Source organism: Homarus americanus, unplaced genomic scaffold, assembly GCF_018991925.1.
Source record: "Homarus americanus isolate GMGI-L3 unplaced genomic scaffold, GMGI_Hamer_2.0 scaffold6317, whole genome shotgun sequence".
NCBI classification, from domain to species: domain Eukaryota; kingdom Metazoa; phylum Arthropoda; class Malacostraca; order Decapoda; family Nephropidae; genus Homarus; species Homarus americanus.
Genome location: NW_024730668.1, coordinates 7,692,884 through 7,837,062, shown reverse-complemented (window position 1 = coordinate 7,837,062; position 144,179 = coordinate 7,692,884). Strand labels below are relative to the sequence as shown.

Genomic DNA, 144,179 nt, shown 5'->3' with positions numbered 1-144,179 from the left:
ATTATATATATATTTGTATTACTCATCGATGAATTCCGGACTGCAAATTCTCAAGGCACGTAAAAACATTGTTGAAAATACTGACTGTCTGACTTTATTATGGTGGGCAGAATAATAATGAATGTATGAACACACATTAGTTGGTTTTCTATAAATACTGAACTTAAAAGTGTTACCTATTCTGTGTATCAGACAGTCTAGGAATGGCAATTTACAGTCTTGCTCTAATTCCACAGTGAATTTGATCGAGGGGGCTAAGTTGATAAGTTGTGGCAGGAAAGCTTTTAGGTCCTCATTACATGGCCAGAGACATAATACATCATCAACATATCTAAACCAGACTGCTGAGGGTGGTAAAATATTACTTAATAGTTTCTTTTCAAAGAATTCCATATATAGGTTGCTTAATACAGGTGAGAGTGGATTACCCATTGTCATACCAAATTTTTGAGCATAATATTCCCCATTGAATTCGAATTTGCAATCCTTAATACATAGTTTGATGAGTTCGATGAAGTCGTCTTTCGAGACGGGCAGTGAAATGTCATCCAGGGAATCTATGAGTTAAATCATCAACCGGGACCTTTGTAAAGAGTGACGTTACATCAAAGCTGACCAGTTTAAAATCATAATTAATGTGTAAGTTATTGAGTTTATCAACCAGATCCATATTATTCTTGATATTGGAGTTAGAAATGTTGCCAACTAGGGGATTTAGTAAAGAAACTAACCATTTAGATAGTTTATAAGAGATTGACCCAACTGAGCTAATGATGGGTCTTGCTGGGTTACTGGGCTTGTGGGTAGGATTCTTTCCCAGAAGACGGTAGGATTCTTTCCCAGAATAGGGTAGGGTAATGCCCCAGAAGACGGTAGGATTCCGCCCCAGAATAGGGTACTATTCAGCCTAAAATACGGTAGGATTCTGCCCCAAGAGACGTTAGGATTCAGCCTCAGGATACGGTAGGATTCCGCTCCTGAAGACGGTAGGATTCCGTCACAGAATACTGTAGGATCCCGCTCCATAATAGGGTAGGATTCCGCCTAAAATACGATTGGATTCTGCCCCAGAAGACGGTAGAATTCCGCCTCAGAATACGGTAGAATTCCGCCCCAGAATAGAGCAGGATTCTGCCTAAAATTCGGTAGAATTCTGCCACAGGAGACTGTAAGATTTCGCCGTAGAATACGGTAGGCTTCCGCCCCAGAATAGTAGGATTCCGCCTAAAATACTGTAGGATTCCACCCCCGGAGACGGTAGGTATCCTCCTCAGAATACATTAGGATTCCGCTCCAGGAGACGGTAGGATTCCGCCTCAGAATACGGTAGGATTCCGCCTCAGAATACGGTACGATTCCGCCCCAGAAGACGGAAGGATTCCACCCACGAATAGGGTTGGATTGCGCCTAAAATACTGTAGGATTCTACCCCAAGATACGGTAGGATTCAGCCTCAGAATACGGTAGGATTCCGCTCCAGGAGACGGTAATATTCCGAATTAGAATACTTTAGGATTTCGCCTAAAATACGGTAGGATCCTGCCCCATGAGACGGTAGGATTCCGCCTCAGAATGCGGTAGAATTCCGCCCGAGAAGATTGCAGAATTCCGTCCCAGAATACGGTAGGATTACGCTCCATAATAGGGTAGGATTCCGCCTAAAATACGGTTGGATTCTGCCCCAGGAGACTGGAGGATTCCGGTTCAGAATACGATAGGATTCCGCTCTAGGAGATGGTAGGATTCCGCCTCAGAAGACGGTAGGATTCTTTCCCAGAATAGGGTAGGGTTCTGCCCCAGAAGACAGTAGGATTCCGCACCAGAATTCGGTAGGATTCCCCCCCAGAATAGTGTAGGATTTGGCCTAAACTACGGTAGGATTTATGATTCTATGGTTCTAGTGTTCAGTAGCAGCACTTTTACATCTTGTGAATATTGTCTGTAACAAGCAGATAGGTCAGGCTGTTTTCTTTGTTGGATAAACAAAGAAAACCTATTTTTAAATTGATGGGTAACTAATATATTTTTTGTATAATTTTAGTGTTTTCTAATTTTTATGTTTTATTGGTTCTGTTAGATTAGGTTAGGCTTCCTTCCCAGAATAGGGTAGGATTCTGCCCCAGAATACGGTAGGATTCCACCCCAGAACAGGGTAGCATTCTGCCTAAAATACGGTAGGATCTGCCCCAGGAGACGGTAGGATTCCGCCTCAGAATAGGGTAGGATTCCGCTCCAAGAAACGGTAGGATTCCGCCTCACAATAGGGTAGCATTGTGGCCCAGAAGACGGTAGGATTCCGCCCCATAATACGGTAGGATTCCGCCCCAGAATAGGGTAGGATTCCGCCTAAAATACGGTAGGATTTATGATTCTATGCTTCTAGAGTTCAGTAGAAGCACTTTTACATCTTGTGAATATTGTCTGTTACAAGTAAATAAGTCAGGCTGTTTTCTTTGTTGGATAAACAAGGAAAACCTATTTTAAATTTGATGGGTAACTGATAGATTTTTTGTATAATTTTAGTGTTTTCTTATTTTTATGTTTTATTGGTTCGGTTAGGTTAGGTTAGGATTCATTCCCAGAATACGGTAGGATTCCACCCCAGAATAGGATAGGATTCCGCCTAAAATACGGCAGGATCTGCCAAAGGAGACGGTAGGATTCCGCCTTAGAATAGGGTAGGATTCCGCTCCAGGAGACGGTAGGATTCCGCCTCAGTATAGGGAAGAATTCTGGCCCAGAAGACGGCAGAATTCCGCCCCAGGAGACGGTAGGATTCCGCCTCAGAATTCGGTAGGAATCCGCTCCAGGAGACGGAAGGATTCCACCCACGAATAGGGTTGGATTGCGCCTAAAATACTGTAGGATTCTACCCCAAGAGACGGTAGGATTCAGCCTCAGAATACGGTAGGATTCCGCTCCAGGAGACGGTAATATTCCGAATTAGAATACTTTAGGATTTCGCCTAAAATACGGTAGGATCCTGCCCCATGAGACGGTAGGATTCCGCCTCAGAATGCGGTAGAATTCCGCCCGAGAAGATTGCAGGAATCCGTCCCAGAATACGGTAGGATTACGCTCCATAATAGGGTAGGATTCCGCCTAAAATACGGTTGGATTCTGCCTCAGGAGACTGGAGGATTCCGGTTCAGAATACGATAGGATTCCGCTCTAGGAGACGGTAGGATTCCGCCTCAGAAGACGGTAGGATTCTTTCCCAGAATAGGGTAGGGTTCTGCCCCAGAAGACAGTAGGATTCTGCACCAGAATTCGGTAGGATTCCCCCCCAGAATAGTGTAGGATTTCGCCTAAACTACGGTAGGATTTATGATTCTATGGTTCTAGTGTTCAGAAGCAGCACTTTTACATCTTGTGAATATTGTTTGTAACAAGCAGATAGGTCAGGCTGTTTTCTTTGTTCGATAAACAAAGAAAACCTATTTTTAAGTTGATGGGTAACTAATATATTTTTTGTATAATTTTAGTGTTTTCTAATTTTTATGTTTTATTGGTTCTGTTAGATTAGGTTAGGCTTCCTTTCCAGAATAGGGTAGGATTCTGCCCCAGAATACGGTAGGATTCCACCCCAGAATAGGGTAGGATTCTGCCTAAAATACGGTAGGATCTGCCCCAGGAGACGGTAGGATTCCGCCTCAGAATAGGGTAGGATTCCGCTCCAAGAAACGATAGGATTCCGCCTCACAATAGGGTAGGATTGTGGCCCAGAAGACGGTAGGATTCCGCCCCATAATACGGTAGGATTCCGCCCCAGAATAGGGTAGGATTCCGCCTAAAATACAGTAGGATTTATGATTCTATGGTTCTAGAGTTCAGTAGAAGCACTTTTACATCTTGTGAATATTGTCTGTTACAAGTAGATAAGTCAGGCTGTTTTCTTTGTTGGATAAACAAGGAAAACCTATTTTAAATTTGATGGGTAACTGATAGATTTTTTGTATAATTTTAGTGTTTTCTTATTTTTATGTTTTATTGGTTCGGTTAGGTTAGGTTCGGATTCATTCCCAGAATACGGTAGGATTCCACCCCAGAATAGGATAGGATTCCGCCTAAAATACGGCAGGATCTGCCAAAGGAGACGGTAGGATTCCGCCTTAGAATAGGGTAGGATTCCGCTCCAGGAGACGGTAGGATTCCGCCTCAGAATAGGGAAGGATTCTGGCCCAGAAGACGGCAGAATTCCGCCCCAGAATGCGGTAGGATTCTGCCCCAGAATAGGGTAGGATTACCGCCTAAAATACGATAGGATTCTGCCCCAGGAGACGGTAGGATTCCGCCTCAGAATTCGGTAGGAATCCGCTCCAGGAGACGGTAGGATTCCGTCTCAGAATATGGTAGGATTCCGCCTCAGAATACGGTAGAATTCCGCCTCAGAATACGGTAGGATTCCGTCCCAGAAGACGGTAGGATTCCGTCCCAGAATAGGGTAGGATCCCGCCCCAGAATAGGGTAGGATTCCGCCCCAGAATAGGTTAGGATTCCGCTCCAGGAGACAGTATGATTCTGCCTCAGAAAACTGTAGGATTTTGTCTCAGAATACGGTAGGATTCCGTCCCAGAATAGGGTAGGGTTCCCCCTAAAATAAGGTCGGATTATGCCCTAAGAAACGGAAGGATTCAGCCTCAGAATACGGTAGGATTCCGCTCTAGGAGACGGTAGGATTCCGACTTAGAATACGGTAGGATTCCACGACAGAATAGAGTAGTTTCCGCCTAAAATACGGTAGGATTCTGTCCCAGGAGACGGTAGGATTCCGCCTCAGAATACGGTAGGATTCCGCTTAAGGAGACAGTAGGATTCAGCCTCAGAATACTGTATGATTCCGCCTCAGAATACGGTAGGATTCCGCTCCAGGAGACAGTATGATTCTGCCTCAGAAAACTGTAGGATTTTGCCTCAGAATACGGTTGGATTCCGCCCCAGAATAGGGTAGGATTCCGCCTAAAATGCGGTAGGATTCTGCACTAAGAAACGTTAGGATTTAAGCTCAGAATACGGTAATATTCCTTTCCAGGAGACGGTAGGATTTCGACTTAGAATATGGTAGGATTCCGTCCCAGAATACGGTAGGATTCCGCCCTAGATGAGGGTAGGATTCCGATTAAAATACGGTAAGATTCTGCCCCAGGAGACGGTAGTGTAACAACCACGGTCTTACACGTCAGTTAGCGCCAAAATCAAATGATTCATATTACGCTCAATAGCCCACAAAACATGTAACTCGGCTTTCGTTGAGTCCTCCTTCTGAGGAGTCCGTTTTCTCATCACTTAACGACACCTCAGTCCTCCGTTATCCCATTTTCTCTGACTTACTGAAACCAACCTCTCTATAAAATGAATTTGAGTGTGAGAGAGAACACCCTTGTTTTGAGTCAACTTAGATATGTCTGTTTACAGTTGGAACATTCAAGATCCGTTGTGAGTGGGGTAGAACGCTTCAACTGTCCTTATTGTTAGTTTGCCAGCTAGAGTGGCGTATTTTATGTGGTCCGTGGGGGTATCCATGCGTTTCTGATCGCGCCTGAAGTTATATCATTTTGTCGCCCTGACATCAGAGAATCTGATGTTTATAGTTTAGTTAGTGTCAGCTGTCTATTTAAGAAAGTCAATAATCTCCTGAACTATTCTGTCAACTGGTATAATCTAGCGCCTCTCCGTGAATAGCTCCTTGTTCGCCTCAGGCATGAGCTTGCAGAATTAATGGTATCGACCTGTATATTCCACCTTTTCCTGGGAAGCTCGGCCTCTGATTAGATTATATGAATAGACATAGGAAATTACCCTGATCAAGAACACCGGAGTTCATAACTAAGTATACAGTGATCCAAAATGGTAGAGAAGTTATGTTGTTGGTAAGGTCGACCCTTCTGGTATGAATACGGAGGCCCAAGCTGCCCCCCGGGTGCTAGTATATACCTCTACACGAGGGAGAATCACGCATCCGTGAGTCTTCCTCAACGTCTCTCTAGGTATGTTAACGTGTGTTCCCCGCCGCCTATTAATTCAGTTTAACTTAGTCAATTTTGGTGAATATCAGTGTTCATGTGTTAACATAGTGAATTCTGTGCCAATTAAGTCGAGTAACGTAGAGATTTAGATATCGTCTGAACCGTTGCCAGGCGTATGTTTTGTATAGTTGAAGTTAGACATTTACGCATTCGTGACTCTTCCTCAACGTCTCTCTAGTGTGTTGAGCTGAATACTAATCGGCTAACGTGGGTCGGTAACCGGGTTGGACGATGCCGTTAATTCGACAGGATTAAACTGAGAAGTCCGTTTCCTGCAAATCAGACGCCAGCTCCTTTGACGTGTGTCGGTCTACAACCAACCCCTAACAGCGATCTTCAATTGTTGTAGGGAGACCAGCGTTACCCTGGGGCACTCCTCACAGTTAAATGGGCCTAAGTATTATTGTATCTTGTTTGGGGGACAACTAGCAGAAATATAGTATCCCAGGTTAAGTATTGAACCACTGAATGAGAGTTAAAAGTGCCATGTTGTTCCTTGCGAATTAACAGGAGGTATTGCATGTTGCTATAATTGTGGAGTTGTCCTGTGTGTTATGTATTCATCGGTAGTGACCATGAAATGATAATCTGAGAGTATAATGATATAACCAAGAAGTGAAGAGTTAATTTGCTACTTGGTAAAGTAAGACCTGAGGGTCCAGTGATATCTGGTGTATACCCATTACTGAATATCATTTGGCAGAGTAATAATACCACAATTGTCGATTGAAGTAATAAGTATTTGGAGGTAATTAATGAGGTAATAAGTTCTTGAAGTGTTTGATGACTTAATAATTAAATTGCAGTTCTGTTTTGTCTGAGTGAATCTAAGATGCATCTTACCCAATCACTGTTTTTAGCGCGTGTTTTTTACCAACAACACCTCTACACCACCCTCATCTTACTTACTTCTCTTATCTTAGTTCTTACTCTTACTCGGTTCTGTCACCTATTCTTTTGGTAGCATGGACATTCTTTTGGTAGCATGGTCATTCTTTTGGTAGCATGGACATTCTTTTGGTAGCATGGTCATTCCTTTGGCAGCATGGTCATTCTTTTGGTAGCATGGTCATTCTTTTGGCAGCATGGACATTCTTTTGGTAGCATGGACATTCTTTTGGTAGCATGGTCTAGGGTCTAGGCACATGGGTATTGTAATTCTTGTATCAAGTCATTTGGACGGAAATAAAGGTAAAATACTGTGGGAGAAATGAATACACATAAGATACTCTAAAAACAAATTTATTAATATGAAATCAAAGGGAAAAGATATATTATTAATCATATAACTACCAGGCTCAACTCCTGGGTTGATTGCAGACTCAGTACTTTCTTCTTTACTTATTTTCTTATTTACTTATTTTCTTATTTACTTTACTCAACGGTAATTACTCAGATCTTACACTCTTACTGCACACAACCTTACTGGTGTTACATTACATGGCATAATAGGACCAGTTCCGTGGCCCAACTCACAATACATTGTACATGGCACTCATTGTAGATTACTTTACTCAACATCCAAGTGGTACTTCTCAGTACAGTTACAAGACCTTCCTCAACATACACGTTAATAATGACATCAGCAGATACCTGGGTCCACTACCCAACATGGGATAATTATATCCAACTAATTATCCCTAACATACATGTTACAACACTCTCGGTGGACATATACTTCCAGGGTGCGTCCCAGGGTAGAACACTGAGATTCACGACCGTTGTTATTGTGTGTGGTAGCCAAACACATGGCGAGTCTGGGGTCTGGCCCAACGAGGCAGTGGAGCACATTAATCAGGCAGCATCCGTGCCATTGTTTCATATATGGTCCCTGCTGGGTTTCTACTACATCCGGGGCAGTTGTTGAGCGATGCAAGAATCACAATGGGATCTGGAACAAACGTTGGGGTGGCGTCAGGGGACGGACTGGGAAGCATGACAACACAAACAACTCTCTTGTCTAGACGACAGACATATTTACGTTATATTACTTCTTACACTGGGTGAATGACAATTCAACTGTTATAACATGAACACTGATTAACACTCATATTCACTACAATTGACTGAATTAACTGAATGGCTACACATGAACATACCAGGAACAAACGTTGGGGTGGCGTCAGGGGACGCTCTCCCTGCGCGATGCACGGGTATAAATACCCCTGAGTTGCCAGTGATCGCTACTCATGCAATGACAATAATCACAAACAAACTAACTGTTACTGATTCAAAGATGAACCTCAGTTGACAAAGGTCTGGCGAATTACTTGAGTTGATATACACAGACTAATTCAAGATTGAGCTTCCCAGGAGAAAGTGGAATAAACACGCATTGATAACTGTATTCACAAAGGCGAGGCAAACTAGGAGGGAAACACAAGTGTAACGTCGATGGGGAAAAACAGGTCTTCTTAGGGGCTGCTAACCCACTCATGTTTTGCGGTCGTGGAGTTTAATAAGAATCATTAGTTAAATAGATCAGCAGTCAACGTGACCATGACACTGTGTTAATAAATATTGAATTAGTAATCTACGAGTATCACCACTCTATCCTTTCCCACATTGGTTCTCAGAAAATAACTAACTCACGTGCCTAGAAGCTCGCTACCTAACAGTTAACTAAGATATGTTATATTCTAATAAAATCCTGGGTGGTGGCAGGTCTACCGTTGTAAGTATAATAAGTGTGGTAATAAGAAAGACATGGTTTCCCAGGTTAATCCATGGTTTAGAATATAACTAGAACAAAATATATGGAAGAGATTATAAAATATGAAAGGAAATGAAAAGAAAGAACATTGACCTGGAAAATATAAGCAGAGAAGCATAAGAGTTACTTATGTAAGAATATATAAGAATATAAGATATATAGAGATAAAGAACATATAAGAATATAAGCAAGAATATATGAGAATAAGTATATATAAAGAATTGGAGAAGGATAACTAAATAAAACAGGATATCATTGGAAAGAATGCTACAAAGAACACATAAGTATATGAATAAACAAGAAGACTAACAGAAAAGAATATCTGGATGGTAAATTATAAAAAGACAGAACTCTGCCCGTTACAGTAGGATTCCGCCTCAGAATACGGTAGGATTTCGCTCCAGAAGATGGTAGGATTCCGTTCCAGACTATGGTAGGATTCCGCTCCATAATACAGCAGGATTCCGCCTAAAATATGGTAGGATTCTGCCCCAGGAGACGGTAGGATTCCGTTTTTGAATAGGGTAGGATTCCGCTCCAGGAGACGGTAAGATTCCGCCTCAGAATACGGTAGGATTCCGCCTCAGAATACGGTAGGATTCCGCCCCAGAATACGGTAGGATTCCATCCACGAATAGGGTTGGATTCCGCCTAAAATACGGTAGGATTCTGTCCCAAGAGACGGTAGGATTCAGCCTCAGAATACAGTAGGATTCCGCTCCAGGAGACGGTAATATTCCGAATTAAAATACGGTAGGATTCCGCCCCAGAATAGGTTAGGATTCCGCTTAAAATACGGTAGGATCCTGCCCCATGAGACGGTAGGATTCCGCTTCAGAATGCGGTAGAATTCCGCCCCAGAAGATTGCAGGATTCTGTCCCAGAATACGGTAGGATTACGCGTCACGGCAGGGTTAGCTCCGGAGGGATAATTATCAGATATGGCCAGTGCTATGTGCGGTCTTAGGTATGAGAGTTTGTTGACCAAACTGGAGTGGTCCATGGAAAAATTGGCCAAGGCCAATGAAGAAATTGAGAGGGCCACGTTGGAGAACCTGAAATTAAAAGAAGAGCTGGCGAAGTTAAAAGGGGAGGCTGGACGTGTAAAGCCAGTGTCTGACGAAAACTCAAGCGAGTGGAAAGTTGTGAGTAATGGGAGGACCAAGCTGGTGGTGAAGAAGTACACCAAGGATACGTCAACAGCGACAACAACAGCTAAGTGTACCAACTCGTTCAGTCCCTTGATAGACGAATTGGACGTTAGTACAGTCAGGGACAGGGAAGACAAGGAAGGTATAAAAACTTTAATTGTTGGTGACTCACAGGTAAGGTACATGGACAGGGCCTTTTGTGGTAAGAACAAAAATAGGATGAGGGTGTGTTTGCCAGGAGCTGGGGTGGGGGATATAATTGACAGGATGGACAATATCTTGTCTGGTAATGGGAACAAACCCATTATCTGCCTCAGTGTAGGAGGCAATGATATTGGTCGGTGTAGGAGTGAGGAGCTTCTTGATAAGTTCAAGGCAGCTATAGATCGTATTAGGACTAAGGCAGGGATCTCTATCATATGCGGTGTCCTGCCTAGAAGGAGAGTTGGAAGTGAATGGTTGTCAAGGGCGGTTGGTGTCAACGACCGTCTTGACAGATATTGCAAGTCAATATCAGTCCCATTCATTGACAACTGGGACAACTTTTATGGCAGAAGGGACCTTTATGCTAGGGATGGGGTGCACCTGTCTAGGGATGGAGTCGCAACCCTGGCTGAGGCTCTAGAGGGAGCAGTTCAAAAGATATCGAAGTCTTTAAACTGCTAGGAGAACATATGAGCACGGGGGTGGAGGAGACTGCAGTGGGAGCGGGTAAACAAAGTGAAAGATTACAGGGAAATAGTGTTAGGAATGATGACAAAACTGAATTACACAGGGAGTTTAAAACTAAACGAGGTAAGGGGAGGACTCAGAACACGACTAACTTAAATGTATACTACGCAAACAGTAGAAGTATGAGAAACAAAATGGATGATATTAGGGCCTTGGTATTTACCGAAAAAATCGATATAATTGCATTCACTGAAACATGGATCAACCTAGACACACGTGAGTTACCAGTCGAATACCAAATTGCGGGTTACAAACTGTTCCATACCGATAGGCAGACCAGGAAAGGAGGCGGAGTAGCAATCTATGTTAGGGATAATCTGAAGTGTGAAATAAATAAGGAAATAAAAACTGAGCGGAATACAGAAACAATTTGGATAGAATTAATCGACGGTAGAGAAAAATTAATCACAGGAGTAATATATAGACCTCCCAATCTTGATAGAGTCAAAGAGCGACTTATCTGGGATGAAATGAGCAGGGCTTCCATACACAACAAAGTCTGTATAGTAGGCGACTTTAACCTTGGCCAAATAGATTGGACTGACCTTACAGGTAACTCAGAATCAGAAGATTTTCTCGAGACTATCCAGGACTGTTTTCTAAGTCAACATATAACTGAACCCACACGGGGTAATAATATACTCGATTTAGTTCTGTCAAACAGAGAAAACCTCATTAGCAGGGTCGAGGTAGGGAACGAATTTGCAAACAGCGATCACAAAGAAATTAGATTCCAGTTAGACTTTCAGGGCAGACGTAAGGAAAATTCCACTAAAGTACCAGATTTCAGAAGGGCGAACTTTGACAGTTTAAAGAGGCAGCTGAGAGAGGGGGTGTCGCGCTTGGCCGTCAACCTGTCAGATGACACAGACCTGATAACGAGATCTGAGATTGCCGAGTTCCACGACAATTTGAATAGTGAGTTACTTAATGCACAAAGGCAGAACATACCATACAAAAAACGCAGATCAGACAACAATGACCCTAAATGGATTAATAATTATTTAAGGAACATCATTGGCCAAAGGAAGGCTATAGGTAGAAGGATAAATCGTGGCGAAATTTACCTCCGGGACTATTATAGGGTATTGGCGAGTAGGGTTAAAACCGAGATAAGGAAAGCAAAGAGGAATAATGAGGTAAGGATAGCAAGGGAGGCGAAGACAAACCCCAAAGGATTCTACCAAATGTATCAAACTAAAACACGGGAAACGATTGGACCAATACGGTCAGACACCGGCGAGCTCACTGATAACGACAGAGAAATGAGCAATAATTTGAATAAATATTTTTCAACAGTTTTCACCACCGAAAATTTAAACATGATACCCAAGGCACCGACTCTATTCAGAGATAGTGAAGAAAACAAATTAAGTGAGATAGTAGTGACTAGTAACGATGTTAGTAAGCAAATAGACAAACTAAAGCCTAATAAGTCACCTGGTCCCGATGAGATATTTGCCAGAGTTTTAAAGGAATGTAAGGAAGAGCTTAGTATGCCCTTAGCAAAGTTGTTTAACATGTCCTTAAAAACAGGTGTAGTACCAGAATCCTGGAGGATAGCGAATGTAATACCGATTTTCAAGAAGGGGGATAGATCACTATCCTCTAACTACCGCCCAATCAGTTTAACATCAATAGTAGGCAAATTACTGGAAGCAATCATCTCAAACTCTATTCGAAATCACCTGGAGAAGCACAGATTGATCAATGATTCCCAGCATGGCTTCACAAGCGGACGCTCTTGCCTAACTAATCTATTAACATTCTTTTCATCAGTTTTCGAATCGGTGGACGAGGGGCACAATTATGATGTGGTATATCTCGACTTTAGCAAAGCCTTCGACAGAGTCCCCCACGAAAGACTAATTAGAAAGGTAGAAGCACATGGCATCAAAGGTGACATCCTTAAATGGATTAGGGCGTGGTTACAGGACAGGAAACAGCGAGTGAGCATTAACGGCACTAAGTCCCATTGGAGCAACGTCACAAGTGGTGTTCCCCAAGGCTCAGTACTTGGACCATTATTATTTATTATATACATAAACGACATAGATATCGGCATAGACAGCAACATAAGTAAATTTGCTGATGACACTAAAATAGGACGTGTTATTAAATCTGACGAGGACTCGGCAAAACTACAGGAAGATCTAAACAAATTTTTCGAATGGTCTGAAAAATGGCAGATGAAATTCAACGTCGACAAATGTAAAGTACTCAGTATAGGAGATGTAAACAGGGAAACCAGATACCAGATGAACAACGATGCCATAGAGAAATCCGACTGCGAGAGAGATTTAGGAGTAATGATAAGTAGGAACCTTAAACCAAGTAAACAATGTGTTTTTGCTCGTAACAAGGCTAATAAAGTACTTGGGTTCATACAAAGGAGTGTTAGTTACAAGACTAGCGAGGTCATCGTAAAACTATATCTTGCTCTTGTGAGACCACACCTGGACTACGCAGTTCAGTTCTGGTCACCGTATTACAGAATGGATATAGAATCCTTGGAAAGAATTCAGAGGAGAATGACAAGACTAATCCCGGGCATTAGGAACCTTGAATATAGAGACAGGCTAAAGCATCTTAATTTGCACTCCCTCGAGAGACGTAGAGCGATGGGCGACCTGATAGAGGTGTATAAGTGGAAGGCAGGGCTAAACAAAGGGGACATTACAAAGGTACTCAAACTATCCAACCAGGAGCGAACTCGTAACAATGGTTTTAAATTAGATAAATTTAGATTTAGGCGTGAAATCGGTAAACACTGGTTTGGAAACAGAGTAATGGATGAATGGAACAAGTTACCAAATATCATCATTAACTCGAATACGCTGAATAGCTTCAAACATAGGTTGGATGCTTATATGAGCAATAGGGGTTGGGTGTAAACGGGACTGCCCAGTATGGGCCAATAGGCCCGCTGCAGTTTCCGCCATTCTTATGTTCTTATGTTCTTATAATAGGGTAGGATTACGCTCCATAATAGGGTAGGGTTCCGTCTCAGAATACGATAGGTTTCCGCTCTAGGAGACGGTAGGATTCCGCCTCAGAAGACGGTAGGATTCTTTCCCAGAATAGGGTAGGGTTCTGTCCAAGAAGACAATAGGATTACGTACCAGAATACGGTAGGATTCGGCAGGAGAATAGTGTAGGATTCCGTCTAAAATACGGTAGGATTTACGATTCTATGGTTCTAGTGTTCAGAAGCAGCACTTTTACATCTTGTGAATATTGTCTGTCACAAGAAAATAAGTCAGGCTGTTTTTCTTGTTGGATAAACAAGGAAAACCTATTTTTAATTTGATGGGTAACTGATATATTTTTTGTATAATTTTAGTGTTTTCTAATTTTTATGTTTTATTGGTTCGGTTAGGTTAGGTTAGGATTCCTTCCCAGAATAGGGTAGAATTCTGCCCCAGAATACGGTAGGATTCCACCCCAGAATAGAGTAGGATTCCGCCTAAAATACGGTAGGATCTGCCCCACGAGACGGTAGGATTCTGCCTCAGAATAGGGTAGGATTCCGCTCCAGGAGACGGTAAGATTCCGCCTCACAATAGGGTAGGATTCTGTCCCAGAAGACGGTAGGATTCCGCCCCAGAATAGGGTAGGATTCCGCCCCAGAATAGGGTAGAATTCCGCCTAAAATACGGTAGGATTTATGATTCTATGGTTTTAGATTTCAGAAGAAGCACTTTTATATCTTGTGAATATTATCTGTCACAAGTAGATAAGTCAGGCTATTTTCTTTGTTGGATAAACAGAGAAAACCTATTATTAATTTGATGGGTAACTGATATATTTTTTGTATAATTTTAGTGTTTTCTAATTTTTATGTTTTATTGGTTCGGTTAGGTTAGGTTAGGTTAGGATTGATTCCCAGAATAGGGTAGGATTCAGCCGCAGAATACGATAGAATTCCGCCTAAAATTCGGTAGGATGTGCCCCAGCAGACGGTAGGATTCCGCCTCATAATAGGGTAGGATTCCGCTCCAGGAGACGGCAGCATTCCGCCCCATAATACGGTAGGATTCCGCCTAAAATACGGTAGGATTCTGCCCCAGGAGATTGTAGGATTCCGTCTCAGAATACGGTAGGATTCCACCTCAGAATACGGTTGGATTCCGCCTCAGAAGACGGTAGGATTCCGTCCTAGAATAGGGTAGGATCCCGCCCCAGAATACGGTAGGATTCCTCCCCAGAATAGGGTAGGATTCCGCTCCAGGAGACAGTAAGATTCTGCCTCAGTAAACTGTAGGATTTTGTCTCAGAATACGGTAGGATTCCGCCCCAGAATAGGGGAGGATTCCGCCTAAAATACGGTCGCATTCTGCCCTAATAAACGGTAGGATTCAGCCTCAGAATACGGTAGGATTCCGCTCCAGGAGACGGTAGGATTCCGACTTAGAATACGGTAGGATTCTGCCCCAGGAGACGGTAAGATTCCGCCTCAGAATACGGTAGGATTCCGCTCCAGGAGACAGTAGGATTCAGCCTCTGAAAACTGTAGGATTCCGCCTCAAAATACGGTAGGATTCCTCTCCAGGAGACAGTATGATTCTGCCTCAGAAGACTGTAGGATTTTGCCTCAGAACACGGTAGGATTCCGACCCAGAATAGGTGCAGGATTCCTCCTAAAATGCGGTAGGATTCTGCCCTAAGAAACGGTAGGATTTAGGCTGAGAATACGGTAATATTCCTCTCCTGGAGACGGTAGGATTCCGACAAAGAATATGGTAGGATTCCGTCCGAGAATACGGTAGGCTTCCGCGTAGAATAGGGTAGGATTCCGAGTAAAATAAGGTAGGATTGCGCCCCAGGAGTCGGTAGGATTCCGCCTCAGAATACGGTAGGTTTTCGCCCCAGAATAAGGTAGGATTCCGCCTAAAATACGGTAGGATTTATGATTCTATGGTTCTAGTGTTCAGAAGAACCGCTTTTACATCTTGTGAATTTAGTCTGTCACAAGAAGGTGAGTCAGGGTGTTTTCTTTATTGGAGAAACAAAGAAAACGTACTTTAAATTTAATGAGTAACTAAAATATTTTTTGTATAAGTTTAGTGTTTTCAAATTTTATGTTTTATTGGTTCGGTTAGGTTAGGTTAGGATTCCTTTGCAGAATAGGGTAGGATTCTGCCCCAGAATACGGAAGGACTCCACCTCAGAATAGGGTAGGATTCCGCTCCAGGAGACGGTAGGATTCCGCCTCAGAATAGGGTAGGATTCCGGCTCAAATACGGTAGGATTCTGCCCCAGGAGACGGTAGGAATCTGCTTTTGAATACGGTAGGATTCCGCTCCAGGAGACGGCAAGATTCCACCTCAGGATACTGTAGGATTCCGCCTCAGAATACGGTAGAATTCCACCCCAGAATACGGTATGATTCCGCCCTCGAATAGGGTTGGATTCCGCCTAAAATACGGTAGGATTCTGCCCCAAGAGACGGTAGGATTCAGCCTCAGAATACAGTAGGATTCCGCTCCAGGAGACGGTAATATTCCGAATTAAAATACGGTAGGATTCCGCCCCAGAATAGGTTAGGATTCCTCCTAAAATACGGTAGGATCCTTCCCCATGAGACGGTAGGATTCCGCCTCAAAATGCGGTAGGATTCCGCCCCAGAAGACTGCAAGATTCCGTCCCAGAATACGGTAGGATTATGTTCCATAATAGGGTAGGATTCCGCCTAAAATACGATAGGATATCGCTCTAGGAGACGGTAGGATTCCGCCTCAGAAGACGGTAGGATTCTTTCCCAGTGTGAGGGCGCGGGTTCCCTCTCTGTATCTACACCACCCTCATCTTACTTCTCTTAGTTTTACTCTTATTCAGTTCCGTCACCTATTCTTTTGGTAGCATGGACCTTCTTTTTGGTAGCATGGTCAAGGGTCTAGGCACGTGGGTATGGTAATTCTGGTATCAAGTCACTTGGATGGAAATAAAGGTAAAATACTGTGGGAGAAAGGAATACACCTAAAGTACTCTAAAAACAAGTTTATTAATATGCAATCAATGGGGAAAGATATTGTATTAATCATATAACTACCAGGCTCACCTCCTGGGCTTATTGCAGACTCAGTTCCTTCTTCACTTATTTTCTCATTTACTTATTCAACAGTAATTACTCAGATCTTACATTCTTACTGCACACAACATTATTGGTGTTACATTACATGGCACTCATTGTAGATTATTTTACTCAACATACGTTACTACTGACACTAGTATATACAGGGGTCCACTACCCAACATGGGATAATTATTTCCAACTAATTATCCCTAACATACATGTTACAACACTCTCTGTGGACATATACTTCTAAGGAGTAACCCAGGGTAGAGCACTGGGGCTCACGACTGTTGTTATTGTTGGGTAGCCAGACACATGGCGAGTCTGGGGTCTGGCCCAACGAAGCCGTGGGGCACATTAATCAGGCCGCATCGGTGCCATCGTTTCATATATGGTCCCTGCTGGTTATTTACTACATCCGGGGCCGTTGTTGAATGGTTGCAAGAATCACAATGGGATCTGGAGAAACATTGGAGCAGCGTCAAGGAGCTGGGAAACATGACAACACAAACAAACTCTCTTGTCTAGACGACAGACGTATTTATGTTATATTACTTCTACACTGGGTGAATGACAATTCAACTGTTAAATCATGAACACTGGTGAACACTGATATTCACTACAATTGACTGAATTAATTGAATGGCTACACAAAACATACCTGGAGAAACATTGGAGCAGCGTCAAGGAGCACTCTCCCTGGCTCGTCTTGGGGTATATCTACCCCTGAGTTGCCAGTGATCGCTACTCACACAATGACAATAATTACAAACAAACTAACTGTTACTCATTCAAAGATGACAACTGTCTTCACAAAGGCGGGACTCTGGGAGGGACACAAGTGTAGCGTCTATGGGGAAAAAACACGTCTTCTCAGGGGTCGCTAACTCACTCATGTTTTGCGGGCGTGGAGTTTAATAAGAATCATTAGTTAAATAGATCAGGAGTCAACGTGACCATGGCACCAGAATAGGGTAGGGTTCTGCCCCAGAAGACAGAAGGATTCTGCACCAGAATACGGTTGGATTAGGCCCCAGAATAAGGTAGGATTCCGCCTAAAATACGGTAGGATTTATGATTCTATGGTTCTAGTGTACAGAAGAAGTGCTTTTACATCTTGTGAATTTTGTCTGTCACAAGAAGATAAGTCAGGCTGTTTTCTTTATTGGATAAACAAAGAAAACCTACTTTTAATTTGATGAGTAACTGATATATTTTTTGTATAATTTTAGTGTTTTCTAATTTTTATGTTTTATTGGTTTGGTTAGGTTAGGTTAGGATTCCTTTGCAGAATAGTGTAGGATTCTGCCCCAGAATACGGTAGGATTCCACCCCAGAATAGGGCAGGATTCCGCTCCAGGAGACTGTAGGATTCCCCCTCAGAATAGGGTAGGATTCCGGCTCAAATACGGTAGGATTCTGCCCTAGGAGACGGTAGGATTCCGACACGGAATACGGTAGGATTCCGCTCCACGAGAAGGTATGCTTCCCCCTCAGAATACGGTAGGAATCCGCCTCAGAATAAGGTAGGATTCCGTTCCAGAAGACGGTAGGATTCCGTCCAAGAATACGGTAGGATTACGCTCCATAATAGGGTAGGATTCCGCCCCAGAATACGGTAGGATTCCGCGCTAGAATTGAGTAGGATTCCGAATAATATACGGTAGGATTGCGCCCCAGGAGTCGGCAGGATTCCGCCTCAGAATACGGTAGGATTTCGCCCCATAAGACGGTAGGATTCCGTTCCATAATAGGGTAGGATTCCGCCTAAAATACAGTAGGTTTCTGCCCCATGAGACGGTTGGATTCCGTCTCAGAATAGGGTAGGATTCCGCCTAAGGATACGATAGGATTCCGCTTGAGAATACGGTAGGATTCCGCCCCAGAATACGGAAGGATTCCGCCCCAGAATACGGTAGGATTCCGCCTCAGGATACGGTAGGATTCCGTCTCAGAATAGGGTAGGATTCCGCTCCAGGAGACGGTAGGATTCCGCCTCAGGATACGTTAGGAATCCGCCTAAGGATACGGTAGGATTCCGCTTGAGAATACGGTAGGAATCCGCCCCAGAATACGGTAGACTTCGGCCCCCGAATAGGGTTGGATTCCGCCTAAAATACGGTAGGATTCTGCCCCAAGAGACGGTAGGATTCAGCATGAGAAAACGGTAGGATTCCGCTCAAGGAGACGGTTGGATTCCGCCTCACAATAGGGTAGGATTCTGGCCCAGAAGACGGTAGGATTCCGCCCCAGAATACGGTAGGATTCCGCTCGAGAATAGGGTAGGATTCCGCCTAAAATACGGTAGGATTTATGATTCTATGGTTCTAGAGTTCAGAAGAAGCACTTTTACATCGTGTGAATATTGTCTCTCACAAGTAGATAAGTCAGGCTGTTTTCTTTGTTGGATAAACAAAGAAAACCTATTTTTAATTTGATGGGTAACTAATATATTTTTTATATAATTTTAGTGTTTTCTAATTTTTATGTTTTATTGGTTCGGTTAGGTTAGGTTAGGATTGATTCCCAGAATCGGGTAGGATTCAGCCCCAGAATACGGTAGGATTCCACCCCAATATAGGGTAGGATTCCGCCTAAAATACGGTAGGATGTGCCCCAGGAGACGGTAGGATTCCGCCTCAGAATAGGGTAGGATTCCGCTCCAGGAGACGGTAGGATTCCGCCTCAGAATAGGGTGGGATTCTGGCCCAGAAGACGGCAGGACTCCGCCCCAGAATACGGTAGGATTCTGCCCCAGAATATGGTAGGATTCCGCCAAAAATACGGTAGGATTCTGCTCCAGGAGACGGTAGGATTCCGTCTCAGAATACGGTAGGATTCCGCCTCAGAATACGGTAGGGTTCCGCCTCAGAATACGGTAGAATTCCGCCTCAGAATACGGTAGGATTCTGCCCCAACAGACGGTAGGATTCAGCCTCAGAATACGGTAGGATTCCGCTCTAGGAGACGGTAATATTCCATCCCAGAATACGGTAGGATTACGCTCCATAATATGGTAGGATTCCGCCTAAAATACGGTAGGATTCTGCCCCAGGAGACGGTAGGATTCCGTCTCAGAATACGATAGGATTCCGCTCTAGGAGACGGTAGGATTCCGCCTCAGAAGACGGTAGGATTCTTTCCCAGAATAGGGTAGGGTTCTGCCCCAGAAGACAGTAGGTTTCCGCACCAGAATACGGTTGGATTAGGCCCCAGAATAAGGTAGGATTCCGCCTAAAATACGGTAGGGTTTATGATTCTATGGTTCTAGTGTTCAGAAGAAGCGCTTTTACATCTTGTGAATTTTGTCTGTCACAGGTAGATAAGTCAGGCTGTTTTATTTGTTGGAAAAACAAAGAAAACCTATTTAATTTGATGGGTAACTGATATATTTTTTGTGTTATTTTTATTTTTTTCTAATTTTTATGTTTTATTGGTTCGGTTAGGTTAGGTTAGGATTCCGTTGCATAATAGGGTAGGAATCTGCCCCAAAATACGGTAGGATTCCACCCCAGAATACGGTAGGATTCCGCTCCATATGACGGTAGGATTCTGCCTCAGAATAGGGTAGGATTTCGGCTCAAATACGGTAGGATTCTGCCCCAGGAGACGATAGGATTCCGACTCAGAATACGGTAGGATTCCGCTCCACGAGAAGGTATGCTTCCCCCTCAGAATGCGGTAGGATTCCGCCTCAGAATACGGTAGTATTCCGTTCCAAAAGACTGTAGGATTCCGCGCTAGAATTGGGTAGGATTCCGAGTAAAATACGGTAGAATTACGCCCAGGAGTTGGTAGGATTCCGCCTCAGAATACGGTAGGATTTCGCCCCAGAAGACGGTAGGATTCCGCATCATAATAGGGTAGGATTCCGCGTAAATACGGTAAGTTGCTGCCCCAGGACACGGTTGGCTTCCGTCTCAGAATAGGGTAGGATTCCTCTCCAGGAGACGGTAGGATTCCGCCTCAGGAAACGGTAGGATTCCGCTTGAGAATATGGTAGGATTCCACCCCAGAATACGGAAGGATTCCGCCTCAGGATACGGTAGGATTTCGCTTGAGAATCCGGTAGGATTCCGCCCCAGAATACGGTAGAATTCGGCCCCAGGAGACGGTTGGATTCCGTCTCAGAATAGGGTAGGATTCCGCTCCAGGAGACGGTATGATTCCACCCCAGAATACGGTAGAATTCCCTCCCAGAATTGGGTAGGATTCCGCCTAAAATACGTTAGGATTCTGTCCCAGGAGACGGTAGGATTCTCCTTCAAAATACGGTAGGATTCCGCTCCAGGAGATGGTAGGATTCTGCCTCAGAATACCGTAGGGTTCCGCCACAGAAGACGGTAGGATTCCTCCCCAGAATAAGGTAGGATTCTGCCCCATAATAGGGTAGGATTCCGCCTAAAATAAGGAAGGATTCTGCCTCAGAATACGGTAGGATTCCGCCCTAGAAGGCGGTAGGATTCCATCCCAGAATAGGATAGGAATCTGGCCCAAAAGACGGTAGGATTCCGCTCCAGAATACGGTAACCTTCCGCCCCAGAGTAGGGTAGGATTCCGCCTAAAATACGGTAGGATTCTGCCCCAGGAGACGGTAGGATTCCGCTCCAGGAGACGGTAGGATTCCTTCCCAGAATAGGGTAGGATTCTTCCCCAGAAGACGGTAGGATTCCGCCCCTGAATAGGGTAGGATTCCGCCTAAATTGTTGTAGGATTATGCCCCAGGAGACGGTAGGATTCCGCCTCAGAATACGGTAGGATTCCGCTCTAGTAGACGGTATGATTCCGCCTCAGTATACGGTAGGAGTCCGCCTCAGAATACGGTTGGATTCCGCCCTAGAAGACGGTTGGATTCTTTCCCAGAATAGGGTAGGATTCTGGCCCAGAAGACGGTATAATTCCGCCCAAGAATACGGTAGGATTCCTGACCAGAATAGGGTAGGATTCCGCCTAAATTACGTTAGGATTCTGTCCCAGCAGACGGTAGGATTCCGCCTCAGAATACGGTAGGATTCCGCTCCAGGAGACGGTAGGATTCCGCCTTAGAATACGGTAGGATTCCGTCTCATAAAACGGTAGGATTCCTTCCCAGAATATGGTAGGATTCTGGCCCAGAAGACGGTAGGATTCCGCCTAAAATACGGTAGGATTCTGCCCCAGAAGACGGTAAGGTTTCCGCCTCAGAATACGGTAGGAATTCGCTCCAGGAGACGGTATCATTCAGCCTCAGAATACGGTAGGATTCCCCCTAGAAGACGGTAGGATTCCACCCCAGAATACGGTAGGATTCCGCTCCAGAATAGGGTAGGATTCCGCCAACTTTGAGCAACCAATATTGTGGGTAATTTTATCGGTTAAAATACCCGAAAAACATAAATTTCAGATGGAAACGCTATTGAATATTTGTTTTTCTTCCTTTAAAGACTCAGTATGTAAGTGGGTGTTGGCAACTTATAAATTTAATTAACCTGTGATTGTTGTGATAAGTAGCTGTGTTCCATACTTTGAAAAGTCTGAGCAAAATTAACTTGTCTGTCTGTCTGTCTGTTTTTATTTGATCAGATGGTGTTGGAATCTCATATAAAGATACGTGGCGGCCATCTCTTTTGTAGTGTGACTCATATTTTCTCTATCAACTGGCCTATTTGTATAAATATATTTTTCATCAATCTAGATTAGTAGTTTTAGTCCCAAATTACACCGCATGAAATTCCCTACCAAAATACAGGTTTTGTTTGCGATTCATTACATTGTATTATAGGCTCCAGTGACCACCGAAATAAAATCTTTTCATGAATGTAACTTCGTTAAAGTTCATCAAAATTCGTTGATCTTCACTAACAGTGTTATAACATACATTCCCATTAACTTTGTGTACAGTAAAATACACCCTCTTCTCGCTAAATCGCACTTTCACATTTCAGACATGTCATATCTCTCTGATTATTTATAAGGCGAAAACCTTTGCTATTGCCACGCAACTCTTCCTTGAAACATTTATTTTAGTTTTAAACTGCTTCTGATGGATCGCTACGCATCTTTAAAAAGGTTGGGGAGTACCCATTGTACTTTATCTAGGTATTAACATTGTCAACCTTTCAGAGTGTAACGTCCAACCTGTATATCACCAAGAACACCCACTTACAGTATCCTGCTACTGTCGTCTTTCTATTACATTTATTTCGAGAACTTGTCAATAAAAGTTTTATTATGACATCCTCGGAGTGAGTAGAAGGGAATGAAGTATTTGAGCTTTCTGCCATACTCCTGGGTTAAGGAAACTACAAGTGACATACAAAATATTACCTTTATTAAGATTTATTAAATAACAAAGCACATGATATTTACAATCTTGATTTAACTCTAACCAATTGATTTTCTTAAATTAAATCAATAGATAGCCAATGTCCACTGGCGCGTCTAAGGCACTAAAGGTTTGTGGTTTTCATTTCTGTGTGAAAGATATGTCAGTGTATCCTCAAGGTACTACGAGGATGGTTTCCAAATGTATGCTTTTCCATTGCAGAATAATATATTTTTCTTTTACTGGGGATTTTAATCTCAGGAAGATTAATAATCCTTCCATATATAAAGGATAATATTTGGAGAAAAAAAAATGAACATTTCAAGGAAACTGGTATAAACTTGACATTTCGTGACCCATAAGCATAATATGAAGATTGAAATACTGTATATATTATGTAAAATATATCTTGAAATCTAAAAAAAAAATGCCGATGAAAGTAGAAAATATTATGTCTATGTTTGATATAAATAATTGTTTTAATAAAATACGAAATTTGCAAAATGCAAAATATTTAAATGACTTATGTTTATGTTAGCATAATGTGCATATATTATCTGTAAATAAATAGTCTTAACATGAAATAAAAAAAAAAAAATATTGTGATGAATCATTCTGAGCTTAAAATAAGAAGTACTTTAGTCAGGTCATAGTTACGATTTTGGATTATGATAAACATTTAACAGTTAATACAGGTGAGACCGGCCACGCTGCCTCCTTGTGTACCGAAGGCTTAGTATACAAGGTGCTGTATCCACAATGTTCCCAGCGGGCAATTATGCCTATGAGGCAACAAATGATCACTGCTGTGTTCATAAAAAAACTAGTTATACACTGAACTGAATTCCAAACTTTCCTAAAATTAATCAGTAATTTTAACAATTTCACCACTGCAAAATGCATTATTCGATATTGCCTTTAGGGCACTCATTATTAGTATTAGTCCGTAATTTGCCAAAGGTGTTTGAACAATACACCATCACTGGTTACTATGAACAACTAGTCTTATGTTAAACCAAGTTTCCCTAAGCCTGAAACTCGTAACCATATTCGACATAAATTGGGAGTCATATCATGTAATTGCTATTTAAACAAATTCATAGCCTAACCAAGTACTGTAAATCGAATACATGCTTTCGGAAGGAACTGTCAGCAACTAGGATATTCTGATTATTTACGTACGTGCATATACCAGTAGTGTACACCAGACACAGCCTCTCGCAACAAACACCAGTAAACAGTAATTATGAACAAACATACCGGTATAGCTCTAAAATATTGTAATAATTTCTGGGAAATGCCAAGTGTGGAACAATGTAATGCAGCGTGTCACACTTGTATTATGATGTGACACTTGATCATGGTGTGACTTTTGTATCATGGTGACACTTGATTATGGCGTGACACTTTGTCATGGTGTGACACCTGGTCATGGTGTGACACTTGTGTCATGGTGTGACATTTGTAATATGATATGATACTTGTACCATAGTGTGTGAACTACGTGACACTTGTAGCCCGGCATGACACTGTATGAAACAGAACACGACAACATTAAATAAGGTGGTAGAAATACCACACAGTGGAGGGATGTGGCCGTATTATGTTTTGAGTTTCATTGCCTACAGACATTGGCTATATGAAATCTTTATAATCATACATATTTACAATACCAGTTGCATCATATTTTCCAGATCGTCATTTGCAGATAGTGATTGGTTTTCAGTATACATAGGCTAGAATATAAATAAATAAATAAATAAATAAATATATATATATATATATATATATATATATATATATATATATATATATATATATATATATATATATATATATATATATATATATATATATATATATATATATATAAGGGTGGTCCTAAAATATTCAATGTTATTTCCTGTTTTCCTCAAGTCTGCCCTTGTTTCATATGACTAAAAGGAACTGGCCATCAAATCTCAGGTGCATTGAAATAAATTTAGGGGTTGCTATAATATGAACAATACAATTTAATAAAGAAAAAATTACATAATTATTATCTATTAGTAAACTGAAAAACTAACAGCCAATATGATTAATTGGTACAAAAAAGAATAGTGAACACGAATGACTGGATTCTTAAAGACAAGCTACTGCTTAAGAAATTGCCTTGGAGGGTGTAGGGAATTATTTTAGGTGAGATTTAACAAGGCGAAGAAGATATTGTTTGTGTAGTTCAGCTCTTATGATTGTAGAGCTGAACTGTTTCAACAGTTTCATAACTCTCTCTGCGCAATCATTAACAACTTTCATCTCCATTGATTTTCCTAGTGAGGTTTACAACCAACTTTACTTTTTGATCAATATCCAAGCGTTTGTCAAGGAACGAAAGTTCCACAAGCTCTTCTCATAAATACCAAAGATGAATTTTGAATGCATTGTTTGCAACGTCAGTATGTGCCTCATTGGGTTAGTCCCTCAATGAAGATAAAAGGGCTAAATCATTTCTTGGAGCTTATATTGCTATTGGTGCTTCATGCCAGTACTTTGCATAAATGACTGTAACGAACAAGCACATTTCCTGCAAACTGTTGTCCAACCGAGCAGTTAATTTAACATTGTCTTATGAATAAGAAAATGTTCAAGACATAAGGCCCGAGCCATCCATCTGGTATTCTGAAATAAATGCCATCAGATACACTTCCACCAAGGAAGATTGAACACAAACGGAGGAGTTCTTTGTAGTCCTCTGTAAAGAAGCTACTGTTCTGGAGACTTCAGTGTAGAATTTAATAAGTTTATGTCAGATGTCACCTACTGTTTCTATGAAGAGTTTTGGTACTGCATCATTATACTGTTTCTTGTTTACGCTTGGCCATTGTTCTTTGAAGCATTTGAATAGTGGTGTATTTGGGATCCAAAACAATATGAAAACACTTTTGATAACATTAATTAAAACACATGAGGAAGACAAGCCCTCCAAGTTAGTGAGCGGCCAACTGCTTTTTCAATGAGTATGCAGGTCCCTATGTTAACCCAGGTGTTTAATGCTGTTGTATCGAAAACGAGACCATGTACAGTAACTGGTTTCGCAAGCCCTCGCTGGCTGATAGAACATCAATTACCAAGTTAACATTATTTCTAAAATTGAAATTAGCAATACGATTGTGTTTTTTTGTTAATATGTAATTAAAATTAGTTATTTCTGGGCATGCATTTATATTTATTTGAAAGCACTACTCTGAAAAAAACATGTTTAATATCCGTATTTCACCAAGTGTATGGTGAAATACTTATGGCATGGGAAAAGTGTTATTTTCTAGTAACACTTAAAAATGTTTTTTTTTTTCTACTGTGAATTCGTTGAACACAGTGGCACATGGGCAGCCTTGAAAGGAACCATATTTTACAATTTTTTATTCAACCATAAATAAATGGACTACCCTAATATATATACTATATATATATATATATATATATATATATATATATATATATATATATATATATATATATATATATATATATATATATATTTATTTATTTATTTATTTATTTATTTATTTATTTGTTTATTTATTTATATAATTTGTTAAAATATTTAAGGTACATATAAGCGATATCTGGGTATTTACAGTAGACTAATAATGGAAGTTTCTCGTAACTTTTATCACATCTGGTACCAGTTGTTATCATGTTTTATGAGTAAGTTTCTAATCTAAAGAGAAACGCAGGATCCATTAAGCTCTTGAGCGAATCAATGAAACTATAAGTAAATTCTCCTGTTACTCTCTAGTACACTAAAGTATATTAAAATGGTGGTGTTCCTAACGACGTCACTTTTCGTCTCTTACAGTAAAATAGTTGTAACCACATTATATATATATATATATATATATATATATATATATTTTACTAGGAAAACTAGGTGTAAGGCTTTCACTTTAAATAGTATCTTCTTTTTTTTCACAACAGACTTGTTACAAAGCTGTGGTCTTCTTCTTGACAGTATTCAAAGTGACACATAACTCATCATCACACTTGTTATATTTACTGGCAACAATGCCTAGATAATGTTCTTTAATCTTTATTCAAGATCAAATACTTTATATGAATGCACTCCTATACATTACATTCCATTATTGTCTATAAATATATAGATATTTTCCCCTCTACAGCATAAACTCTGTTTTACATCTATAATTAAAGCTTGTTCCTAATTAAACGCCTAAACGTCAACGCAAAATCACATTTCAGGTAAAGTTACTTTCACTGTGCACAACCCGCGCGGGGCAAGAGGCACCCACAGCCGGACCCCACACTACTCCTTACAGGTACACCACCAAAAACACAAACTTGCCCCGTGAAAAAAAGATGTAAAGTTGAGTCTCTGAGTTAACATTACAGATCTGATTAATTAATTGAATAATGCGAAAAAAATACGCCAAAAGCAGCATCGCATATCTGTAAAATAGATTCTATATGTCAGCACCGTGGGGTTAACACATGCAAATCAACATTACAGATGTGGCTGCCTATTATATCTCAGTTAAGTAAACACGGTCATGAAACTTCTCTACTTAACACATTCAAAAGTCACAAAACAGCCGTAAACAAATATCCTTAATGATATACTTTAGTTAGCCTTACTAAGGTTTCCCTACACTCTCAGTCACCATAACCTCAGATCATCGAAAAGTGAAAAATTAGAATAAATTACATAAAAATTTCAGTTCCGTGCCCGTGTATTCATGTACTGTATATATAAGAAAATAAGTGTTGCTTCTCGTATATATGCTCCAGAGATCCAGCACCACAACAATGGCCAATTAAACAAACTAATCTTCTTTTATACAACATTGGGTTTCCATGTTATATGTCTCAGAATATGTCTCATAATTTAAGTTTATTGAAGTCGTTAAATTCTTGTGGAGCTGCTCTCTGATTCTCTGAATTATCCTAAATTGCATCATCTGATAAAATCATCAGATAATGATATGTAGTCTTGTATATTATGAACTGTAAGATCAAGTATATTTCAGGATTTAACATAAGCTTACGGAGGCATGGAGTCACCGTTAACATCGCAGTTTATTAATCTCATTTGATATTTTAAATGGGACGTTTATAACGACGGCAAAACAAAATAAGTTAAAAAGGTCGTCAAAATCGTGCGCGCCAAGACGACGCCAAGTGAATATTTGCCTTTTAGATGATGTATAAAACTCTGGCCCAAGTGTTCTAATTACATGGTAGACTTTTCCATAAAATAATGCTTGTACTGATTTTTTTTCAGCGGCTTTCATTTGTTAAAATCTTTCCTGAATATAAAGTTTTCAAGACAATTTGCTTATTGGTCACAGTCCTCATTGGAGTAATTCACTTTCCATCCATTATCTCTTATAAGAAGATATTATTGTCTGATTATCACCAGCAACATAATATAACAACTTTTCTTGGTTCACCATTACCCAGGAGACACCCGTTTACCTAACACGTAAATATGAATGTTCATGTCATCCCTTGACCCACCGACCCACTACCAACCATCCCCTCTCGTAGCCTCCTGTGGGAGTTCATCCCAACAGCAGCTCCTCAGCGGTTTTCGGGGCGTCCATGAGTTTCACCAGACCAAAGAAGCTGTTCTCCTGACGCTTGACAGCCGTCGTATGGTGCTCAAGGTCTCGCACGTACACCTTAGCGTCCTGTAGAGAGATCTTGGCTTTAATTTATTTCATACAAACAGTATTCACAATATATGCGAGCAAAACATCATCAATCAAAGGGAATATATTTAGAGTAACAAACTAGTTTTGAGGCAAATAAATAATATTGTTGAAGAGACTCAAGGTATACTATAAAATAAATTAAGACATAATATCTCACCTGGGAAGGAACTGGGGAAAACTCACCCAAAGAAGGAACTGGGCAAGACTCACTCTGGGGAGGAACTGGTTAAGACTCACCCTAGGGAGGAACTAGGCATAACACACCTTGGGGAGGAACTGGGAAAGACTCACCCTGGGGAGGAACTGAGGAAGAAACATACTGGGGTGGTAGTGAGAAAGACTCGCCCTGGGAAGATAGTGGGGAAACTCACCCTGGGAAGTAGTGGAGAAGACTCACCATGGGGAGGAATTGAGGAAAACTCACCCTTGGAAGGTACTGTGGAAGACTCACCCTTGGGAGGTAGGTGGCGGAGGCGGTGTGGCAGGAGTGTGATGGCTGGGTGGGAGCCAGGGAGCATTCCGTGATGGGGATGCCGTCAACCAAGATCTGGAATCCGGTGCCGAATCGTCCAGGCTCGTACAGCACCTGTTAAGATTTGCACGTTTAGCTGAAAATCATTGGCAGATGTAAACAGGGAAACAGATTGGAGGTGTAAACAGGGAAACCAGATACCATTTGAACAACGATGTTATTGAGAAATCCGACTGCGAGAAGACTTTAAGAGTAATGACAAGTAGGAATCTTAAGCCAAGTAAACAATGTGTATTTGCTCGAAACAAGGCTAATAAAGTACTTGGGTTCACACAAAGGAGTGTTAGTTACAAGACTAGAGAGGTCATCCCAAAACTATATCTTGCGCTTGTGAGATCTCACTTGGATTACGCAGTTCAATTCTGGTCACCGTATTACAGAATGGGTATAAAATCCTTGGAAAGAATTCAGAGGAAAATGACTTTATATTCGGTAAAATGCTAATCCGACCACATAGTAACAGTTGGCACGGGCAATCCCCAATGGAGGTTCACGGCGCTTAACAAGCACAATGAACAGGCTTTGTGTGAAATGTAAGAAAGCCTAGAAATGTATTTATTGTGCTTGTGGCACGGTGGTAGCGATCCCTGTTCATAGCCAAAGGTCCAGGGTTCGACGCGTGAGTTAGTGTTTATTTATATATATATATATATATATATATATATATATATATATATATATATATATATATATATATATATATTTCATTAGCGTTCCCCAGTCACAGTGATGGGCTCGTGGGCCTTGGGTTCCAATCCTGGCAGGTTGAGGTGTTGATTGTGTATATATATATATATATATATATATATATATATATATATATATATATATATATATATATATATATATATATATATATATATATATATATACAGGAAAGAAAAGCACAAGTTCTAGGGAATTAACAATTTATTTCAGGGTCAGTGAACACCACTTACTGCTTATATATATATATATATATATATATATATATATATATATATATATATATATATATATATATATATATATATATATATATATATATATATATATAATGGGAGTTTGTTTTTGCTTTTGTGCCACAGTGGGCATGCTGATTGAACCTTGTAGCCGTTGATGTAGGTGCGTGAGCATGTGTGAACAAAATAACATATTGAGAGTTTCCAGGAATTCCCCAGTAACACAGGCTGAGTTCACCCCTGAGTGACGTCACTGGCTAAAAATTCTTGACGTAAATTATTCTCAGACTCTGGCAACAACCCTTGTTCTCCCTCGGCAATATGACCCTCAGCAATGATGGTTTTGGTATCTACATAAAAATGCTGCATTCCTCTGCATTATTAATAGCAGTGGCTGGTGTGTCACATTAGCTGCTTCTTAAGCATTGAAGAAGTTGGTCACCCGTTACTGAGAAGCTCACATATAATTCTGGGTTCTAATATTTGGCCATGAGTGCGTGGAGGATGTGGTCAAATATGGCACAAGAGTGTCCAAACATAATTAAAGATACTGATGTATGTTTGTTATTTCATCTCAGCCGCCACTAACAGACACCTGAAAGCATATGAAAACAATTTTTTTAACAACTATCCAACAAGGTTAAGTTTGAAGGTCAAATGAGTCTCAGCCCTAATAGACCCCAACATATATTATGCATTACGGTCGTCCAGTAGCCCTATCGGGCCTTTTAAGATTGGGCCCATTTGACCAGTTAAGCTACTGGTCCCCCCCTTGTGGCGCCTTCTCATTACTTCACCTTCTTGCTATATTCCTACACAATGGTGTAATGGGGTGTGTCCCTGAGTGTAAAGGTGTACTGGGGTGTGTACCTAAGTGTTGACGTATTCTGGGGTGTGTACCTGAGTGTAGAGGTTTACTGGGGTGTGTACCTTAGTGTAGAGGTATACTGGGGTGTGTACCTAGGTCTAGAGGTGTACTGGGGTGTGTACCTAAGTGTTGAGGTATTCTGGGGTGTGTACCTGAGTGTAGAGGTGTACTGGGGTGTGTACCTAAGTGTTGAGGTATTCTGGTGTGTGTACCTGGGTGTAGAGGTGTACTGGGGTGTGTACCTAAGTGTTGAGGTGTTCTGGGGTGTGTACCTGAGTGTAGAGGTGTACTAGGTGTGCTACCTGAGTGTAGAGGTGTACCTGAGTGTAGAGGTGTATTGGAATGTGTACCTGAGTGTACAGGTGTACTGGGGTGTGTACCTGAATGTAGAGGTGTACTGGGATGTGTACCTAAGTGTTGAGGTGTAATGGGGTGAGTACCTGAGTGAAGAGGTGTACTAGGTGTGTACCTGAGTGTAGAGGTACTGGGTGTGTACCTGGATGTAGAGGTAAACTAGGGTGTACCTGAGTGTAGAGGTGTACTAGGTTGTGTGCCTACGTGTTGAGGTGTTCTGGGGTGTGTACCTGAGCGTAGAGGTGTACTGGGGTGTACCTAAGTGTTGAGGTGTTCTGGGGTGTGTGCACTGGTGTGGGGAGACTGGGTGTGCTACCTGGTGTGAGGTGTGCCTGGTGTGAGGTGTACCTGAGTGTAGAGGTGTACCTGAGTGGAGAGGTTGGAATGTGTACCTGAGTGTAGAGGTGTACTGGGGTGTGTACCTAAGTGTTGAGGTGTTCTGGGGTGTGTACCTGAGCGTGGGGTGTACTGGGGTGTGTACCTAAGTGTTGAGGTGTTCTGGGGTGTGTGCCTGGCAGGGTGTACTGGGGTGTGTGCCTAAGTGTTGAGGTGTTCTGGGGTGTGTACCTGAGTGTGGGGTGTACTAGGTGTGCTACCTGAGTGTAGGGTGTGCCTGGTGTGGGGGTGTGCCTGAGGTGTGGGGTGTGTACCTGAGTGTGGGGTGTGTGGAATGTGTACCTGAGTGTGGGGTGTACTGGGTGTGTGCCTAAGTGTTGAGGTGTTCTGGGGTGTGTACCTGAGCGTAGAGGTGTACTGGGGTGTGTACCTAAAGTGTTGAGGTGTTCTGGGGTGTGTACCTGAGTGTAGAGGTGTACTAGGTGTGCTACCTGAGTGTAGAGGTGTACCTGAGTGTAGAGGTGTATGGAATGTGTACCTGAGTGTAGAGGTGTACTGGGGTGTGTACCTGAATGTAGAGGTGTACTGGGATGTGTACCTAAGTGTTGAGGTGTAATGGGGTGAGTACCTGAGTGTAGAGGTGTACTGGGGTGTGTACCTAAGTGTTGAGGTGTTCTGGGGTGTGTACGTGAGTGTGGGGGTGTACTGGGGTGTGCCTGGGTGAAGAGGTGTACTAGGTGTGTACCTGAGGTGTGGGGTGTACTGGGGTGTGTACCTGGATGTAAGAAACTAGGGTGTGTACCTGAGTGTAGAGGTGTACTGGGTTGTGTGCCTACGTGTTGAGGTGTTCTGGGGTGTGTACGTGAGTGTAAGTGTACTGGGGTGTGTACCTGGTGAAGAGGTGTACTAGGTGTGTACCTGAGTGTAGGGGTGTGCTGGGGTGTGTACCTGGATGTGAGGTAAACTAGGGTGTGTACCTGAGTGTAGAGGTGTACTGGGTTGTGTGCCTACGTGTTGGTGTTCTGGGGTGACGTGAGTGTGAGGTGTACTGGGGTGTGTACCTGAGTGAAGAGGTGTACTAGGTGTGTACCTGAGTGTAGAGGTGTACTGGGGTGTGTACCTGGATGTAGGGTAAACTAGGGTGTGTACCTGAGTGTAGAGGTGTGGGTTGTGTGCCTACGTGTTGAGGCTGGGGTGTGTGCCTTGGAGGTACCTGAGTGTAGAGGTGTATTGGAATGTGTACCTGAGTGTAGAGTGTACTGGGGTGTGTACCTAAGTGTTGAGGTGTTCTGGGGTGTGTACCTGAGCAGAGGGTGTACTGGGGTGTGTACCTAAGTGTTGAGGTGTTCTGGGTGTGTACCTGAGTGTGGGGTGTACTAGGTGTGCTACCTGGTGTGGGGTGTGCCTGGTGTGGTGTGTGGAATGTGTACCTGAGTGTACAGGTGTACTGGGTGTGTGCCTGAATGTGGGGTGTGCTGGGATGTGTACCTAAGTGTTGAGGTGTAATGGGGTTGAGTACCTGAGTGTGAGGTGTACTGGGGTGTGTACCTAAGTGTTGAGGTGTTCTGGGGTGTGTACCTGATTGTGAGGTGTACTGGGGCGTGTAACTGAGTGTAGAGGTGTACCTGAGTGTAAGAAGTGTTGGGGTGTGTACCTGAGTGTAGAGGTGTACTGGGGTGTGTAAATAAGTGTTGAGGTGTACTGGGGTGTGTGCCGAGTGTAGAGGTGTTCTGGGGTGTGTACCTGAGTGCAGAGGGTGTACTAGGTGTGTATCTGAGAATAGAGGTGCACTGGGGTGTGTACCCTAAGTGTTGAGGTGTTCTGGGGTGTGTACCTGTGTAGAGGTGTGAATGGGGTGTGTGCCTGGTTGTAAGGTGTACTGGTGTGTGTACCTAGGTGTTGATGTGTTCTGGGGTGTGTACCAGGTGGTGTACTGGGTTGTGTACCAGAGTGTATAGGTGTTCTAGGTGTGTACCTGAGTGTAGAGGTGTACTGGGGTGTGTACCTAAGTGTTGAGGTGTTCTGGGGTGTGTACCTGAGTGTAGAGGTGTGCTGGGGTGTGTACCAGGTGTGAGGTGTACCTGAGTGTAGAGTTGTACTGGGGTGTGTGCCTGGTGTGGGGTGTACTGGGGTGTGTGCCTGAGTGTGGGGGTGTATGGGGTGTGTACCTGGTGTGGGGTGTACTAGGTGTGTACATGGTGTGAGGGTGTGCTGGGGTGTGTACCTAAGTGTTGAGGTGTTTCTGGCGTGTGTGCCTGAGTGTAGGGGTGTACTGGGGTGTGTACCTAAGTGTTGCTTGTTGAGGTGTTCTGGGTGTGTACCTGAGTGTAGAGGTGTTCTGGGGCGTGTAACTGAGTGTAGAGGTGTACCTGAGTGTAGAGATGTATTGGGTGTGTACTGAGTGTAGAGGTGTACTGGGGTGTGTAAATAAGTGTTGAGGTACTGGGGTGTGCCTGAGTGTGGGGTGTTCTGGGGTGTGTGCCTGAGTGCAGAGGTGTACTAGGTGTGTGCCTGAGAGAGAGGTGTACTGGGGTGTGTACCTGAGTGTGGAGGTGTACTGGGGTGTACCTGGGTGTTGAGGTGAAATGGGGTATGTACCTGAGAGTAGAGGTGTACTGGGGTGTGTACCTGAGTGTAGAGGTGTACTGGGGTGTGGCCTGGGTGTTGAGGTGAAATGGGGTGTGTGCCTGAGTTTATAGGTGTACTGGGGTGTGTACCAGAGTGTAGAGGTGTACTGGGTGTGTACCTGGGTGTAGAGGTATACTGGGGTGTGTTCAAGTGTTGAGGTGTTCTGGGTGTACGTGAGTGTAGAGGTACTGTGGTGAGCACTGAGATAGAGGTGTACCTGAGTGTAGAGGTACTGGGTGTATAGCTGAGAGAGAGTGTGTACTGGTGTGTGTACGTGAGTGTAAGGTGTACTGGGTGTGTACCTGAGTGTATAAGGTACTGGGGTGTGTACCTATGTGTTGAGGTGTTCTGGGGTGTGTACCTGAGCGTAGAGGTGTACTGGGGTGTGTACCTAAGTGTTGAGGTGTTCTGGGTGTACCTGAGCAGAGTGTACTGGGGTGTGTACCTAAGTGTTGAGGTGTTCTGGGTGTGTACCTGAGTGTAGGGGTGTACTAGGTGTGTACCTGAGTGTAGAGGTGTACCTGAGTGTAGAGGTGTATTGAATGTGTACCTGAGTGTAGAGGTGTGCTGGGTGTGTACTGAATGTAGAGGTACTGGGATGTGTACCTATGTTGAGGTGTAATGTACCTGAGTAGAGGTGTACTGGGTGTGTACCTAAGTGTTGAGGTGTTCTGGGTATACCTGAGTGTAGAGGTGTACTGGGCGTGTAACTGAGTGTAGAGGTGTACCTGAGTGAGATGTATTGGGGTACCTGAGTGTAGAGGCGTACTGGGGTGTGTAAATAAGTGTTGAGGTGTGCTGGTACCGAGTGTAGAGGTGTTCTGGGGTGTGTGCCTGAGTGCAGAGGTGTACTAGGTGTGTACCTGAGAGAGAGGTGTTGGGGTGTGTACCTGAGTGTAGAGGTGTACTGTGTGTACCTGGTGTGTTGAGTGAAATGGGGTGTGCCTGAGTTTATAGGTGTACTGGGGTGTGTACCAGAGTGTAGAGGTACTGGGGTGTGTACCTGGGTGTGGAGGTGAAATGGGGTGTGCCTGAGTGTACTGGGGTGTACCAGAGTGTAGAGGTACTGGGGTGTGTACCTGGGTGTAGAGGTGATTGGGGTGTTGTTCAAGTGTTGAGGTGTTCTCGTGTGTACGTGAGTGTAGAGGTGTACTGGAGTACCTGAGTGTAGAGGAGAGGTGTACTGGTGTGTATCTGAGAGTAGAGGTGTACTGGTGTGTACGTGAGTGTAGAGGTGTACTGGGGTGTACCTGAGTGTAGAGGTGTACTGGTGTGTACCTAAGTGTTGAGGTGTTCTGGGGTGTGTACCTGAGCGGAGAGGGTGTACTGGGTGTGTACCTAGTGTTGAGGTGTTTGGGGGTGTGTACCTGAGTGTAGAGGTGTACTAGGTGTGTACCTGAGTGTAGAGGGGTGGCCTGAGTGAGAGGTGTGTTGGAATGTGTACCTGAGTGTAGAGGTGTACTGCACCTGAATGTAGAGGTGTACTGGGATGTGTACTCATGTTGGAGGTGTAATGGGTGTGTACCTGAGTGTAGAGGTGTACTAGGTGTGTACCTGAGTGTAGAGGTGTACTGTGTACCTGAGTGTGAGGTGTACTGGGGTGTGTACCTGAGGTAGAGGTGTACTGGGTGTGTACCTGAGTGTAGAGGTACTGGGGTGTGTACCTGAGTTGAAGTGTTCTGGGGTGTACCTGAGTGTAGAGGTGTACTGGGGTGTGTACCTGAGTGTTGAAGTGTTCTGGGGTGTACCTGAAAATAGAGGTGTACTGGGGTATGTACTTGAGTGTAGAGGTGTACCTGATTGTAGAGGTGTATTGGGGTGTATACCTGACTGTAGAGGTGTACTGAGGTGTGTATTTGAATTTAGAGGTGTACTGGGGATTTTATCTGAGTGTATAGGTGTACTGGGGTGTGTAATTGAGTATGGAGGTATAGGAAGTGTAACTGAGTGTAGAGGTGTAGGGAAGTGTAGTTGAGTGTAGAGGTGTAGGGAAGTGTAACTGAGTGTAGAGGTGTAGGGAAGTGTAGTTGAGTGTAGAGGTGTAGGGAGCTGTAACTGAGTGTAGAGGTGTAGGGAAGTGTAACTGAGTGTAGAGGTGTAGGTAAGTGTAGTTGAGTGTAGATGTGTAGGGAAGTGTAACTGAGTGTAGAGGTGTAAGGAAGTGTAACTGGGTGTAGAGGTGTAGGGAAGTGTAACTGAGTAGTGTGTAGGGAAGTGTAACTGTGGGTAGAGGTGTTGGGAAGTTTATCTGAGTGTAGAGTTGTATTGGTTGTACCTAAGTGTTATAGAGTGCGTGTATTTGAGTATCGAGGTGTCATGGAGTCTACCTGAGTAGAGAGGTGTATCGGGGTAAAGCTGAGTGTAGAAGTGGTAGAGTTTACCTGAGTATAGAGGTGTTGTGGGACGTACCTGAGCATAGAGGTAGTATAGGCCGGCCCTGACGGTGACAGTGCCGCTGTTGAGGGAGATTATGTTGGAGGCCGAGCTGCTCCATCCAGGCAGCTGGTGTCCACTGTGGTGCACCTGTCTGAACCTGTAACCTGCAAGGACGGCAGGATGGAGTCGGGTGGGAGGGGTGGGAGGGGCACAGGAAAAAGAGAAAAGTGAAGCAAGTAAAGTAGGGTCATATAAAATAAAGAGCAATGGCGACAAAGGAGAAGAAAGAGAAAATTAAGAGATAAGAAAAGTCAGGGCCAAGAAAAAATTGGAGGGGAGAGGATGTGAAAAGAGAAAGATAAGAAGAATTAGGAGAAGGAGAATGACATAGAAATGTTTCAAGAGGTCAGGGTACGAGGAGATGGGTGGGAGGAGAAAGGAATGGGGTATGTTAGATACAAAATATACTTAAGATAGATTTGCTTGTTCCACATCTAAGATTCAAAATGCAAAATTCCTTCACCTACAGTTGTTTACTAATTTTCTAATTATTGTCGTACTAATGTCATACTAATAGATTACGTAACATTAAAAACCCAAACATCAACAGGAATTGTACACCCAATTTTATATATATATATATATATATATATATATATATATATATATATATATATATATATATATATATATATATATATATATATATATATATATATATATACACATACACATATATATATATATATATATATATATATATATATATATATATATATGAGGGTAGAATATGCTGGATAGCTTCAGACATAGGTTTGATGGATATATGAGTAATAAGGGTTGGGTGTAAACGGGACTGTCCAGAATGGGCCAATGGGCCCGCCTGCAGTTTCCTTCATTCTTATGTTCTTATGTTCTTAAGTAGGAGGCAGCTACCAAACACTGAGGTACTACCGCCTGGGAAGAAATTAGAAGCATAATGTGTTGTCTAATGGTAGACCCTGCTGCCATATGGCATCACGAAAATTGTGACCAAGTCACAGGTTGCTGATCTGACTTTCTGTCTCATTTACACACAATTGCAGGGTCTCAATTGTGTCTCATACTACAAACAAAACATGTATCGTTTCTCACTTTTTTTTTTTTTTTTTTAATTTTGTGGTTCTTTATGTATTATTATTATTATTATTATGAATATTATTACATATTTAGCCTCTCAGGTCCCGATGTGGGTCGGAGACCGTGTGCGAGTGGTGCTGCGGGGACTACCTTGCACATAAGTGGACAGAGTAACGTTTTACCAAACCAGTAAATGTTACTCTGATCACCTGCTGCACGAGTAGTCCCATTAGAGGTTCACGGCCATAAGCTCGTTGAACAGGCTTTGTATGAAATATAACAGAGTCTAGGACTGCTTTAGTGACCTGGTGGCCCAGAGGTAACATTTCACAATTATGATCGGGGTTCGAATTGGCGGGGTGAGGTGTTGATTATATGTAGAAGTCTGCTTGCTTTATTGGGCTAATGAAATATATATATATATATATATATATATATATATATATATATATATATATATAAAATATATATATATTTTTTTTTTTATATATATATAAAAACAAAGAAGTATGTGTGTGTGTAAGACGAGAATCTCGAAACTACTTTACCGATTCAGTGATGATGGATGGTTATATGTAGTGATGATGATGGATGGTGTTATATGTAGTGATGATGGGTGGTGTTATATGTAGTGATGATGGTGGTGTTATATGTAGTGATGATGGGTGGTTATTGTAGTGATGATGGGTGGTGTTATATGTGTGATGATGGGTGGTGTCATATGTAGTGATGATGGATGGTGTTATATGTAGTGATGATGGGTGGTGTTATATGTAGTGATGATGGGTGGTGTTATATGTAGTGATGATGGGTGGTGTTATATGTAGTGATGATGGGTGGTGTTATATGTAGTGATGATGGGTGGTGTTATATGTAGTGATGAGGGCAGAGCATGAGTGAGGAGTATGAATGAAGAGATAAGAGCATGAGCAAGAGGTAGCATGAGTGATGAAAGGATTTTGAGAGGAGCAGGATTAGGGAAGAGCATGGGTAAGATGGGAAGAGCATGATTAATGAGCATGAGTGATAAGAGAGGGGCATGAGTGATGAAAGAGGAGCATGAGTAGAGAGGGAGGAGCATAAGTGATGGAAGAAGAGCATGAGAGATGAGGAAGTAGTGTGAGTGATGAAAGGATGATTAGAGGAGCATTAGTGGTGAGGGAGGATCATAGGTGATGAGAGAGGATTGCGCATGATAAGAAAGGAGCATGAGTGATGAGGGAGGATCTTGTGCAATGAGAGAGGAACATAAGTGATTAATTAGGAACATGAGTGATGAGAGAGGAGCATGTGTAATGATAGAGGAGCATGTGTGATGAGAAAGGAACATATGGTGACGAGAGAAGGGGTATGGCTGATGAGGCAGGGGCATGATTGATAAGAGTGGAGCATGGGTGATGAGGGAGGAGCATGAATGATGAGGGAGGAGCATGAATGATGAGAGAAGAGCATGAGGGATGAGGGAGTACCGTGAGTGATGAGAGAATGATGAGAGGAGACATTGATGAGGGAGGAGCATATGTGATAAGAGAGGAGTATGGATGATGAGAGAGGAGCATTAACGATAAGGTAAGATCATGGATAATGTGCATGAGTGATGAGAGAGGAACATGAGTGATGGGTAGGGAGCATGAATGATGATAGATGAGCATTAGTGATGAGGGAGCAGCATGTGTGATAAGAGAAGGGCATGGGTGAAGAGGGAGGAGCATGAACGATAAGGGAAGATTGTGATTAATGAGCATGAGTGATGAGAGAGAGGCATGGGAGGATGAGAGAGGAGCATGAGTGATGATAGATGAGCATTAGCAATGAGGGAGGAACATGAGTGATGAGGGAGGAGCAAGAGTGATAAGGAAGGATCATGATTAATGAGCATCAGTGATGAGAGACCATGTGTGATGGGAGATGATCGTGCATGATGGAAGAGGAACTTGAGTGCTGAAAGTGGAGCACATGTGATGTTAGGGAACACACATGATGAAAGAAAGGCATGAGTGATGAGGGAGTACCGTGAGTGATGAAAGAAAGATGAGAGGAACATTAGTGATGAGGGGAGCATGTGTGATAAGAGAAGGGCATGGATGAAGAGGGAGGGGCATGATAAGGGAAGATCATGATTAATGAGCATGAGTGATGAGAGAGGAGCATGAGTGATGGGTAAGGAGCATGGGTGATGAGAGAGGAGAATGAGTGATGGGTAGGGAGCATGAGTGATGAGAGAGGAGCATGAGTGATGGGTAGGGAGCATGAGTGATGATAGATGAGCATTAGTGATGAGGGAGGAGCATGAGTGATGAGAGAGGAGTATGATAGATGAGAGAGGAGCATTAGTGATAAGGGAGAAGCATGCATGATGAGTGAGGAGCATGTGAGATGATAGAGGAGCATGTGAGATGATAGAGGAGCATGTGAGGTAATAGGAGAGAAGGGAGTGATGAGAAACGAACATGTGTGATGGAGCTAGCATGAATGGTGAGAGAGGAGCATATGTGTGATGAGGAGGAGCATTAGAGAACTGTGTGAGGTACCGTGGCGGGAGGTCCTGTTGATAGGGGAGGCGACGAAGTGGGCGACGGTAACAGGTGAACGAGCCCGACGACGGCGCTCTCTCTTCCCTGGCCTCTTCTTCTTCTGGTTCTGCTCACCAACCGGTAGGTCATTACCAGGTCATTATCAGGTCAACAAAAAGATACCAGGTCAACATAGGTTCACCAGGACAACCCCAGATCATTGCAAAGGCACCAAGTCAACATAAAGGCACCAGGTTAACATAAATGCACAGGTCAACATATAGTCACAGATCAACACCGAATCAACATCAGGTCAATATAAAGGCACCAGGTCAATATAAAGGCACCAGGTCAATATAAAGGCACCAGGTCAATATAAAGGCACCAGGTCAACATCAGGTCAACATAAAGGTACCAGGTCAACACCAGGTCGATATAAAGGCACCAGGTTAACACAAGTTCAACATAATGGTATCAGGTCAACCCCAGGTCATGATAACATTTTCAGGTGCAACAGAATTTGAAGAGGTCAGTAGCAACAGTAATAATAACCACAGGAGGCCAACAGGCCATCATCATCAACAATAGCAAGTCCAATAGAGACGGAGTCACAGTTCACGGGATCGTAGTTCACGGGGTCATTATTCACGGGGTCCACAGTTCACGGGTCAGAGTTCATGGGATGATAGAAGTTCATGGTGTCGCAGCAGGTCACAGTTCACGGATGGCGGGTACATGGAATGGATAGAAAAAAAAATAGTCTATGCAATATCATTTGGTCATAATATTTTAAGTTTATAAACACGGCGGGACAGACTCAACATGTGTTTACTCTACTAAAATCTGTTGCCTGGATTCTCCATGAACTTTATACACTCATGTGACGGAGATTCTTCTGGTTATCATTCAGAAAAATATAATAAGAAAATTACCAAATAAGATATTTTCTTTAATTTTTGTGTTTAACCTCTCTGAAAATATAGGGATTGTTGAAATATTCAGATTTGTTTTCTTTCGCTGTAAACTGAAGGCAATAGGAATAATTCCAAGCAGAAGTGGGCAGAGTAGCCGCCGTACCGGGAGGTAGCCTGAGGGAGGGGCAGCACACCACACACTGTCACTAAACTACGATTGAAAGTGACACACACCAGGCAAATACCACAGGCAGGAGGAGAAGCGAGGTGATGAAAAAGAGTATATATATATATATATATATATATATATAAATATATATATATATATATATATATATATATATATAATATATATATATATATATATATATATATAATATATATATATATATATATATATATATATATATATATATATATATATATATATATATATATATATATATATATATATATATATATATATATTATTTGTTGATTATGGTCTCAATACTGTAAACGACAACCATTCTCAACACACAATTCATTAGCATGTACTGTACAAATAATCACTTTATAATAGCACTCAGATGCATCAGTTCAGTTATTACAGTAGACTAAGATTCAATACAACTATCCTTCCGTTCTCAGGATCAATCAGGGCACAACAAGACAACAACTAGAAGCACATCCCATGCTGGTTTATTTACACACCACACACTAGGTCTCACGAAGGGGGTCTGAAAACAAAAAAAAATGAGGACATAACCAGCAGATGCGTCTTGGCCTCGACACAAGTCTGCTAACATCACCTCTGTGTTGCGTATCTATAAGCCCGAGTGTCCTGGCAGCTGCTATTCGCCCAACCACTGTGCAGGACATCAGCAACATTTATGGTCGCATCAAGGATGGTTCATGACTTTATTATAACAGACTTCGCGGTCATTTCTTCTCGCTGCACTCCTGATTAAGATAGTTTGGCTTGGGATGAATGGTTGGACGAATGAGCCCACAGCGTTGCTGCTCGCTTGGTAGTTGGGTGAAAAGCAGTTAATGAGATCTTAAAATTAGCATCAGCAAAATATAGCGATGAGTTGAGTAAGGCGTACATTCATAGATTCAGTCATACACCAACTCAGGGATGACTCTCATGATACGATACACACACACACACACACACACACACACACACACACACACACACACACACACACACACACACACTTGCGGAAGGGTAAAGAAAAGCGCATGTAGAACACTAGATATAATTATCAAATTTAAAATTTAATGACATTCTTTAAATTATATGTGTGTAAGTCGTGTCTAGTATGAAGGCATACTAAATCAGGATACGGATGACATGTTTACCAAAAATTAGTCTGTACATATATATATATATATATATATATATATATATATATATATATATATATATATATATATATATATATATATATATATACATTCAAGAGACTCAGTCAAGTTATAACCTATTCCACAGAATAGGCTACCATGTATTTTAACACACATGCAAAATCATTATTAACACATATAATGGGCTGTCTGAGGGGGTCCTGTGGCAAAATGTGGCAAAATGGCGTGTACTCGATTTCTCTCTTGATTGTTTTAGGGTACTTTTTAGGTCTTGGGCAGGCTGTCTGACCAGAGGTTGTATTTGCATTTATACCTGCTGCAGAAGGAATATGTGAATTGGCAGTAATATTTTTGTTTTGTGATTATAAGAAAGAATCTTCCAAGTTTGCCATTGTACATAATATACTCTCCCATAAGGCACTTCAGACTAGGGCTTAGTAGCTGTTCAACTGCAGGTGTCAGCTTCCCCAGTTCAGTGTTTACAAACATATGCATGTCAAATGGGTAGGTATATGTATAGGGTTTTTCTGCTTGATTAGTTTATTCCTCGCAGAGCTCGGAAGGTTTGACCGAGCAATGTATTAGCCCGTCTCATAGGCAGAAGTACTTATATAAATGTGGGTTAATTATATTAGTCTTGTATAACTATTATCCCCTGTAACTTTCCACTAGCTATGAGGTGACATGTTCAGAGCACGTGATCGGGTGTGTCCACAGGAAGGCGCGTCACTTAGTGCTAACTCAAGGCATAAGTAACAGGCTCCCTGGCCACCTATTGAGGGCAGTAGCTTGATAACACTCTCAAGAGGAAGACTTTATCAGAGCCATCCCTGATGTGCTCTGTCTCTCCTCCAGGGAGGACGTCTGATATTCTCCGTTCTCCCTCGAGCACCTCGAAGGGGAGTTACTCATCACTCCCGAGAGAAGGACGTCTGATAAATTCTGTTCTCCCTCGAGCAGTCTCTACTCACTATCACTCCCACTTTCACATCAATTGGACTTATTTAGTAGAGCTACTTTAAGATAGCCTCCGTCCTCATTAAACACTCATAGCTACAGTGATTAAGTTAAGGTGATATACATTTGGAACTGTATATAATATATTTTCCTAATAGATGAAGAAAGGACCAGTTAGGTTTCTCTCTACTAAAAACCCAATAAACTTTTACATGTTCCAGCTCTATAAACTCATCAAGAATCAACAGGGCCAAAACAAGGTCATTCTCAGAAAAAAATGCACTTTTGTACCCACACCCTTTGGACGCTGTGTATGGGCTAGTCTGACTGGCATATATCATAAATCATGCCATATTCAATTAAAGTGTGGCAACATGCATATCAAAATGACCGTCTCGACCCTACTGATACAACAGAACCACAATTCAGTGTATCTGCCATCCATACAAGAGAATTATTGGTCAAAATTGAATAAAATTGCATAAGTAAAAGTTAAAAGCAGGTTTATTCGCAAATTACCTCCACATTAATAAATAAAGCGGCATAATCTGAGTTTCATTATTTTAAATGGCAATTACTGTGTGTAAATCAATGATTTTGTACCTAATTGCATTCATTAGGAAATTACAAAGCTCTTCAAGCTTTGTAATCTCTCAATGAAGTGCCATTATCCTTCATACATGAGAATTATTCATATATAGAACGATAGGATAGTTTATACACTTCATAATTGTAAGACTACCAGAAAAGGATTTCTTACAAGTAGTATCTGGTGAGTAACATTTGCAGAACTTACAGCATAATGCCTTATTTTCTCGGCACCTTGCCTCGTGAGAAACTGGCTTCCACCAACACCCCACCAATGTCCTGGTAGCCATACAACAACATATCCTTCTTAAACAGTTAGGTATTGTTTGTGTTGCAAGAAAAGCACAACAAATTACCCCTGGTTGATGTACTCGATGGTGGCAATTTGTCCAGGGTCTGGAGCTTGCTCTGGTGATAGAGTTCATTCAGTAGGTATCAAGGGTCTTACAAGATGACCCTGGTTTAAATACCTGAACCAAATATGCCTCAGCTTTGGCAAATACTTCTTCCATATCTGCCTCGAGCTTCCTAAATGATCCATGGTAGTCCATGCCATTCTCTACCTTCAATGTCCCAGCCTTTGTCCCAAACTTACTGGTTATATTACACCCGATAAGGGTGTGGATAGCTGGGAAAACTGAGCAGACATCAGGAGTGAGCTCCGCCAGAGTACAGACTGGGATACATCATGTGGTGTCTCCAACACCAACACTTAGACGCATCGAGGTACAAAAGTGCAGCATTGCTATGACACTATTTATGTCATTTAACACACCAACAACTCTGTTCTTACCACTAGCAGCAGCATGAGGAATGATTCTCAGGTCAGCTTCTTCAAGCTGTGACTCTAGTTCGGTGATACACTGTACCTTGTAACCACAAACCATCTCACAGGACATAGGACATCCGTCTGATGCAGCACTCAGACAGATCTTAACTTGATTTGATTGAGAATTAATGTATCGACGCAAATAACGAAGAATATGTTGCTTTATTTATTAATATGTTTCATATTAACTTGAAGGTAACTTGCGAATAAACCTGCTTATAACTTTTACTTATACACTTTTATTCCATTTTGACCAATAATTCTCTTGGATGGGAAGCGGATACACTGGATTGTGGTTCTGTTGTATCACTAGGGCCGAGACGGTCATTTTGATATGCAAGTTGCCATACTTTAATTGAATATGGCATGATTTATGCCAGTCCAACTGGCCCATACACAGCGTCCGAAGGTTACGCATGCAAAAGTGCATTTTTTTCTGAGAATGACCACTGGTCAGACAATCTACCCAAGTTCATTTTTGGTAACACTTAATAGTACCCTAAAATAATCAAGAGAGAAACCGAGTATAAGCTATTTTGCTATAACAGCCTCCTCAGGCAGTGAACTAACAGACTTTTAATTAACCTTTCTCAAGTTTATGAAAGGGGTCCCTTAGGCCTGACGGGCCATTAGGGGAAGTGTGGATACAGCGCAATGAAGACTTAACCTTTTTACGGAACGCAAAAAGATAGTACGGTTGACATTGCATTTGACTTTCATTTCCCCAACTGTAAAGTTAGATACCCATTCATTGCTGGGTGAACAAGGAGTTTCCTGGACGCTAGACAATGACTCTTAAGCCTGAAGGTAAGCACTGTATTCATTCGACCATTGCACTCCTTCACACTTATAACGCATATAAAAATCATTATATATTTCCATAAACATTTCTCACACGTTGTACCAAAGGTCGCCAGGCTACTCACGGTCAAGGCCTCTACATAAAGGGAGCTGACGTTGCTGACGTGCTCTTTTTTTTTAGCAACTATATTTATTTCCCGGCGAAAGTCGAAGTTAGGAATATTCTTATCTCGGGTGTGCACCCATTTAAACGTAAACAGACAGATACAATAATTATGCGCACAAAACACACACAGACACACACACACACACACACAGACAGACACATATTTACTCGTATACATTAAATATAAACATATAGACACACACACACTACACGTACAGGAGCAGGCACACAAAGCAACGTGCCGCCACTACCTTCACAAGAGACTCGCGGAACAGGACAGGCACGGGGTTTTGGTTAGATTGGACTCGAGTCTTCTGCCGCATCCGAACCCCTCTGCCGGAGCCGTGCAAACTCTGAGAAGGGTGACATGGTGAATCGGTTATGGCAGGAGGCACACTGGAGGTTATGGGGCCTAATGGGAGGCAGAAGCAGAAGTGAAACGATGTTGGAGGGAATGAGGGAATATGAGGGCGAGTGGTTGAGTTGGGAAAGGAGGAGGTCGTTGAGTGGTTAAGGTTTTAGGACTAGGTAGGAACATGAGGGCTGGGGCAGGGACGGAGGTAAAGGAAAAGGAGATGTAATTTTATTAAAGGACTAGACTACAGGACAGCTATTTGGGTCTCAAGGGGGTGGATGTGGAAGTGATACAAGGGCGACAAGCCTTAGAAAAGCAGAGAGAAGTCTTGAGGTAGAGGAGGAGGACGAGTCAGAAGATGCATAGTAGTGGTGGAGCGCAGGAGCGAAGAGGTCTTCCTGTTAGTCTTGGTGTTGGTGCAAAGACGAGGGTACAGGAGGGCAAGAGATAGGCAAACAACAAAAAGGTGTTCTACTCTTAGATGTGTTGCATGTTGCGTGTAGCTCAGTGTTAATCATGCATAGCTTCACAGTATTCTGATATACACGTGAAATGTAACAAAAGTCTGATATATATCATCTTACATATCTGAAAACTATTGATTATCCAGTAGTGTTCAAACAGCACTTTTCCCTGTGGTAGACACTACTATTCTTCAGTGATCAGTCACATCCTCATCTCAGCTGCCAGATTGGCAAAATTACTGCAGCCATAGGATTATTATAGCAGTGAATTTTATTTGTACAATTGTTCAGGGGCAGATATGTTCAAAGATAATCAATTTATCGTGTATATTCACTGGATTAAGGCAAGTTATAGGAAGGATGGCACCGTCTATAGCACTTATGTTAAAACTACCTCTTATGTGACTACGGTGTTAATTCATGTATCTTGAATTGCATGCTTAACATTGGTTCCATTTTAGGATTAAAAGACAATATTTTTAAAGCTGAGACATTTCCATAGAGGTTCTGTGAGTTTAAACACTACTAGCTTAAAAGGAAGTTGTCACAGCACTCCACTGAATGAAATAACTGTTAAAGCTAACTCGCTTTCAACTAGCAAATTACTTCTGTTAAAAAAATGGCAATGCATTGACCCAGAAACTATTGTTTTCATTGGTTAAGGCCAATTTACAGAAAGTTGCTTGCATAGATAAATTTTGAAAATAAGTCACCACCAAGATGTTAAAATAAAGTTTAGACTACATAAATGTTAACACACAAAAAAAATGTTTCACACAGATAGGAAGGCACAGAAAAAAGGTTTTCTTAATTTTGCCACTAAAACAATTGGTCTTCTATGGACGCGGGCTGTTTGACATACCTTCACTCGGGACTGCCGCTCCATCAGTGCTACACGTTCCCTGGTCTGCCTGCCGATGCCATTGTCACCATCGTCATCATCGTCGTCCCGTGGTGTGTACGGCCTGGAGGAAAGTTGAGGGCCTGAGGCAGGTGAGTATTGTTGGCGTCGCTTCTTAGGGGCCCACAAGTTGGATATTCTGAGGGTGATGCCTCAAGTTAGTAATGGAAGCAGAAACTAAGATAAGCGAGAGAGATATTAAACTGAAGCTTGCAATTGTAGGCAGATGGACCAAGAGACGGCTGCCCATGTAACTGAATCGTACAGACAGCTTTGGAGAGTTAACGTAGAGTGGGTGTGGGTCACTGTAGTTCTCAGTACAGTAGGTATTATATTACGTTAATGGGTGGGCATGAAGACGCCAAAGGCATTTTTGGAGATTTTCATACAAGTTTTGTTATAAAGCATCAGCATATTCATCCCGGATAGAAAATGTTATTGAAGCAAAGATCAACGTTGACGTGATGATAAACTATGAGTACCATGATCAGCATTACACACACACACACACACACACACACACGATGAATGAACAGAAAGAGAAATAACTAGATCGCAGGGTTATTTACTATATACTGTATGTTACCGGTAATGAGTGAAATCCGGTGTCGTGTAGAATTATTAGGCATTTTATAAAATGCCTAAAACTTTAAGGCAAAGTATAATACCAATCATCTCGTACACCTTCCCTAGACATTTTATATATTACCAGGTTTGTTTTTGACAATGTGTGAAACGAAACCTGTATATACACGTTTATTCCCCTAACCTAACCTAACCTAACCTAACCTAACCTAACCTAACCTAACCTAACCTAACCTAACCTAACCTAACCTAACGTTTTAATGCTTTTCCTAAGCCCATTTACGCATTTTATATATTGATATATATAGATACTGAATCAGATTATTTAACCATAAAAATACAGATACAGAGTGGATAATAATAACAATATTGACATGGCTGAGCCAATTGTGAACCTGAGCTCTCTTAATGGCACCTGATATACTCGTATACTGTACATTTATCTCAAGGAAGTATTAAGTAACATATAGTATCAACTGGAATAGTACAAGTAACATGGAGTTAGTAAGAACATAATCCCTACCTTATGTATAGAATACCTAGGAAAAATATAAAAGATCGGATTAAAGAAGCTTACTTCATATTTTACAAAAAAAGAGAAAAAATTGGCATTGCATAAAATGGCTGATTTTCACACTTTACCGGAAACATAAACATAAATACATACATACATACATACATACATACATACATACATACATACATACATACATACATACATACATACATACATACATACATACATATACATACATACAATACATGCACACTGTACACATACATACACTAGAAAACATACGGATTAAGAGATCCTTCTCAGGAGGCTTGAGGTTTACTCAATTTGGATAACACACACACACACACACACACACACACACACACACACACACACACAAGTGAGTGAAACTGAGGCCTCTTGAGGAGGATCTTTTAATATGTATGTATGTATGTATGTATGTATGTATGTATGTATGTATTAATTAGCCCGTCGATCTACAAACTTCTCTTACTGTCTATTCGTCGTTATATTATAGTGTCCTTTGTACAGCGCAGAAATTAATGGAATGTGTTATTTATACCGAAGATTGGCCAGCTGTTAGGATTTATATATATATATATATATATATATATATATATATATATATATATATATATATATATATATATATATATATATATATATATATGTGTGTGTGTGTGTGTGTGTGTAATAAAGTTATGCTACACTTGTACACTTGAGCCCATGTCTTCTATCTTGTTGTGTGCATATGTACATATATTATGTTTCTTATCATTGGGTTTTATTTTGTTTGGGGTTATATTATATTAGTAATTTGTATTGTTCCCTTCACTTACTAGAATATTCTTTTGTTCTCTTCCAGATGCCATACTACCCTTGGTCAGTTATATGAACAATAAAGCCTAGAAAAAGGTCGACTCTAGTCTTCCTTCACCACAATATATTGCTCATATAACTGACCAAGGGTAGTATGGCATCTGGAAGAGAACAAAAGAATATTCTTTCATCCAAGGTGAAGTCGATAAGATGTTGTCGTTAGCAATAATCGAACTTCACCATGGGGGGTGCAAGTCCTCATCACTATTAATGAGCGGCACAAAAAGCGGCTTGTTGTCGACTACAGCCAAACCATCAACAGGTATACCCAGCTGGATGCTTATCCCTTGCCCCGGATAGACGACTTGGTGACGAACCTATCTAGTTACAAGATATTCATCACACTCGACCTAAAGAGTGCGTACCATCAGATCCTTATACGGGATACGGACAAGCCATTTACTGCCTATGAGGCGAACGTTGAATTGTACCAGTTCCGTAGGGTCCCGTTCAGAGTGACGAACGGCGTGGCTTGTATCCAACGAACCATCGATGAATTCATACGTAGAAACGAACTGCTGGGTACTTTCGCTTACATTGACATCACCATCGCCGGTTCGTCTCAACAGGAGCACGATGGAAATCTGTCCAAATTCCTTGAGGCAGCAAAGAAGTCAAAATTCACCTTCAATGAACACAAATCTGTCTTCTCAGCAACGTCCATTGACTTGTTGGGCTACACCAAATCACATGGTACTCTCAAGCCAGACGCCGATCGCTTGCGTCCTTTGAAGGAATTGCCAATTCCGAAAGACTTACCTGCTCTACAACACGTGATAGGACTCTTTTCATACTACTCTACACTTTTCCGACAAGGTCAGACCTTTGGTCAAGGCTCAATCATTCCCTCTCCGAGGGGAAGTAGTCTCCCCCTTCGAAAATCTTAAAGAGGAAATAGCAAGTGGTCGAAGTTTAAGGCTTGATTTGAGTTGTATGGCCATTAGGCATCACAAACTGACACAGGTAGATTTTTTAGATGGTAAACAGTCGCCAAATCCAAAAATGGCCCCAGTGTGCATTGGAAAACACTGAAGCAGTTATAACTTTGGAAATAGAAGGAATAGAGTAACAAACTTTATATCAATTTTGGCCAATTTTGACATGTCTAACACGATAAAACAGCAAGAGAGTTTCCTTGTAGCATCTGCGTTCATTACAATGGATCACCATGCCTATAGTTTTCAAGTTTATAAGACCCTGTTTACTAATTACGACAGCGACATAAAAAAAACCCAATTGTCTTAGAGGTGAACACTGTAACAATATATTATGAGTGCTCAGAGATATGCAGATATATGCAACAGGACACAGGTAACACGAGTATACGCAAGAACACTAATAAATAACATTAAAAACAACACTAATGTTCTCCAGACTGACACAGCGAAGACATTTACAGCACTACGTCGTTACAATCGGCGTAAACGCAGTAACACGTTTATATTAAAGGTCTACGGAGCAATAAACGTTCATAAAAATAGCGACCAGTAAACAGATGACACTGGTATAGAGATACAGTACTGAACTCATGGACATATAACAGGTACACGCTAAAATAAGAATCTATTGGCGAAGAAGCAAACCAGAGCCCGGGTGTTAAGACAAACATTTCCACTCAGCGCAGAAGACAATGTAAAAAGACATATCCATAGAGGGGCATTTCAGGTCTCTGACGCACGGTTGATATAACATACTAGCAAACACTAATGAGATGCTGGCCATGACTATAACCACTTAACATTGAAGTATTGCAAGTGATGTTTACTTTGTCGACATTCAGCAACAGAAAAGAATCCTGTACATAGATAATATTTCACTCCCGGACATTGTGTATCATCTATCAAGGTCAAAGGTCAACTCAGTAAGAAGAGTACGAGCCTGCGTCATGAATCACATGTGTGCGTTGTATCACGAGGATGACGTCATGAGGATCAGCTGACATCACGGAGATCAGCTGAAGCCTGGGTAGATATGTGACGCCTATCAGCAATCATTCATCTTGGTCTGATACGTTGAGATACAGTTTCTGATTCTTTCCTGTTGCGGGGACGGAAGGGAACACTTTCACAGTAGAGAAGAGAGGATTGTTGAAGCAGCAGGTGAATAACGCTCAAGTAAAATAATCTGAAAAGTAATAATAGGAGATGTCTACCACTGAGGGAAGAGCATACTGTAGAAGATGCGACTACTAAGGTGGAGAGGAAACACGTTTAGTCGGTCTGTTGAATCGTGAGTGTTCATTGACCTTGCTACAGAGGTGCTGTTGAAGTGTCGGGTTTTGGACCATGAGACCTGTCACTATGAATTAAGACCGATTGCGGTGCCAGAGATCAGATGTGACTGACCAGATCAAGGATTATTGGCGCTGTTATCTGATAATAACCATCTAAACAAGATTTCATCAATCCTTATCCGGTTGGCGTTATTCATACATGATGTCATCTCCGGTTGGTGATGTAACTAAAGCACCATTTCAGTGACTAATACAAGTTCGATGTTATCAGGCAGTGACATCCTAATTTTTCAGCTGTAGAAATTTACTGAAAATGAAATACCGCACACAGTTTGATCCAGGAAACGAAATAATATAATTTGATACCAAAAACGCGTATGAAGTATTACGCGTAAGACAGCATAATACAGCTACTGTTTAAACCGTTTGAAGAACATAAGAACATAAGAAAATAAGGAGTCTGCAATAGGCCGGTTGGCCTGTGCATGGCAGCTCCTGTCGAGAGTTACTACCACTCTCTATCATCCATGAATCTATCTAGCCTCCTTTTGAAACTTTCCAGAATTCCCGCACTTACTACAAGGTTGCTAAGCTTGTTCCACTCGTCCACCACCCTATTTGTGAACCAGTTTCTTCCTATCTCCCTCCTAAACCTAAACTTATCCAACTTGAATCCGTTGCTCCGAGTCCTATCCTGCTCGGATATTATAAGAACTTTATCTATATCCCCTTTATTGATTCCTTTCACCCACTTAAATACTTCTATCATATCTCCCCGCACTCTTCGTCTTTCTAGGGAATGCAAGTTAAGTTTCTTTAACCTATCCTGATATGGAAGGTTTCTAAGTCCCGGAATCATTTTTGTCATTCTTCGCTGCACCGACTCTAGTGAATCTATATCCATTCTATAATAGGGGCACCAGAACTGAACCGCATAATCGAGGTGCGGCCTGACTAGTGCAAGATATAGTTGCAATAAGACCTCTGCACTCTTGTTACTTACACTTCTAGATATAAAACCCAATAGTCTGTTTGCCTTATTTCGAACATTAACGCACTGTTTTCTAGGCCGTAGGTCCGGGCTTACAAGTACCCCTAGGTCTCTTTCACAAGTCGACTTCTCGAGGTTGATGTTGTTAAGGCTGTATACATTATAAGTATTTGTTCTTCCAATATTAAGTACGCTGCACTTGCTGGTGTTGAATTTCATTTGCCATTTTTCAGACCACCCCTGCAGTTTATTTAGATCCTCCTGTAATGCATTTGCATCCTGCCCTGAATTAATTTGGCGCCCTATTTTGGTGTCATCCGCAAACTTGCTTATGTCACTGCTGATCCCAGTATCTAGTTCGTTTATGTAGATTATGAACAAGAGTGGGCCTAGTACTGACCCCTGGGGAACCCCACTGGTTACACGGCCCCACTCAGATTTAACACCATCTACGCTGACCCTCTGCGTTCTATCGGTGAGCCATGATTTTATCCAATTTAAAACTTTCCCCTCGATACCATGAGCCTTAATTTTTCTCAGAAGCCTCTGATGCGGTACTGTGTCAAATGCTTTGCTAAAGTCTAAGTAAATAACATCGTAATTTTCGTCATTATCTACTACCTCGAAGACTTTCCTAAAAAACGTCAGCAGATTTGTTAGACAAGATTTTCCCTTTGTAAACCCATAAGAACATAAGAAGGACATAAGAAAATAAGGAGTCTGCAATAGGCCGGTTGGCCTGTGCATGGCAGCTCCTGTCGAGAGTTACTACCACTCTCTATCATCCATGAATCTATCTAGCCTCCTTTTGAAACTTTCCAGAGTTCCCGCACTTACTACAAAGTTGCTAAGCTTGTTCCACTCGTCCACCACCCTATTTGTGAACCAGTTTCTTCCTATCTCCCTCCTAAACCTAAACTTATCCAACTTGAATCCGTTGCTCCGAGTCCTATCCTGCTCGGATATTATAAGAACTTTATCTATATCCCCTTTATTGATTCCTTTCACCCACTTAAATACTTCTATCATATCTCTAGATGCGATCGGATGTTATCTCCTATAATTGATTCAAGAAATTTCCCCACTACTGATGTCAAACTGATCGGCCGGTAATTTGACGCTGATGCTCTGTCTGCCTTTTTGAATATGGGTACTACATTTGCCTGTTTCCACAAGTCTGGCACAACTCCAGTGTCTAATGATTTTGTAAATAAGTTTACGAGGGGTCCGCTAATCTGTTCCCTACACTCTTTCAAGACTCGGGGGAAAATTTCATCCGGCCCTGGGGATTTTGTTTTCTTTAGTTTATTTATCTTCTTAAGAACATCCTCTTTTCTGATAGTGATATTCTTTAATTTCTCTTCTTCCTTTTCCTTAAATATCAGTTCCAACTCTGGAATTTCATCACAAATTTCTTCTGTGAAAACTGATAAGAAGTAGCTGTTCAATGATTTGCTTATTTCTTCACTGCCATTTATCACTTCTCCCCTCCCTGACTTTAAAGGCCCAACTTTGTCCTTGACCTGGAAAAATCCCTTGGGATTCGCCTTGGATTCTCTTGCTATTTTGATTTCATAGTCTCTCTTTGCTTTCCTTACATTTTTCTTAACATTCCTAGATAGTTCATTATACCTATTTCTGAGCTGCTTCTCCCCTCCCTTTAATTTCTTATATATTCCTTTCTTTATTCCTATGTCATGTTTAAGTTTTCTGGTCATCCACCTTGGCTCATTCTTATTTGACCTAATTTTTCTGTATGGTATATTTTGTTCTTGTGCTCTATGTAGTATACTAGTGAATATATTATAGTCATGATCAATTGTTGTGTCATCTATGACCTCACCCCTTCCTACTGGGGACTGACGTGACTGTTCCCAGGTGACCTCACCTAGGTACCTTCTTAACCCCTGATAATCCGCCAACCGAAAGTTTGGGTCTCTGACCATATTGTCATTGTTTTTCGTTTCCCAATTTAGGTTGAACCTGATTTCTCTGTGATCACTGTTACCTAGTTCTTCCCTTACTGTGACATCTCTGATAATATTTTCTTTATTTGTTAATACTAGGTCTAATATATTGTCACCTCTAGTAGGTTCTGTAATTAGTTGTTTCAAAAAAATTTCCTGTACTGCGTCTAGGAAGTCTCAGATTCATAGTCGCCTACAATGTTGTCCCAGTCAATATTTCTGAAGTTGAAATCCCCCACAATGCATAGGTTGTTATTATTATAGAATGGACATAGATTCTTTGGAGAGAGTACAAAGAAGAATGACAAAAATGATCCATAATATTAGAAACCTTCCATATGAAGAAAGACTGAAAAGCTTAGGCTTACATTCATTAGAGAGGCGTAGAGTTAGGGGAGATATGATAGAGGTGTACAAGTGGGTAAGTGGGATTAACAAGGGTAAAATGGAAGATGTTCTGAAGCTCAGTAATAACGAAATAACTAGAACAAATGGCTTTAAATTAGATAAATTCCGATTCAGAAAGGATATAGGCAAGTACTGGTTTGGTAATAGAGTTGTGGATATGTGGAATAGGCTACCGAGTGCTATAGTAGGATCGGGGACGCTAGGGAGCTTCAAGACGAAGTTGGATAGGCACATGGAAGTGCTGGGATGGGTGTGAAAGGGATCTGCCCTGTATGGGCCAGTCGGCCTCCTGCAGTATCCCACTTTCTTATGTTCTTATGTTCTTATGTTCTTATGTTCTTATGTTCTTATTTTGCTGCCCTACTCATTTCCTGCCATATGGGCTGAGCTGCTTCTTTGCCAAGACTTGGGGGCCTGTAAATCACTCCCATAATTAGTTTTTCTCTTCCTTCCGTGATTTCTACCCACACAGACTCGGTTCCTATTTCACCCTTTATTGAATTATTAATACAGCATTTTCATGTATCCTTGACGAAGAGTGCGACCCCTCCCCCCTTCCTTCCTTCCTTCCTTCATATCCTACATGTAAACATTTGAGAAGATTCCGTAGATCGTTAAACTATCATTCACTCCCAAAATTCTGTTCCTATAACCAACAAACAGTTAATGACAACATAAAGATACCTCTTATAACTCTAGAGACAAAAAACAACAGCTACATATCAACCACACTTTGAACACGTACACAAAACAGTACAAGTATTTAACATCATAACACTAAATTAAAGAGTTAATATTCATATTCATAAGTGGCTTTAAGTGACTCGCCATATTATTGTAAGTGACAGTAACAGAGATGAATCATGTGAGTGACAGCAGCACCTTGGGGGACAGAAGTGTGTCGTGTGAGTGACAGTAACACCTTGTGGGACAGAAATGTGTCATGTGAGTGACAGTAACACCTGGGGGACAAACATATGTCGTGTGAGTGACAGTAACACCTTGAGGGACAGAGATGTATCGTGTGAGTGACAGTAACACCTTGGGGGCAGAGATGTGTCGTGTGAGTGACAGTAACACTTTGGGGGGACAGAGATGTGTTGTAACAGTACAATGAGTTTAGAGCTGAAAGTCCCGCCAAAAAGCCTGACGCCCGTATTATTAAACAACATCTTCCCTTGAAGAGGGTCGTCATGTTTCAATCCGAGTTTTAAACTAAAAGAGTCCTGAGGGACACCGCAGTACAGTACTTATCGGGGTGGTGTGGCGGTAAAATTAACTAATTCCAATAAAATATCTGCCCACGTGCCTAACCACTCACCATTCTTACCATACGTAGTTTTAACACAACATATTTATTTTGTATTGATAAATAATAAGTGTTAGAAAGTGATTTTTTTTCTGTTGAGTTTACTGAGAGAATATTGAGGTTGAATTTGATGTTAATGTGTTTTGAAGCTATCATACTGCTTGATGAATATACTGCGAGATGACCAGCTATGGGGCTGAGGGGACGGGGCAGGCACCCTGCCCGCCCCACCACCCAAGACAAAGAACCCATATTCAGGGACATATGGAAGAACATCTTCCGAATCACAAATGAAGAGAATAGGGAATTCGATGGTACCCACGAGGAGCTCGTCCTTGATGAACTCCGGGGCCAGACACACCGCACTCAGCCTTCCCCTGAAATCATATGGGAGGATCTGAGAGTGGACAGCCCATTGTCCAAACCAATCACCTCGGAAGAACTCAACACAGCCATCTCCAATACCAAAAATAAAGCCCCTGGTTATTCAGGCATCACCAAGGAGATCCTCAGCCACATAAACAACCCGGCCATGGAGAGACTGAGAACCACAATGAACGCTTGCCTGGCCTCGGGTTACTTCCCAACTAAATTCAAAGAGGCCATTATTACCCTAACACCAAAACAAGGAAAGAACCCCGCCGTCCCACTAAACTACAGACCGATCTCCCTCCTCGAAGTACCTGGAAGAATACTAGAAAAAATCATCAATAACCGTCTGAGAAATCACCTGGAAACAACAAACAGACTCAACTGCAGACAATTCGGTTTCAGGAAAGGGAAGTCCACCACAACAGCGATAGCCCTGGCATGTGAAAACATAGCCAGAGCCGCGGCGAGTGGTAGACAGTGTAATCTAACTCTCCGGGATGTAGCGAAGGCATTTGACAAAGTCTGGCACGACGGTCTAAAATATAAGATCCTCCAACTCGGACTTCCCACCAACATTGAAAAGTTGCTTTGCAATTTTCTTGACGGCAGAAATGCTAGACTGAGGGTAGGACAACATACAGGAGAGACCTTCCCACTCATGAGTGGAGTCCCTCAGGGAAGCGTCCTCTCCCCCATCCTAAATATTATTTAAACAAGTGACACCCCGCCTACCACTAGAATAGGTAACGAAGATATTATGTATGCAGATGACATCACTCAAATAACAACACATCAAAGAAAATCGCGAGCGTTACAGGTCGACAACAACAGGCGGGAATTAGAAAGGGTAAATAACTACGAAAAACAATGGAAAATCCAAACCAGTCTCCCGAAATTCACAGTGATACCCTTATGCAGAAGGAAAACCCATCCATTAATAACCAATAATGCCCAGATAGAATACAAAAGCAGAGGCACCCTCCTGGGCCTGCATATATCCACGACAGGTTACTCCCATCATGTACACAGCAGGAAGGAAAAGCAAGAAGAGAGCTGAAAACTATACAAAGCGCTTCCAGAAAATAAAACTGCCCTGACATCATTCATCACACCGATATTAACTTACCCAGCAATACCTCTTTATACTATGAGCACCACTCAAATATTAAAATTACAGGTGGTCCAAAATGAATCCTTAAGATACGTCACAGGTGAAAGATACCCCTCACCAGAACCACAGCCGAGATACATAGACCTGAGAATGAAACCCATCAACCAGCAGTTGCACACTGGCAGCCTTCTGGCTACCAGCTCTTTCAATAAACCGTTAATTATTATTATTATTATTAATCTGGCAGATAGAACGATCAGAGCAAGAACTCCTTCAAAGACTCCACCAGATAGCGACAACAACCATACATGGTTCCCAAAAATTACGAAATCTCAAGGTCCATTGCCCCTATCTACACGGCCAGGCAATAGACAACCTCCCTAGACCAGCATCCGCCAGTAGGGTCGGCGGAATATTAAATAAGGCCTTAAAACACCCATAAATGGGACAGGGTAGGCTGTCTAATGCCTGTACGGACAGACAATAACTAACCCATGACACAACCCTAACACACTATTAGCAGCTAGGGGTCAGCCCGCCCTCTCTTACCTCCTAAATTTCTTCAATTTCCGAACTATAACTTCCTTCCCCCACCTCTAATCTTCCTTCATTCCTCCTTTCTCTACAAAAAAAAATAAATAAAAAACCGCCTGCCCTGCCACCAACCCCACCCTGCTCCGCCCCGCCACCTGCTCCACTCCCTCCGCCTGACACCCTCACCTCTTGGGCAACGTCACGTGCCCAGCCTCTTCCCCCCACACTCACACCCCAGCACCAATACCTCACCCCAACCCCGGACTCCAGCCCTTCCTCTTCCCCCTCACTCACGGCCAACCAGACTCCTCTACCTCATGTCCCTTCCCCTGCTGCACACCCCTGCCCATCTTCCTGCCTTCCCCTGCCTTTCTGTTAGTATTTAGTTATTAGAGATTAGTGCAGCAATGATATATAGAGATGGATTTCTGTAAAGACCTTCCCTAGTGACCTGTCCACTACTATTACACCGTAGCATGTATTGGAAAGTAATGATACCTGTTCTATGACATAACCATCTATATTCTATAGCTTCTTTCTCACTATCCTGCATGAGTTACTTTCGGATTAACGAGACAGGCACTGTGATGCATAATAGCATGAAGGCATTTAAAGATGTAATGATGTTAGAGTAAATCATATTCACTTCTAGACATTCAGATTAGGGAAGAATTAGACCTCCCTCCCCCCCTTGTTGGATGTCACATTGTCTCACAATATATGGTCGAGTTGGGATTTACGTGAGATACCTGAGGGTTATGGGTAATCATAATCTTAAGGGTGCGTACACCGCCTCTGGTCTAATGACCTCGCGATATTTTATGCTGATCTCACTTCCAGCCAAACGTAAACCCAGTATTTGCAGGTCTAGCAAAATCCTGCTAGTGGGTCACTAGACTTCCCCATTTGAGTCATACCTCTGCCAATCACACACTAGAGGGAGAACAGACGACCATGGAGGTCAGTAAGCAGTCAGAAAGTAGCAAAGCCTGTCCAGGATGGCGACAGCGTTGCACCCCCTGCTGGCTCATCCCTGTAATGCTTGACGCAGAGAAACCCGATGGAGAGAATGACATAGTGCCACTGCTAGCATGCCCTTTCGTCAACTTGTGTATGCCGGATGAAGAGATGTCCCAGCTGGGATCCTGTCATTGTTCCAGCCAGGCCGTCAGCCTGACGACACCATCTGGTGGATTGCCAGTACCACAGTCATTGGGTTAGAAGCAAATATCTAGAGACGACAGAGTCTACTTGGTGCCTGAACTTTGTAATTACTACATTGAATCAGGGGTGCTTGAGGACATTCTTGCTGTTTATCCAAAATTTGCTAGCCCACACTGATTAGTCTTCAATTAGAATATGACGTCCAATGTATATGAATCACTGTCCTACATGGCAGTGAACAGTGACATCACCCACATGACTCTGACCTACAGGTATATATACTGCTAATGAATATGATGTATTTCTTTGTGTACGAACCTCTGTCCTGCATGGCAGTGAACAGCGACATCAACCCACATGAATCTGACCTATATACAGTATACTGTGAGTGAATATGATCTATTCCTTTGTGTATGAACCTCTGTCCTGCGTGGCAGTGAGAAGTGATACCTCCCTCAGTGTCAAGACCTGACTGAATTACTCAGAATAGGTAAACTGTACTCCAAGCTTTGTCAATAAATTTGTTAAACTAAAAAACCTTCCATCCTCCCCTTAAACTTCCACTGAACCTCCTTCCCCCCTGTCATTAGCCTTTATTCATTCATTCATTCAAGTAGCTTGAAATAGATTAGGGCGACTTAAAGTTACGGTATTCTTGCTGTCTTTTAATTCATGGCAGTTTTAATCTTGGTTTATTATCAAGTAAAGATAATAACTGCAAGTTGTGTATATCATGTTACAATTTCATTAGATTCTGACACTTTACTTTATGACAGTAAAATATAATACAACATAATGTAGATATTAACCGACGATAATTAATGCAATGGTTGGAATTGTCACGCCCGAATGACAAAATACATGGTGATCACATACGTGAATTTCAAAGCATCTACATGATTTTAAATTGTTTTTTGTTCTACAGTTATGATGAAATAAATAAAACAGAACTTTCATCAAATTCAGCAAGTTAATATAAGTACTACTTTCGTCCGGCCCGTGGAGTAGGCTACTAATGACTTAATCATATTATGTATTATTAGTGAATCTTGATGATTCATTGCACGTATGTCGCTAACGGCGTACAATGAAGTCTGATTAGGCTCGTCTTACAAATTGAATTTGAAATCATTGAATGAGATACGCGGTAGTAGTACAGTGCTCGCCATCTTTTCTGAGGATTTTTTCCTCGTGTCCTGGGCACCCTAGTCGACTCAGCTGTTAATGCGAACATGACTTTAACTGAACTGACTTTAACAACGCAGGAAGACCAAGAAAGACACAATGCGGAAGTAGTTCTTTTATGGATTCCCAGTTGATCCCTAGTATTGAACAAGAACCCTGCAGATGTCTCCCGTCTGTTTGTTTACATTCGTGACGTGTAGGACGGGGACCCCAAACAACACGACCACTAGTGTGTGATGTGCAGAAAGCGCAAGAGGAATAACAGATACCTGACTTTTCACTTCTTCCCTAAATATAGTCAAAGGTAAGGAGATGCATGAAAAAGGAGCGATGAGAGGTACTGAGGGTGTGGGAGTATGGCGTCAAGGTAAAAGCCGTTACATATATATCCATTTTTCACCCCACAAAAAATCAGTACTTTCATATCCCACAACGGAATTCATATTATCCCTGCGTGTACAACAAAATTTGTTAATTAAAATTTTTGCTAAAAAAAATTACCCATATTAGTTAGAGATACAACATGATCTGGGAGAGAATTCCGCGTTCGTATGCGCTGAACACTAAAATATCTTCTATATTCCAATAGAGAAAGAGCATGTTAATCTACACCACGTACTTGTGAAGACTCCATTTAACAATTTTCCATTTCCTATACAGCTTCAAGAATAAAAAAGATGTGCATGCATAAGCACACAAGGGTCTTATATACCTCATTTCTGTGTAAAAACAATAATATGTAAATCATCGGTACGGTTGGGCAAAAATACAAAAATGCGGATTCCTTCCATATATGTTTATGCAATGGATGTTAAGAATATAAAGTATATGGCTTATTTCAGGAGTCTACGCTAAAAAAATCGTTCTCTAGACAATTACACGTTTTCTATATTGAGGGAGCTTGAGGCCGTAAAATTCATAAATATTTAAAATGCTTACAGTATTGTAAAATTAAATCCGTTTACTTATGCACCATGTACAGTTCCGTTCAGAAGTTCTCTATACACCCGCGGTAAAGCCAGGCATAGCCTGTTACACTCTTCCTGGACGGCAAGTCACTACGCCAACCCTCCCACCAACATATAGAATCGAACTGACAACAGAAGAGTTTGATTCAACGAAGACTCATCCAAAAGAGATGGAAAGGATATTAATATGAATATCGACCAACGTTACTGCTGATGGATGTGTTAATATACTGATTACGAAAAGAATCAGTAGATGACGGACTCGTTTCTCGAACTTTTTTATTAGCAAAATACTTAATTTCAGATACATGATTCTTAACTAAAAACTCCAATTTACCTGGAAAACCATTATTAAATTTTTCCAACAATATCATGATGTTACTCTTGCAGTACTTGGTAAATTTTGACACGATTTGCACAAAATATTTATCATGTGGACCTTCTCACTCGTTGATCGAACCTAACAAGTTTGGTGCAAACCCGCAAGACCGTTCTTGACTTGTAATGGGGGAAGACTGACAAATAGACAGAGGCAGGACTGAAAAAAAAACCTGCCCCGCAATTACAGGCAGGGTAATGAAGAATTTACACGGTGGTACATTATACGTTAGTGCTTTAAGGAGGTACTTCATTTGTCCAGTGACTCTACTTCGGTGTTTTTGTATTATTAAACTTTGAGAGAGATGGAAGGAAGTTAAATATAAAGAAGAGGATAGATGGACATTGGCTGACGGAAAGGTATTGGAAGGAAAGAGATCAAAATGAAGGGAAATAATGTCATTGGGTTGGAAAAAAAAAGATGCTGTGAAATCACATAACCAAAGTCAGCGGGCTGGGGGTTAGAGATGTGTAATAATAATAATAATAATAATAATAATAATAATAATAATAATAATAATAATAATAATAATAATAATAATAATAATAATAATAATAATAATAAACGGTTTATTAAGAAAACATGACAACCCGAAGGCTGAAAATATACCATGAACAGAGATAATGAGTGTGTGTGTGTGTGTGTGTGTGTGTGTGTGTGTGTGTGTGTGTGTGTGTGTGTGTGTGTGTGTGTGTGTGTGTCTGTGTGTGTGTGTGTGTGTGTGTGTGTAATAGTAGTAGTAGTAGTAGTAGTAGTAGTGGTGGTGGTAGACAGATCCGGAATCGACGGGACGTAAATAGTAAGACGTTGTAATACTGAGATAAAAAAAAATGTAGCTGGTTAGTTAACCTGGTGAAGAGGAAACTACTAGAATAGGGGTGTTGAGAAGTCTGAGAAACACACACACACAGGTGGCAGACCAAGGTACTGAAAGTGGGTAACATTAGGAGGATCAGGATCTCCTGTAGGTCACTTCAGTGTGAGCGACAAGGGTGAGGTCGTCTGCATACCACTTGAACACTACCCTCACGTTTCCGTAGCGATTTAACTACCCTCGCATCTAACAGTTTATGAACTTTAAGCTTTACTTTACCCTATTAAGATATAATAATAAAGAAAACATAATTGGAAGTGAGTATTGTAAAGAAAAAAAAGAAAAAAAAATGAAAATAGATATGAAAAAAGAAGACATTTCTACTATTATCAACATAACACAAAAACTATTCAATATAAGGACATAATATTAGGGGTCTGCAGACCACTGGCTTCCTACAGAGTGACGTACCCAGCTTCGGCGATGTCTGAACAAGAACTGAAAATACAGGAATGCAGGGACCCACGCAGTTGTAGAACAAGTAAATATCGAGAAGCGTTGGGTCTGACAGACCCTGAGTAGCTTTATAGGGATACTGAAGTTCAGTGATGGAAGCGGCCGAAACCTTTGTTCCTGCCTGGAGTCGTCTTATGTTGAAAAGTCCCTTCATCCAGCTAAATTGGCACTGGCACAGAAGGAAGGAAGTCAAGAAAATGGAAAAGGGAGTTGGTGCCTGTACGCATCATAGTTTTACCCTCGTATGGAGGGGGAAGGACTCAGACTGGGTGGCACTGTGCAGGTCACTGCCGTTCATGTCATCGTGAGGTTGCCTTACAATGGTGATGACTTTTGGTGGGCACACAAAACGATGGAGGGTCCTGAAAGACCTCCCTGTTGACCGAGTCGATGGCCTTGATAAGGTCGATGAAGGCCATTTACAAATCACGACGCTGTCCTCTGCACTTTTTCTGTATCTGACGGGCAGCAAAGATCATGTCAGTGGCGCCATGGGATGGTCTAAAGCCACATTGAGATTCTGGGAGGGAGATTTCCGCTTCAGGAAGAAGTCTGTGTAGGAGGACACACACACACACACACACACACACACACACACACACACAACAAGAGAGTCGCCGCCTGCCCTTGACCTATCGACTCAATATTGTTGTTACCGTTTACCCCTGGTACCCTCGTTTGTCCTTCCCTGCGAGGTGGTGTCCCCGTGCCTGTACCCCCCATGTGTGTATACCCTCCTTCCCACGTCCACATACTTGCATGTATGTAAACATTAACGCTCATGTATGTTGTCTTAAGTGTCGCGTCCGCTTGTCGACGACCGTGTAGGCGTCTGTGTGTCATGTGGATACCAACACACAGGGCAGGAAGAGCCTGACACACACACACACACACACACACACACACACACACACACACACCAACACGGAAGAATAAAGAGTGAGAGCCTTGGACGTGACACTGAGACAAACGGGGCAGTAAAACACACAGGCAGGAGAGTGTGTTAGGTAAGGCGGTGTGACACGGCGCAGTAAGATCTCTTGTCCAGACGGTGAGGCATATGGGGATAAAAGACACGATGTACGGTAGTAAGATCTCTCGTCAAGGCAGTAAGACAACCGAGTTAGTAAAACACATGAGGATGTAAGGCAAACGGGCAGTAAGACACACGGGGCAGTAAGACACACACACACAGGGGCAGCAAGACAGACCGGGCAGTAACACACACGAGGCAGTAAGACATACAGAGCAATGATAACACACGGGGCAGTAAGACATATGAGACAGTAAGACACACGGGGCAGTAAGACATATGAGACAGTAAGACACGGGGCAGTAAGACACACACACACGGGGGCAGCAAGACAGACCGGGCAGTAAGACACACGAGGCAGTAAGACATACAGGGCAATGATACACACGGGCGATAAGACACACACACACAGGGGGCAGCAAGACAGACCGGGCAGTAAGACACACGAGGCAGTAAGACATACAGGGCAATGATACACACGGGGCAGTAAGACATATGAGACAGTAAGACACAGGGCAGTAACACACACACACACGGGGGCAGCAAGACAGACCGGGCAGTAAGACACACAGGCAGTAAGACATACAGGGCAATGATACACACGGGGCGGTAAGACATATGAGACAGTAAGACACACGGGCAGTAAGACATATGAGACAGTAAGACACACGGGGCGATAAGACACACGGGGCAGTAAGACACACGAGCAGTAAGACATAGGGGCATAAAGACACACGGGGAGTAAGCCACACAGGCAGTAAGACACACAGAACAGTAAGACACACAGGGCAGTAAGACACACAGAGGCAGTAAGACACCGAGACGGTAAGACACACAGAGCAGTAAGACACACAGACAGTAAGACACACGGGACAGTGAACACACAGGGCAGTAAGACACACGGGACAGTAAGACACACAGGGACGTAAGACACGGGGCAGTAAGACACACAGGCAGTAAGACACACAGGGGCAGTAAGACACACGGGGCAGTAAGACACACGGAGACGATAAGACACACGGGGCAGTAAGACACACAGAAGCTGATGAACACACGAGACGATAAGACACAGGGGCAGTAAGACACGGGACAGTAAGACACACGGGACAGTAAGACACACGGGACAGTAAACACACGAGGACAGTAAGACACACGGGGCAGTAAGACACACAGGACAGTAAGACACACAGGGCGGTAAGACACACAGGGCAGTAAGACACACGAACTGTAAGACACACAGGACAGTAAGACACACGGGACAGTAAGACACACGGGACAGTAAGACACACAGGACAGTAAGACACACGGGACAGTAAGACACACGGGACAGTAAGACACACAGGACGGTAAGACACACAGAGGTAGTAAGACCCACAGGCAGTAAGACACACGGGGCAGTAAGACACACGAGGCAGTAAGACACACGAGGCAGTAAGACACACGAAGACGAGAGACAGTAAGACACACGAGGCAGTAAGACACACGGGGCAGTAAGACACGAGGTAGCAAGACCCACAGGGCAGTAAGACCCACAGAGGCAGTAAGACACACAGGACAGTAAGACACACGAGGCAGTAAGACCACGAGGTAGTAAGACCCACAGGGCAGTAAGACACACGGGACAGTAAGACACACGAGGTGGTAAGACACACGAGGTAGTAAGACCCACAGGGCAGTAAGACACACGGGGCAGTAAGACACACGAGGTAGTAAGACCCACAGGGACGTAAGACACACGAGGCAGTAAGACACACAGGGCAGTAAGACACACGGGGCAGTAAGACACACGGTGGTAAGACCACAGGGCAGTAAGACCCACAGGACATGAGAACACACAGGACAGTAAGACACACGAGGCAGTAAGACACACGAGGTAGTAAGACCCACAGGGCAGTAAGACACACGGGACAGTAAGACACACGAGGTAAGTAAGACACACGAGCAATAAGACACACGGGGCAGTAAGACCCACGAGCAGTAAGACACACAGGACAGTAAGACACACGAGGCAGTAAGACACACGGGGTAGTAACACACGAGGTAGTAAGACAGGACAGTAAGACACACGGGGCAGTAAGACACACGAGGTAGTAAGACACACGAGGTAGTAAGACACACGGGACAGTAAGACACACAGGACAGTAAGACACACAGGGCAGTAAGACACACGGGACAGTAAGACACACGAGGCAGTAAGACACACGAGGTAGTAAGACACACGGGACAGTAAGACACACACAGAGGTAAGACACACGGGGCAGTAAGACCCACGAGGCAGTAAGACACACGGGGCAGTAAGACACACAGGACAGTAAGACACACAGGACAGTAAGACACACAGGGCAGTAAGACACACGGGGCAGTAAGACCACGAGGCAGTAAGACACACGGGACAGTAGAACACACGAGGCAATAAGACACACGAGGTAGTAAGACCCACAGGGCAGTAAGACACGGGACAGTAAGACACACGAGCAGTAAGACCCACAGAGCAGTAAGACACACGAGTGGTAAGACACACAGAGGGTGTAAGACACACAGAGACGATAAGACACACGGGGCAGTAAGACACACGGGGCAGTAAGACACACGAGGCAGTAAGACACACAAGGTGAGTAAGACCCACAGGGCATAAGACCCAGAGACGATAAGACACACGGGGCAGTAAGACACACGAAGCGGTAAGACACACGAGGGAGTAAGACCCACAGGGCAGTAAGACCCACAGAGGTAAGACAGGGGCAGTAAGACACACGAGCGATAAGACACACGAGTGGTAAGACCCACAGAGACGATAAGACCCACAGAGACGATAAGACACACAGGGCAGTAAGACACGGGTAGTAAGACCACAGGGCAGTAAACACACAGGGCAGTAAGACACACGAGCAGTAAGACACGAGGTAGTAAGACACACAGAGCTGATAAGACACACGAGGCAGTAAACACACGAGGTAGTAAGACCCACAGGGCAGTAAGACCCACAGGACGATAGACACACAGACGGTAAGACACACGAGGTAGTAAGACACACAGGCGATAAGACACACGAGGGTGTTAAGACACACGAGGCAGTAAGACACACGACAGTAAGACACACGAGGCGGTAAGACACACAGGACGATAAGACACCAGACGATAAGACACACAGGGCGATGAACACACGGTGAAGTAAGACCCACAGGGCAGTAAGACCCACAGGGCGATAAGACACACGGGACAGTAAGACACACGGGACAGTAAGACACACGAGGCAGTAAGACACACGAGGTAGTAAGACCCACAGAGCAGTAAGACACACGAGGTGATTAAGACACACGGGCAGTAAGACCCAGAGACAGTAAGACACACGAGGTGAAGTAAGACACACGGAGACGTAAGACACACAAGGGCAGTAAGACACGGGGCAGTAAGACACACGGGCAGTAAGACCCACAGAGACAGTAAGACCCACAGAGACAGTAAGACACACAGGGCAGTAAGACACACAGAGCAGTAAGACACACAGGGCAGTAAGACACACGGGGCAGTAAGACACACGAGGGTGAGTAAGACCCAGGGCAGTAAGACCCCTGGGGCAGTAAGACACACAGGGCAGTAAGACACACGAGGCAGTAAGACACACAGGGCAGTAAGACACACAGAGACGTAAGACACACAGGGATAAGACCCACAGAGACGATAAGACACGACGAGGGTACACAGAGACATTAGACACGAGGGCAGTAAGACACACGGTGTAGTAAGACCCACAGGGCAGTAAGACCCACAGGGCAGTGAACACACAGGACAGTAAGACACACGGGACAGTAAGACACACGAGGCAGTAAGACACACAGGTGAAGTAAGACCCACACAGTAAGACACACAGGACAGTAAGACACACTAGGTAGTAAGACACACGGTGAAGTAAGACCCACGGGGCAGTAAGACCCACATGAACGATAAGACACACGAGGTAGTAAGACCCACAGGGCAGTAACACACGAGGCAGTATGACACACGAGGCAGTAAGACACACGGGGTAGTAAGACACACGAGGGTAGTAAGACACACGAGCAGTAAGACCCACAGGGCAGTAAGACCACAGGGCAGTAAGACACACAGGACAGTAAGACCCACACGAGACAGTAAGACACACAGGACAGTAAGACACACAGGAGGCAGTAAGACACGGTGGTAAGACCCACAGAGACGTAAGACACACGAAGCAGTAAGACACACGAGGTAGTAAGACACACAGTGATGGACACACGAGCTAAGACCCGAGACGATAAGACACACGAGGTAGTAAGACACACGAGGTAGTAAGACCGAGACGATAAGACACAGGGGCGATAAGACACACGAGGGTAGTAAGACCCACAGACGTAGACACACGAGGCAGTAAGACACACGAGGCAGATGGACACACGGGCGATAAGACACACGAGGCAGTAAGACACACGGAGACGATAGACACACGAGGACGTAAGACACACGAGGTGAGTAAGACCCACAGAGACGATAGACACACAGAGCAGTAAGACCAGAGACGATGGACACACAAGTAGTAGACACAGAGACGAGTAGACCCACGAGACGATAAGACACACGGGGCAGTAAGACACAGAGGAAGTAAGACACACGGGGTAGTAAGACCCACAGGGCGATAAGACACACGAGGCAGTAAGACACACGAGGCAGTAAGACACACGAGGTAGTAAGACCCACAGAGCGATAAGACACACAGACAGTAAGACCACACAGGCAGTAAGACACACGAGGTAGTAAGACCCACAGAGACGATAAGACACACAGAGACGATAAGACACACAGGACGTAAGACCACACAGGCAGTAAGACACACGAGCAGTAAGACACGGTAGACACAGGTGAAGACACCACGAGGACAGTAAGACACACAGACGATAAGACACACAGGGGTAGTAAGACCACAGAGACGATGGACACGGGCATGGTCAGTAAGACAGAGAGGTAGAACACGAGGGGTGATAAGACCCACAGAGACAGTAAGACACACAGGGCAGTAAGACACACAGGGCAGTAAGACACACGAGGTAGTAAGACCCACAGAGACGATAAGACACACGAGGGCAGTAAGACACACAGGGCAGTAAGACACACGAGGGTGATAAGACCAGGACAGTGAGACACGAGGCAGTAAGACACACGGGGAGTGAGTAAGACCCACAGGGACAGTAAGACACGAAGCTATGGATAAGACAGAGGTGGTAAGACACAGGACGATAGGCCACACAGACGAGGCAGTGACACAGGCATAAGACCGGTAAGACACAGGTGGTAAGACCCAGGGACGTAAGACACACAGGCAGTAAGACCCACGAGGCGATGAACACGGTGTAGCCCACGGGACGTAAGACACACAGGCAGTGAACGGACGTGAACACGGGTAGTAAGACCCACAGGGCAGTAAGCACGGGACAGTAAATACAGGCGTGGTACACGGGACAGTAAGACACACGGGACAGTAAGACACACAGGCGATAGACACACAGGGCAAAGAACGGACAGTAAGACACACAGGACAGTAAGACCCGGGCAGTAAGACACACAGGACAGTAAGACACACGGGACAGTAAGACACACGAGGTAGTAAGACCCACAGGGCAACACAGGGACAGTAAAGCACACGGGACAGTAAGACACACAGGTAGTAAGACCCACAGAGCAGTAAGACACACGGGACAGTAAGACACACGAGGTAGTAAGACCCACAGGGCAGTAAGACCCACAGGGCAGTAAGACACACAGAGACAGTAAGACACACGAGAGTAAGACACACGAGGTAGTAAGACACAGAGGTAAGACCCACAGGGCGTAAACACACAGACAGTAAGACACGGGACAGTAAACACACGAGGTAGTAAGACACACGAGGACAGTAAGACACAGAGTAAGACACAGGGACAGTAAGACACACGAGGCAGTAAGACACACGAGGCAGTAAGACACACAGGAGTAAGACACACTGGACACACGAAGCAGTAAGACACACGAGGCAGTAAGACACACGAGGCAGTAAGACCCACAGAGCAGTAAGACACGAGAAGACGATAAGACACACGAGGCAGTAAGACACACGAGGCAGTAAGACACACAGGCAGTAAGACACGATAAGACACAGGGGCAGTAGATACACTAGGAGTAAGACACAGGGGCAGTAGACACGACGTAGGCCTGAGGGCAGTAAGACACACGAGGCAGTAAGACACACAGGGCAGTAAGACACACGAGGCAGTAAGACACACAGGGCAGTAAGACACACGAGGCAGTAAGACACACGGGGCAGTAAGACACACGAGGCAGTAAGATACACTAGATGAACACACGAGGACAGTAACACAGAGGATAAGACACACAGGCAGTAAGACACACAGGGCAGTAAGACACAGAACAGAGTAAGACACACGGGACAGTAAGACACACGGGACAGTAAGACACGGGGACAGTGCAAAGGCGTAAGACACACAGGGGTAAGACACAGAAGACACAGACAGTAAACACGAGGCAGTAGGACACACAGTGAGTCAGACAGGGGTAAAGACACACGAGAGTAAGACACACGAGGCAGTAAGACGCAGTGACACACGAGGCAATAAGACACACGAGACGATAAGACACAGAGGGCAGAAAGCACACAGGCCAGGACGGTGAACACGGGGCAGTAAGCACACGAGGCAGTAAGACACACACAGAGACGATAAGACACACAGACAGTAAGACACACGGGGCAGAAGACACACGGTGGTAAAACACAAGGAAGTAAGACACACGAGGACGATAAGACACGGTGATAAGACACACGAGGCAGTAAGACACACAGAGACGATAAGACACAAAGAAGTAAGACAGGGACAGTGACGGACAGTAACACACGGGACAGTAAGACACACGAGGTAGTAAGACCCACAGGAGATGTAAGACACACGAGGCAGTAAGATACACTAGAAGAACACGGGAAGTAAGACACACGGTAGGACAGAGGTAGTAAGACCCACAGAACAGTAAGACACACGAGGCAGTAAGACACACAGGACAGTAAGACACACGGGACAGTAAGACACACGGGACAGTAAGACACACGGTAGTAAATCCACAGGCAGTAGACACACGAGGCAGTAAGACACACGAGGCAGTAAGACACACGGGGCAGTAAGACACACGGGGCAGTAGGCACACGAGAAAGTAAGATACACTAGGAGTAAGACACACGTGACAGTAAGACATCCGAGGCTGCAAAAACCTCGTACACGGGTCATCGTCATCGTCATGTAACGTCATAAACCTTACCTATACGGGTTAGGCCTTATCGTGCCACCTTGACTGCCTGCTGAGAACCAGATAGGGCGGGTTAGAGACCACTAACTGATTCTGCAGGATTACATTTAAGACCTCAGCCGAGCTCAGCGAGAGAGCAAGAAAACCTATAATGCCATCACTGACGACGTAGCAAGAGCATCCTATAATGCCATCACTGACGATACGACGCTTCCAGAAGAAAGCGGGCATCCGGAAGCTGATAAATATGGTGGAGCGTCAAGATGAAAGTTGTTAGGCCAGGACCCATAATGATGTCAACAACATTAACAACGTCGACAAGTGGTGTGGGAAGAGAAATAAAGCCTAGTAAGCGTAGGAGTGTGAGCTAGTGTTAGATGAAGAGATTAAGGCGGCAGTGTTAGTGAGGGACGAGGTGTGAACCTCCAAGTGACGCTACCAGCCTCCGTGGTTGGCAGGTGAATTTATAATGCAATAAAAGATTAAGAGTGAGACTCAGTAATATATTTAAATGGAACGTCATTAGTTGGATAACATTCGTGGCTCTTCGACACAAGGGCACGTTTTTCCAGCAGCACGTCACACTGCCATCACAGTTAAGTGCCATTCTTTTCTTTCGTAACCCACCAAATATGCCTTGATGGATATTCTTGGTCGAATTGCCTTAGTTCTTACTATTGTTTGTATCCCTGCTAAATCTATGTACTGTGTATTGTATATCTGCACAGTCTATATACAGCTGAAAAGTATACCTTCAATGTCTATATACAGTATATGCTGAAGTAATACAATATTGTATAAACTCTGATCTATCTATTTAGTTGAATTTCTTCCCATTATTTTTATTTGTGTAAGATGTCTTAATGGTCGGAAATTAAAGGTCAAATGTATCAAAGAAAAAGTTTAGATTATACTTAGGTTAAGTTTCAGTGCCCTACCAGGGAACTATCCCTGTCACTCTTGAGTCGACAAGTTAGCATTCTTACAGACGTGAAAATAAAAAAATAAAATTAATATATATATTTTGATAATTAACATTAATATAACTTGCCACAAATATCACTTCGGACAGCCTTCACAACTTAAGATTTCTTTAGGACCAAACCAAAGAACTTCTCAAAATTAAAGGGTTTGGTTTGCGATTCTTTTTCGACGAGTCTAATTTACATATTCATAAACGTTACCTTACAGGTTGACGGTGATACTCCCTCGAGCACAATAGCATCCTGCATTACACCTTTTCACATATACGTTGAGACATTGTTATATACCTATTTGACATATTTCATAACTGAATGACAGAACACATATCGAATGACATTCTAAAATAACTGTTCGTTCATGCTAACAGAAATGATTGACAACGGTTATGAAACTGACAGACGTGAACAATAAACCGACAGTCTGCATATAGTTTGAGAATGCAACAATTGGAGAATGACATACCACCATATGATTTTGACAAAGAGTTAATAAATTGACAAACAACATAACAACTATCATACCTCTTGGTGCATTTTACACAGGGGACGGTCATTTTACACAGAGGGGATGACCACCGAAACCATGAAACATCAATCGAAACAGTGGTATGTACCGGAGATTCAGTGAAACAATGAATACGAGGTGACTTGGTGTGCTATCTGTAGGTCGGTATCAGTCCCGAGACACCCACTCGAGGAGTACAGTACATAGTCGGTCTGGCACACTTCGGAAGCACCCTGCTATGCCTCGTAGAAGATATCGCAGGGTGTCAGACGAAGATCGTGATAGAATACACCCCGGCAAACATTTCCAGGCAAGCCACATGTATGCAACATGACTGTTTCTAGGGCTTTGGAGGGCGATTTATAACCCTGAAACAGGTACACAATGTATCGGCTAACCAAAATTCAGAGGACGTAAAAGCCTCTCGTGTAGCGTTTGCTCAGTACATGTATGAGGATGGCATTCATCAACATCGTGTTAGTAGATGGAACCGGCTACAACCTGTATACGTGTAGGACCTACGGCCGGGCTCCACGGGGACAACGCGTCAACAGGATAATTGCAGGACAGCGTGGCAGTAACTTGACATTGATAGCAGCTATCTCCAATCTGGTAGGCCTATTCTATTATGAAATTCATGTAACATCTGTGACCAAGGAAGTATTCAAAAACTTCATGACCTCGCTGGATTCTGTGCTAGGTCCTGAGGCTGCTGTGATTTTAATGGATAATGCACCATGTCATGCAGGAATTGAACAGGAATTTGAGGATCGTGTCATAAGAAGCTTCTCCCACACTCACCTTTCCTAAATCCTATTGAATCTTCCTCCACACTCACCTTTCCTAAATCCTACTGAGAATTGCTTCTCAGTACTGAAAGCCACTGTGAAACGACAACTGAACAACATAGCTGATCGTTGCGATGCACGTGCTGCACGTCGACATGGGGTCACCTTAACGATGTATCGAGAGACATACTTCTCCAACAGGTACTGAGGACAGCAGTCCCCAGTATTGATGCTACCCTTTGTTCAGCAAACTTCCAGCACTCCCAGACATACTTACTGAGGTGTATTGCACGAGGGGACATCTGGGACTGAAATCATCATTGCTTATGACCCGTCTGCAGCTTTGTAATGTAAAGGGACTTGGGTTTTGATGAACTCATTAATTGTTGAGTTTCTGTATATATCGTCTATATACATGCACTACTGTATATGCCATTCAAATCTTATGTTAATTGACAAATATATGTTTAAAACTATCCAATCTTATATTGTCATTGTCAATATCCTTAGTGCTTCTTCAATAATTTTGTGAGTAAATCATCTGTCAAACTATTTTGTTACAGCGTCAATTCATTACAAGGGAATGTCAAAGGATGAGATATAACGTCAAAGCCATAGGTGAACTGTCCTATATTTTGTTGAACTGTTCGAACTGTTCTGTGACAAGGTGTACGCCGGTTTACACCCTTTGTTAAATAAACACTAAAAAATAAAGGGTTGGGAGGACATTATTCGCTAGTGTAGGTGTTATATTATATTTTTCCTAACCGAATGTAGCCCCGACATGTCACGACTGTTGTGGTTTACAGACATTCTGTGTAGACTGTTTTGGTTTGAAAACAGGAAACGGAATGTGAAAAAAGATGAAGGTCTACACAAAGATATAGACAGGTTTTGTCTATAAACTGATGGGCATATTAATTCAAAGAAGAGATGTGAGAGTAACAACTTCGCCTGGCAGCGGTGACGAAAGTCAACAAGAGCGCAACGGTGCAGAACATGACTGACCGCTACTAATTATTGGCTCAACATTCCTCCCCTGTAACACAATGCCTCGCTCCCTCGTGTGTTTCTCATTCACGGCCGGGTACAGGTCAATTTTAATGGACAATGCGGTTTAACCCCACACGCTAATTGACAGTTGGCTACATGCTTATAAATACACAAACAAATATATAAAACGTCTGATTTATTAATTCTGACTACCATAAAGCGAATTACTATATAAGTTGTGAATTCATGTGTCCAATAGTCTCAACTCATACTCTGTCTAGTTCTAGAGGCTCGTGATTAAGGCACCGTTGTACAACCTCACCAAAATTAAATCGAATTCTCAAGAATGGTAAAGCAAGACTTTCGACCCACATTTATTTTAATTAGATTTTTCTTAACTTCTGAAAATTATCACATCTAAGAACTAGCATATCTGAATACGGTGTTCCAGACTGTGTCAGTTATCGTTACTTTCCCGTAAATTTCATCATGATAAATGTTAATGTACGAGCACTTGGGACAAACACTTTCATTTTGTAAATTTACTAATATTGATATTGAAACAGTTTATTTAGGCAGAAAAGTACAGAGTCGATAATAATAACAATATTGACCTGGCTAAGCCAGTTGAGAACCAAGGCTCTCTTGAACTCTGAACTCTCGTAACCAGTCATGGAGACATGGAATATCTTATTTCTAAATTGCTGAAACTACCCGAGGTCTCATACGTGTAATATTCTTAAGGTTGGTTCAACAGTAAAGGAAGGTATTTAGAGCTGAAAATAGTTCTGTCTATTTTTTTTAAGTAGTCGTGTGAGATAAAAAAATATTGGATTCACTTTTCTTCTTTGTTTGTTATCCCCGGTACCTGGACCCATGATTGTTATTCCGGTACCTGAAATCATGTTTCGTGTCCTGGTACCTGCACTCATGCTTGTTGTCCCGGTACCTGGACCCAGGTTTGTGTCCCGGTACTTGGACCCATGATTATTCGGTACCTGAAATCATGTTTCGTGTCCTGGTACCTACTCATGCTTGTCCAGTACCTGGACCCATGTTTATCCGTTACTGGACCCATGATTGTTATTCCGGTACCTGAAATCATGTTTCGTGTCCTGGTACCTGCACTCATGCTTGTTGTCCCGGTTCCTGGACCCATGTTTGTTATCCCGTTACCTGGACCCATGATTGTTATTCCGGTACCTGAAATCATGTTTCGTGTCCTGGTACCTGCACTCATGCTTGTTGTCCCGGTACCTGGACCCAGGTTTGGTGTCCCGGTACTTGGACCTATGTTTGGTGTCCCGGTACTTGGACCTATGTTTGGTGTCCCGGTACCTGGACCTATGTTTGGTGTCAGTACCTGGACCTATGTTTGGTGTCCCGGTGCCTGGACCCATGTTTGGTGTCAGTACCTAGACCCATGTTTGGTGTCCAGTACCTGGACCCAGGTTTGGTGTCCCGGTACTTGGACCAATGTTTAGTGTCCCGGTACCTGGACCAATGTTTGGTGTCCCGGTACCTGGACCCATGTTTGGTGTCCCGGTACTTGGACCAATGTTTAGTGTCAGTACCTGGACCAATGTTTAGTGTCCCGGTACCTGGACCTATGTTTGGTGTCCCGGTAATTAGACCCATGTTTGATGCCGAGGTACCAAGTTGTGTATTTGGGATTTGGGAAATTTGTCTTTGAATCTCCCAAACTGAGCCGTTGACCTAGAAGTAACAAATTTGGGATTATTTGCTCTTAACTCACCTTAACTCAACTTTAAAAACAGAGACTTGGGTGTGGAGAAATAACAATGACGATTGTATAGTTTGCCAGGAAAAAACCCCGTTGTAAACGTGTTAGTAATGAGAAAGGAAGAAGCAAAATATAAAGAAGCAGAAACATGGTCAGGATAATGTAGTGAAGGTAAGGTGAGAGAGAGTGTGAGAGATGTCAAAAGGAGAAGCTGTGGCGGGTAATCCAAAAAATAATAAATAAAACTAAATCACAAGATAATAGGAGAAAGAAGAATGCCGGAAGAGAAAGTCACAGCGGATTACAGCTGGTTAAAAACACACAAAAGAGAACAAAAATTTCTGCGAGAAGAGGGGGTGTTGCTCCTCAGCTGTAAACATAACATATGAAAATAACAAGAGAAAGATGAATGACATAAAATATAAAAGGGATGATAAACCAAAGACAAGCATCAGTAAGTAGAGAGGACGAGGGAGATAGAGGAGAAGCGAGAGGAATGCTAGGAAGGGACGGCGCTGGCTGGGTAAGTAATCACTTGAGGGCCGTCGTTATTCTAGGAGCTATTAAAAGGTTGCTGCTCTGTCGCCTAGATGTCTCTCAGAGGTTTATTGATGCCGACGACACAAGGCTAGGAGCCAAGGCTGTGGCACAACACACGAGGGGAGGAGAGTCAAGGCAAGGCAAGGCGAGGCTGAGGGCCAAGGCTGTGACACATGACACGAGGCAAGGCAGAGGCAAGGCGAGGCGAGGCTGAGGGCCAAGGCTGTGACACAATGACACGAGGGCGGGGCGAGGCAAAGACAAAGCGAGGCAAGGCAAGGGGCGGGGCAAGGCAGGAAGCGAGACAAGGCGAGGCGAGGCGGAGCTGAGGCCAAGGCTGTGACAAATGACATGAGGCAGGCGAGGCTGAATGCCAGGGCTGTACACATGACACGAGGCGAGGCAGGGAAGAGGAGGATGGAGGCCAGGGATGTTACACATGACATAAGGCGAGGCGAGGCTGAGGGCCAGGAGCTGTGACACATGACATGAAGTGAGGATGAGTCCAGGGCTGTGACACACGACAGGAGGCAAGGCCGGGGGCCACAGGCTGACACATGACACGAGGCAGAGGCTGAGGCCAGGGCTGTGACATGACACGAGGTGAGGATAAGGACACGGGCTGTGACATGACACGAGGCAGGCTGAGGGCCAGGGCTGTGACACATGACACGAGGTGAGGATAAGGACACAGGCTGTGACTGAGGGCCGAGGCTGAGGGCCAGGGCTGTGACACATGACACGAGGCGAGGATGAGGGCCAGGGCTGAGGCACATGTGACTGAGGAGGCGGGGATGGGGCCAGGGCTGGGCACATGACACGAGGCGGGATGAGGGAGGGATCTGACACATGACACGAGGCGAGGAAGAGGGCCACTGGCCAGGGCTGTGACACATGACACAGAGGCGAGCATGGGGGCCACTGGCCAGGGCTGTGACGCATGACACAGGCGAGGATGAGGGCCAGGGCTGTGACACATGACACGAGGCGGGTTTAGGGACAGGGCTGAGGCACACTCCGAGGCGAGGATGAGAGCCAGGCTGTGACACATGACACGAGGCAGGATGAGGGCCACTGGCCAGTGCTGTGACGCATGACACGAGGCGAGGTTGAGGGCCAGGAGCTGAGGCACATGACACAGGCGGATGAGGCCACTGGCCAGTGCTATGACGCATGACACGAGGCGAGGTTGAGGGGCCAGAGCTGAGGCACATGACACAGAGGCAGGCATGAGCCACTGGCCAGGGCTGTGACCTGACACGAGGCGAGGATGGGGCGGGCTGTGACACATGACACAGGCGAGGATGAGGGCCACTGGCCAGGGCTGACATGACACGAGGCGGGGATGAGGGCCACTGGCCAGGGCTGTGACTCATGACACGAGGCGGGGATGAGGGCCAGGGCTGAGGCACATGACAGAGGCGGGGATGAGGGCCAGGGCTGGCGCATGACACGAGGCGAGGATGAGGCCAGGGCTGTGACTCATGACACGAGGCGAGGATGAGGCCAGGGCTGTGACACATGACACGAGGCGAGGATGAGGGCCAGGGCCTGAGGCGCATGACACGAGGCGAGGATGAGAGCCAGGGCTGTGACTCATGACACGAGGCGGGGATGGGGCCACTGGCCAGGGCTGTGACGCATGACACAAGGCGAGGATGAGGGCCAGGGCTGTGACTCATGACACGAGGGGCGAGGATGAGGGCCAGGGCTGAGGCGCATGACACGAGGCGGGGATGAGGGCCAGGGCTGTGACTCATGACACAGGCGAGGATGAGGCCACTGGCCAGGGCTGTGACGCATGACACAGGAGGCGAGGATGAGGGCAGGGCTGACTCATGACCTGAGGGCGAGGATGAGGGCGGGCTGAGGGCACATGACACGAGGCGAGGATGAGGGCCAGGGCTGTGACCCATGACATGAGGCGAGGATGAGGGCCAGGGCTGAGGCACATGACACGAGGCGAGGATGAGGGCCAGGGCTGTGACCTGACATGAGGCGGGATGAGGGCCAGGGCTGAGGCGCATGACCTGAGGCGGGATGAGGGCCAGGGCTGTGACATGACACAGGCGAGGATGAGGGCCACTGGCCAGGGCTGTGACTCGACACAGGCGAGGATGCGGGGCCAGGGCTGTGACTCATGACACAGGCGGGATTATGGCCAGGGCTGTGGCACATGACACGAGGCAGAAGATGGGGCACATGACAGAGGCGAGGGATGGGGCCAGGGCTGGGCACATGACGAGGAGGAGAGGATGGGGCCACTGGCAAGGGCTGTGACACATGACACAGGCGGATGGGGACACTGGTCAGGGCTGTGGCCATGACCGTGGCGAGGATGAGGGCCAGGGCTGAGGCACCTGACACGAGACGAGGATGAGGGGCCACTGGCTAGGACTGTGACACATGACTGAGGCGAGGATGAGGGACACTGGTCAGGGCTGTGACGCATGACACGAGGCGAGGATTAGGGCCACTGGCTATAGCTGTGACACATGACAGGAGGCGAGGATGAGGACACTGGTCAGGGCTGTGACGCATGACACAGGCGAGGATTGGGCCACTGGCTATAGCTGTGACACATGACAGGAGGCGAGGATGAGGGACACTGGTCGGGCTGTGACGCAGACAAGAGGCGAGGATTAGGCCAGGGATGTGACTCATGACACGAGGCGAGGATTAGGGCCAGGGTTGAGGCACATGACACGAAGCGAGATGAGGGCCAGGCTGAGGAACATGACACGAGGCGAGGATGAGGGCCAGGGCTGAGGCACATGACACGAGGCGAGGATGAGGCCAGGCTGAGGCACATGACACGAGGCGAGGATGAGGGCCACTGGCCAGGGCTGTGACACATGACACGAGGCGAGGATGAGGGCCGGGGCTGTGACTCATGACACGAGGCGAGGATTATGGCCAGGCTGTGACTCATGACACGAGGCGAGGATTAGGGCCAGGGCTGAGGCACATGACACGAGGCGAGATGAGGGCCAGGGCTGACTTATGACACGAGGCGAGGATGAGGGCCAGGGCTGAGGCACATGACACGAGTGAGGAGATGAGGGCCACTGGCCAGGGCTGTGACACATGACACGAGGCGAGGATGAGGGCCAGGGCTGGTGACTCATGACACGAGGCGAGGATGAGGTCCAGGCTGAGGCAATGACACGGCGAGGATGAGGGCCACTGGCCAGGGCTGTGACGCATGACACGAGGGAGGATGAGGGCCACTGGCCAGGGCTGTGACACATGACACGAGGCGAGGATGAGGGCCAGGGCTGTGACTTATGACACGAGGCGAGGATGAGGTCCAGGGCTGAGGCACATGACACGAGGGCGAGGATGAGGCCACTGGTCAGGGCTGTGACGCATGACACGAGGCGGGATGAGGGTGGGCTGTGACTTATGACACGAGGCGAGGATGAGGGCCAGGGCTGAGGCACATGACACGAGGCGAGGATGAGGGCCACTGGCCAGGGCTGTGACTCATGACGCAAGGCGAGGATTAGGGCCAGGGCTGAGGCACATGACACGAGGCGAGGATGAGGCCACTGGCCAGGGCTGTGACGCGACACGAGGCGAGGATGAGGCCAGGCTGTGACTTATGACACGAGGCGAGGATGAGGTCCAGGGCTGAGGCACATGACACGAGGCGAGGATGAGGGCCACTGGTCAGGGCTGTGACGCATGACACGAGGCAGGATGAGGGCCACTGGCCAGGGCTGTGACACATGACACGAGGCGAGGATGAGGGCCAGGCTGTACTTAAGGACACGAGGCGAGGATGAGGTCCAGGGCTGAGGCACATGACACGAGGCGAGGATGAGGGCCACTGGTCAGGGCTGTGACGCATGACACGAGGCGAGGATGAGGGCCAGGGCTGTGACTTGGCACACGAGGCGAGGATGAGGGGCCAGGCTGAGGCACATGACACGAGGCGAGGATGAGGGCCACTGGCCAGGGCTGTGACTCGTGACGCGAGGCGAGGATTAGGCCAGGGCTGAGGCACATGACACGAGGCGAGGATGAGGCCAGGGTTGTGACACTGATACGAGGCGAGGATGAGGGCCAGGCTGAGGCACATGACACGAGGCGAGGATGAGGGCCACTGGTCAGGGCTGTGACGCATGACATGAGGCGAGGATGAGGCCAGGCTGTGACTGCAGACACGAGGCGAGATGAGGGCCAGGCTGAGGCACATGTGACGAGGCGGGGATGAGGGCCAGGTCTGAGGCACATGACACGAGGCGATGAGGCCACGGGCCAGGCTGTGACTCATGACACGAGGCGAGGATTAGGCCAGGGCTGTGACTGGCGACACGAGGCGAGGATGAGGGCCAGGGCTGAGACACATGACACGAGGCGAGGATGAGGGCCACTGGTCAGCTGTGACGCATGACACGAGGCGAGGATGAGGGCCAGGGCTGTCACTTATGACACGAGGCGAGGATGAGGGCCAGGCTGAGGCACATGTGACACGAGGCGAGGATGAGGCTGTCTGAGGCACATGACAGGGCGGGAGATGAGGCCAGGGCTGACATATGACACGAGGCGAGATGAGGGCCAGGCTGAGGCACATAACACGAGGCGAGGATGAGGGCCAGGGCTGCACATGACACGAGGCGAGGGATTAGGCCAGGCTGAGCACAACAGAGGCGAGGATGAGGGCCAGGGCTGTGACACGACACGAGGCGAGGATGGGGGCCACTGGCCAGGCTTACACATGACACGAGGCGAGGATGAGGCACTGGCCAGGGCTGTGACGCATGACACGAGGCGAGGATGAGGCCACTGGCCAGGGCTGTGACGCATGACACGAGGCGAGGATGAGGCCAGAGCTGTGACACATGACACGAGACGAGGAAGGGGGCACTGGCCAGGCTGTGACGCATGACAGAGGCGAGGATGAGGGCCACTGGCCAGGGCTGTGGACGTATGACACGAGGCGAGGATGAGGGGCCAGAGCTGAGGCACATGACACGAGGCGAGATGAGGGCCATGGCCAGGTCTGTGAGTCATGACACGAGGGAGGATTAGGGCCAGGCTGAGACACATGATGCGAGGGAGGATGAGGCCAGGTTGAGGCGCATGACACGAGGCGAGGATGAGGGCCAGGCTGGCACATGACACGAGGCAAGGATGAGCGCCACTGGTCAGGGCTGTGACACATGACACGAGGCGAGGATGAGGCTGGCCAGGGCTGTGACGCATGACACGAGGCGAGATGAGAGCCAGGGCTGTGACTCATGACACGAGGCGAGGATGAGGGGCCAGGGCTGAGGCACATGACACGAGGCGAGGATGAGGCACATGACACGAGGCGAGGATGAGGGCCACTGGCCAGGGCTGTGACTCATGACACGAGGCGAGGATGAGGGCCAGGGCTGAGGCGCATGACACGAGACGAGGATGAGGGCTAGGGCTGTGACACAATGACACGAGGCGAGGCATGAGGGCCACTGGCCAGGCTGTGACACATGACACGAGGCAGGATGAGGGCCAGGGCAGGACACATGACACGGCGAGGATGAGGGCCACTGGCCAGGGCTGTGACACATGACACGAGGCGAGATGAGGGCCACTGGCCAGGGCTGTGACTCATGACACGAGGCGAGGATGAGGCCAGGCTGAGGCACATGAGACGAGGCGAGATGAGGGCCAGGGCTGAGGCCATGACACGAGGGGCGAGGATGAGGGCCAGGCTGTGACTCATGACACGAGGCGAGGATGAGGGCCAGGGCTGTGACACATGACACGAGGCGAGGATGAGGGCCAGGGCTGAGGCGCATGACACGAGGCGAGATGAGGGCCAGGCTGTGACTCATGACACGAGGGGAGGATGAGGCCACTGGCCAGGGCTGTGACGCATGACACGAGGCGAGGATGAGGCCAGGCTGTGACCCAGACACGAGGCGAGGATGAGGGCCAGGGCTGAGGCGCATGACACGAGGCGAGGATGAGGGCCAGGGCTGACTCATGACACGAGGCAGGATGAGGCCACTGGCCAGGGCTGTGACGCATGACACGAGGCGAGGATGAGGCCAGGCTGTGACTCATGACACGAGGCGAGGATGAGGCCAGCTGAGGGGCACATGACACGAGGCGAGGATGAGGGCCAGGGCTGTGACGCATGACACGAGGCGAGGATGAGGCCAGGGCTGAGGCACATGACACGAGGCGGGATGAGGGCCAGGGCTGTGACATGACACGAGGCGAGGATGAGGGCCAGGGCTGGAGGCGCATGACACGAGGCGAGGATGAGGCCAGGGCTGTGACACATGACACGAGGCGAGGATGAGGGCTAGGCTGTGACTCATGACACGAGGCGAGGATGCGGGCAGGGCGACTCATGACACGAGGCGAGGATTATGGCCAGGGCTGTGGCACATGACACGGGGCGAAGATGAGGCACATGACACGAGGCGAGGATGAGGGCCAGGGCTGAGGCACATGACACGAGGCGAGGATGAGGGCCACTGGCAAGGGCTGTGACACATGACACGAGGCGAGGATGAGGACACTGGTCAGGGCTGTGACGCATGACCCGTGGCGAGGATGAGGGCCAGGGCTGGAGGCACCTGACACGAGACGAGGATGAGGGCCACTGACAGGACTGTGACACATGACACGAGGCGAGGATGAGGGACACTGGTCAGGCTGTGACGCATGACACGAGGCGAGGATTAGGGCCACTGGCTATAGCTGTGACACATGACAGGAGGCGAGGATGAGGACACTGGTCAGGGCTGTGACGCATGACACGAGGCGAGGATTAGGGCCACTGGCTATAGCTGTGACACATGACAGGAGGCGAGGATGAGGGACACTGGTCAGGGCTGTGACGCATGACAAGAGGCGAGGATTAGGGCCAGGATGTGACTCATGACACGAGGCGAGGATTAGGCCAGGGTTGAGGCACATGACACGAAGCGAGGATGAGGGCCAGGGCTGAGGCACATGACACGAGGCGAGATGAGGGCCAGGCTGAGGCATGACACGAGGCGAGGATGAGGGCTAGGCTGAGGCACAATGACACGAGGCGAGGATGAGGCTACTGCCAGGGCTGTGACACAGACACGAGGCGAGGATGAGGCTGGGGCAGGACTCATGACACGAGGGCAGGATTATGGCCAGGGCTGTGACTCAAGACACGAGGCGAGGGATTAGGCCAGGCTGAGGCATGGACACGAGGCGAGATGAGGCCAGGGCTGTGACTTGGGACACGAGGCGAGGATGAGGTCCAGGGCTGGAGGCACATGACACGAGGCGAGGATGAGGGCCACTGGCCAGGGCTGTGATTTGGACACGAGGCGAGGATGAGGCCAGGGCTGTGACTTGTGACACGAGGCGAGGATGAGGTCCAGGGCTGAGGCAAGACACGAGGCGAGGAGAGGGCACTGGTCAGGGCTGTGGACGCATGACACGAGGCGAGGATGAGGCCACTCAAGGGGTGTGACAAGACACACGAGGGAGGATGAGGGCCAGGTGCTTATGACACGAGGCGAGGATGAGGTCCAGGGCTGAGGCACATGACACGAGGCGAGATGAGGGGCTACTGGTCAGGCTGGACGCGACACGAGGCGGAGGTGAGGGCCAGGGCTGTGACTTATGACATGAGGCGAGGATGAGGGCCAGGGCTGAGGCACATGACACGAGGCGAGGATGAGGGCCACTGGCCAGGGCTGTGACTCATGACGCGAGGCGAGTTAGGCCAGGGCTGAGGCACATGACACGAGGCGAGGATGAGGGCCACTGGCCAGGCTGTGACTCAAGACACGAGGCGAGGATGAGGGCCAGGGCTGTGACTTATGACACGAGGCGAGGATGAGGTCCAGGCTGAGGCACATGACACGAGTAGGAGATGAGGCCACTGGTAGGGCTGTGACGCATGACACGAGGCGAGGATGAGGCCACTGGGCCAGGCCAGCACATGACACGAGGCGAGGATGAGGGCCAGGGCTGTGACTTATGACACGAGGCGAGGATGAGGTCCAGGCTGAGGCACATGACACGAGGCGAGGATGAGGCCACTGGTTGGGGCTGTGACGCATGACACGAGGCGAGGATGAGGCCAGGGCTGTGACTTATGACACGAGGCGAGATGAGGGCCAGGGCTGGAGGCACATGACACGAGGCGAGGATGAGGCCACTGGCCAGGCTGTGACTCATGACGCGAGGCGAGGATTAGGCCAGGGCGAGGCACAGACACGAGGCGAGAGGATGAGGGCCAGGTGTGACACATGATACGAGGGGATGAGGGCCAGGGCTGAGGCACATGACACGAGGCGAGATGAGCCACTGGTCAGGCTGTGACGCATGACACGAGGCGAGGATGAGGGCCAGGGCTGTGACTTATGACACGAGGCGAGGATGAGGGCCAGGGCTGAGGAACATGTGACACGAGGCGAGGATGAGGGCCAGGTCTGAGGCACATGACACGAGGCGAGGATGAGGCCACGGGCCAGGGCTGTGACTCATGACACGAGGCGAGGATTAGGGCCAGGGCTGTGACTCTGGACACAGGCGAGATGATGGGCCAGGGCTGAGACACATGACACGAGGCGAGGATGAGGGCCTGGTCAGGCTGTGACGCATGACACGAGGCGAGGATGAGGGCCAGGCTGTCACTATGACACGAGGCGAGGATGAGGGCCAGGCTGAGGCACATGTGACACGAGGCGAGGATGAGGCCAGGTCTGAGGCACATGACAGGGCGAGGGATGAGGCCAGGGCTGTGACACATGACACGAGGCGAGGATGAGGGGCAGGGCTGAGGCACATAACACGAGGCGAGGATGAGGGCCAGGGCTGTGACACATGACACGAGGCGAGGATTAGGGCCAGGGCTGGAGGCACATAACACGAGAAGCAGGGGATGAGGGCAGGGCTGTGACACATGACACGAGGCGAGGATGGGGGCCACTGGCCAGGGCTGTGACACATGACACGAGGCGAGGATGAGGCCACTGGCCAGGGCTGGATGCATGACACGAGGCGAGGATGAGGGCCACTGGCCAGGGCTGTGACGCATGACACGAGGCGAGGATGAGGGGCCAGAGCTGTACACATGACACGAGACGAGGAAGGGGGTCACTGGCCAGGGCTGTGACGTGCATGACACGAGGCGAGGATGAGGGCCATGGCAGGGCTGTGACGCATGACACGAGGCGAGGATGAGGGGCCAGAGCTGAGGCACATGACACGAGGCGGAGGATGAGGGCCATTGGCCAGGTCTGGAGTCATGACACGAGAGGCGAGGATTAGGGCCAGGGCTGAGACACATGATGCAGAGGCGGAGGATGAGGGCCAGGGTTGAGGCGCATGACATGAGGCGAGGATGAGGGCCAGGGCCAGGCACATGACACGAGGCAAGGATGAGCGCCACTGGTCAGGGCTGACATGACACGAGGCGAGGATGAGGGCCACTGGCCAGGGCTGTGACGCATGACACGAGGCGAGGATGAGAGCCAGGCTGTGACTCATGACACGAGGCGAGGATGAGGGCCAGGGCTGAGGCACATGACACGAGGCGAGATGAGGCACATGACACGAGGCGGGATGAGGGCCACTGGCCAGGGCTGTGACTCTTGACACGAGGCGAGGATGAGGGCCAGGCTGAGGCGCATGACACGAGACGAGGATGAGGGCTAGGCTGTGACACATGACAAGAGGCGAGATGAGGGCCACTGGTCAGGGCTGTGACGCATGACACGAGGCTAGAATGAGGGCCAGGGCTGTGACTCATGACACGAGGCGAGGATGAGGCCACTGGCCAGGGCTGTGACACATGACACGAGGCGAGGATGAGGGCCACTGGCCAGGGCTGTGACGCATGACACGAGGCGGAGATGGAGGCCACTGGCCAGGGCTGTGACTCATGACACGAGGCGAGGATGAGGGCCAGGGCTGAGCTCATAACACGAGGCGAGTGATAGGCCACTGGCCAGGCCTGGAGGCACATGACACGAGGCGAGGATGAGGGCCATTGGCCAGTGGACATCACACGAGGCGAGGATGAGGGCCACTGGTCAGGGCTGTGACGCATGACACGAGGCGGAGGATTAGGGCCAGGGCTTGATCACATGAATGGCAGGATTAGGGCCACTGCCAGGTCTGAGGCACATGACACGAGGGAGGATGAGGCCACTGGCCAGGGCTGAGGCACATGACACGAGGCGAGGATGAGGGCTGGGGCTGTGACTAAGACTGAGGCGAGGATGAGGGCCAGGGCTGTGACACCTGACACGAGAGAGGATGAGGGCCAGGGCTGAGGCACATGCGACATCGAGGCGAGGATGAGGGCCAGGACTGAGGCACATGACACGAGACGAGGATGAGGGCCAGGGCTGAGGCACATGACACGAGGCGGAGGATGAGGGGCCAGGGCTGAGGCACATGACACGAGGCGGGATGAGGGCCAGGGCTGTGGCTCATGACTGAGGCGCAGGATGAGGGCCAGGGCTGTGGCACCTGACACGAGACGGATGAGGCCCAGGCTGGAGCACATGCGACATCGAGGCGAGGATGAGGGCCAGGACTGAGGCACATGACACGAGACGGGGATGGGGCCAGGGCTGAGGCACATGACACGAGGCGGGGATGAGGGGCCAGGGCTGAGGGCACATGACACAGGACGGGGATGAGGGCCAGGGCTGAGGCACATGCGACATCAGGAGCAGGATGGGGGCCAGGACTGTGATACATGACACGAGGCAGGATGAGGGCCAGGGCTGTGACTCATGACACGAGGCGAGGATGAGGGCCAGGGCTGTGACTCATGACACAGGAGCGGGGATGAGGGCCAGGGCTGAGGCACATGACACGAGGCAGGATGAGGGCCAGGGCTGAGGGCACATGAGCCTGAGGCAGGATGAGGCCACTGGCCAGGGCTGTGACTGTATGACACAGGAGGGCGGGATGAGGGCCAGAGCTGGGCACATGACAGAGGCGGGGATGAGGCAGGGCCTGTGACACATGACACAGGGCGGGGATGGGGGCCACTGGCCAGGGCTGTGACACATGAGCCTGAGGCGGGGATGAGGGCCACTGGCCAGGGCTGTGACCTTGACACGGGAGGCGGGGATGGGGTCACTGGCCAGGGCTGTGACCTGTGACACGGGGCGAGGATGAGGCCCTGGCCAGGGTTGTGGACGCATGACACAGGCGAGGATGGGGGTCAATGGCCAGGGATGTGACTCATGACACGAGGCGGGGATGAGGGCCACTGGCCAGGGCTGTGACGCATGACACAGAGACGGGATGAGGCCAGGGCTGAGGCACATGACACGAGACGGGATGGGGCCACTGGCAGGGGCTGTGACGCATGATGACCTGAGACGAGGATGAGGGCCGCTGGCCAGGGCTCTGACGCATGACACGAGACGGGATGAGGGGCCACTGGGCAGGGCTGTGACGCATGACACAGAGGCGGGGATATGGGGTCCACTGGCCAGGGCTGTGACGCATGACAGAGGCAGGATGAGGCCACTGGCCAGGGCTGTGACTCATGACACGAGGCGGGATGAGGGCCACTGGCCATGCTGTGACTCATGACACAGGGGGCGGGGATGAGGGCCCCTGGCCAGGGCTGTGACGCATGACCAGAAGCGGGATGAGGCCAGGGCTGAGGCACCTGACTGGAGGCGGGGATGAGGGCCAGGCTGTGACCTTGACACAGGCGAGGATGGAGACCACTGGCCAGGGCTGTGACGCATGACTGAGGCGGGATGGGGCCACTGGCCCAGGGCTGTGACATGACACAGGAGGCGGGATGGGGGCCACTGGCCATGGCTGTGACGCATGACACGGGGCGGGGATGGGGGCCACTGGCCAGGGCTGACCTTGACACAGGCGAGGATGAGGGGCCACTGGCCATGGCTGTGACGCATGACCTGAGGCGGGGATGGGGCCACTGGCCAGGGCTGACCCCATGACACGAGGCGGGATGGGGGCCACTGGCCATGGCTGTGACGCATGACACGGAGGCGGGGATGGGGCCACTGGCCATGGCTGTGACGCATGACACAGGCAGGATGGGGCCACTGGCCAGGCTGTGACGCATGACACGAGGCGAGTGGGGGCCACTGGCCATGGCTGTGACGCATGACACAGGCGGGATGGGGGCCACTGGCGGGCTGTGACGCATGACTGAGGCGAGGATGGGGGCCACTGGCCAGGGCTGTGACGCATGACACGTCGCGAGGATGGGGCCACTGGCCATGGCTGTGACAGCATGACACAGGCGAGGATGGGGGCCACTGGCCAGGGCTGACGCTTGACACAGGGGCAGGATGAGGCCAGGGCTGAGGCACATGACACGAGGCGGGATGAGGCCACTGGCCAGGGCTGTGACTGAGGCGAGGATGGGGGCCACTGGCCAGGGCTGACGCATGACACGAGGCGAGGATGAGGGCCAGGGCTGAGGCACATGACACGAGGCGAGGATGAGGGCCACTGGCCAGGGCTGTGACTCATGACACGAGGCGAGGATGAGGGCCACTGGCCAGGGCTGTGACGCATGACACAGGGTGAAGATGAGGGCCAGGGCTGTTACTCATGACACGAGGTGAGGTTGAGGGCGAGGAGCTGTGATACATGATACGAGGCGAGGTTGAGGGTCAGAAGCGGTAACACATGACACGAGGCGAGGTTGAGGGCGAGGAGCTGTGATACATGACACAATGGAGGAAAATAAGTGTTTATGTAACGAGAGAAACAATAAACAGGATCATGTGATATAGAAGAATATGAGAAAGACTGTTAGAGGGAGAGGAAAAAAGTAAGAAAAGAAGAATGGTTGGAAATGTTAAGCAACGTAACATAGCTTCAGGTGACGTTATGTGGGTTAACAATATCATTAAATAAGTACAAAATGAAGATGTAGAGAAAACGGAAGAGCATATATTGATATATATGAATATGAAGTACTAAATATAGGAGATAGGGAAAATGAAGACAAACACAGGGAAAAGTAAGTAAAACCTTAATGGCTTTATAGTGACCATAGACAGCACAAACATTCCAATAACATTAGTAAGATCGGAAACAGGGCTCCAAACACTTTTAGCAAGACAGACATAAGACTGCTCATTAGTTTACATGAGCAGCAAGGTAAATATACGAGAGGCGGAAGTCCATTCATGCACCAGGAACGTCACGGCATCAGAGTATTAACACCAGTAACTTCCCTTGTCAGCAGAATCCCAACTAGAACAATTGCAGCATAGTAATAACCACTACGCCATACATCATCCACACTCTTAATGTTGATAAATTTTAATATGTGATACTATACATACATTTTGGGTTGTACAAAGTATGTACACAATTAACGGTCTAGCAAGAACTAGGTTAAAAGCTGTACCCAAGACGTTTGGTCGTCGGGACAAAAACATTGTCAAGCTCTTACTACCAGTGTCACTCATGTCTGCCTCATTATCTGTTTGTTTAAGGCCAATCTTTTGCTCTGGAAATTGTGGGCCATCAGAGCAGCTGAGGGCGTGACACACGACCCAGAAGCGCAAAACATTCTCTGGCAAACGAATTTGCTTTCAAAAATCTCAAAAAATTACCAAGCATTGTTTTTTTTTTGGGGGGGGGGCTGTTTGGTATAACGAAATAATAGCCACTCTTACTTAACTGTTGTGGATTGATTATTACTGTACAAGAGAGTCAGTGGATAATACCTAAGGCAGTCAGTTCATTGAGTTAATTTTAGCTTGACCAGTCCAGTTTTAAGACTGTAAAATTGCTGGATCTTCTTTAAGAAATAGAGAAAAGATGACAATAAAGATCATCAAGACTGATAAGTATAAAAGAAACAACAATGATGAGAATAACAATTAAATGATGGGAAGAACTGATTGTTCCCACGCGCGTTAACTGTGTATCTCCCGAGCGTGTTATGGGCTGTACCGTTCACTGCCCTTAGCCTTACCTATCTATCATTGTATTTAAAAAGAAAATGCTCAAGTGATATACAGCTCAATTAAAGTAGATTTTACAAAGAAGATTGTGACCATAAGACTGGGAGAGATAAAGAGGAAAAAAAAAAGAAATGTGGGAAAAATATTGATATCAGCTTATTCAAGAGAAAAATACATTATATTCAAAAGTTTTAGTCGTCGCTCTCAACTGATTAAGCCATATTTATAAAAAGAATTACGACATCTTAATCAATGAATAAAATCATTCCACTAAGCGGTTGTCAAAATATACTCATAGTGTAACATGCTTCTTCACAAACACATCCGCAAAAATATACTAACTCTCGAAAGGAAATGCAGAATGTATACGCAGAATATCACCCCCTGGACCCACATGTCAGGTGTTCATCATCTCAACTCGGCAGTCTTAGCTAGCTAGAACATATACCTGTTATTCTAAGACATCCCCGATACTTCCTCTCGGTGCTCATGGTCCTCAAGTACTCGTGCTCAACTGGGTTATCCCCTCCTTGTACTCTTGGTCAGCTGGGTACTCCCTCATAGTACTCTTGGTCAACTGGGTACCCTGAATTAGTACTCTTAGTCAGCTGGGTACCCCTCTCCTAGTACTCTTGGTCAGCTGGGTATCCACTATTAGTACTCTTGGTCAACTGAGTACTCCTCCTAGTACTCTTGGTCAACTGGGTACTCACTCCGAGTACTCTTGGACAACTTGGACAACTGGGTACCCCCTCCGAGTTCTCTTGGTTAACTGGGTACTCCTCCTAGTACTCTTGGTCAGCTGGGTACCGTTTGCATAGCTTTGCATGCCGAGAAACTGAATCTGACTTTTGATTAGTGAGGATGCCAGATGAAAGCACTAAATCCTGGCATATAAAGCTCATGCAGTTTAATAAGTTCGAAAATTCAGTCAAATGGTGTTTTTGTATCGATTTCACCAGGCGATTGGCAGGAAAATTTTCCACCCAAATCACTTTCTACAGTAAATTCCATTTGAGATTTTCCTTGTATTGGAAGTTTGTCCAAATATTAGTCTCCCTCCTTACCCTCACCGTTCCGTGTCTGCGGGGCTAGACAAAAATTTACACACACACACACACACACAAAACCGAGTAACAGTAGCAACAAAGTACCTAAAACTTCATCAAGGACCAGAAAATGTGAATCACACTGAGTGCTTTTTGCGCCTGGTGCTGGGTCATGGTCGCCGCTGGTGCCGAGCAAAAATGTCAAAGTTCCAGTGAATCATGGCAGCGTGTGCCTCGGTTCATATCATTTAGAACAGAAGCTGTTTTTTTTACGTCGTTTGTCTATAATTAGCTCAACTTTGTCATCGGACTTAGGAGACGCATGCGTGCACAAGAATATTTTGGTTGTAATAGGATGAGTGTTTTGAGGAGATTCATCATTGAAATGGTGACTCATCTCTTGAATTTCCATAAATTTGCTGCCTATGACGATATTGGTGAGACCATGATAATATCCTTTACTTCCCCTGGGATCTCAAACATGGTTTAAAATTCTCCTGTGGTATGGGGTTTTGATCAAATTTATTCATTGTAATTTTTTTTTGGATTATTCATTTTCTTACAATGGTTTTTGTATATATATATATATATATATATATATATATATATATATATATATATATATATATATATATATATATATATATATATATATATATATATATATATATATATAAGTATGCAAAAACCATTGTAAGAAATGAATAACAAAAAAAAAGTGTGAATTACACGAAAGCGCTTGGAAACTTCGTGTTTTCTTCTTTCCTTGTGGTTATCAGCATATACCTAGATCACGCGCACCCACAGTGATTTGCTTGCATACACACACACACACACACATATATATATATATATATATATATATATATATATATATATATATATATATATATATATATATATATATATATATATATATATATATATATATATATATATATATATATATATATATATATATATATATATATATATATATATATAATCAGGCATTTCACGAAATTACTGAAAATTTTTAGTCAATTAACGAAATTAATGTTTCATAGAAGTTAGGCTAGGTTAGGTTAGGTTAGCTTAGGCTAGGTTAGGTTTGGCTCAGATTAGGTTAGGTTAGGTCCTAACCTAACCTAACTTGAGTTAAACATTCAATAAGAAAAATTAAATTTTAAACATTTGAATGTTTCACTCAAGTTTAGCCAGGTTAGAACCGAACCTAACCCAACCTAACCTAACCTAACTTGCATGAAACATTAATTTCGTTAATTGACTAAAATTTTCTGTCATTTCGTGAAATGCCTAGTTACGCTTCTTGACTGTAATATACACAATAACGGGGACTCTGCATGACGTGAAGGCCGTTTGGTATATCAATCAATATATGGCCATCGTTACACCATAAATTTAGCTGCTCACCAGCCCCGGAATGAAACCGATAGTTTGCAGCAGTCCAGCTGATAACATCAGGTCGTGCACTTCACTTGCCATTCCAGACCTGAAGTGCTAGACAACTGTACTCTCGGGGGAGTGCTCGTTTGACTCAACAACGTCAGCCAGGATGATGACTGACAAGTTATGAAGACGTGTAGCTCTTCCCCCACACTATAACTCACTCATGTCACTAGGCACTTCTTTGAGATATCACTATCTCTTTCAAGTGTGGTATGCACCCGTTGGGGTGGGAAACAAAATAAATATTATACTTCATTCTACGATTCCAACGCTTTTTCCATAATTCTGATGGAGCATCCTGGTATTGACTCCGTTATCCTAAGATTTCTTGAATATAGACGAAAGCTAAGGTGCTCCATTGTTTCCCTTTTCCCTGTGTGATTTTATCAAGATTTATCTTGTCCACGTTTTCATTGTGGATCTACATGAAATATATATATATATATATATATATATATATATATATATATATATATATATATATATATATATATATATATATATATATATATATATATATATATATATATATATATATATATATATCATTGGAAACAACGAGCCTTATTCTTTATTCAAGATATCTTCAGAGACATCTTCTGAAGATGTCTTGAATAAAGACGAAAGCTAAGGTACCGTTGTTTCCATTTTCCCGTGTGATTTTATCAAGATTTATCTTATCCACGTTTTCATTGTGGATTTACATAATATATATATATATATATATATATATATATATATATATATATATATATATATATATATATATATATATATATATATATATATATATATTACTGAAGGAATTATAAATCAACTGGGGTACAAATAAAAAGTTGTGGGCTATATTCCACACTTACAATAATCTGTTTTATAGAAAATATAAGCGAAATAGAAAACAAGAAGGGAGCAACCTCGGAAAAACAGGTTGTAGCTACCGAGTACCAAAACAAAACATGGAAATCACTACAAAAAGAGACAACTAACAGATAATAGGACAGGAACTCCAAGAAATTGGTAAAAATGAATATAAGTTGGATCGACAATATATGTTACTATGCACACGTTGCGCACATGCTGGGCTCAGTACTACTTCACGCTATTAGTGACACTGCAAAATACAGTACTATTTAGTGTGTGAACTTACTCCTCTAGTGGCGACACGTTGGAGCCAGTGGGGTCCAGGCGGCCGTCTCTAGAAAGTTGACGGAATGGAACGTTGAAATATGGATGTAGAAGATGAAGAGGTGCAAGTGATAAATGGTAATAAATTTTCAACAAATGGACTGCTTGGGTGTATTCACAAGGTCAGTGCAACTGCTGGTATATAAGAATATGATCCATTTGTTAACTTTCTTACCACTTCTCTTCACATCGTGTGACTAGTTTTACTCGAACAGTGAAGTATACTGTATATCGTGCATGTCAGATATTCTGTATGTACAATACATTGTACCTGGAACGTCAATGTGGCATTTAAAAACTCATGCACTGTTAAACAAATGCTAATCAAGAACTCCCCCAACATTACAGGTGGCTGCATTTATAAGGTTCCTTGCAAGGAATGTAATATGTTTTACTTAGCCCAGACAGGTAAAGATCTTGTAACTAGACTTAAACAACATAAATATAGTGTTAAGACAGGCCAGGAATCCAATGCTCTGTTTGTTCATTTGAGGGATAATAAGCATTGCATTGACTGGGATAATGCCTCCTCAATATTACCTTGTAATTCAATTGACAGTAGGAACATTATAGAATCTAGTCTCATTAAACATACCGAATCCGTCAACATGAATTTGAGTAATGGTATGTACAAACTGGATAATTTCGTAATTAAGAAGATTTGCAACCAGGTGAGAAGGTTGGGTCAGCTTACCCTCTGACCAGACTGCTGCGGTGCTTTTTGAAGATTAGTAGGGTCATTACCTAATACCTGTCGTCAGTAGCTGGTTATAGTTTCAATGAGTGTTTGCGATCACCGAATGTTAAATATATAGACCAGGAGCCCAGGGGGTTTTATTCATGTGAAAGACGCCAAAATATTTGGCTTCATGGGCCGAAGGCACCCTCACCCGACATTCCAAAAATGGATTGCTGCCGGGTCTGGGGAGTGGATTTGCCCCTGAAATCATCCCTGAAAGTTGATAAAAAGTGGCATTTATTTAACGGAAGAGCACCAAGGAAAAAACCGGTGTCAAACCTTTCCTTGTGGTCCACTGAGTGTGAAATGACCAATGATAGTAATTTTAGGTGTGGCTTCCCCCCACCAGCATCACCCAATTCTTGCACTATCCCTTTATTTTAATGACCACTAATAACTAATGAGTAATTCACCCATTTAAAGTGTATAATTTTCTATGATTGACGCCCCAGTACATTTTCAGTGAAAACGTTTGTTTACATTTTTGAGGCAATGCGTGCAATGCAAAACTGTACGCCTACTGCATTAATATCACATTGATACACAGTCAAACCTTCCTTTAACTAACCTCTTTTTAACAAAATCCTCTACAGTCTATATAAAGGAAGGCCTATGCATAAAAAAAAATAAAGGAAATCACTCAATAAAGGCACCCTCTGTTCTGAATTATTTAGATTTAGAGAGAGGTTTCACCGATTGCATTTGGGGCCATCCAAAATACAAGAAAAGTATAAACAATAGATATACTTTTTAAATCTTTTTTTATATCTCAGCGTGCACCTGGGACAACTATGATGTCAACACTGGAACCCTAGATGGCAAGAACACACTGCACTCAACGGTGGGAATTTGCTATCAGAATGAAGTTACACCCAGCGACATCACCTGCAAGTTCAATAGGGCGCTGACTGGACGGATGTGGCGGTACTTTGATGGGGGTGAAAACATTATTCCTCCTTACCTCACATCTTTGAAACGGGCCCAGTTCAAGGTGACCCCAACCACTGAGGTTATGGAGATAAGCAACCTCCGTGAAAAGGGCCCCGATTTCATATGGCTGATTCATTCCTTCACCCAGAAGTTGCCACTCTTCGCTGGTTTCATATCCCTGTTTGTGGCAGATGATCTCCCTCAAACTGTGATCACATACATGGACCCTATCTCCAGTCACCAACAGAGAACGATGTGGTGCAGGAAACTATGGTGCGTTCACTCAAAGTGGCAGAGGAAACAAACTAGAACTATGGCATCGTAACATATTGTTTGGTTTCTATTCACTCATGGCGGGATAAGTAAACACATACTTGAGGAATTGCTTTGTTGCGAAACTTGTACAGGTGGCGGCAGGATTCAGAGTGACTATCGTATATCATCTAACAAACAAGTCAACTCCTACAAAACATATAAGGAATGTAAACTGTCTAATTCACCACAGTACAATGAAGCATGAGACTATCTCATTCACAACTCATTCGTACGCAGACCACAAGAGGACAGCCCTCGCACCTGGACAAGTCTGATACACACACAAACACACATACACAAACACACATACACCTTGCAGACATCACACACATATGACCTCGCAGTAGTCCTAAAGGCGTACTCAATTCAACCTCTACCGACGTACACTCCATCACAATCACACTAAAATGTATGTCCCTCAATATTGTCAATGCCTATGGCTATGGCCTGGCACTTGACATTATTAGGGACCTGCCACACTTTGCCATAAACAGATAAATTGTACCGGGAAATTTCCCCCCACACACTCATCATTCTGTCACTTTATGTAATTTGCTGACAAAACCCATGACCCTTCAGGCTTTTACGCCCTTAATGCATGAGTCATAAAGGCAAGCATGAACTCCGCATGCTTCCCAGATGGGCACTGTAAACGCTTCTGCGCTTCACCTTGCACAGAATGTAAGGGGGTGTCCAATAAACTAGCCCCCTACGGGGCAATCTAATCTAAAGCGCTACAAACTCCAGCTTTTGATAGACTCATCATATTACTAGGAAACTTCCATCTTGAGCTCGCCTTCTTCGGAACCGTGAGAACATTTTTGGCTGATTCAGGGATTGAATACCTTCTCACTGGAGCATGTATCTTGGCCGAGGGGTAACTTACTGGATTCATGAAGGATAAATTTTACAACATATGCACCAGAATCCACCAAATGATTGCTGCAGTGTTGGGACGAGAGCTCTTCTCTAAGTTTCTTCGTTGAATAGATGAGAAGTAACCCTTGTACAAGAAATGAGGTGCAACAGTAATTTAACTACTAATATTGTGAAACTGTTGTTGAGAATGCCTCATTCCAGAATCTCATGAACATATGAAGACTTCTTCCACGATGCCATCAACGGACAGTATGCATAGCCGCTTACTGGGCCTGCTATGTATACCTCAATAACAGGGTGTATCGATAACTGCAGCGAGCTGTACGCACCAACGATGTTGACCACTACATCCATACCCTCCCAACTGTGATTGAAGTGTATTTCGCTTTGAACTGCCCCAATTACGCAAGGAGGGGGTTCTCTCTTCCTCCACAAACTCAGAGAACTTGATCCCCATGCCCGTGAGATTCTGGAAGCTGGTGCATTCTCCATTCAACGAACAAGTAAATCCTTTGCAAGATGCTCAGTTGACTTGACCTTAGAGCAAACAGTCAACATGGATGCAGCATCTCCCATGAAAGGCATCTCAGTTTTCAGAAACTCTGAGAGCGCCTTCAGAAGGTGGTCAGTCACTCTCACTCAACGTGCCATGGCCATGTCAGAGCTCGGTCAAATGGTTGGTCTGCAAGTGGGAGAGGAACCAACAAATCAGCTGAATAAATGGAGAATTCAGCTGACAATGTTGACATAGATGCCCTTGCCAAGACCCTCAGCTGCACTTGTAACCCATTTGCACCAGATTCTCCAGCTTCCCTTGTTAATATGTCATCAGGAAAGAAATCAAAGGATGACGCAGATAAATTTCTTCTTGACACATTGGTACGTGGCAGAAGACTTCGACTGAAATTTGAAGGTGAGTGTGCATTCGATAGTTCATGATTTCTGAAGACAGTGCCAAGAATCAAGGTGTTGAATTTTGCTGCAGAGAATGTAAATGAGGCAAAATATACATTACGGAGAATAAATGCAGCCGAAGGAGTAAGGAACGTCTTTGGAAGAATCTTGGTTGTTGCAACAAAGAAAAGAGACACACTTAATTTGCAACACATACTGAGTTATTCTATTACTGCAGTGCCTCTCTCTCTTGCTCATAGTGATGGAACTCCCCTGAAGAGAGACAAAGCTATCTTCACAAAAGCACCTGAAAGTAAATTACAATTTGTGCTCATGGATAGTGATCTTCCCCCAATTAAGACCACTATGATTGACGGTGACAACATCCTCCATGAAACTAACTTGAAACACAACTAGTCCACATATGCAACCATGGCCAGGATATTCTAATAAAGATATGTTCCACTTGTGCAGAACAGATCCACGCGGCATTTGACAGGTACCAGTCCCCATCCATTAAAGATTATGTGGGAAATATTCGTGGTTCTGGCATTCGTCAAGTATTTGTCATTACTGGACCTGACCAGGCCCAGAGACAAAGTGGAATGGAGCTCCTCAAAAATGGTTCATTTAAGGAAGAGTTTCGCCATTTCTTTATGGAGGAGTGGAAGAAGCCTCAATATGGGCCAATCTTTGACAGAAAAACCGTGTACATCTCACATGGCGGAAAGTGCATGGAGATGAAAAACAGTGAGGATGAACTGCTACAAACCCTGAAACCCAATCATCTTCAAGGTCGGCATGAGGAGGCAGACACTCTCATTTCATTTCATGTAAAGAACATTGCTACGGGAAATATACTGGTAAGATCTACTGACACAGACGTCCTCATCATTCTTCTTGGGCTAGTCGGAAAGATGGAAGGGCTCAGTATCATCATGGACTATGGGCCGAGCAACCACAGGAGATACATTGATGTCTCGGAAATACAGAAGCTACCGTGATCGAGGAAAAGCATTCTGGGCTCACTGAAGTACTGTTGGGGCCTCATGCCATAACAGGTTGTGATTTTACACCATGCATTTTCAGGAAGGGCAAAGTGAAGCCCTTTGAGCGGTTTGAAGCAAAGGGAGCTAAAAGTCATTTGGCGGTATTGCGATCTCTTACGTCCTGAGATAGTTGATGTTCTAGGTGTTATTAACTTTGTCTGCTCGCTGTATGGGTTCAAAACTTTCAATATAAATGAGGCATGAGTGGTGGTAATGAGAAGGAACCTCTGGCCAAGATCAACTGTGCCTTTTTACCCCAGTGCACTAAGACATTTGGTAATCAAATCAAAAGGGCTCAATTTGTGGCAAGGCTTTGGAAAATGGCTAATCAAACTGATCCGACTGGTAAAGCGAATCCCACAGACTATGGATGAAAGGAAAATCAAAAATTTTTGGAGCCAGACTGGTAGCCAGTTAATTCAGTCCACGAATCCATCACAGACTCTCCTAAGGATAATGTGGACAAAATTAGTGTTCTGTCAGTGGATGAAGAGGAATCAGACAATGCCTGGAATGGGGACAGTGATAGTGATGAAGATGATTTATAATGTACTCAAGAGAGAGTCCAATTGCAGTTGTACATTTTAAGTATATGTACAGTACCATGATAATTATATTATAGTGTTCAGTTAATTTATGTAGTTATTATGAGTAAAAGTGATTCATTTAATAATCGTTGAGAAAGATTACAGTTCAACGTCTCAGTGAGTTTGTATTGTATGCGTTATGTCATTACTGTTGGAGGGTTCAAGTTTATTTTCATGAATTATTTCTTGTATTCATATTGACACAACTGTATTTGTTTTAATTTGATATTAAAGTATTTTTCAACATTAGCTTTGAAATAACGCTCCTGTCATGGGTAACCTAAAATTGCTGTCATTGGTCATTTCACACTCAGTGGACTACGAGGAAAGGTTTGACACTCTTCCATTAAATAAATGCCACTTTTTTTCGTTCTATAGGTGTTGCTGGTGGGAGGAAAGCCATACCTAAAATTGCTGCCCTTGGTCATTTCACACCCAGTGGACCACAGGAAAGGTTTAACACTGATTTTATCCTTGGCGCTCTTCCATTGAATAGCTGCCACTTTTTATCCAATTTCAGGGGCAAAGCCACACCCCAGAACTCGGCAGCAATACATTTTTGGAATGTCGGGTGAGGGTGCCTTCAGCCCATGAGGCCAAATATTTTGGCGTCTTTCACATGAATAAAACCCCCTGGGCTCCTGGTCTATATATTATGCATTCGGTGATCGCAAACACTCATTGAAACTATAACCAGCTACTGACGACAGCACATTTTTACGGGCTCCTTGTTATTTGTGTTGAAGAACCGTATAATAGTTTGTTGAGCGACTTCTTGACACGGCAAGTTAAGGTTTTTGTTGGCCGGGTACCGAGTCACCAGACCGCTCAGCGACGTATGACTCGTGTACGACTCTCTCCAGTAATGTGTTTCTCATGTAGCACAACACCTAATGAGCATTGCAGGTGGGGAGGACATCTCTCAAGCGGTGTTGGCCAAGTGTACGCTGATATTTCAACACCTTGCTTTCATTTTTAATCTTTATACATTGTATAATCTTGTAATTTTCTCGTGGTTATCACTGAAAATGTATCATTAATATCTAAATTTACTCATTGTTGTTCAGGTGACCTACTCCCATTTGCTTAAGGTTATATATGCTTGCCGTAATATAAATAAAGATTTCTTTACAAAAAATACAAGTATCGTCTTCTCTGTTGCTTCTTGTTACCTGTGAACCGTTCCTAACTAATATTCTACTGATTTAATTCTTTTACTGCTAGATGTCGTAAGCTACTTCCAGATTTGTTTTTCTTATATTTTATACTGCTAGGTACTCTAGCCAGCTCCCTTGTATACTATAACGTACCTGTGGTGAGGCTTGATGGGTGAATCAGTGGATTCGAAGGTAACCTCTGGGGATGTGGGGTCGCCCTCGCCTTGGGTGGCTAGCAAAGACTCGTACAACCGTAGTCCCTCTGAGTTAGAGCGTCCCTGCTGGGGTAAAAAAGCTGCTTAATTTTCAACACGAATTCAGGGATAGTGCATGAGAAAAAACACAGGTTTGTTTATTTTCTTTTGGGCATTTTCATTTACAATGTTGTTATTAGAAGGTATTCATATATAAATTTTTTTGACAAATAACGGAATTTATAAAAAATATATTCCGTCTGAGAGATTTGATAGCTGAGAGCTGGTATTTCAAAGGGGTATTGTATTGAGTTAGAATACTAAATTTGTCTAAACACTTAGAAGGAATTCTCTGTTAAAGCTCAAGAAATGAGAAACTATTAGCAAGATATTTTAACAAATTACAACCGATTAGTGTTGACTTGAAACGGGAGATTAACTTTGATGTTAATTTGATATAATTCTTAAGGGTTGATCCAGGGTAAACTCAGGACGCAGCTCAAGAAAAACTAGGCGTGCAACATCGTACGAGACGGACCGTGAATAACTCCGTGACACTGACACTGATGTTGACCCTTGATAAAATTGACCTTGCAATTAACTGTGTGTGACTTTGAGGTTGATTCCGTGTAACACTGACCTTGAGATTAACCCAGTGAAACACCAACCTTGAGAATAATCAAAAATTTTATTAACCTTAATATTAACCCGTGAAACACTGACCTTGACGTTAACCCAGTGAAACACTAACCTTGAGATTAACTCCGTGAAACACTGACCTTGAGATTAACCTCGTGAAACACTAGCCAAAAGATTAACCCCGTGAAACACTAACTTTGAGATTAACCTCGTGAAACACTAACCTTGAGATTAACCCTGTGAAACACTAACCTTGAGATTAACCCCGTGAAACACTAACCTTGAGATTAACCCCGTGAAACACTGACCTTGACGTTAACTCCGTGAAACACTAACTTTGAGATTAACCTCGTGAAACACTAACCTTGAGATTAACCCCGTGAAACTCTGACCTTGAGATTAACCCCTTGAAACACTAACCTTAAGATTAACTCCGTGAAATACTGACCTTGAGGTTAACCCCATGAAACACTGACCTTGTCGTTAACCCCGTGAAACACTAACCTTGAGAATAACCCTGCGAAACACTAACCTTGAGATTAACCCCGTGAAACACTAACCTTGACGTTAACCCCGTGAAACACTAACTTTGAGATTAACCTCGTGAAACACTAACCTTGAGATTAACCCCGTGAAACACTAGCCAAAAGATTAACCTCGTGAAACACTAACCTTGAGATTAACCCTGTGAAACACTAACCTTGAGATTAACCCCGTGAAACACTAACCTTGAGATTAACCCCGTGAAACACTGACCTTGACGTTAACCCCGTGAAACACTAACTTTGAGATTAACCTCGTGAAACACTAACCTTGAGATTAACCCCGTGAAACACTGACCTTGACGTTAACCCCGTGAAACACTAGCCAAAAGATTAACCTCATGAAACACTAACCTTGAGATTAACCCCGTGAAACACTAACCTTGAGATTAACCCCGTGAAACACTGACCTTGAGATTAACCCCGTGAAACATTAGCCTTAAAATTAACCCCGTGAAACACTAACTTTGAGATTAACCCCGTGAAACACTAACTTTGAGATTAACCCCGTGAAACACTAACCTTGAGATTAACCCCGTAAAACACTAACCTTGAGATTAACCCCGTGAAACACTGACCTTGACGTGAACCCTGTGAAACACTGCCCTTGAGATTAACCCCGTGAAACACTAACTTTGAGATTAACCCCGTGAAACACTAACTTTGAGATTAACCCCGTGAAACACTAACCTTGAGATTAACCCCGTGAAACACTAACCTTGAGATTAACCCCGTGAAACTCTGACCTTGAGATTAACCCCTTGAAACACAAACCTTAAGATTAACTCCGTGAAATACTGACCTTGAGGTTAACCCCATGAAACACTGACCTTGTCGTTAACCCCGTGAAACACTAACCTTGAGAATAACCCTGTGAAACACTAACCTTGAGATTAACCCGTGAAACACTAACTTTTTTTTTAGATGACCCTCGAGGGGGTTAGTTTATTGGGCGCCCCCTTACATCCTGTGCAAGGTGAAGCTCAGATGCGTTTAAAACACTGACCTTGAGGTTGACCCCGTACGCTTGGTCATAGATGGGCACGCTGGTTTGGGAGGTGTCTTCCTTTTCCGTGTCTCGTTTCTTCCTCACCACACGCTGGACTGTCAGCTCCTCATAAGGCCCAAACTATGAGGGGCAAAAGATACACGAGTTAGTTGCTGACGAATGGAAGAAAGATCGCGGTAAAATAGTACTGGTACAAGGGGCAAACTGAAGGTCGATGTAGCAATGATATGTGTTTTGGGGCAGAAAGCAAGTAAATTATAGCATATGATATGAATTTTAGGACAAATTTTGCTGAACAACTTGTGTATAATGATAAATAACTTACACAAGGAGATAATAATAGATAGACAATCTATACTAATAAAAGGTCGTATCTATCTGTCTGTCTGTGAGTGTCTGTCTGTCTGTTCCAGCCATAGCTCCAAGACGGAAGTAGTTAGAGAACTGAAACTTTACACAGACTTGTTACATTGTTCCGAAAGATGTGCACCTTGGCATTACTATTGACCACGGACATTCGGATGGTCCGGGCAAGGTTAGGTTAGGTTAGGTTCCCGACTGAGATATCGCCATGTCGATTGCTGGAAGTGGTTACCTGTGTCAGGAAGGGCAAAGTGTGGCAGTTAAGGTTATACTTAACTCGTATGAAGCAGAGCTATTTTGTTAGTGATGAATAACTGACAGATGGGTAATTGAGAGATAAATCAAAGGGAATGTTGCCAGCGCTGCACTCCAAATCCTTTACTTCCCTAAGTGTAAAGTTGGTTATCATTCACAGACTGGCACTTTATAAACTCGAGCGCTTTATTGATATATAAATGTAGGTGAATAAGACAAGTGGTGGCAGATGTAATAGGTAAACTTTTGGTGCGCTCTGCCTTGTGGCTCTCATAATGTTTCACCCGCTAAACAATGATGCAAATATTGTGAATCTGATGTTCAAGCTCACGTGCCCTCATGTTCAAGACTTATATTGTGACTACATATTCACCACCTCGTGTTCTCATGTTCATCAGCACGTGACCACATGTTTATCAGCACGTTGCCACACAATCAGCACCACGTGGCCACATATTCATCACCACATACCATATACTCATCACCACGTTCCATATAATAATGGTTATCCCTCGTGTACGAGAATGGCCGGCACAAGGGCCACCTAGGCGTGAATTTGTTTAAGGTGTAGAAGCTGTCGCCAACATAACAACCACACTCTGAGTTAACGAGCTGAGTGACCCAGTGTCAAGGAATAGTCCGAGAAGACCGGACAACTCGCCAACTGCATTGATTAACCATTACCCCAGAACACGATACGCAAATCGATTAACATCCAGGTTCCCAATTACTGCTGGGTAGACAAAGAGAAATGGCGTACCATATATTCATCACCATGTGTCTTCATGTTTATCAGCACGTGGCTACATATTCATCCGGCCACAATCTTGCCGAAGGTTTAGTCAATTAACATCTACGAGGAAGAGGGTCAACAGTCCAATGGTTCCCAAACTTTTTCCCATTACACCCCTTTGTTTTCTACCAAGCCCTCACGCCCCCGCCCTCATTTTTTAAAAAATTTAATCAACGTATAATCAATTTTACACATTGTACTCGCATTTACATTACTGTTCAAAATCAACTGTGCCGCAATTACTTTATCCTTGAATATCGTGCATATAGGGACGATTGAAATTTACGAAGAAAAAAATATTGATGTTACACAATTTTATTGAAAATTTTCCAATAAAGAAAAGAGAGGTCAACTTTTGTTATGCTCTCTCACACTAGTAAACAAATATTTATCCATGTTATTCTTATAACAATAGAGAAAAGGGAAGCAGAAAACAAAATTTGTTATTGAAGTAAAAAGTGGCTAGTCGTGTGGTAACTGGGGAGACTGGGTGGAGAAGAAATTTTCTTCCACGAGGCCTAACGCCCCCAGGTTTGGGACCACTAGTCAACACTCACCCAAGTATTTTTTGTTCACTGCTAAATGTGTGTGTGTGTGTGTGTGTGTTTTATAATAATAATAATAATAATAATAATAATAATAATAATAATAATAATAATAATAATAATAATAATAATAATAATAATAATAATAATAATAATAATAATTAACAGTTTATTGAAAAAGTTCAGCAGCCCGAAGGCTGAAAATATACATTGGACAAAAATGACTTATTACATACAAAGACATGGGGTAGGTGGCTCGTTTAACAAAAGCTTTCATTACAGGTACTGAAAGGAGAATGAACATGAATTGAACATGCAAATTGTTATAGTTTACAGTTGATGGGCCGGGCCTGGGCTGGTCATTGAAACACCAGATAGTGTGGTGTTCACGTGGTGTAGTAACTCGTCCTCGGGTGATGATATGACGGACATCCGTGGTCATGGAGACATCGGGTGTGGTGGTGTTCACGTGGTGCAGTAACTCGTTCTTGGGTGTTGATATGAAGGACCTCACGTGGTCATGGGGATACCGTGTGGTGTGGAGTGGTGTCACAGTACCTCTCTGCTTGGTGGTGTTGTGTTATCTCGTAGTCAGGTGCATAGCCGGCCACCTGTTGTTCCAGGGTGGAAGGATTAACACCTGGTCAGAGGATTGTTCCCAGGGGTGCTTAGCTCAGTGGTGGGTCACGGTTCCCACTGGTACTGTCAAGTGCTGAATTCACTGGCTGAAACACTGTTCATCACTGTTCAACACTGATCTCACTTCTTTCCGAAGCGAAATTGTCACTTTTGATTATATAGATATCCCGGTGGTGAGGATGGGTCGGGGAGAGGGACTTGAGGAATGGACCAACATGGCCAAGGGGGGGGCCGCTGCTCAGCAGGAGCAGCGCCTGAATAGGTCTTGATCCTACGGTGGTCAAGGATGTAGTGAGTGTGTGTGTGTGTTTTGTGTGTGTGTGTGTGTGTGTATTGTGTGTGTGTGTGTGTGTGTGTGTGTGTGTTTTGTGTGTGTGAATGTGTGTGTGTGTATGTATTTGTGCACAGGGTGGTATAATGCATCTAGTAGGTAGTAGGCAGCTACCAAAGAGGGAGGTACTACCGCCTGGGAAGATATTGGAAGCATAATATGTTGTCTATGGTAGACCCTGCTGCTATATGGCATCACGAAAATTGTGACCAGGTCCAAGGTTGCTGATCTGTCTTTCTGCCCCATTTACACACAATTGCAGGGTCTCAATTGTTTCTCTTACTTGATAACACAACATACACATAGTATTTCTCACTATTGATTTTTTTTTCATTTATGTATTTCTTTGTATTTATTTATTATTATTATTATTATTATTATTATTATTATTATTATTATTATTATTGTTATTATTATTATTATTATTATTATTACAGTGTTATTATTATTATTATCATCACTATTATTTTAATTTACTTTTTATTATAAATTTTATTTACTATGAATTACTGTATTATTATATTATTAATATTACATTTTCGCCCCCCAGGTCCAGATGTGGGTCAGTGACGAACTGAGAAATGCGCAGAGGCCTGACAGTTATAGTATTAGTAGATACAAGTGATCGCGGGCACGTTCGTGTCCAGTGAAAGTTTGAACGCTCGTGCTTGACTAGCGTACAGCGAATGAGGGTGCGCCAAGTCCTTAGACTTGCATCGTTTTCCATCGTAAATAAAATAGTTAATTAATGTCTTCCTAAAGAAACCATCGACATGGGACCATGTTTGTTCCACTCTACGAATTTTTGCGATTTTTCCACCAAGTTTGATGAAAAACGATTGTGCCGTTTCGGCTGCCCAGAACAGACAGACAGACAGACACACGCCTAGTCCTATAGTATATTAGATGACAAATTTTGTGAGAAGAGGTACCGGTATGGCCAGCACAAGGACATAACCAGACAATGTAAACGTTGTGATACATCTTTGAAGTATACACCTGAACATTATAGAGGTATTATTGATTGTGGCAGTGTCAAAGACATCAGGCCACCTGGTTTATTGTATCACGAACTATATAATTACTACATTGAATCAGGAGTCCACGAAGACTTTATTGCAGGCTCTACTAAATTTGCTAGCTCACACTGAGTAGTCCTCAAATAGAACATAACACTAACGAATATGACCCAAATTATATATGAACCACTGTCCTGCGTGGACGTGAACAGTGATATCACCCTCATGAATATGACCTATACTATTGTCTCTTTTGTGTATGAACCTCTGTCCTGCATGGCAGTGAATAGTACCCCTCAGTATCAAGACCTGACTGAACTACTCCCTATACACACGGTTAAATAAACATTTAAATAAACAAAAACTATTCAAAGAAAAAGAAAAAGGATTTACTTTTACAATAATGCTTAAACTGAAAATATTAATCTCATCTTGAAGACAAAGTAATCTTCACTAAGGTTATCGCCCTAAAAAACTGTAAACAAACATAATCATCACAACAGCTCATGGGAAGGCTCTGTCCTTTATCTTATTATAAACAAGATAAGCCAGTCAATGATAAACATGAGATTTGTAATATAACTGAACCAAGACATTATCCTAAGCTTCATGAACAAGAGAACTAAAGTTAATCTGATAATACTTGTTGACGACTCACAAAATGGGATAGCCAGTGTTAATTTATCTATATTTTTAGTGTGTATTTGTGTGTATCTACAAACAAGTGTGTGTGTGTGTGTGTGTGTGTGTGTGTGTGTGTCCTCCACCGTCTTGGTCTTGATGGGGGTATTCGGGCGTCGTTTGGAAGGAGCTTCACCTTGCCTCAAAACCCCTGCTATACCTCCTCCTTTCACTACCTTACACACATTTCTGCTCTTATTCTTCCCGGGATAGGAGTGCCACGAGGTGTGAGGGCGTCCCACTAGTACCACAAGATGTGAGGGTGCTTCACTAGTACCACGAGATGTGAGGGCGGTCCGCCAGTACCACTGAGGTGTGAGGGCGGTCCACCACCAACTGAGTGTCCCGCGCCGGGCTCGCTATATCTGCTTATTCTATCGTCTAGCAGCCACTTTGTGTAAACAATCTCGATTGTAGAAGCTAACCTCTCTTATGTGACAGTCATTGTCTCTGTTAATGCCACTTTACCCCTATACTCTATATCGTCTTATCTTTATTCCTTTATTGTATTTATTCCCAGAATATGATTTTTTTTCGGGTATGATAACTTATTTCAAGTAGAAGCCAGAATTTATTAGATTGTCTTTCTGGTAAGAACGCACCTCTTTGGATAATGAATTTCCTTTTTACTATCACTGTATTTGTCGTTCTATATAATGGGTAATTTCTTATGTTTCTCCCCTGTATCACATCATTTTGTAATATTGGGGTTTCTTTTGTTTTATAGTAAAGCTAATTTTTTTTTTATTCGAGTTAAGTTTTTCATAAAGAGTCAAGTTCTCCGTGTGCGGTAACTCAACAAACACACTACTGTATATACTGGCTTCTGGGCATTATTTTGTATTCTTTCTTTCTTTCTTTCTTTCTTTCTTTCCAGTCATTTCTGAGTCCCAATATTTCCGTGATATACCACTATCCCAACAACCTTGCCAAGACCTTAAGAGATAAGGGTAATACCCTATAACAATACAGTGTAGCATAGAACAACATGCTGACTCTGTATATAAACACAATGTTTTTAAGGTTGTGTAGGATTTGGTATCCTTAAACTATCTTTTAATATTCCAAGTCGACCACTTCCATAGAAATTTTATAACTTATAGAATTTGTTCACGAGGTCGTAATATAAACACGGTTGGATCATTGCATACTTTGTGTGGCTGGATTTGACCAAAACATTATTATTATTATTATTATTATTATTATTATTATTATTATTATTATTAATTACTATTGTTATTATAATTATAATTATTCTTTGTATTTCCATCATTCCTATTATAATAACAATTATTGTTATTGTTATTAACGTTAAACAATTATCATTTTATCACAATAACTAGAGCAGTAGGCTTCATTATCTGCGCCACATTGTCACAGGACACTCTCATGTGTTTCATTATGTGCGCCACACTGTCACGGGACACGCTCATGTGTTTCATTATGTGCGCCACACTATCACGGGACACGCTCATGTGTTTCATTATGTCCGCCACACTGTCATGGGAATCGCTCATGTGTTTCATTATGTGCGCCACACTGTCACGGGGCACGCTCATGTGTTTCATTATGTGCGCCACACTGTCACGGGACACGCTCATGTGTTTCATTATGTGCGCCACACTGTCACGGGACACGCTCATGTGGGAAACATCTGTCAACCCTTTGATTAATTTAATAAGTCTAGAATGAGAAAATTTTATTGACGTATTTTATCAATTATCTGTCTGTTCATTTAATTTTCCAACGTTATTATTTTGGAGAAGATACTTTACACACGAGTTTATATAATCAGAAGATAGGTGTTTTAAGGTGCTGATGAGGAAGTGTCATATCATATATGATTATTATAATATGCTGTAGTGCATATACATGAATATATGAATATATTACAAGGTAAATATAAACGAGAAAACAAGAAATTATTCATAGAGAAAATGTAGATCAAAGACAATTATAATGATGTTTCTTATTATCACGAATTTACACTGTAAAAGAAAAGTAGTATAAGAAGAGAGTAAAGAGGAGAGTAACCAAAATAAGGTGTTCGGAACCCTCAGCCTCATCTCACACCTTCATTAAGTTGACACGAACATGTTTTGGCTGAAGTATTAATGTCGGTCAAGTAAATATTGTGGGAAGGGGTGTCAGAAAACCTGGTGTAAACTGAGCAAGATGGAGAGAATTTCGAATCACAAACCCAAGAGGAAAAAGAGAGTAACAAAAATAAAATTTAGATTAAGATTCACAAACACGAGAGGAGAAAGAGAGTAATAAAAGTAAGACATCGAATCACAAACATGAGTGGGGAGAGTAACAAAAGTAAGACATAGAGTCACAAACACGAGAGGAGGGAATAACAAAAGTAAAACTTAGACTAAGAATCACAAACACGAGAGGAGAAAGAGAGTAACAAAAGTAAGACATAGAATCACAAACGCGAGAGGAGAATGGGAATAACAAAAGTAAAACTTAGACTATGAATCAAGATCAGACCTTGTTAATCTATTCAGAAAGAAATGCAAAATAAAATACAACATGCGGAACTACAAGCCATAACAAAATTACAGGAACTTATCTATAAAAAGCATCACAAATTCACCAGGTGGGAAGGTTGAAGCGAGGGACAACATATCCTGGTGCCCAGAATGAAAGTCCTGACCGTTGTAAAACACTAAACTATTAATTAGCCTCCCGAGGCTGGAGATAAACCCATATAATGCGTCAAGACTAAAACTCTCTTGAAGTCAATAAAGCGAGTCGGAATAGTGCGTGAGAGGTGTACAATGGGGACATAATCAGGGCGATACCATCAGATGAAGCACCATTGTGTCTATTATGTGATCATGGTGAGGGAGACCCCAGGCAAGACCTGTTCTCAACACCAACAAAAACAGCATAAAAAAAAAGAGAGAGAGAAGAATGATGGCCTCATATTCGGTGACAGAGACAGAAGCAACGATAAATCTATTACATGAAGATGGACGACAGAGACAGCATCAGTAAAAGGTTCTTGCTTTTATTAACACGAATGACGAACACATTGAAGCCAAACAAAATACTTGCCTGAAAAGATTCATGTGTATAAAAAGTAAACACATATAATCGAATAAAATAAAAGAAATGGCAGATAAAATCCCCAAACGTATTATGACGTCGAAAATACAATCATAAGAAATCAGTTTTCATGCTTCTAAAAATCATGAATATGACTAAGTCAAAAGTGTGTATATATATATATATATATATATATATATATATATATATATATATATATATATATATATATATATATATATATATATATATATATATATATATATGTAACCGGTCGGAATTTACTGGACTTTAATTTCTCACTTGACTTGGGTTTTATTAAAGATTATTAGATGGTAATGGCAGTGGAAGCGCCCCTTAGTGAGAAATCCCGAACCAGCACAAGAGCACTTAACTTTACTAAAAATGAATTGTCCGTGACCCGTGGAAGGATAGCGTCTGTGACTGGGATGAATGAGACACACTGTAAAATTTACACTTATATTCCCTCCAACACTACAAACACAATCAAATAATGGTACACCAATATGCGCACTTCTTAACCTGAACTTAAAATACTACTCTGGGGAATAAAAGTTATACATGATCTTGAAATTATTAGAACCTCAGGCAATGCCTCATTAGAGGATAATAAGTTTAAAATATTAAGAAATGTTGCTTGCACACATGAACCAGGCCTTAAGGGCTTTCAACAAAATATCAATCACTGAGAAAATGGTATTAAAAAAATAAGAAATTAATAACTCTACAATGAATAGGCCTTAAGGGCACTCACCAAAATTATATCCAGCACTGAGAAAATGGTATAAAAATCAGAGCATATTAACTCCACCCTGAGTAGGCCTTCAGGGCGCTCAACAAAATTATATTACCCCAACAGATAGACACCTCCTAACCTAACTTAAACACTACTCTGGGGAACAAAGGTTATACCTGAGATTGAGATTATAAAGAAATATTAAATGCACACAGCATACATTAGTAACTGAAAAAATAGTATTAACTACACACAAAACTATTGTCACTATTATTAAGAAGTTACCGAGTCCACCAATACCAGTGAACCATGCTTCCTAACCTAACACACACACAGATTCCACCTGCACTCCGTAGTCGTTTAAGGCACAACCAACCGGCACCCGTAGTTTAAGGCCCAAATCAGCCTTTCTCCACCTTGAAAAGTGTACCTCTAAACTCCACTGACTCTTGGCCCCAGTGTGTGGCTCTGTATCACTCAGCTGGCTTCACTTTACCCCCAGTACATCCATGAAGCGGAAGGGAGTGAGCCGATCAGACCTTGTACAGTTGAGAGAAGCTTTAGCTTCCCGTTAATAAAAGGTTTTCACTAAGCTGCTTGAAGATATGTGGTATTGTGAGCCGAGGTAGAGGAGAGTTGATGACCCCAAACGATCGTCACGTCGTTAGTTGGGCACCTAGACAGCTGGGTTCACTCCAACTCTCACCATACTCAACAGGTGGCTCAAACCCAGGTCAGTGGACGGTCATACAGCTCGCTTCACCACTTGTGTCTCATACCGCCAGTGGACGTTATCCTACCGCGTGGGGTCTACAGAACCCTGAAAAACCCGGGCTGCTAGCTATTGTCTCACATCACCGTTTGTTCCTACCCCCTATCAAGCTTTGTCTGAGATTGAATAAAACTTACTTGTTAATACTGATGTTAAATAAACGAAGGAACCAGGTCACGCGATCCGTCTCTCCTGGGTACAGCACAGAGGTGGTCCTTGACCTCTCTCACCGCTCCCCAGCCACGCTTGCTCACTGGTTCACGCTTTCCAGGAGTGACTTATTTACCAGACGATTAACAGCTTAATTAGGACGTACGCAACATTTTCAGACTGGGAAACGATCTATAATTATTTTCAATTTAATAACTGATATTTAATTTCATGATTCGCGTCCCTATTAACTCGGTAAATTACATTTAATATCGTATAGGCCTAGTTCCACAAACTCTCGCTACGTGCGGGAGCGCGGTCTTCCCTCAGACGACCTTGAACTCAGCATCGCCAATGGCGCGGCGTTTGAAATTACACTGAAATTTCTGAATATTACATAATATATATATATATATATATATATATATATATATATATATATATATATATATATATATATATATATATATATATATATATATATATATATATATATATATATATATATATATATATATATATGTACAGGGTGATTTAGCAAAGAGTACATTAAATTGGAGGATGAAATCCTTGGATATTTCAAAACCACAATGTCTCTATGGTAAAATGTCAGATTCTGTATAGTTTTCATGTTACAATACCTCTAAGATGTTGTAATAATGAGAGTGAATTTGACGTGAAACCCAAGTTGGTTTTTATAATAATTTATTCACAGATCTCTACAATGTGACCCCTCTCTGTCACAACCTAAAAGAAATGTTCAAATTTGACCCCTTTTGCTTCAATGCAGGCCTGTACACGTCGTACCATTGATAATTATCTGACGAGTTCCAGAATGCCTGGATTATGTTTAATTTGCTCGCACCTGTCACGAACACGTGGGCATATACAGAATCTGACATTTTACCATAGAGACATAGAAACCTTCCATATCAAGATAGATTAAAGATACTAACTTGTATTCCCCAGAAAGACGAAGAGTGCGGGGAGATATGATAGACGTATTTAAGTAGCTGAAAGGAATCAATAAAGGAGATATAGATAAAGTTCTTATAATATCTGAGCAGGATAAGACTCGAAGCAACGGATTGAATTAAGTTGGATAAGTTTAGTTTTAGGAGGGGGATAGGAAGGAACTGGTTCACAAATAGGGTGGTAAACGAGTGGAACAAGCTTAGCAACTTTGTAGTAAGTGCTGGAAAGCTGGAAAGTTTCAAAAGGAGGCTAGATAGATTCATTGATCTACCATGCACAGGCAACCTGGCCAATTGCAGACTCCTTTTCTTATATGTTCTTAGTTCTTATATATATATATATATATATATATATATATATATATATATATATATATATATATATATATATATATATATATATATATATATATATATATATATATGTATGCAAGTAAATCACTGTAGGATGCAAGCTTTCGTGTAATTCACATCTTCAGGGGTGAGTACAGACTAGTCTGTACTCACCCCTGAAGATGTGAATTACACGAAACCGCTTGGGAACTTCGTGTTTTCTTCTTTCCTTGTGGTTATCAGCATATATATATATATATATATATATATATATATATATATATATATATATATATATATATATATATATATATATATATATATATATATATATATATATATATATATATATAGCTTGATAAAATCACACAGGGAAAAGGGAAACAATGGAGCACCTTAGCTTTCGTCTTTATTCAAGACATCTTCAGAGGCAACTAAATTACAAAGACTGAAAGGGAGCTTATGTACACAAGGTGACCTTACAAAACATGAGGTCAGGTCAAAAAACATGACATCCACTAAGCCACACACCAACCGCCACAGCAAACATAAGAAAAGCTTATAAGAACGGGCGACATAACTAGTCATGTCAAGTCAGGTAAAAAATATGAGACCCACTAATGTAGCAATTGTAATGGAAATTATGTAACTCAGACTGGGAAAGCATTGCAACTCAGAATTAAACAGCACAAGTACAATATTAGAACGGCATCTGAAAGCAGTGCAATTTTCGTTCATATAAGGAACAATAATCATCCCATAGATTGGGAAAACAGTTTAGAAGTGTTTAAATCATCATGTGTCACAGACAGACTTCTAGTTGAAGCAAGCTATTAATTGTATATGCAGAGGAGTGTTAAATAATATACCTATTATATATGTATATATATGTATATATATATATATATATATATATATATATATATATATATATATATATATATATATATATATATAAAGCACGCGGAAGTCTACATATAATCAACACCTCACCCCGCCAGGATTTGAACCCACGATCTTATAATTGTGACCAGGGAACGCTACCTCTGGGCCACCAAGACACTAAAAGTAGTCCTAGACTCTGTTATATTTCACACAAATCCTGTTCAACGAGCTTATGGCGCCGTGAACCTCCAATTGTAGAAGTCCGCGCGCTTTATTGGCTAATGAAATATATATGGAACCTCGTGTTTCGAAGGCGGATTGGTAAAACGTTACACTGTTCACCTAAGAGGCACGGGCAGCGCCATAAGCTCGATAAACAGGCTTTGTGTGAAATATAACAAAGTCTAGGACTGCTTTCAGTGTCCTGGTGGTCAAGAGGTAACGTTCCCTGGTAACACACATAAGATTGTGGGTTCGAGTTCTGGTGGGGTGAGGTTGTTATATATATATATATATATATATATATATATATATATATATATATATATATATATATATATATATTTATAAAATAGGTATATGTTTTAACACTCCTCTGCATATACAATTAATAGCTAACATTAACAAAGATACTTGACTCATTTGTACAAAAGTAATCAATGTTGTTAAAATCAGTACCCTTGCAGGTATATTTACACATGTTAAACTACTTAGTGGCTACTAGGTGCCCCGTCCAAGTACCAAAGCTGAGCAAATTTCTTGCTTATAGTATCGGTATTTAACCTAAAAAATTACTGACAAGCTGTAGTCGACAGTGTTCAATAAAATTACACCGTATCATTTAAAACTTTCCAGCACATTCCCACACTTGCTCTTCGATTAAATGGGTGCAACCCGAAGAAAGCCACCTTTGGCTATGTATGCATGGAAAATAGCCCGAAAGCATTGATAGTGATAGTACACAAAAGAAGACTAACAAGAATATTTATATCGAATCACATTTTCACTGAGGCAGAATTAAGATTTTCATTGGTAAAATGAATGAAACTTAGGAGATTCTATGGTAAAAAAATAGCAAATAAAGACATTCTTTGGTAAAACCCATACTAAATAAGCAATAAACAACCCAAAACTAATTCAATAAGAAATACATACTATAAGTGAGTACGTACCAAAGATTCATTGTAACATTTGTGGACAAGTTTATGCTGATTATTCACGATTAATTCGCTGTATCACAGGGTAAATTGTACGTAAAGATGTAGCTAGGTCCTGAAAGGAATCCTATAAACAGTGGAACGAGGCTGTTAAGTCCCAAACAAAGTGAACTGATAGGCTAGTGTTGTGATTAACTGAGCAGCCGCCCGCCCCCCCCCCCCCGCCCCCCCAGTAGTTTGTTAACTGTTTGGATTTACCGACAGACCGTGTCTTTCACGCCATTGGCTGCGTCGTATTTCGTGGTTATGATGTAACTACCATACGATGTAATAACTTTCTTTTGAGTATGTGGTCATAACGGACATAGCGCTTGCGAACACCTTGCAGGTCATAGCTTGCTACCACCTTTGAATATCCCGCCCCAGATTTACGGATGTTCTTATCCCACAGTCATATTTGATATGGGTGACTCCCTGTATTTTAATATCATATAGCACAATGAAGATGTAGTCCTCTCTACTACTATATTAAAAAGTGAAGTCCTCTCTACTACTATATTATACAGTGTAGTCCTCTCTACTACTACTATATTATACAGTGTAGTCCCCTCTACTATTATATTATACAGTGTCTCTCTACAACTATATTATACAGTGTAGTCACCTCTACTACTATATTATACAGTGTAGTCCCCTCTACTATTATAGTATACAGTGTAGTCCTCTCTACAACTATATTATACAGTGTAGTCCTCTCTACTACTCTATTATACAGTGTAGTCCTCTATACTACTATATTATACAGTGTAGTCCTCTCTACTACTCTATTATACAGTGTAGTCCTCTCTACTATTATATTATACAGTGTAGTCCTCTCTACTATTATATTATACAGAGTAGTGCTCTCTACTACTCTATTATACAGTGTAGTCCTCTCTACAACTATATTATACAGTGTAGTCCTCTCTACTACTCTATTATACAGTGTAATCCTCTCTACTATTATATTATACAGTGTAGTGCTCTCTACTATTATATTATACAGTGTAGTGTTCTCTACTACTCTATTATACAGTGTAGTCCTCTCTACAACTATATTATACAGTGTAGTCCTCTCTACTATTATATTATACAGTGTAGTGCTCTCTACTACTCTATTATACAGTGTAGTCCTCTCTACAACTATATTATACAGTGTAGTCCTCTCTACTACTCTATTATACAGTGTAGTCCTCTCTACTATTATATTATACAGTGTAGTCCTCTCTACTATTATATTATACAGAGTAGTGCTCTCTACTACTCTATTATACAGTGTAGTCCTCTCTACAACTATATTATACAGTGTAGTCCTCTCTACTACTATATTATACAGTGTAATCCTCTCTACTACTCTATTATACAGTGTAGTCCTCTTTACTACTATAGTATACAGTGTAGTCCTCTCTACTACTCTCTTATACAGTGTAGTCCTCTCTACTACTCTATTATACAGTGTAGTCCTCTCTACTACTCTATTATACAGTGTAGTCCTCTCTACTACTCTCTTATACAGTGTAGTCCTCTCTACTACTATATTATATAGTGTAGTCCTCTCTACTACTCTCTTATACAGTGTAGTCCTCTCTACTACGATATTATACAGTGTAGTCCTCTCTACTACTCTATTATACAGTGTAGTCCTCTCTACAACTATATTATACAGTGTAGTCCTCTCTACTACGATAATATACAGTATAGTCCTCTCTACTACTCTATTATACAATGTAGTCCTCTCTACAACTATATTATACAGTGTAGTCCTCTCTACTACTCTCTTATACAGTGTAGTCCTCTCTACTACTATATTATACAGTGTAGTCCTCTTTACAACTATATTATACAGTGTAGTCCTCTCTACTACTATATTATACTGTGTAGTCCTCTCTACTACTCTATTATACAGTGTAGTCCTCTCTACAACTATATTATACAGTGTAGTCCTCTCTACTACTATATTATACAGTGTAGTCCTCTCCTACTCGATTATACAGTGTAGTCCTCTCTACTACTCTCTTATACAGTGTAGTCCTCTCTACTACTCTATCATGCAGTGTAGTCCCCTCTACTATTATATTATACAGTGTAGTCCCCTATTATATTATACAGTGTAGTCCTCTCTACTACTCTATTATACAGTTTAGTCCTCTCTACTACTATATTATAGAGTGTAGTCCTCTCTACTACTATATTATACAGTGTAGTCCTCTCTACTACTATATTATTCAGTGTAGTCCTCTCTACAACTATATTGTATAGTGTAGTCCTCTCTACTATTATATTATACAGTGTAGTCCTCTCTACTATTATATTATACAGTGTAGTCCTCTCTACAACTATATTATACAGTGTAGTCCTCTCTACTACTATATTATACAGTGTAGTCCTCTCAACTACTCTATTATACAGTGTAGTCCTCTCAACTACTCTATTATACAGTGTAGTCCTCTTTACTATTATATTATACAGTGTAGTCCTCTCTACAACTATATTATACAGTGTAGTCCTCTCTACTACTCTATTATACAGTTTAGTCCTCTCTACTACTCTATTACACAGTGTAGTCCTCTCTACTACTCTATTATACAGTGTAGTCCTCTCTACTACTCTATTATACAGTGTAGTCCTCTCTACAACTATATTATACAGTGTAGTCCTCTCTACAACTATATTATACAGTGTAGTCCTCTCTACAACTATATTATACAGTGTAGTCCTCTCTACTACTCTATTATACAGTTTAGTCCTCTCTACTACTCTATTACACAGTGTAGTCCTCTCTACTACTCTATTATACAGTGTAGTCCCCTCTACTACTCTATTATACAGTGTAGTCCCCTCTACTATTATATTATACAGTGTAGTGCTCTCTACTATTATATTATACAGTGTAGTCCTCTCTACAACTATATTATACAGTGTAGTCCTCTCTACTACTCAATTATACAGTTTAGTCCTCTCAACTACTCTATTATACAGTGTAGTCCCCTCTACTATTATATTATACAGTGTAGTCCTCTCTACTACTCAATTATACAGTTTAGTCCTCTCAACTACTCTATTATACAGTGTAGTCCTCTTTACTACTATATTATACAGTGTAGTCCTCTCTACTACTCAATTATACAGTTTAGTCCTCTCAACTACTCTATTATACAGTGTAGTCCCCTCTACTATTATATTATACAGTGTAGTGCTCTCTACTATTATATTATACAGTGTAGTCCTCTCTACAACTATATTATACAGTGTAGTCCTCTCTACTACTCTATTATACAGTGTAGTCCTCTCTACTATTATATTATACAGTGTAGTCCTCTCTACTACTATATTATACAGTGTATACTATATTATACAGTGTAGTCCTCTCTACTACTCTATTATACAGTGTAGTCCTCTCTACTATTATATTATACAGTGTAGTCCCCTCTACTATTATATTATACAGTGTAGTCCTCTCTACTACTCTATTATACAGTGTAGTCCTCTCTACAACTATATTATACAGTGTAGTCCTCTCTACTACTCTATTATACAGTGTAGTGCTCTCTACTATTATATTTTACAGTGTAGTCCTCTCTACAACTATATTATACAGTGTAGTCCTCTCTACTACTCTATTATACAGTGTAGTCCTCTCTACTATTATATTATACAGTGTAGTCCTCTCTACTACTATATTTTACAGTGTAGTCCTCTCTACTACTATATTATACAGTGTAGTCCTCTCTACTACTCTATTATACAGTGTAGTCCTCTCTACTATTATATTATACAGTGTAGTCCCCTCTACTATTATATTATACAGTGTAGTCCTCTCTACTACTCTATTATACAGTGTAGTCCTCTCTACAACTATATTATACAGTGTAGTCCTCTCTACTACTCTCTTATACAGTGTAGTCCTCTCTACTACTCTATCATGCAGTGTAGTCCCCTCTACTATTATATTATACAGTGTAGTCCTCTCTACTATTATATTATACAGTGTAGTCCTCTCTACAACTATATTATACAGTGTAGTCCTCTCTACTACTCTATTATACAGTGTATTCCTCTCTACTACTATATTATACAGTGTAGTCCTCTCTACTATTATATTATACAGTGTAGTCCTCTCTACAACTATATTATACAGTGTAGTCCTCTCTACTACTATATTATACAGTGTAGTCCTCTCTACTATTATATTATACAGTGTAGTCCTCTCTACAACTATATTATACAGTGTAGTCCTCTCTACTACTATATTATACAGTGTAGTCCTCTCTACTACTCTATTATACAGTGTATTCCTCTCTACTACTATATTATACAGTGTAGTCCTCTCTACTATTATATTATACAGTGTAGTCCTCTCTACTACTCTATTATACAGTGTATTCCTATCTACTACTATATTATACAGTGTAGTCCTCTCTACTATTATATTATGCAGTGTAGTCCTCTCTACTACTCTATTATACAGTGTAGTCCTCTCTACTATTATATTATACAGTGTAGTCCTCTCTACAACTATATTATACAGTGTAGTCCTCTCTACTACTATATTATACAGTGTAGTCCTCTCTACTACTCTATTATACAGTGTAGTCCTCTCTACTATTATATTATACAGTGTATTCCTCTCTACTATTATATTATACAGTGTAGTCCTCTCTACAACTATATTATACAGTGTAGTCCTCTCTACTACTCTATTATACAGTGGAGTCCTCTCTACTACTCTATTATACAGTGTAATCCTCTCTACTATTATATTTAACAGTGTAGTCCTCTCTACTACTATATTATACAGTGTAGTCCTCTCAACTACTCTATTATACAGTGTAGTCCTCTCTACTATTATATTATGCAGTGTAGTCCTCTCTACTACTATATTATACAGTGTAGTCCTCTCTGCAACTATATTATACAGTGTAGTCCTCGCTACTACTATATTATACAGTGTAGTCCTCTCAACTACTCTATTATACAGTGTAGTCCTCTCTACTACTCTATTATACAGTGTAGTCCTCTCTACTACTCTCTTATACAGTGTAGTCCTCTCTACTATTATATTATACAGTGTAGTCGTCTCTACTACTCTATTATACAGTGTAGTCCCCTCTACTATTATATTATACAGTATAGTCCCCTCTACAATATATTATACAGTGTAGTCCCCTCTACTATTATATTATACAGTGTAGTCCTCTCTTCAACTATATTATACGGTGTAGTCCTCTCTACTACTATATTATACAGTGTAGTTCCCTCTACTATTATATTATACAGTGTAGTCCTCTCTACAACTATATTATACAGTGTAGTCCCCTCTACTGTTATATTATACAGTGTAGTCCTCTCTACAACTATATTATACAGTGTAGTCCTCTCTACTACTCTATTATACAGTGTAGTCCTCAATACAACTATATTATACAGTGTAGTCCCCTCTACTATTATATTATACAGTGTATTCCTCTCTACTACTATATTATACAGTGTAGTCCTCTCTACTACTATATTATACAGTGTAGACCCCTCTACTATTATATTATACAGTGTAGTCCTGTCTACTACTATATTATACAGGGTAGTCCTCTCTACAACTATATTTTACAGTGTAGTCCTTTCTACTACCATATTATACAGTGTAGTCCTCTCTACTACTATATTATACATTGTAGTCCTCTCAACTACTATATTATAAAGTGTAGTTCCTCTCTACAACTATATTATACAGTGTAGTCCTCTCTACTACTATATTATACAGTGTAGTCCTCTCTACTACTATATTAAACAGTGTAGTACTCTCTACTACTATATTATACAGTGTAGTCCTCTATACTACTATATTATAAGGTGTAGTCCTCTATACTACTGTATTATACAGTGTAGTCCTCTCTACTACTATATTATACAGTGTAGTCCTCTCTACTACTATATTAAACAGTGTAGTCCTCTCTACTACTATATTATACAGTGTAGTCCTCTATACTACTATATTATACAGTGTAGTCCTCTCTACTACTATATTATACAGTGTAGTCCTCTCTACTACTATATTAAACAGTGTAGTCCTCTCTACTACTATATTATACAGTGTAGTCCTCTATACTACTATATTATAAGGTGTAGTCCTCTATACTACTGTATTATACAGTGTAGTCCTCTCTACTACTATATTATACAGTGTAGTCCTCTCTACTACTATATTAAACAGTGTAGTCCTCTCTACTACTATATTATACAGTGTAGTCCTATATACTACTATATTAAACAGTGTAGTCCTCCCTACTACTATATTATACAGTGTAGTCCTCTATACTACTATATTATACAGTATAGTCTTCTCTACTACTATATTAAACAGTGTAGTCCTCTATACTACTATATTATACAGTGTAGTCCTCTCTACTACTATATTATACAGTGTAGTTCTCTCTACTACTATATTATACAGTGTAGTCCTCTCTACTACTATATTATACAGTGTAGTCCTCTCTACTTCTATATTATACAGTGCAGTGCTTTCTACTACTATATTATACAGTGTAGTCCTCTCTACTACTATATTATACAGTGTAGTCCTCTCTACTACTATATTATACAGTGTAGTTCTCTCTACTACTATATTATACAGTGTAGTCCTCTCTACTACTATATTATACAGTGTAGTCCTCTCTACTTCTATATTATACAGTGCAGTGCTTTCTACTACTATATTATACAGTGTAGTCCTCTCTACTACTATATTATACAGTGTAGTCCTCTCTACTTCTATATTATACAGTGCAGTGCTTTCTACTACTATATTATACAGTGTAGTCCTCTCTACTACTATATTATACAGTGTAGTCCTCTCTACTACTATATTATACAGTGTAGTCCTCTTTACTACTATAGTATACAGTGTAGTCCTCTCTACTACTATATTATACAGTGTAGTCCTCTCTACTACTATATTATACAGTGTAGTCCTCTCTACTACTATATTATACAGTGTAGTCCTTTCTACTACTATAATAATGAGTTACACCTGTACACGTAATAATGAGTTACCCCTGTACGAATAATAATGAGTATCTCGCATCTAATATACCAGGAGTGTTATTTTCCTCACCCTTTGTTACTTCTTGTTCAGCGAAAAAGAAAAATTAGGGATGGAGAGGGGAGGGGAGGGAACACTCCCGGAGGTAGGAGCTCCTCATAGTCTAAACATAGATAAAAATGTTCAATATAAAGCAGGTGCAGGAGGTATCAGTTGGCACTATGGTGGTGGGTGATAAGTGCGGGGTAACTGAAGGTGGCGGAGGGTACGGGAGGGTTTGCGTGTGGACGGGAGGGGTGGGAGGAGGGCAGATGAACCTGGATGTGGAGTCGTTCATGGTTATGGTGGTATAACGACCCTGGTGGGATGTGATCGACTTAAGTGGGGGTTGTAGGGTACATAACCCTGGGTGGTGACGGTAGAGGTGATGGTAGACGACTCTGGTGGGAGGATAGGGAGCCCCAACAGTGGCAGTAACTTGAGAGGAAGATTTTGTTACAGGAAGGAGCTGCTTTTTATGTTACTGGAGGTGGCGATCACTCAGGATTGACTCATACAAGAGGGAGATGAACCTTCCTGGTAAAAAGGTTCTTCCTAGCATGATGATTATTCTGGGTACAGGACGACCACTTTAATAAGAGCGACTTCCCAAGTTTGTATTGATAATTGTAATTTTCTTATCACATGTTACCGAGACATACTTCTTATGTACAGGAAGAATTAATTATTTATAGAAGAAGGGGTTTGTTGATAGGACGGTTACATTATATGTATAAAATAATGACCTTTATTCTCACCACCAGAAAAAAATCCTCACTATAGACATGATCATTTTCATTTATGTCTAATGTAATTAATCCGAACCGAGACAGATACACCCAGAGGAGGGGGAGACTCCGGGAAGTGCCACCTCATCCTTGTCTTAATTGAAGTGAGTGTGAGTGACTCACTGTTGGAGTTGAGACGCCCTCTTCGTCTCACCCACCACTCACATTCGCCCACACTGGAAAGTAAGGTTCTCCCACCTCTCACACTCTCCCACCACCTTGACTAGTGAAATTCCCAAAGCACTCACTTCCCCACAGTGACCAGTGAGGACCCTCACCACCACTCACACTCTCCACAGTGACCAGTGACGACCTCCACCACCACTCACACTCTCCTACAGTGACCAGTGAGGACCTCCACCACCACTCACACTCTCCACAGTGACCAGTGAGGACCTCTACCACCACTCACACACTCCACAGTGATCAGTGAGGACCTCTACCACCACTCACACTCTCTACAGTGACCAGTGGGGACCTCCACCACCACTCACACTCTCCACAGTGACCAGTGAGGACCTCCACCACCACTCCACACTCTCACAGTGACCAGTGAGGGCCTCACACCTCCACTCTCACAGTGACCAGTGGGGACCTCCACCACCACTCACTCTCCTACAGTGAGGACCTCAACCACCACTCCTCTCACAGAGCCAGTGAGGACCCCACCACCATCCTCTCCACAGTGACCAGTGAGGACCTCCACCACCACTCCACACTCTCCACAGTGAGCAGTGAGGACCTCCACCACCACTCACACTCTCCTACAGTGACCAGTGAGGACCTCCACCACCACTCACACTCTCCACAGTGACCAGTGGGGACCTCCACCACCACTCACACTCCTCCTACAGTGACCAGTGAGGACCTCCACCACCATTCACACTCTCCCACAGTGACCAGTGAGGGACCTCCCACCACCCACTCCTCCCACAGTGACCAGTGAGGACCTCACCACCACTCACACTCTCCTAAGTGATCAGTGAGGCCTCCACCACTCACACTCTACAGTGATCGTGAGGACCTCCACCACACTCACACTCTCCTACAGTGACCAGTAGGGACCTCCACCACCACTCCACACTCTCCCACAGTGACCAGTGAGGACCTCCACCACCACTCACATCCTACAGTGACCAGTGAGGACCTCCACCACCATTCACACTCTCCCACAGTGACCAGTGAGGACCTCCACCACCCTCACACTCTCCACAGTGACCAGGTAGGACCTCCACCACCACTCACTCTCCTAGGGCATCAGTGAGGACCTCCCACCACCACTCCTCTCCCGTGACCAGTGGGACCTCCACCACCACTCACACTCTACACACAGTGATCAGTAGGGACCTCCACCACCACTCACACTCTCCCAGTGACCAGTGAGGGACCTCCACCACCACTCACACTCTCCCCACAGTGACCAGTGAGGGACCTCCACCACCACTCACACTCTACAGGTGATAGGTGGATCACCACCACTCACATCACCCTCGGTGACCAGTGAGGACCTCCACCACCATTCACACTCCCACAGTGACCAGGGGACTCCTCCACCTTTGTGAGACCACCACTCACTCTCCCACAGTGACCAGTGGGGACCTCACACCACTCACACTCTACACAGTGATCAGTGAGACCTCCACCACCAATCACACTCTACACAGTGACCAGTGAGGACCTCCACCACCATTCACACTCTCCCACAGTGACCAGTGAGGACCTCCACCACCACTCACACTCTCCCACAGTGACCAGTGAGGACCTCCACCACCACTCACACTCTCCTAGAGTGATCAGTGAGACCTCCACCACCACTCACACTCTCCACAGTGATCAGTGAGGACCTCCACCACCACTCACACTCTCCAAGAGTGATCAGTGAGGTCTCCACCCCCACACACTCTACACAGTGATCCAGGTGGACCTCCACCACCACTCACACTCTCCTAGAGTGATCAGGTGAGACCCCTCCACCACCACTCTCCACAGTGATGGTGAGGACCTCCAACCCTCACACTCTCCAGTGATCAGTGAGGACCTCCACCACTCCTCTCCTAGAGTGATCGGTGAGACCTCCACCACCCTCCACACACTCTCCACAGTGATCGGTAGGGACCTCACCACTCACTTCTCGAGTGATCAGTGAGACCTCCACCACCACTCACACTCTACACAGTGATCAGTGGGGACCTCCCACTCACACTCCTAGAGTGATCAGTGAGGACCTCCACCACCACTCACTCTCACTAGGTGATCAGTGACCTCCACTCCACTCTCCTAGAGTGACCAGTGAGGACCTCCACCACCACTCACACTCTACACAGTGATCAGTGAGGACCTCCACCACCTTCCTCCCACAGTGACCAGTGAGGACCTCCACCCACCATCCATTCTCCGTGATCGTGGGACTCACCACCACTTCTCACAGTGATGGTGAGGTCCACCACCCTCCACTCTCCGTGATCAGGTGGACCTCCACCACCATTCACTCTCCCACAGTGACCAGTGGGGACCTCCACCACCACTCACACTCTACACAGTGATCAGTGGACCTCCACCACCACTCACCTCCTCCACAGTGATCAGTGAGGACTCCCACCATCACACTCTCCCACAGTGACCAGTGAGGACCTCCACCACCACCCTCACACTCTCACACAGTGATCAGTGAGGACCTCCACCACCACTCACACTCTCCTAGGTGATCAGTTAGGACCTCCACCACCACTCACACTCTCGGTGATCAGTGAGACCTCCACCACCACTCACACTCTCCTAGAGTGACCAGTGAGACCTCACCACTCTCCCTCACGATGGTAGGAACTCACCCCACCACTCCACTCACACAGTGACCGGGACTCGACCACCTCACCTCTCCCATAGTGACCAGTGAGGACCTCCACCACCACTCACACTCTCCCACTGACGCAGTGGGACCTCACCCTCCCTCTCCCATGGTGACCAGGGGACCTCCACCCATTCACACTTTCCCACAGTGACAGGTGGACCCCCACCACCACTCACACTCTCCCACAGTGACCAGTGAGGACCTCGACCACACTCACACTCTCCCATAGTGACCAGTGAGGACCTCCACCACCACTCACACTCTCCCACAGTGACCAGTGAGGACCTCCACCACCACTCACATTCCCCACAGTGACCAGTGAGGACCTCCACCACCACTCACACTTTCCCAGTGACCAGTTAGGACCTCACACGCTCCACACTCTGGTGACCAGTGAGGACCTCCACCACCCACACACTCTCCCACGTGGTGAGGACACCACTACCCTTCTACAGTGACCAGTGAGGAACCACCACCACTCACACTCTCCACAGTGACCAGTGAGGACCTCCACCACCACTCACACTCTCCACAGGCACAGTGAGGACTCCCACCACCACTACCCTTCCACAGTGACCAGTGAGGACCTCCACCACCACTCACACTCTTCAGGCAGTAGGATCTCCGCCTCTCCTATACACAGTGACCAGGGAGGACCTTCACCACCACTCACACTCTCCCACGGTGACCAGTGAGGACCTCCACCACCACTCACTCTCCCACAGTGACCAGTGAGGAACTCCACCACCACTCACACACTGGGGCAGTGAGGACCTCCACCACCACTCACACTCTCTACAGTGACCAGTGAGGACCTACACCACCACTCACACTCTCCCACAGTGATCAGTGGGACTCCCACTCTCTGTGGGGAGGACCTTCACCACCACTCACTCTCCACGGTGACCAGTGAGGACCCCCACCACCACTCACACTCTCCACAGTGACCAGTGAGGACCTCCACCACCCTCACACTCTCCCACAGTGACCAGTGAGGACCTCCCACCACCACTCCTCTGCAGTGAGGGACCTCCACCACCACTCACACTCTCCGACGGTGGGGACCTCCCACCACTCCACACTCTCCCACAGTGACCGTGAGGACCTCCACCACCACTCACACTCTCCCACAGTGACCAGTGAGGACCCCACCACCACTCACACTCTCCCACAGTGACTAGTGAGGACCTCCACCACCACTCACTCTCCCACAGTGACCAGTGGGGACTCCACCACTCCACTCCTCCCACAGTGATCAGTGGGGACCTCCACCACCCTCACTCTCACAGTGATCAGTGAGGACCTCCACCACCACTCACACTCTCCTACAGTGATCAGTGAGGACCTCCACCACCACTCACACTCTCCCACAGTGATCAGTGAGGACCTCCACCACCACTCACACCTCTCCTAGAGTGATCCAGTGAGGACCTCCACCACCACTCACACTCTACACAGTGATCAGTGAGGACCTCCACCACCACTCACACTCTCCTAGAGTGATCAGTGAGGACCTCCACCACCACTCACACTCTCCTAGAGTGATCAGTGAACACCTCCACCACCCTCCACTCTCCTAGAGTGACCAGTGAGGACCTCCACCACCACTCACACTCTACACAGTGATCAGTGGGACCTCCACCACCCTCCACTCTCCCACAGTGATCGTGAGGACCTCACCACCACTCTACTCTCCACAGTGATCAGTGAGGACCTCCACCACCACTCACACTCTACACAGTGATCAGTGAGGACCTCCACCACCACTCACACTCTCCACAGTGATCAGTGAGGACCTCCACCACCACTCACACTCTCCCACAGTGACCAGTGAGGACCACCACCACTCACACTCCTACAGTGATCAGTGAGACCTCACCACTCACAAGTGATCAGTGAGGACCTCCACCACCACTCACACTCTCCCACAGTGACCAGTGAGGACCTCCACACCCTCACACTCTGCGTGATGGTGAGGCTCCACCACCACACCTCTCACAGTAGTCGTGGGGCCTCCACCCTCTAACCTCCTAGAGTGATCAGTGAGGACCTCCACCACCACTCACACTCTCTAGGTGACCAGTGGGACCTCCACCACCACTCACACTCTACACAGTGATCAGTGAGGACCTCCACCACCACTCACACTCTACACAGTGACCAGTGAGGGACCTCGACCACCACTCACACTCTCCCATGGTGACCAGTGAGGACCTCCACCACCACTCACACTCTCCACAGGCAGTGAGGACCTCCACCACCACTCACACTCTCCCACAGTGACCAGTGAGGGACCTCCACCACCATTCACACTTTCCACAGTGACCAGTGAGGACCCCCACCACCACTCACACTCTCCACAGTGACCAGTGAGGACCTCGACCACCACTCACACTCTCCCATAGTGACCAGTGGACCCTCCACCACCACTCACACTCTCCCACAGTGACCAGTGGGGACCTCCACTACCACTCACATTCTCCCACAGTGACCAGTGAGGACCTCCGCCTCACTTCAGTGACCAGTGGGGACCTCCCACCACCACTCACACTCCTCACAGTGACCAGTGAGGACCTCCACCACTCACTCTCGACAGTGAGGCAACCTCTCCACGACCAGTGAGGACTCCACCACCTGCAGTGAGGCTCCCACCACTCACACTCTCCCACAGTGACCAGTGGGACCTCCACCACCACTCACACTCTACACAGTGACCAGTGAGGACTCAACACCTCACACTCTTCATAGTGACCAGTGAGGATCTCCACCACCTCACACTATACACAGAGTGACCAGGAGGACCTTCACCACCACTCACACTCTCCACGGTGACCAGTGAGGACCCACCACCACTCACACTCTCCAGTGACCAGTGAGAACCCACCACCTCCACACTCACAGTGACAGTGAGGACCTCCACCACCTCACACTCTCCACAGTGACCAGTGAGGACCTCACCACCACTCACTCGCCAGGATGGGCTCCCCTCCTCTACACAGGGGGAGGCCTCACCACTCACACTCTCTCCACGGTGACCAGTGGGACCCCCCACCACCACTCCTCCCACAGTGACCAGTGAGGACCTCCACCACCACTCACACTCCCACAGTGACCAGTGGGACCTCCACCACCTCACTCTCCCACAGTGACCAGTGAGGACCTCACCACCACTCACACTCTCCACGGTGACCAGTGAGGACACACATCACTTCCCACAGTGACCGTGAGGACCTCCACCACCACTCACCTCTCCCACAGTGACCAGTGGGGACCCCCACCACCACTCACACTCTCCCACAGTGACCAGTGAGGACCTCCACCACCACTCACTTCTCCCACAGTGACCAGTGAGGACCCCCACCACCACTCACACTCTCCCACAGTGATCAGTGAGGACCTCACCACCACTCACACTCTCACAGTGATCAGTGAGGACCTCCACCACCACTCACACTCTCCTACAGTGATCAGTGAGACCTCCACCACCACTCCTCTCCAGTGATCAGTGAGGACCTCCACCACCACTCACACTCTCCTAGAGTGATCAGTGAGGACCTCCACCACCACTCCTCTACACAGTGATCAGTGAGGACCCCTCCACACTCACACTCTACGAGTGATCAGGTGAGACCTCCACCACCACTCACACTCTCCTAGAGTGATCAGTGAACACCTCCACCACCACTCCACACTCTCCTAGAGTGACTGAGACCTCCACCACTCACTCTACACAGTGATCAGTGAGGACCTCCACCACCACTCACACTCTCCCACAGTGACCAGTGAGACCTCCACCACCACTCATACTCTCCACAGTGATCAGTGAGGACCTCCACCACCACTCACACTCACACAGTGATCAGTAGGGACCTCCACCACCACTCACACTCTCCCACAGTGATCAGTGAGGACCTCCACCACCACTCACACTCTCCCACAGTGACCAGTGAGGGACCTCCACCACCACTCACACTCACAGTGATCAGTGGGGACCTCCACCACCACTCACTTCTACGTGACAGTGAGGACTCCACACCACTCTCCCACAGTGACCAGTGAGGACCTCCACCACCACTCACTCCTACGTGATGTGAGGACCTCACCACCACTCACACTCTCCTAGAGTGATCAGTTAGGACCTCCACCACCACTCACACTCTCTAGAGTGACAGTGAAGACCTCCACCACCACTCACACTCCTAGAGTGACCAGTGAGACCCTCCACCACCACTCACACTCTACACAGTGATGTGAGGACTCCACCACTCACTTCTGGTGGCCAGTGAGGACCTCGACCACCACTCACACTCTCCCATAGTGACCAGTGAGGACCTCCACCACCACTCACACTCTCCCACAGTGACCAGTGAGGACCTCCACCACCACTCACACTCTCCCACAGTGACCAGTGAGGACCTCCACCACCATTCACACTTTCCCACAGTGACCAGTGAGGACCCCCACCACCACTCACACTCTCCACAGTGACCAGTGAGGACCTCGACCACCACTCACACTCTCCCATAGTGACCAGTGAGGACCTCCACCACCACTCACACTCTCCACAGTGACCAGTGAGGACCTCCACCACCACTCATCTCCCACAGTGCACCAGTGGGGACCTCACCACCCTCACACTTTCCACAGTGACCAGTGAGGACTCACCACCACTCACACTCTACACAGTGACCAGTGAGGACCTCCACCACACTCACTCTCCCACAGTGACCAGTGAGGACCTCACTACCACTCACACTCCACAGTGCCAGTGAGGAACTCCCACCACCACTCACACTCTCCACAGTGACCAGTGAGGACCTCCACCACCACTCACACTCTCCCACAGTGACCAGTGAGGACCTCCACCACCACTCACACTCTACACAGTGACCAGTGAGGACCTCCACCACCACTCACTCTCCCATAGTGACCAGTAAGGATCTCCCACCAACACTCACACTATACACAGTGACCAGGGAGGACCTTCACCACCACTCACACTCTCCACGGTGACCAGTGAGGACCTCACCACCACTCACACCTCTCCCACAGTGACCAGTGAGGAACTCCACCCACTCACACACTACACAGTGACCAGTGAGGACCTCCACCACCTCACCTCTCTACAGTGACCAGTGAGGACCTACACCACCACTCCTCTCCCACAGTGATCAGTGAGGACCTCCACCACCACTCACACTCTACACAGTGACCAGGGAGGACCTTCACCACCACTCACACTCTCCCACAGGTGACCAGTGAGGACCCCCACCCTCACCTCCCACAGTGACCAGTGAGGACCTCCACCACCACTCACACTCTCCCACAGTGACCAGTGAGGACCTCCACCACCACTCACTCTCCCACAGTGACCAGTGAGGACCTCCACCACCACTCACACTCTCCACGGTGACCAGTGAGGACCCCCACCACCCTCACACTCTCCCACAGTGACCAGTGAGGACCTCCACCACCACTCACTCTCCCACAGTGACCAGTGGGGACCCCCACCACTCACACTCTCCCACAGTGACTAGTGAGGACCTCCACCACCACTCACACTCTCCCACAGTGACCAGTGAGGACCCCACACCACTCACACTCTCAGTGATCAGTGAGGACCTCCACCACCACTCACACTCTCCCACAGTGACCAGTGAGGACCTTCACCACCACTCACACTCTCCACAGTGACCAGTGAGGACCTCCCACCACCACTCCACACTCTCCCACAGTGACAGTGAGGACCTCCACCACCACTCACACTCTCCACAGTGACCAGTGAGGACCTCTACACCACTCACACTCTCCAGATGCCAGTGAGGACCTCCACCACCACTCACACTCTCCCACAGTGACCATTGAGGACCTCCACCACCTACTCACACTCTACACAGTGACCAGTGAGGACCTCCACCACCACTCACACTCTCCATAGTGACCAGTGAGGACCTCCACTACCACTCACACTCTCCACAGTGACCAGTGAGGACCTCCCACCACCCACTCACACTCTACACAGTGACCGAGGGACCTCCACCACCACTCCTCCCCAGTGATCAGTGAGGGACCTCCTACCCTCACTCTACAGTGACCAGGGACCAGCCTACTCACTCTCCCACAGTGACCAGTGAGGGACCCCACCACCACTCCTCTCCCACAGTGACCAGTGAGGGACCTCCCCACCGCACTCTCCACAGTGACCGTGAGGACCTCCACCACCCTCCTCTACCCACAGTGACCAGTGAGGACCTCACCACCCTCACACTCTCCCACGGTGAGGACCCCCCCACCTCCTCTCCACAGTGATGTGGGGACCTCCTGCCCTCCTGCTCTCCCACAGTGACCAGTGGGGACCCCCACCACCCTCCCTCCTCCCACGGTGACTAGTGGGGACCTCACCACCACTCACTCTCCCCACAGTGACCAGTGGGGACCCCACCACCCTCCTGCTCTCCACAGTGATCCAGTGAGGTACCACCACCCTGCACTCTCCTGATGACCAGTGAGGGACCTTCACCACCACTCCCTCTCCCACAGTGACCAGTGGGGATATCCACCACCCTCCTCTCCCACAGTGACAGTGGGGACCTCCCACCACCACTCACTCTCACAGTGGCCAGTGAGGACTCACTACCTCCACACTCTCCAGTGACCAGTGAGGACCTCACACCCTCACACTCTCCCTGGTGACCGTGGGGACCTCCACCACCTACTCCTCTACAGTGACCAGTGAGGGGACCTCCACCACCCTCCACACTCTCCATAGTGATGTGTGAGGACTCACCACCACTCACCTCTCCACAGTGACCAATGAGGACCTCCACCACCCTCCCCTCCTACGGTAGTGGACCTCCTACCTCCACTCTCCCACAGTGATCGTGAGGACCTCCCCTACCTCACACTCTACGAAGTGACAGTAGGGGACCTCCACCACCACTCCTCTGGAAGTGATCAGTGAGACCCCACCACTCCCTCTCCTGATGACCCGGTGGGGACCTCCACCCACCACACTTTTGCTCTCCACAGTGACCAGTGAGGACCTCCACCCACCCTCCACCTCTCCTAGGTGATCAGTGAGACCCCCACCACCACCACTCTCCCACGGTGGTGAGGGACCTCCACCTACTCCACTCTCCCACAGTGACCAGTGAGGACCTCCACCCTCCTCCTCCCACAGTGACCAGTGAGGGACCTTCTTTTCCCTCCTCTCTAGTGACCAGTGGGGACTACTACCCCTCCCCACAGTGATCGTGGGGCCTCCACACCGCCATCTGCAGTGACCAGTGAGGGACCTCACCACCCTCCCCTCTACACAGTGACAAGCCTCCACCACTCCCCTCTCGTGGGCAGTGGGACCTCCACCTACTCACCCTACTGGTGACAGTGGGACCTTCTTACCCTCCCTCTCACGTGACCAGTGGGGACCTCCCTCACTCTCCACGGTGACCAGTGAGGACCTCCCCACCACTCTCTAGTGACCAGTGGGACCTCCACCACTACTCACACTCTCTACAGTGACCGAGTGGGGACCTCCACCACCACTCACACTCTCCCCAGTGACCAGTGAGGCCTCACAACCCTCTCCTACAATGACGACCCGAGCAAGGGAGCCACCTCCGCCGGTGGCCAGTGGGGACCTCCACCACCACTCACTCCCACAGTGATAGTAGGGACCTCACTCACACTCTCCCACGGTATTGCAGTGAGACTCCACCACCACTCATTCCAGAAAGTGACCGTGGGACCTCACCACCCTCTCCAGTGACCATTGAGGACCACCGCCACTCTCCTCGGTAGCCAGTGAGGCCTCCTGCCCTCCTCTGTGACCAGTGAGGGACCTCTACCACCACTCCTGCTCTCCCACAGTGATGATGAGACTCCTACCTCCTCTCCAAAGTAGTAGTGAGGACTTCCACCACCACTCACACTCTCCCAGTGACCCAGTGAGGAACTCCTACCTCCACACTCGGTAGTGAGGATTCACCTCCACTCCTCACGTGGTCAGTGAGGGACCTCCACCACTGCTCTCCCACAGTGAGTAGGACTCTCACCATCTCTCCACAGTGACCAGTGGCAGACATACTTCCACAGTGATCAGTGGTTCCTCCACCACCTCCATCTTCCCGGTGGTGGGGACCTCCACCACCGCCACCTCTCCTGGTGATTTTCACCACTCCACTCTCCCAGGCTGATGGGCCTCCTACTCACACACTCCGATGTCCTCTTGGACCTCCTTCTCACACACTCCACAGTGGTGGGGTTTCCACCTGCCTCTCCCCAGTGACCGTGAGGGACCTCCTGTCTCCCTACCCCAGTGACCAGGACTCACCCTGCCTCACACTCTCCGTGGGGATATCACCACTCTCTCCACGGGTGTCTGTGGGACCTCTGCCCTCCTGTACACAGTGACCCAGTGGGGACCTCCTACCACTCCACACTCTCCACAGTGGTGAGGCCTCACCACCTCCTCTCCCGTGTCTCAGGGACCTCCCTACTCCCCTCCAGTGACAGGTGGTTCACACCTGCTGTGTCCCACGGTGAAGTGAGGACCTCCACACCCTCCATCTACATGGCGGCAGTGGGGCCTCCACACTCACCTCTCAGGCCGGACCTCCTACCTCCCACTCTCCACAGTAACTGTGGGACCTCCTCCCTCCCCAGTGTGTGGGACCTCTGCTCCCTCTGGTGTGGACTCCCCACCTGCACTCTCCCGTGTCCTGGGACCTCTACCTCCTCACTGGTGACCAGTGGTCTCTGCACCCTCCTCTCCCACAGTGACCTGTGAGGGACCTCCCACCACCCCTCCCTCTACACAGTGACCAATTTGGGGACCTCTACCACCTCCCTCTCCCAGTGACCAGTGAGGGACCTCCACCACCCCTCCCCCCTCTACACAGTGACCAGTGGGGACCTCTGCCACCACTCACACTCTCCGTGAAGCCAGTGGGGCCTCCCCACCTCCCGCCTCCCACGGTGGCCAGTGAGGGACCCCCACCTGCACACCACAGTGACCAGTGGACCTCCACCACCACTCCACCTCTTGGTGACCAGTGAGGGACCCCCACCACCCTCCTCCCAGTGGCCAGTAGGGGACTCCTGCTCCTCTCCCACAGTGACCAGTAGGACTACCACCCTCCTCTCCGGTGGGTCAGTGAGGACCTCCACCCACCTCACACTCTCCCACAGTGACCAGTGAGGACCTTCACCACACTCCTCTCCTGATGACCAGTGAGGACCTCCTCCTCACACTCTCCCACAGTGACAGTGAGACCTCCACCACCTCCTCTCCCACAGTGACCAGTGGGACACCACCACCCCTCCCCTCTCTACAGTGACCAGTGAGGGACCTCCACCACCCTCACACTCTCCAGTGACCGTGAGGCCTCCACCACCTACTCCTCACACAGTGACCAGTGAGGGACCTCCACCACACTCACACTCTCCCGCAGTGAGCCAGTGGGGCCTCCCACTACCCTCCTCTCCCAGTGACCAGTGAGGAGCCTCCACCACACCACCTCTACACAGTGATAGTGAGTTTTCCACCTTTCCTCTCCCTGATGATCGGTAGGGCCTCCACCACCCTCCCTCCCACAGTGACAGTGGGGATATCACCACCCTCACTCTTCTGGTGATCAGTGAGGACCCCACCACCACTCTGCTCTCCGGTGACCAGGTGGGGGACCTCCACCACCACTCCTCCCACAGTGACCAGTGAGGACCTCCACCACCTCCACACTCTCCCACAGTGACCAGTGGGGACCTTCACCACCCTCCCACCTCTCACGAGTAGTGAGGACCTCCTGCCACCACTCACACTCTCCTGATGATCAATGGGACTCCACCACCACTCCACACTCCTGCAGCCAGTGAGGGACCTCCACCACCACTCCTCTCTGTTAACAGATAAGCCTCACCACCTCCACACTCTCCCGCAGTGACCCGTGGGGACCTCCTTTTTCCACGCTCACCTCTCCGTGAGCCAGGACTGCACATACACTCCCTCCACGGTGACAGTGGGGACCTCCACCCTGCTCCTCTCTCCCAGTGACCAGTGAGGGACCTCCACCACCACTCACACACTCTCCTCCCAGTGACCCAGTGGGGACCTCTACCACCTCCTCTCCCTGGTGACAGTGGGGACCTCCACCACCCTCCTCTCCCACAGTGACCAGTGAGGACCTCCTGACCTCCGCCAGGCTGACCAGTGAGGTTCCACCACCACTCCTCTCACAGTGACCAGTGAGGGACCTCCCACCACCCTCCCTCTCCCAGTATTGTGGGGGCCTCCTACCCTCCCTCCTCCCCAGTGATGGGGAACTCCACCACCACTCCACATTCCTGGTGACCAGTGGGGACCCCTCACACCACTCACACTCTCCTGATGAGGCCAGTGAGGGACCTCCACCACCACTCACACTCTCCTACAGCTGTGGTGAGGACTCACCTCCTCTGCACAGTGACCAGTGAGGACCTCTACCTACTCTGCTCTCCAGTGACCAGTGGGAACTCACCACCCTCCTCCAAAGTAGTGGGGACCTCCTACACCCCTCTCATTGACCAGTAGAGAATACCACCACACACTCTCCCAGTGGTGATGAGGGATCTCTACCCTCACTCTCCCAGTGACCAGTGAGGGACCTCCACCCTCCACCTCTCCCACAGTGAGAGTGGGACCTCTACCACCTCCCTCTCCACAGTGACCCGGTGAGGGACCCTGCCACCTGCACACACTCTCCCAGTGATCAGTGAGGAGCCCTCCGCACCTCCTCTCCGGTGAGTGGGGACCTCCACCGCTCCCTCTCGTGGCCGAGTGAGGGACCTCCACCACCCTCCCTCCCCAGTGAGTGGGGACCTCTGCACTCACTCCCACAGTGTCCTGTGAGGACCTCACCACTCACACCTCACAGTGACCATTTGGGGACCTCCACCACCACTCACACTCTCCCACGGTATTAGGCCCAGGGACTCCACCATCACTCCCTACACAGTGACCAGTGGGGTTCCTCCACCACCCTCCCTCTCCAGTGACCAGTGAACTCCACCACTCACTCTCCCACAGTGACCAGTGGGGACCTCCCCTCACACTCTCCACAGTGGTAGGGGACTCCCCTCCCTCTCGTGATGATGAGGACCTCCACCTGCACACTCTCCCAGTGATCGGTGAGGGCCTCCACCACCTCCTCCCACAGGTGAGGTAGGGGCCTCCACCCTCCCTCTCCTGACGTGGTGAGGCCTCCACACGCTCCACTTCAGTGAGTGGGGACCTCTACCTCACACTTTGGTGTGCAGGGCCTCACTACCCTCACCTCCCCACAGTGACCAGTGGGGACTCACCACCACACTCTCCCACAGTGACCATGGGGACCTCCACCATCACTCCACACACACAGTGACCAGTGAGGACCTCCACCTACTCCTCTCCCACAGTGAGTGAGGACCTCCACCTCCCTCTTACAGTGTCCTGTGAGGGACCTCCCACCACCACTCCACACTGGCTGTTGACCAGTGAGACCTCCACCACCACTCACACTCTCCCAGTGAGAGTAGAGGCCTCCTACCACTCCACACTCCGGTGTCCTGGACCTCCACCACCACTCCACACTCCCACAGTGACCAGTGAGACCTCACACACTCACTGTCCCACAGTGAGAGTGAGATTCTACCCCTCCTCCCTACACAGTGACCAGTAGGGACTACCACTCACACTCCTGGTAGTGAGGACCTCCACCACCACTCACACTCTCCTACAGTGGCAGTGAGGACCTCCACCACCACTCACACTCTACACAGTGACCAGTGAGGACCTCCACCACCACTCACACTCTCCCACAGTGAGAGTGAGGACCTCTACCACCACTCACACTCTCCCACAGTGTCCTGTGAGGACCTCCACCACCACTCACACTCTCCCATAGTGACCAGTGAGGACCTCTACCACCACTCACACTCTCCCACAGTGACCTGTGAGGACCTCCACCACCCACTCACACTCTACACAGTGACCAGTGAGGACCTCTACCACCACTCACACTCTTCTCCCACAGTGACCAGTGAGGACCTCCACCACCCACTCACACTCTACACAGTGACCAGTGAGGACCTCTACCACCACTCACACTCTCCATAGTGACAAGTGAGGACCTCGACCACTATTGTTGTTTTTTAAAAATGGGCCTTTGGTCCTTCGTTTTTTGTGCATTTTTTGCAATAATATCTTTTTAGTTCTTCCCGTTTTAATATTCACTTTCTGGATATTTTTATTCTTTAGTTTCAGCCTAGAGCGGCTAGTTTATTGTGCACTTCATGTCGATATAGTGGACGGTAACGCAAACAGCTATTAGTATCACAAAAGGCCAAGGAAGTGACCCATAGTGATAGATGGGAACACAGTAATTATTGTCTTAGGGCTGTAGGTAAGTATAAACCAAATCTAACCTAACCATGGGTTCATCGCCTCCAAAATAAAGGAAAATAAATTTGGTATATATAACACGGTATTCAATAGATCTGTGACACATTGCCCGTCCATTATCTCAATATATAATATGTTCAAGGGAATAACCGTAGTGTTGCCCACATACTGTACAGTTTGTATGACCTCTATAATATTTACTGAACTGTCGCATGAACTTGTAGCTATGACGCTGTCAGACTGTTAATACATTTGTTAGTCTGCTCCAATATGTATTTTTCCCGATAATTTACATTATGAATGTTCGATTCTGCATCTTTCTCACCTTTCCATAGCTCGTTCATTCATTTTCTGTCCTACTCATCCTCTTCCCTTACCGCCACTTCATTTCTCTGTACTTCACCACCCTCCTCCTCCTCGTGGTGCTGGGATCACGAGGAACGGTTGTGGTTGAGGTCAAATGCCGTACGGTGGAGTGTGAAGGGGTGTGGAAGGGTGGAAGGTAGAAGATGTAACGGAGGGTGGAGGCTCTCCCCTCACAGCGGGTGGGCGGGTAAATGACTCAGGACTCTCCGGTAAACAAATTACTTCATGGTAAGTGACACCTCGCTGATAGAGAAATACTGCCTCCTGCTGACACCTCCAACTGCTGCCCTCTTACATACATACATACATATATATATATATATATATATATATATATATATATATATATATATATATATATATATATATATATATATATATATATATATATATATATATATATATATATATATATATATATATATATATATATATATATATATATATATATATATATATATATATATATATATATATATATATATATATATATATATATATATATATATATATATATATATATATATATGCTGATAACCACAAGGAAACAAGAAAACACGAAGTTCCCAAGCGCTTTCGTGTAATTCACATCTCCAGGGGTGAGTACAGACTGAGGAGAAATACTTGAAAAGGCTGATATATACAGTAGAGGCTTGAACCTTAAGTACCCTAGGTCTTTTATAGACAAATGCCTTCACATTACTAAAAAATCTTTTTATAGAACTGATCCTAAGCCCACCCATGACAAGAAGAATCTCTTAGTATTACCATTTAACAAAAATTTCTCTCAAATTCCTATACAACTGAAAACCTGGAACGTTAATGTGGCATTTAAAAACTCATGCACTGCAAAACAAATGTTAATTAAGAACTCCCCCCAACAATGCAGGCGGCTGCATTTACAAGGTTCCTTGCAAGGAATGTAATATGTTCTACTTAGGCCAGACGGGTAAAGATCTTATAACTAGACTTAAATAGCATAAATATAGTGTTAGGACAGGCAAGGAATCCAATTCTCTGTTCATTCATACGAGAGATAATAAGCATTGCATTGATTGGGATAATGCCTCCTCAATATTTCCTTGTAATTCAATTGTCAGTAGGAACATTATAGAAGCCAGTCTCATTAAACATACCGAATCTGTCAACATGAATTTGATTAATAGTATGTACAAACTGGATAATTTTGTGATTAAGAAGATTTTGCAGTGGAGTTGATATACTGTGCACTAATCTGATAAGTGAGGGAACCAATATACAATAACATGGGTTGTATTAAAGTGAAACAAGGGGACAGACACAGTCAGGATCATATCTTGACGGCAAATATTGCAATGGTAATTTATATTTACGTGACAATATATGATTTAATGGTTTTGGTGGTACAACAAAAGTAAAAATATACAGTAAGTGTTACAAAAATATTAATACTTAGACAAGTACTATGACTAATGTACTGCTAATTTTCAGCGACATTACTGAACTGTGCAACTATGATATGCTTCAGTCGTGATTTTGTCTCTTCATCATCTTGTGGGCATTGAGCCCAGAAGCCTGTACAGATCCTGACTAGCTTCACCAATTTTGCATGCTACACTAATTGGCTGATCCACCTACATCTTCCAACACATCTTCAAAATCCTGGCGAGAACAATATAACATTCATGCATATCTTATTATTTCTTATATATTATGTAGACAAATGGATAAATCTTGTTTTAAATCACGTGTACAGGTGTAACTCATTATTATGTGTACAGGTGTAACTCATTATTATGTGTACAGGTGTAACTCATTATTATGTGTACAGGTGTAACTCATTATTATGTGTACAGGTGTAACTCATTATTATGTGTACAGGTGTAACTCATTATTATGTGTACAGGTGTAACTCATTATCATGTCTACAGGTGTACCTCAGTATTATGTGTACAGGTGTAACTCATTATTCTGTGTACAGGTGTAACTCATTATTATGTGTACAGGTGTAACTCATTATTATGTGTACAGGTGTAACTCAGCATTATGTGTACAGGTGTAACTCATTATTCTGTGTACAGGTGTAACTCATTATTATGTGTACAGGTGTAACTCATTATTATGTGTACAGGTGTAACTTATTATTACGTGTATAGGTGTAACTCATTATTATGTGTACAGGTGTAACTCATTAGTATGTGTACAGGTGTAACTCATTATTATTCGTACAGGGCTAACTCATTATTACGTGTACAGGTGTAACTCATCATTATGTGTACAGGTGTAACTCATTATTATGCGTATAGGTATAACTCATTATTACGTGTACAGGTGTAACTCATTATTATGTGTACAAGTGTATCTCATTATTACGTGTACAGGTGTAACTCATTATTATGTGTACAAGTGTATCTCATTATTACGTGTATAGGTGTAACTCATTATTAAGGGGAAAGACAGAACTCTCAATAAACGTTACCTATTACTGGTATTTTTCTAAATTCAACGGGAATAATTATCATTACGCCAATATTGATTGCGAGGAGCATCCATAAATATTGGTAAAATGAATGAGACTCATAGTTGTTTCATTGTACCTAATTATGGTCCTTACAATTTACGGAAAATATTATTTACGTGCGATGAATAAACTAAATTGATTAGTTTATGACGTCTATGTCTCCGAAATGTGTAATTTCCTCAGTGTAGAAATACAGTACATACCAACATTTGTGTTGATCAGAGAGAGAGAAAAGTTCCCTGGCTATATAATTATAAAGTCGCGCTTGAGGCAATTAGGACTTATAGCCAATGCAGTTTTTCAGCAAGATGGTGCACCTCGCCACTTTGCTCGTAGTGTTCAACTGTTTTTAAACGAAGTTTTCCCGGATAGATGGATCGGAAGAGGTGGGGCAATCGCTTGGCCAGCTCGCTCACAGAATTTGTCTCTAATGGACTTTTTTCTATGGGGACAAGTTAAAACTGTAGTTTACTCATCAAAACCTCGTTCGTGCTAGGATAACTGATGTGATCAATACCATAACTGAAACACAGCTGCAAAACGATCCAGGACTGTTTCCTAAGTCAACATATAACCGAACCCACACGGGGTAATAATATACTGGACTTAGTTCTGTCGAACAGAGAAAACCTAATTAGCAATGTCGAGGTAGGGAACGAACTTGCAAACAGCGATCACAAAGAAATTCGATTCCAGTTAGATTTTCAGGGCAGAGGTAAGGAAAATTCCACTAAAGTACCAGATTTCAGAAGGGCAAACTTTGACAGTTTAAAGAGGCAGCTGAGAGAGGGGGTGTCGTGCTTGGCTGTGAACCTGACAGATGACACGGACCTGATAAAGAGATCTGAGATTGCCGAGTTCCACGACAATTTAAATAGAGAGTTACTTAATGCACAAAGGCAGAACATACCATACAAAAAACTCAGATCAGACAACAATGACCCTAAATGGATAAATAATTATTTAAAGAACATCATTGGCCAAAGGAAGGATATAGGTAGAAGGATAAATCGTGGCGAAATTCACCTCCGGGACTATTATAGGGTATTGGCGAGTAGGGTTAAAACCGAGATAAGGAAAGCAAAGAGGAATAATGAGGTAAGGATAGCAAGGGAGGCGAAGACAAACCCCAAAGGATTCTACCAACTGTATAAAACTAAAACACGAGAAAAGATTGGACCAATACGGTCAGACTTCGGCGAGCTCACTGATAACGACGGAGAAATGAGCAATAATTTGAATAAATATTTTTCAACAGTTTTCACCACCGAAAATTTAAACATGATACCCGAGGCACTGACTCTATTCAGAGATAGTGAAGAAAACAAATTAAGTGAGATAGTAGTGACTAGTAACGATGTTAGTAA

The 144,179-nt window shown here is 44.8% G+C and overlaps 1 protein-coding gene across 1 annotated transcript; it reads right to left on the bottom strand.

Moving 5' to 3' along the window:
• Positions 1 to 22,986: 22,986 nt before the first annotated feature.
• Positions 22,987 to 110,339, bottom strand: LOC121867343. The gene is given in 13 exon segments (XM_042367268.1): positions 22,987 to 28,689; positions 29,165 to 29,299; positions 36,782 to 36,839; positions 36,841 to 36,889; positions 36,892 to 36,912; positions 40,399 to 40,534; positions 41,406 to 41,468; positions 46,240 to 46,341; positions 47,670 to 47,847; positions 95,099 to 95,146; positions 101,840 to 101,964; positions 104,068 to 104,190; positions 110,031 to 110,339. Coding segments are annotated over 13 exon segments (1,476 nt in total). The 3' UTR covers positions 22,987 to 28,560.
• Between the last annotated feature and the right edge of the window lie 33,840 nt (positions 110,340 to 144,179).